The sequence below is a fragment of the Triturus cristatus genome, chromosome 5_1 (genome assembly GCF_964204655.1).
Source record: "Triturus cristatus chromosome 5_1, aTriCri1.1, whole genome shotgun sequence".
NCBI classification, from domain to species: Eukaryota; Metazoa; Chordata; class Amphibia; order Caudata; family Salamandridae; genus Triturus; species Triturus cristatus.
In genome coordinates, this window is record NC_140587.1 from 18,634,886 (window position 1) to 18,779,064 (window position 144,179).

The window sequence follows — 144,179 nt, forward strand, 5'->3', positions numbered from 1 at the left end:
CAACATCATGGACGCATACCGGCGTGACACCAGGGAGTTCAGTCAGGTAGTGTTGACCCTCACAGAGATGAAGAACCAGCAGGCTGAGCAACACGCCAGTCAACAAGAACACCAAGGACGGATGGAGGCAAGACTGGTTGAGCTCCTGGTGGTGTAAAGGGACATAAGCCTTTCACTCCGTCGGATTGCCGACAACATTGGGCAACCCTCCCTGAGCCACCAGGCGAAGACCACCACCAGCCACAGGGAGGGAGGAGGAGGAGGATTCGTCCGGCGGAGCATCCCAAGCATCGTCAAGGCCTGCATCTGAGGGTCCCCGGAGGAAGGTGGGTCATCCACGGAAAAGACTGTGAGAGGCAGCGGACCATCCACATCTCCCAGGTCACCTGGCCTGGCACCTGGCCTCCATGTGCGACAGCATCACCCCATTGACTGACATCACATGCCACATGGACTTGCTGGTCACAATCTGACCAATGATGCAACACTGTGGCCTGGACTCTGATGACTTCAAATGCCAAGGATCCCATCTCCCCCTGTGAACTTTGGATTCTATGGTCCCTGTATTGCACCTTTTTCTGTGCACAAATCACACCCCAGACCTATATTAAATACATTTATAATTGTATTTTTATGTTGCAGTCATTTAGCATGAGTCCACAACATACGTGTGGGGATATGTCAAAGTATGCATGAGTGTGAAACTAACTTCAGCCATCCATACACTTGGATCTGAGTCCGGTTGAGGACACACATGGGTCACAATGTATCACCAAATACAGACATGGAGCCCAATACTCACCCGTGATGGCCTCAAGCTGCTGAGGGGGGACTTGCAATACTGCTCAGATAGACCAATTTGGCAGAGTATCATGAAGGTGTAGAGGTCATGGGTCATGTTGAGGTGCCCGGGGAGGGAGTCCCAGGTCTGTTTGGCGAGGTGTGAGAACTATCTCCTGCATGCATTTTTCCTGTGGATGTGATGAATGGTGGCCAGGGCAAGGTGGGCCGCACGGAGTTGGGCCAACGGGGTGTTGGATGACAGACGTCCAAGGTCGGTATTGGGTCTGGGGTTGTGGACTGCCTCCTGAGTGTGGTTGAGGAGTCTGAAGGTGATCCTGCAGCAGACAGTGAGCCATTCTAGCTATCTCTTCTGTGGACGGTGATGTGGCTGGGGCAGGGGATGCTGAAGATGAGGTGTGCGGATGCACCCTGGATGTGGACAACTTCTCCTGCAGTTCTGCTGTTGTTCCTCCGTAGAAGGCAGTGCTGTAGTTGAGCCAGCTGGTGTCGTGGACCTGGGGGACGGTCTGTCTTGCCTTGGAGTGGATCTATCTGTGGATCATTTGCAGCATGCGGAGGGTTTTGCAGCATGAGGTACAGATTGTGTTGAGTTGCATGGTAATTGTGAGCGATGAGTCCATGATGAACACCAGCTTGCGTGCGTGGCCACTGGGTGCTGGTGCGGTGCCCTGGCCGGTGGGACACAAGGAGTTGACCCAGCCGTAAGGGGACAATCATGAGATGATACCATTAGTCCTGTCCAAGTCCAGCCTCAGGTGGCTGATGTTCAGCCAGTCTTCAACGGATCTCATGCCTTCTTTGGATCTGGCAATGGCTGGGTCTTTGGTGAGGTTGAGGAGCAGCTGGGTGTCAATGGCATATGAGATGATGATGAGGTCGTGTGCACATGTGATGGTGGAGAGGGGGGTCATGGAGACATTGAAGTTTGTCACGCTGAGAGATTAGCCCTTGGGCATGGGCCACATGACCCCAGTGTACTACCTGCTGCAGGGTGGAGGCCAACTCCATGGGCCTTGCTAGTGAGCTACTTGTTGATTTAATCCTGGGCCCTCCTCTGGATACCAGTGTTGGAGATGTGTGAGCTGACAGTATGGTAGCACATGGTGTAGAATGCAGTTGAGAGATCAAGGGGGTTGGTCTCACCATTGTTGAGCAGGGCAAAGTTGTCATTGGTGGTGGCAATGATGACGGTTGCAATGGTGTGATTACTGTGGAAGATGTTCTGGTGACGGATGGCTGGAGCTGTTTGCGTGGAGGAAGTTTGTCAGTTGCTTGTTGAGTGTCTTCCTGATGACATTTGCTGGGTAGGGAAGCAGGGTGATGTTCCAGGAGATCCTGCGGTACTGCTGTCCGTTGTTGAAGAAGGGCCTGGGTCTCTGCATGCCTCCAGGTCCCATGGAATGTGGCAAAATCAAAGGAGACATTCAGGACGCGCTGGACGTGGGTTTCAAGGATGGGGAATAATGTGGTTGAGATGTTGTGTGGGAAGGGGCCTGATGGAGAGCCAGAGTGGATGGTGCACATGAGACAGGTGGTGTATTTACTGCTGACGGGAGTCCAGAACCTGAGGGGGGTTTGTCCTGTGGATAATAGTGCTGTTTGCCTCGGTGTGCCAAGGCTGTTGTGTATGGCCATGAGCTTGCAGTGGTAGAAAGTTGCAAGGGATTTGATCTGCCTTGCAAGGGTGGGGTGTCTTAGATGGAGATCTGCTGTCAGTCCACTCACAATGATGATGAGCTCCTTTATGTCGTGTGTTGTGGTGCCTCGGCCCTATCTGAAGGATCTCCACTTGTCCTTGCTGATGATATGGTGATGGCTGTGTGTGTCGTTTTCCAGGGCTGCATGGTAACTGATGGTTCTTTGTGTTGCAAGGTTTGCACAAGAGTCTGGCTAGAACTGTATGAGTCCAGTAGGTCTGCCTTGTCCCAGGTGGCTTAACTGTTGTTGTGCTTCACAGGAAAGTCTGTCAATGTGGCAAGATTGTTGGATCAGTTGCTGATCCAGTGTGTGAGGTTGCAGGGTGTGGCGGGGGTGTTGGTTTGAGTGTCCCACACAGCTTGTCTGTGGCGACTTACATCAAGCATCTTTGGGTGATCGGTAGCGGGGTGTGGGGCAGTGTGTTGCTTGTCGGAGACGTGGATGCAAATGTTGATGGACCAATGATGGATGGTGGTGTGGTTCTCCTCCAGCAAGAAGTTACTGGCCCCCAGCCACATGTAGCCTGTGGAGGTGAGTGCGTGCGTGCAGATGTACGTGTTGATGGCTTTGGGGATTTGTGGATGTAGGCCTGGAGATCTGTAGATGAGAGTTACTCTGAGGGTTGCCAGGGGGTTGGTGCGAAACCGGATTTCTTACTCTGAGGGTGTACTTGGTAATAAATTGCAAGTCATGCGCCGCGATTGTTGGTGCCGTCCCTGCGGGTGATCTTGTATCCGTCAGAGATGGCAATGAAGAGGTGTGTGCTGAGTATGCTTTTATCCAGGTTACTGTCATGAAGGTGATGTGTGGGGCAGTTATGTTGAGGAGGTAACAGAGTCCAATGGCGTGCTGGTGGACGGAGCGGGTGTGGAGTAGGAGGCAAATGACCTGGTTGTTCTGACAGGGTCTGGTAGGCTGGGCAGCGCTGTGTAGGCAGTTGGAGTTGCACACTCAGCATGCAAAGGTGTTGTGTGTGCGCTTAGGGGTTGCCTACTAGCAGGCGGTTGCTTGTCTGGTGGACATTGCTTGGAGGGATGGCTGCAGCATGAGCCTGTTGTGTGACGTGGGTAATGCAAGGACCAGAGGGTCGTGCACTGTGCACGTTGCAGGCTCAGACGGTCCTGCCTTTGGCACGGTGTTGGCGCAACAGTGGGACAGACAAGCTGCTGGCTGCATTAAGAATGGGTGGAGGGGGGAAGGGAGGAGCATTTTGGAGGTGTGTGGGTTGCAGAATCAGGGCACTCAGTGGGGTGGTGCCGCAGGTGAGGCAGCATCAGGCAGAAGGGGTGTGAAACTAGGCAAAAAGTAGCACACAAAGACAAGGAGGTCAGAAAGGCACAGTGCAACAGGTGTATGTAAAGGAAGGAGTGTCAGGTTACTCATGGGTCACTCCGAGAAAATGTATGAAGAATCAACAAAAATGACAGCCACAGGATCAGGCAACAATATGCAGACAGGAGACACACCGTCAGCAGGCGTTGACTTCCCGTTGTGGGGAGCAACCTGCACAAATACATACACAACCAGGTACTTCATGCACAATAGAGATTATTAGCCATGAAGAAATGCATGCATGTTGCCGAGGTACACATACACTCATATGCTCAATCTTTGACAATTATGCCATAGATGACGCATGCAAACTGGTAAGAGATCTGCAGTGACAGAGATGAGACACCTTTATTGCACCAACTCACACAAGGGGAAATGCATCCATACGAACAGACTCACAGGTCACGTGGCAGAACATGTGGGACATACGCTGGACCCCCCTTCACAACACGGATGTTGTAAATCCCAATGAACTGGCACACAAGTCAAGGGGATGAGCCAAACACCTCCTGCTGCACACGGAGAGGCTGCAAATCATCATAGAGCCAGTTGTTGTGATGTCCCACACTATGTCCACCCGTAGCATCAGCAATGTTTCAGAGGCAACGTTTACGCACATTGATGCCTTCATCAGACACCACACTCCACTACAGATGACTGTCAAGAAGGGTGACTATCATGTCGTGGGAGTGATGCTACATGGTATATGCTCCATGGTGAGAAGACATGTATGCATGGTACCACAACATGCACAGAAGCAGTCCCCACACATTCCCAACCTGTGCCACCACCAAAAAGCCTTGCTGCAATCCTTACCCAAACTGACAGTTCCACATGTCCGTGCATGGAACGCTGATTCAGCACACGTTGCAATTCTCATGAGGAATAGCAGGAGGACAAAGATGACACGAGCAGACAACAGGCGCACAAACCTGGGAATGACAGACACACAAGAAGTCACCTAAAACAAATCTCGCCGCACACATTGTCAGTTACGAAAAATGAACAATGTTGGACACATGCAAATTTCTAAGAAAGTCTCTCTGCAAAACTGTGTGGCATGACTCGAGTGACACATCAGTACACACATCAAAGTCACTTTGCATTCAGTCAGCTGGACACACACATTGCAACACATGCCACTCAATGCTACAAGCTTGCACACTCATACCCAGTGACTCACCATTATGAGAAGAAGTTGCGTATGAGCTGACTCCTGATATCATTCTCCTCCTCCTCATCACTTGCCTCGTGACCAAGCCCTAGATCCTCCACGGGTGGGTGTTGCTGCTCATCAGGATCAAGGATGAGTGGCACTGCCTTCTCAATGGCCATGTTGTGCAGCATGCAGCACACAATGAAGATTTTGCACACCTTCTCCGGTGCATATGGGAGGGACCCGCCTGTCTTGTCAAGGCACTGGAATCGGCTCTTCAGGAGGCCAAACGTCCTCTCAATCACTCGCATGGTCTGCCCGTGTGCATTGTTGTACCTGTGATCTGCAGCTGTTCTTGGGTTGCGGAGAGGTGTCATTAGCCATGGCATGCTGGGATATCCAGAGTCCCCTACATGGAAACATCATGTAAATAAGTGGGTCAGGAGATGCTGTAAGAGCCAAAGATACAGCAACACACAGGGCCAACAGAGTATACCCACCAACAAGACATGCTCATTCGTTGTGCAGCCGCAGCATCATTTGTGGCACCCTGCTACTCCTCATGATGTAGGCATCGTGTGCTGATCCTGGAAAACGTGCACAGACATCGGAAATCAGCATGTTAGCAAGACACACCACAAGGGCATTTATTGAGTGGTAATGTTTACGGTTGCGATAGGCTTGCTCCTGTGCCTGTGGAGGTACCAAAGCCACATGTGTCCCATCAATGGACCCAATGACATGGGGCATCCCTCCCAGGGCATAGAAATCACCCTTGACATCTGTCAACTCCTCAGGAGTAGGACATTTGATGAATTCATCAAGGTGCTCCAACATGGCTGCCAAAACATCACGCAGGACATGGCTGAACATTGTCTGTGACATGAAATCAACATCAGCTATGGTGTATTTAAATGTACCTGTGGCAAAAAAATGTAGGGCTGCCATCACCTTCATCTCTGGGGTCAGCGCAGTAGGATACCTGTGTCGCGGTTGGAGGTGTGGTGCCAGCCTGTCGGTCAAGTCCTCAATCAACTGTTGAGTGAATCTGTAAAGTCGGATGCAGGCATGTTCCCTCATGGCAGCCACTCTGGCATTGTTCTTGGGACAGGCGGTGCCCTGCAAGACATTGTTAGGAATCATGAAGACTGAGAGTCTGCCAACATCAATGTCAATTAACATAGCACATACTAAACTGCTGCTAAACACCAGGTAACTATGGAGTCTGGTGTGTGCAATACATCCAGGACACATATGCCAGCTTGCTGGCACTCCTACAAAAAGCCAGATACACCTTTTGATTGTCAAGTCTACATGACATGCTCTGAAATGAGCTGGGGGCAAGTCTGAGTGAACAGCCAGAGATATCACAAGAGTGACACACATCCACATAGCTGCATTGGAAGGATGTCATCTCATCCAGACAGTTGACAGCAAGGCACATGCAGAGGTCACATGGAATGTCAAATGTACATATTACACACATTGCAATGAAGGGGTACACGTGACAACAATTAAACACAGCCATTGAGACGACGCAGACATGTATGCCTGGGAAAATATGATGTCCGATGCACACAGACCCTACAGCCGTGGGAATCCACATGTGGCATGGTGTGCATAGATGTGTGCCATGCCCATCTCCACACAGACCAATGTTGGATGCACCAAAAGCAGATGCAGTTGACGGAACACTAACAGCAAGCTCATGGGAACACATGACACACACCTGACATAGTCACATAGGGGCACACTGATCATGACATGTCAGTTGATAGAGTGTCCCTGTCCCTGGCCTCAGGAGACAGGTGCGGGTGTTGATGACTGTGCCATCCCACTGCTGCTGTGCATGACACAGTTGGACTACAGACACACATGTGGCAAGTGTCAAGGTGATGTGTGCCACATAGTGCCCCATCACACATGACATGTGTACACAGGTCATCACACATCAATTGTGCAACTAGATGAGATGACCTGTGCAATATCACTGGCTGACACACCTAGGGCCTGCACATGAAAGTATGCAAGTACTTAATGGACATCCTTGTGTGACTCGTAGCCCTCCATTCCTGGCATGTGTATGCCTGTATTACCATTGTAAGCATTAGGGGTGGGCGGAATTTGCAAAATTCACTTTCGCAAATTATCGCGAAAATGTAAAAATATCCGCAAACACACAGAAATATCGCGAAGATGCGGAAGTTTTTTTCCTGCCCGTTCGCGGTATTTTCTGCGTGGTCGCGGCTCGCCAACTTACCCATGCGGATGCTCGCGGTCGCGGCCATCTTGTTTTCACTTGTCTCGCGGTGCATGATTGCGAGAAGAAAGACGTGATCGCACAATGCATGACGTTACTGCGGGCACGAACTGTCGCGAAACAGCGCAAATGGCTACCAGCAATCCAACATCTCGTGGAGAACGCGACCGGATCGGGAAAACTTGTCAGCGAACGTGGGGATTCAGGTAAGGCGATCGCGCGCATGCGAGAATGTATTATTTTACAGCGCGAGCAAGAAACAAATTATCGGTAAGCTGCGGAATGCGGAAATTTTGACATTTTCGCGCTTTCCGCGGAACGCGAAAATGCCAAATTATCGCAATTTCTGCGAACGGAACGGAATTTTGGCCCAGGCCTGGTAAGCATGTGAAACGCACCGTACACTTGCAATCATCACATGAGCACGCTTTGTTTCACTATTGTACTTGTGCCATAGGGGTACGTGTGAAAGGCACCGTACACCCACAATCATCGCGTGTGTACGCTTCGTTTCACTATTGTACTTGTGCCGTAGGGGTACATGTGAAACGCACCGTACACCTGCAATCATTGCATGTGTATGCTTCGTTTCACCATTGTACTTGTGCCGTAGGGGTACGTGTGAAATGCACCGTACACACGTAATCATCGCGTGTATACGCTTCGTTTTGCCATTGTACTTGTGCTGTAGGGGTACGTGTGAAACGCACCGTACACCCGCAATCATCGCGTGTGTACGCTTCGTATCACCATTGTACTTGTGCCATAGGGGTACGTGTGAAACGCACTGTACACCCGCAATCATCGTGTGTGTACGCTTCGTTTCACCATTGTACTTGTGCCGTAGAGGTACGTGTGAAACGCACCATACACCCGCAATCATCGCGTGTGTATGCTTCGTTTCACCATTTTACTTGTGCCGTATGGGTACGTGTGAAACGCACCGTACACCCGCAATCATCGCGTGTGTACGCTTTGTTTCACCATTGTACTTGTGCCGTAGGGGTACGTGTGAAACGCACCGTACCTGTGTGTGGATTTCAAAATTACATAGGGGACACATAAGGGACAAGTATTAGGCCCTAAATGCATGCTAGTTGTCATGGATACTGAGTTTTCAGTTTACATGTGTCCATCAGGTGTCCTGGAAAAGTCCGTTGGCCACAAAATACAATTTTGCAAAGTGGTTGTTGACTTGACATGATGCTCAAAATTTTAACGATGCGAATGCGTGTCATAGGTGTATGTTTAAAGGGATTGGAGTAAACGTATGATGCAAATGTGTCTGACCAATCACTATGTACTCCTCAAAATGAATGCCCCTCAGCAAGACAGATATAAGGCAGCCAGAACCCATGAGAGGGCACTTGCCTGCACAACTTTCGAGTCGACCACACTGCTGCTGTCTCTGCTTCCTCTGGACCATGTCACGTACTGTGGAGAGGGCCCAGCCATTCACCCTGGAGGAGAATGAGGCGTTGCTGACCTGCCTCCTCCCACAGTACACCAAGCTGTATGGGAGATCAGGGGAGCAGGTGAGTGCTGACTCCACTACCTTTGCCTATGCACCTGTTGTGTGACTGGCAATATTGTGTCCAGGTGGGACAGACATGCAATGTTGTTTAGAGTGGGTCCCAGGGGGGGGGCATGCTGATGTCTCTTATGCAGAGCATGATGTAGTTCCTGTGTGCACTCCTCACTTGCATTGTGCCTACTGTGACTTTCACTGCATAGTGCATGACACATTCAGCCTGGCAAATCCTTGGTGGCTTTTTTTCCTATTGTCCTGAGGTGATTCAGTGGTCCCCCCGGTGTGACAGGTGACTGTACCCACAGATGTGTATGAGTTGAGTGGACCTGTGGTGAGAGTGTCCAAATGATCTGTACGACCTCATGGACATTGATGTGTGTGAATGTTCCTTGTCATGTGGGTGAGTGTCTATGTGAAGTGTTGCAGCACAGCTGCATGGAGGAGGCAACAGATCCACCCATCTGATGTGACAAGTAAGCCGTGCTGTGTGTCTGACTTGCAGAGCTAGCACGACACCTGTGACACCCCACTGGCAAGTGGCACATGTGCAGAGTGATGGTTGTATCCGCTATTGTCAATGACAGGCGAGTGATCTGTGCCTGGGTTTGTCTGTCTAGTCTGCTGAGGGTGCGTCAGTGGAGTGGGACATGTGACTGCTTGACACGTGCTGTCCATCAGCCTGCTGTTGCATGTGCTGCACAGTGTGTGGCATGTTCATTGAGTGTGTTGCACCCCTCATGCCACCTGTAGACTTTCAATGCCATGTAGTGCATTGGGGCTTGCATACAGGCCAATTTCTTATTGTGAATGATGCAATTCCTGTCAGAATCATATGCCCTGTTCAACATTTAAAAGATGTTCAAATGTGTGTCTCTGGGACATGGAGCAGGTTTATTGATGTTGTGTCACTTTGTCATCCTGAAATGTAACTGCCTACGAGAAGGGGGAGATCTGGCGGGACATCGTCAGGGCCGTGAGATCTGCGGGGGAGCGTAGTCGGAGCCTGCCACAGGTCCGCAAAAGGTGGCAGGACATCCGGTGCTGGACCCGGCGGATTGCCCGGGTCCAGCTGGGGATCGACCCTCCTCGCCCCCACGGCAGGCGCAGACACCTGACCCTCCACATGAGCCGTGTCCTGGTGGTGGTATTCCCTGACCTCGATAGGCAGTTACAGGAGAGACTGCAGCAACAAGGGGGTAGGTACATGGCTGTTTGCTCTGTTATGTGTCAACAGCTTTTGGAAATGCTCTGTAGCCTGGATACACTCCCAGAGTTTATATGTGCAGTGCATTTTCTGTTCCCCAATGTCACCTGGTGCTCTTTTTCATCCCTTCCCCTCCTAGACATGTGTCCCCTGGTCTGTGTGTAATCACATTTGCACATGGTCATCTAGGGTTCCAGTAAATCTAAGTGCACATTGTTTTCTGCATCATGTGGGAGTGTGGTCTGTGACTTGTGTTGGTACCTTGCCTGTGCCATGACCAGTTCACTATGTTGGGGGTCCACATTTATTGGCACTTATGATGATTCTCAACATAGGAGTGTGAGATTTCAACGGAACACCCTTGCAGCATGCATGACCAATGTTGTAGCCTCAGACATGATGTGCATGAGTGGGAGATATGCATAGTGCCATGACGGTTGCTCATGGTACAGTCAGCTCATTCCAGGACCACGGAGCAGTGTGCCCACTACAGTCCCCTGAGACACCCTGGCCTCATAATCATGTGTGTCATCCAACACTGTGCACATTCTCTGTGGGTTCAGCATAGGTCTGACTCTGTGGCATTCGTCCCTGGCCTAGTTTGTATTTTTCTAATGTGTGCTACATGTGTCCACTGGACAGGGATACACCATTTTGCTTGTGCATACTCACACTGGGCATTGCCTGTGTGGCTATTCACAAAAGTCTGTTGCTGGTTGTTTGTCACAAATATGTGTTGCCAGCCCCAGGAGGTGATGTTGTGTAAATCTAGCAATTTCTGCTGCACAGTTTTTGTTTCCCTGAATAAGAGGTGTCACCTCTTGATCTGTATCAATCACATTGACTCAGGTATGTGTGGTTGTGCGGGAGAGGCCTACATGGGCACCCCTAATTTTTCCTTGCCAGGTCTGACCTGTGTGTGAGAATTGGCTGTACACAGAATCACCGTGCAGTGCCCCTGTGATGCTGGCCAGTGCGTAATGTTCGTGCTTTGCAGCCTGTGTCATTTTTTCAAAAACATGATTCCTGCTCATACATTTTTGGCACCTGTGTGTGGTTCAGATGCAACGCAGTTTGGACTTTATGTGCTGACATCTGTGTGGACATTCTGGCTTGCCATGAGGGTGTCTCCACAGTACAGCTATGCTATTTAACAACCCAATTGCAGGCCTAGTAGCTTATGCATTGTCCAGGGTGAAGACATTGGTGCCACTCCAGATGACAGGCAGTAGGTCATATGTGAAGCCAACTGTGTAATCAGGTGACAGATGGCCATGTGACAACTGACATAATTCAAGTTGTTATTCTAAAAAAATTGTACCTTGGCACTCACAGCACTTGTCAACAGTTCTTCATGTTTTAAATGTGGTAATTTGATGATTTTTGTTAAGAACACTGATGTGCCTGCATGAAAGATGTCTGCCAAGGAAGTGCACGCCAAACGACATTTCCACTTTCATGGAACACGCTGGCACCTTTGCATAGAAGCCACTGTTAGAATTAAATGGTGTTGCAGATTCTCCATATACATGTTCCCACAGTGGTCTTGATTTTGTGAGACTCCTTTGTTGTTGGTGATACAAACTAACGAGTGTCAAGACATCAAGTCCTCCGTGGGCCCATGTATATGTACTTTCTGCAACACCATTAATTTCTAACAGTGGCTTCTTAGAAAACGTGCCAGCTTCTTCAATGACAGTGTAAATGTAGATTTATGTGCACTGCCTTGGTAGACATATTTCATGCAGGCACATGAGTGTTCTTTTAACGAAATGGCGAATTGGCACATTCAAAACATATCGATTGTGTAAAGTATTGTGAGTCCCAAGGTACCAACATTTTTTCGTTTTGTGTTCCAAAGTACTTACAGGTTTCTGAGTGTGGTGACACCTTGAGTATTGAGGTGTGTCAGTCTACGTTGGGTGCACCACTACTGTTTCTTTCAGGGTAAACAAGAGGTGGCATGACTTCATTGTATTGCTGTGCTCACCGGTTCACAGACACTAGCTTCTCAGTGTATTTCTCATTCAAGTTGTGGCCTGGTATGTTCTTTTTTTCCTTGTGTCCAAGTGGCATAGTGGGTCTACCAACTGGGGAGTGCAGGGCTTACATATGTGCGGAGTAATCTAGATGTTACTCATGATGCATTGCCTGATATGCACTGTGATCAATTGTTTTTGTGCTCATGTGTCAGATGTATACAGGTGACTGATGCATTTCGGTTTCTTCTCCTTGCCCACAGCATCATCATCCACAACGGAGGGAGACACCTGCACGGACCTAGAGGAGGGACCCAGCGACAGTGCCACCAGTGCTGTAGAGTCAGGAGGAGCCAGTGGCACGGAGGGTGAGGGGAGTCAGTCAGAGGACCTGTCTGGACACGATACCAGCTACGACGCCGACGGGTCAGACGCTGACATCCTCGAGGAGGCGGAGGCTGCAACACCACCTGGCAGCATCCCCACATCTGTCCCCGCCTCCTCCGTTACCATCTCTGCCCTCCCAGTTGCTCCCGTCCCTTCTGTCCGTGCAGAGGCCCACCATGTCTCCTTCGGCCCAGGCACCGCACCCCCTGCCCCTGTCACCCCTGCTGCCCTCAGTGAAGAGTCTGTGGACATACTGCGGCAGATGCAGGTTGGGCAGGCATCGGTACTGAATGTCCTCCATGGACACACTAAACTGCTCACACAGATGGTGTCGTTCATGGAGGGCATGTCAGCAACGATGTCTGACCAACGCAGGATTCTGCGGTCCATGGACTCTTCCCTGACGGCAGCAGTTACTCTCCTGCAGCGCTCCATCCCCCCCTACCACAGACCCATCCACACTTCCCTCTCCCATGCCTGTCCAACACACACCCAGACATTCACGGGCACGCACCCCACCAGACAGAGCCAGCACACCCCCAAGTAAGGCAACGCGCACACCTCCTGGCACACACACTCAGGGGGATGTAGGCAAACACACAGGGTCTGGGGACAGGCGTCATACATGCAGCCAAAGTCGCAGTCTGCAGTCCTCACAACCCTGTTCCTCCAAAACCACTCCCCTGCCAAACTCTCACCCAAAGAGATCTTTATGGGTGAGCTGGACCTCGCCCTCACTGAGCGACCACCCCACAAGCGGGCGAGGAAGTCCCCGGGCACAGGAGTTGAGTCCCCCACTGTGTCGACCCCCTCCCTCAAGAGCGCTGCACCCTATCCCTCACCCACCACACCCTCTGTTGACCCTGGGGAATCCTCAGGTGCAGGGGTTCGGATGGAGGTACTGGCAGCGGTGTGCAGTGCCGAGCTCATCTCCACCTTCGGCGCTGCCCCACCCCCTGTGGTGGAGACATCCCCCCCTGCACCCGCAACACCTACCCTTCCCCCTCCTGTCCCTGCGGTGCCTGGTACTGCCACAGATGATGCCCCCCCCGGGTCGACAAACCTTGAGGTTCCTTTGTGCAGGCAAGCTAGGGGTAGACGCGGTCCCCTACGTCCCCCCTTGGACTTGATATATGGACTGGCCATTGGCCTCTGTACATAGTCTATTTTTGGTTTTGTTTTTTTTGTGCTGAATAAAGCCTTTATTTTTACTTTCAACACTATTGCATTTCAGGTACTTGATGTTGGTGCTGAGGCTCCTGGAGTTGGTGTTCTGGTAATGTGTTAGGGTTCTGAGAAATGTTTTTGTATGATGGTCATGAGGTGGACCATGGTATCTGTGTGCCATCACAATGTCTCTGCAAAGAATCATTGGTAGTGTGTGTTAATTTTGTTTAGAGACATTGTCCCAAGGAGTGTTCCTTCCTCTGTGGCACCTGACATCTTCCCTGCAAACAGTTGCACAATTGTTGTGCTGACCTGTGTCAACATTTCCTTTGTTGGTGACGGATCCCTTCAACAATGGCCATGCCTGCTCACCGATGTCTCCTGCTGAATCGTCTGTGCCATCCTTGCTAGTCACTGTACTTGTGTTTTGAGTATGTCAGAATGCCTTCAGGGACAAATTCCCCCTTTTCAGCACTATGCATGTGTGTAATCACGGCCTACCACACAAATAGTACTTGTTATGCAGGGTATTTGGGCACCTGACTGACAATTGTGGGCATTGTATCTAGGGGAATTCCACCCTATTCCTTCCATGAGAGACAACATCTTGGTGGCTGGACCAGCACCTGGACATTCCTATCAGTCCTGGGATGTGCGTGACAGTGTGTGTTCCCTTAGCTATCTTAGTTTTGTAGGCAGTTACATGACTATACAGTCTTGTGGCATGATATCAGGGTGTGTATTGTGCTGCATCCGCCATGGGTGGGTATGCATGTGTTATATGTCCTCACACCCACATGTGGTGTGTCATGCAGTGTGTGAAATACATCCATCCTCCTGGGAGTGGGACACTGCTGTCAGTGATGTGTTGTAATAGCACTATCACCATAGTCCAAAGTTAGGGATGCGTCCATACCACCATGTAGGTGTGGTCATCTGATAATGATGTACACCCCCCCATATCTCTGTCCCCTGCTGGGAGTCCTCTGCAACCACCCCCATGTCTCTGTCCACTGCTGGGAGTTGTCTGCACCCACCCCCATGTCTCTGTCCACTGCTGGGAGTCCTCTGCAACCACCCCTATGTCTCTGTCCACTGCTGGGAGTTGTCTGCACCCACCCCCATGTCTCTGTCCACTGCTGGGAGTCCTGTGCACTCACCCCCATATGTCTGGACTCTGCTGGTATTCATCTGCACACACACCTCATATTGAGGCCACTGCTGGGAGTCCTGTGCACCCACCCCCATATGTCTGGACACTGCTGGTATTCATCTGCACACACACCTCATATTGAGGCCACTGCTGGGAGTCCTGTGCACCCACCCCCATATGTCTGGACGCTGTTGGTATTCATCTGCACACACACCTCATATTGAGGCCACTGCTGGGAGTCCTGTGCACCCACCCCCATATGTCTGGACAATGCTGGTATTCATCTGCACACACACCTCATATTGCAGGCCACTGCTGGGAGACCTGTGCACCCACCCCCATATGTCTGGACACTGCTGGTGTTCATCTGCACACACACCTCATAGTGCAAGCCACTGCTGGGAGTCCTCTGCACCCACCCCCATGTCTCTATCCACTGCTGGGAGTCCTCTGCACCCACCCCCATGTCTCTGTCCACTGCTGGGAGTCCTGTGCACCCACCCCCATATGTCTGGACACTGCTGGTATTCATCTGCACACACACCTCAAATTGCAGGCCACTGCTGGGAGTCCTCTTCACCCACCCCCATATCTCTGTCCACTCCTGTGAGTCGTCTGCACCCACCCCCATGTCTCTGTCCACTGCTGGGAGTCCTGTGCACCCACCCCCATATGTCTGGACACTGCTGGTGTTCATCCGCACACACACCTCATATTGCAGGCCACTGCTGGGAGTCCTGTGCACCCACCCCCATATGTCTGGACACTGCTGGTATTCATCTGCACACACACCTCATATTGCAGGCCACTGCTGGGAGTCCTCTGCACCCACCCCCATATCTCTGTCCACTGCTGGGAGTCCTCTGCACCCACCCCCATGTCTCTGTCCACTGCTGGGAGTCCTATGCACCCACCCCCATGTCTCTGTCCACTGCTGGGAGTCCTATGCACCCACCCCCATGTCTCTGTCCACTGCTGGGAGTCCTATGCACCCACCCCCATGCCTCTGTCCACTGCTGGTATTCATCTGCACCCACCCCTATATGTGTGGCCACTGCTGGTATTTATCTGCAGCCACCCCCATATGGCTGGCCACTGCTGGGAATCCTCTGCAAACCCACCCCCTTGGAGCAGTACACTGCTGGCCTGGACCTACACACACACCAATATGAAGGTAACATGCAGGGCCAGTCCGTAAGCCCACATTCCTGGCATGTGTACACCTCGTATCCCAAATGTACTGGTGCCGTAGGAGTATGTGTGAAACGCACCGTACCCACACATTCATTGCATGTGTACTGTCCGTCTCACTGTTCTACTGTTACCGTAGGAGTACATGTGCAATGCACCGTACCCACGCATTCATTGCATGTGTACTGTCCGTCTCACTGTTCTACTGTTGCCGTAGGAGTACATGTGCAATGCACCGTACCCACGCATTCATTGCGTGTGTTTGGTCCATATCACTGTTCTACTGGTGCCGTTGGGGTACGTGTGCAATGCACCGTACCCACACATTCATTGCGTTTGTACAGTCCGTATCACTGTTCTACTGGTGCCGTAGGAGTATGTGTGCATGCACCGTACCCACGCATTCATTGCGTGTGTACGGTCCATATCACTGTTCTACTGGTGCCGTAGGGGTACATATGCAATGCACCGTACCCACGCATTCATTTCATGTGTACGGTCCGTATCACTGTTCTACTGGTGCCATAGGAGTACGTGTGCAACGCACCGTACCCACGCATTCATTGCGTGTGTACGGTCCGTATCACTATTGTACTGGTGTCGTAGGGGTACGTGTGCAACGCACCGTACACGTCCACTTCCATTGTTGCGTTACGCAGGGGTTGCTGGCCATGCCCCCCCAAGTGACCAGACCCTGGTGGTAATGTATGGGCTCCATATTATAGGTTTTGCTTTGGGTATGGGGTATGTTTCCTGTCCCTCACCCCCCTGGCCCCTGGGTGTTGTTCTCACCTTCTGCGGCCTGTGCGTCGGGTCCGGTGCACCAGGTCGTAGGCTAGGAGGACCGGGATGACACGTACGATATGGTTCATGGCATGTACGTCATGTACCGGGGCTCCGTTGCGTAGCGGTTTGCGTCGGACTCTGCTTTTCCGGCTGTGTTTGGCTCCCGTAAAAAAAGAGCCGTACGGAGTGACGTAGAGACAAATCGTACTTGCTGGGCCGGAAACCGCTGCTTGAATGCATCCGGACGTCGCGTACAAGCTGTTCTGGATCAGAATCGTTGTTTTTTTTGACCCGTACGGTCTTTTGTATGAAACGTACGGAAATAGGCTTTCTGTATGAATTGTACTTCCTAGGTTGTACGGAAAGTTTACAGGGTACGAGTCGTACGGAGAAAACGCTCTGTACAACGATTCGTACATTCTTTTCCCAGGATTGGAATCGGCCCCTTAATGGACGAGAATAGAGGTTAATACACTTGGCACCATATTTCAAATCTCACATTCCTCTACCACTTTCTTTAAAGACAAATATCGCTGTGCCAGGTCTAACATAAAATAAAAGGGCTAGTCCTGTCCTGAGTGCAATAGACCATATTATTTTTAAGTTAGGGTCCTCAGTTGTACCACAGATGCCACACTTCACATAGAATAGAGACATAGCTGACACATGGTATTAGTCACATATCCAAACTTGGCAGAATACATTTTCAGTTTGAAGCACACACATTACTATCCTTGGCTTAGGATAGAGATAAATACATTTGTCAACACGTTTTAATCCTCATATTTTCTACCAGTATCATTAGAGATGCACAGTTTGCAAGGTGAGTTCTAACCCAAAATGAAAGGCCAACTCCTGTCATGCCACTCTTATGAGCGTCACCATCATTCAAGAGACCTCAATGAGTAAGTCAGTGCCTTTTAAGGGGTAGGACAACACATGTAATGAAGCCTAGAGGTCCTAGACTACATCTTTTTCACACTGCACGCTTTCTAAATTTGTGTAGAAGAAGCTGCATGGATCACTTTCTGCTTATTACACAGGGCAGCCGGGTATGAAGCTGTGAGTTCAAGTGCTTCCATGAGGTCTGCCTAGCAAAAAGAACTGTGTTTCTGTGACTAAATGCTGAAGTAGCTCTGACAATATTTGTGCAGGGGTATGATAGACTGTATAGTTTTTAAGTTAGGGTCATCAGCTGCAGCACACGTGTCAGACTACACATACAAGTAAAGACATACTTGAGACATGGTAGCCTTCAGACATTCAAACTTGACAGAGTACGCTTTCAGCTTAAAGCACACACCACACAATATATGGACTTGAATAGAGGTTAATACATCTGGAACCATGTTTTGAACTTCACTTTCTCTACCATTTTAATTAGGGAAGCAAAGCTCTCAATGCCAGGCATAAGCCAAAATGAAAGGCTGACTCCTGTCATGCCACTCTTCTGAGTGTCAGCATGTCTGTAGAAGGAACTGCTTGGCTCAGTTTCTGCACATTATACAGGGCAGCCAGGGTTGTAGCTATGTGTTCAAGTGCTTCCAAGAGGTCTGCCTAGCGAAGCGATCCATGCTTCTAGGACTGAATGCTTAAGTAGCTCTTTTATACTCCATTTCTATGTTCATGAGGAGTTTGGAATGTTGATTTAAAAAGTGCAGGAAACCAAGAGCGTATTGATGCTGTGTCGTATGCCTCTGGATAGCACTTAAATTATACCTCATCAAAGCTGGAATACACAAATTAGCTGTTCTGTCGGTTAGCACAGCATGAGACTTGGTTTCTCATCCAATCACATCTCACAGTATTACAAAACACATGCAATATTTACACCTGTGTATGCTTTCACAAGCTACTTACCAGCTCCGCGTGCTAAAAAACTAGCAAGAGGCATTTTGCTAAGCAACAGCACATTTGAACACTGTGGGTTTAAAAGGTACATCATGTTTGTTCAACTCATCAAATTTCCCAAAAGGCACCAATGTTGAAAAATAGACCTTTTCATTGGCATCAAAAATGCAATGTACATTTTTAAGTCTAGCTTTAGCCAAAACTTTATTTTAACTAAAATAATATGCATAATCTACTCACTTGTAGGGGTTCCCAGCTAGACCTTATCAGTCACTGGTCTGTTGTCGTATCATTTACATTTTTTTTCTGCCTACTACAGCATCTAACATAGGGCAATCTGCTCGTTCACAAAGAGCACGTCCACACACAAAGCAAATCCCTGCAGTTCAAGGGACTGCTGTGGCAATGAGTGCATTTTTATGCCAAATAGATATTTTGAGGTTGTAGTAATTGCCCTATCAATAAATATTACAAAAACCATGATAAAACACAACAAGCATTGACAAAACCAAAATGCTGATTACCAATTCAAGAGCTATTGGCTTTGTCAATGAGCGCTTCATCACCGCTCTAAGTGTAAATCATTGACGTGTTTGTACCACTGCTTCTTTTACCATTTGCAATTGACATCCTTGTCTGGTCTACACCACTCTTCACACACCAGAAGGAACCAGCTTCGGTGTGGGGAACATTAACATTTCTTACAAGTGCTTCTTCAATAACAAGCACAAAACCCACACTTTAGACATGGTTTAGTCACTCTATGCGTGTGTGGATACAGTCTGCAATTGGATCAAGCATACATTTTAGGCACAGCATGCTGCACACAACAAAAAGAACAGGCTTCGGTATGGGGCACATTAGCAGATCTTTCATAATTCATCACCAGTGTGGTTTACTGACCACGAGATGTCACTTTTGCACTCATGGCAGCTAGCTTTTGTATGTGAGCACCTACATAACTCCTACTAGATTCCTCATCTACAGGTTCCATTACTAACTCAAAGGCAGTTTTTGAGACAGCAGAGATAACATCCCCAAACGCATGTCGGAGCTTATTTACAAGGAAGTGGTGGATTGCAATGTTAGGCTCCTTGGCTTAACGTCACACTCCCCCACTTCTGAAACACAGGGTAGCACCGCATTTAAAAGATTGGAGTGCAGTCTTGCATTTCCCCCTGCGCTGGTCCTAATTTAGCTGCCTAGTGCCAATGCCTGTGTTGAGGGGAATGCACATAAGGAATCTGAAATGGCGTTTTGAAAGTTCTTTGTGTGCCGCATAATGCCGATGGGGAGATAATGCACCACAGCATTCATCATGCCCTAGAGCCCCGGGAGGGCGCGAGCACGTGGAGATTGGGAAAAAGGTAGGAACTCATTAGATAGATGAGAAATTCACACAATTTACTAGTAAAGATGGTGTTAGAAGACAGCGGACAGGTGCACATGTGCCAGGTGGTCAGAGGCACTAGTAGTATGGGTGTGGGGGGAGGGGTACCTCAGCAACAACATATATCTTTGATGGAGTTCAGATACAAAATTAAGAATAAAGATTTCTCTATGTATTACTCGTCAATCATTTACTGCGTGTTTTAGTCGAAACGTGTCATGACAGGAATCTCCGTTCAGTGTGACTGATTCTCTTAAGAGCATATTGCATGACTGCATGTTGAAGGCATTATGGCATTTTCAGGAGTGACATCCTTACTGGGGTACAAGTGAAAGGGGAAGGCCAGTATTCCAGTGGTTTTGTAACACAAATATAAATACAGACATGTGTCGGCTTTAGCAAAAAATATCCCAGCTGTCTGCAAGATACAGCCGTAAACTTAAGAGGGGTGATGACAATGGCCATTACCCCAATTCTGAGGACTGTTCCAGCCCAGCTGGTTAGAACCTGTCATTGCACTGTCATTTACTGAAGTGTGACAAGCATGCCTAGCCTCAACAAAAGCATTATTACTGTCCAAGGGCCAAGCAAGCTATGGGCACCACTGTGCTAGAGAAGCTACTCACACGGATGTCTCAGATTCACTAAAAATAAACCTGGTGTCAAGATCCAGAGGCACTTGGGAAAAACACTTCAGCAACACATTTCACACCAGTCTCAAACGCCTGCTTCTTTCAAAATCAACATCAATCCCTTTTGTTCTCTCTTTATTCTCTCTTTGTTCCTCTAATGTCCAACAGGCAATCGTCTTCGGCTCCTTACTTCTCCCTCTACAGGCTATTATAACTCCAGTGTCTGGACACACCTGTGAAGTGCTGGGCCGTACCAGTGTTACCACTCAATCAAATATTCATTCATCTATGTATTCATTCATTCCTTCATTCATTTATCCTTCCATCCTGCCTCATTATCTTGTGGTTTAGCTTATTTTCAGAGATTCTAAATTGCCCAATGCCATGTTTGGGACCTGAAGCCAGTCTTGGCGTTTTTAGCTCATTTTGCCGTTTGGTACTTTATGGTTCCGCATGCGCCATAGACAAAGTCAGACTACGAGCTTAGGCATAAGCAAGCGACTGCACATGTAGCACCTCAAATGGGACAATGTGGGATCTCTGTTGTATGCAATACCTGTGATGAGTGGAGTCGGGCGGTTACTTCATGCGGGCCTTCACCTCCAGCAATTTCTTAGCCAGTTACCTACCCTTGTGGACCCTTGACTACCACAAGGGGTTTAAGTGGAGCGGGTCCTGCCGGGTCTCAGACATGGCGGTATTGAAAAAATGACTATGAAATGGAGCCCTATCTTCATGTCATTAATTAACTGGAAACATCACTGATAGATTTCTGAACAATGACGGTAAAGACACTTAAGGGATTCCATGTCCGCAATGACATCCCTGTTTACTTTTCTAATGTTTTACCTTATTGTGCATTCCCTAAAAGCATTTGCATTTTTTTTTTATTTGTTTGGTGTCTGAATTTTTTCCATGCAACATAGGACCTTGTTTCATGCAACAAGGTGGCTGCTGCAGCTTCGGGACTGCTGTTCCGTCCTGCCCATCGGTGCTTATAAGGCAGCAAAATCTCTGGCATGTGTTTGTTCCCCGGCGCCGCGGACCCCCCGTACCCGCTGCTGGAGACGGGAGACTCCATCGCCGCTCCAGCCGACAGCTGCTGGGAGCAGGGTTTACCGCTGCCTCCCAAAAGGTGTTGAGGAAGACAAGTGCTTTTAAAAATGGGGTTCTACATCTTATTTTTAAAGGGGGGTTTCTCATGAAACCTTCATTGCTTCCGGTGTGTCACTCTTAATCTCCCGGTGCCCTGATCCACCCACCCTCTCCCCTCCCACAGCAGTGCATGCCTGCCCCCAGCACCCCTCCGAGGGGGCTGCTTTCTTGGACTCATGGCAGTGCTTCTAAATCACGCACCAGTGTGGGCCAGAAGGGGGCGCTGCTCAGAGGTTCTTAACACACTGGCAGTGTACAAAGACATGCTCACAAGCACAGACACTGCAAGCGGCGGAGGGGGCCTGAGATATGGATTCCCTGACCGTCCTGGCTTCAGGCTCCCAACTTCGCTGCAGGATATACGTGGAAGGCTAGTGTAGATTAATCGTGCGTTTCTTTTACACACGCAGCTACGTAGAAAAGCTGCTGTTTCTACCCAGTTAATGCAGCAGCTCCCCCGGTCGCTTCGAAATAAATGAAGAAACTGCTTGCACGAGGAAATCGCAAAACCATAAACTCAAAACATTCTATAGGTGCACACCAAAGCTACGTGAAGGGGAGGCTAGTTCTATTACCAAAGAGGGTCTGAAATCAGGGTTAACCCCTCCTCGCACCTCCCTGGATATACAGCATATACTTACCACATGCATCAATTCACGACAAGGATGCTCAGCGCCGCTGCCTGCCTTTTACATACTCACTATGGGTGAATAGGTATCACTTTTGGAACGTGCACATCACCACAGAATATCATTCACTAGTGTTCACAATATAAATACATAGCAGTGCTTAATTTGAGCAGGTGCTTTCCGGTGCTCAGCACCGGCACCTAATCCTCACCAGTTAAGGAGTTAAGGACACACTCATTTGGAAGGCACGTGATTTTACACGGAATCACAGGATGTTGAGCCACGCCGAGACCAGAACCCCGTTCCCCAGCTCCAGCATCGGCAGCTCAAGCCACTAGGCCAAGTCCTCTCCACAATAATAAGAGCTGGGGCTCTAGTCAGGATGCAGTTTGCACCAGCACGTCTCTCCTGTTAGGCGCTGCTTCCTAAGGAGAGCCCCGGCACTTTTTATTTTACAAATTAACCACTGATACATAGTGCACATAGCAGCTGACATGCCCCACATACCACATCCAACCATCAACATGCTTCTTTTTAGATTCATTGTAAAACATACAATTGCCATCACTTACATCCACTCCACTACAAAACACATATGTAAAAAACATTTCCATTACAACGCTAGTAGCTCTAACTGTAAAAAATGCGAGACCTATTGCATTCTTAATGCTTGTTTACTTTTATGCTGGAACTCGGCTTGAAGCCGAGACCCAAGATGACAGTCAACACTTCCTGATTGAAGTGTTGGCAGCCAATACAATTTTAGTGGGATCCCTGAGTCCACTGCAAGCACTCATGTCTCCAGATATCTATGGGGCATAATATCAAAACTGACGTTAAAGCGGCGATAATGGGCTTGATAATATGCTCTATGGAATTCCAATTGAAGCCCAGGTCAGATGTCCTTCACATCTAACATGGGTTTCAATTGGAATTCTCGACGGCATATTATCAAGCCCATTATCGCCGCTTTAGCGGCAGTTTTCTGCCGCTAAAGCGGCGATGATTTTAGCGCCTGTCTTGATAATATGCCCCTCTATATTTTTTAAACTTTAATTTCTCTGAAACTACTGAATGGGTTTATAGCAAATCACAAAGCATGCCTTCTAGACCAAAATCTAGCTTTCTGCCAACTTTCATGTTATTCTGTTCAGCAGTTTAGGTTGTAGTCGTGTTCAAAAAATGAAAAATCCACACAGACTAATCATGATGAGAATGCATTTTGGGACCCCCTTTTTCAGTCAGCCCCCACTTGATGGATCACGCCGAAACCTTCAACAGAGCAGCTGAAGCAAAAAGAGAACATTATGTGGAGATTTATCAAGCGGGCCAAACTTTTTAAAACAAAAACGCTTTTCCTATAGACACATGGTCCCAACTATAACATATATTCACTGAAAAAACCATAGGTTTCACACACGTTATAGTTACGAATTAGCATTTAAAAAACCTTGCAAATTCACTTAAAAAACCATAGGCTTCACACATGTTATAGTTAGCTGGACATTTCACTCGTAAAAAACCATTGAAATTCCCCCGTTATAGTTAGTGCAGGCAACTATAACTCACGCGACCGCAATCCTCTGCTGATGACGTCAGATATTACATCACTGTATTTAGACACTTATTTACCCATGTCTTCTTCCATTAATCTTTAGCTATACATAAATTACAAATATTTATTTTTCATAAAGACACATATGTCATCAGTGATGTAATATCTGAGTCCTAAGAAGGCTCTCACAGGGTACTACATGAGGTTTTGTCAAGGGGTATGGCAGCATTGTTGCACCCTTGACAGAGCTGACTTCCAAGAAGCAGCCCAGGAAAGTGATCTGGACTGACACCTGTCAGAAAGCTTTTGACACCCTGAAGACTGCCATGTGCACGGCGCACGCGCTCCTGGCCCGTGATTTCTCCAAGGAATTTCTAGTGCAAACAGACGCTTCAGAGCATGGTGTAGGTGCTGTTCTCTCACAGATGACTGAGGAGGGCTGGGACCAACCAGTAGCCTTCATCAGTAGGAGGTTACTTCCACGGGAACAGAGGTGGAGTGCAATTGAGAGAGAAGCTTTCGCTGTGGTCTGGGCATTGAAGAAGCTAAGACCCTACTTGTTGGGTCTCACTTCCGGGTTCAGACAGACCACAGGCCCCTCCGATGGCTGATGCAGATGAGGGGTGAGAACCCAAAGCTGTTGAGGTGGTCCATTTCCCTACAGGGTATGGACTTCACGGTGGAACACGGCCCTGGCACAGATCACGCCAATGCTGACGGTCTGTCCAGGTTTTTCCGCCTTAGTGATGAGGAACTCCCTGGGGTAGGGTAGTTCTTTCTCCCCACATTGCAGCTGGGGGGGACACATGTTAGACCTGGCACCTTGGCGTGAGTCTCCCTTCCACTTTTTGCTGATGTGCCTCAGATGTTTTGCTGGTGTTAGCTGCTCAGGGCACTGTGCCACTGCCAATCAGTGCCACAGTGCAAGTGCTCCCAATGAAAAGTGTACCTGTAATTGATTTCCATGATTGGCTTATTTGGTTTACTATCAGCCCCTAGTAAAGTGCCCCAGGAGTGCCAGGGCTTGTAAATACAAATGCTGCTGGTGGGCTTGCAGCACTGGTTGTGCCACCCACAGAAGCGGCCTGGTAAAATGTGTCTAGGGTCTGCCACTGCAGAACCTGCGTGCAGTCTGGTACTGTCATGCAGGCTGGGCAAGTGCACCCACTTGCCAGCCCCTAAATCCTTCCCTCTACTTCATGTGAGTCACCCCTATGGTAGGCCCAAGGGCAGGGTGCATTGTGAGCATAAGGTAGGACAAGCCCTGATGTGTGTGGCATGTCCTAATAGTGAATTACAGCCATTTTCGTTTTTCACTTGTGTAAGGCTATCTGTTCTCATAGGCCAGAATGGGCTGCTGGAATTATTCCACTCTATAATCCCAGCAGGCTCAGGGAACATGGTAGAAAGTCAAGTTTAGTATGCCTGAACTCAGAACAATAAATTACTCCTTTAAGTAAAGTTTATTTTAATATCCTGTGTTCGCAAATGCTACTTTTAGAAAGTTAGCATTTGCTTGCCTGATTGTTCAGCCCGCCTCAGCTAGGATGTGTATCTGCTGTCTGGTTTTTGTGAGTGACATGGCTGGGGGATTCCAGGGGACAGTCTGGGCTGCCAGGTGGTGAATACCCCAGGATAGGTGGGAGGAGTGCCCCTTGACTCTGAATAGGGCTGTGCTCTGCCACCTCAATGCTGGCTCCACCTCCCGCGGAGCGTCTTGTGTCCCTGCCCTGCACCTTCAAAGAAACCACAAGAGGCTCGACAACAAAGTGCTCCAAAAACTGGGTGAAACCAGGCTCAGGCCTCCTGGCCTGGAAACACAAAAGAAACTGGGTATAAAGGCAGGAGCCCTGCTCCTAAACAAGAGATCCTGCTGGTGAAATTATGAAGAAACTGCTGAAGCCGCGAGGACAGCGCCAACATCTCCCCCTACTTCTGGAGCCGCCCCAAGTGCCACTCCGTAATGCCGGACTGCCGCTAAGCCGACCTGTGCCTGCCTGCCCCGTGTGAGCCGCTCTGACAACGAGCCGTGTCCACACCGTGTCGCTGGGCTAACCCACCCGCTTCGCCCTCCTGTTGACGAGTGCACCGTATTGGCCGCCGTATCCCTACTGGGGGGAGGGACCTACCAGAAGTCCGTGCCGGACGCTGAAGCGTACTGCCTCGCAGCTGACCTGCAAGTCCGCACCGTACGCTGAAGTGTCCCACATTGCAGCTGATCTGAAAAGCCGTGCCGTGCGCCTGAAGCGTACCACATTGTAGCTAATCTGAAAGTCAGCGCTGTACGCTGAAGCATACTGCCTCGCAGCTGACCTGCAAGTCCGCTGAAGCATACTACTCAGCTCCCCCTTGTCTCCGAGGCCGTGCCGCACGAAGGCAGCCGCACTGTACGTTGGGTACAGGCCGCCCCGTGCCGCAACGCCACCTCCTGGAAGACCGGACCTCTGTCTCGTGCTCCCCGGACCTCGAGAGTCCGTCCGTAGCAGAGCTCCACCTGGGTGGTTGGTGAAATTGACTACCGTCACGTCCCGCTCCATCGGGACGACGCGCACAAGCGCCGAAGAACCGCTTTCACCCCCCCTCCTTAAAGGAGAAGAGACCTACATTCGCGAGCAGGACGAGTTGGGGGCATTAAAGCACTGTCCACGAGCTAAAGACCCTGCTTAGGGAAGCCACACATCCCCGCATAAAAAAGGTATTGTGTGCACCAAAAGAGAAATACGTTATTTATGGTCTTGTATCTAAGCCTGCCTAAGAAAGTACATTTTCATGTAAAGGTTACATATTTTGATAAAACGCACAGCCTGGTGTCCATTTGTGGTGGGGTCATTTGGGTTACTGTATATATCTTACAAATGCTTAGCCTATGACGCCCAGAGATTAGCCTTGTCTGCTTGCCCCACACTACGGGTGAGCAGGGGTTATTTGAAAGGGTGATCCCCTTATCCTGAAAAGAGGAGAGGGTCCCTGCTTGTCACAAGAGCCCACCTGTGCTAACCAGAGACCCCCAAATCTAACATCAGGTAATTGAGGGACGTGTGTTTTTGATGTTTCAGGAAGGTTTCCCTTTGTTTAAATCAGCCCTCTAATGAAAAATGCTTACAGTAGCAAAAACTGCTGTTTGGTATTTCTGAAACACTTGCTGGGCCTACAAGTAAAGGACAGGGAAACATTTAAAAAAGAATCTGAATGATATCCATTTTTAAAGGAACTAACCCAATGCGCTGCACTCAACAGCAATATGGAGATAAATATCGTGCTGTATTTGCATAAAGAAATAAAATAACTCAACATCTTAGCCTCCAGATTGACCTGTAGTTATGCGCAATGCAAAGGGAAAAAATAATTGCTTTTCTGAGGAAAGAAATAACTGGAAGTGGGTGCACTTGCGCTATCAGCGCGACAGTACCAGATTGCACGCAGGTTCTGCAATGGCAGACCCTAGACACATTTTACCAGGCCGCTTCTGTGGGTGGCACAACCAGTGCTGCAAGCCCACCAGCGGCATTTGTATTTACACGCCCTGGCACTCCTGGTGCACTTTACTGGGGTCTGATAGTAAACCAAATAAGCCAATCATGGAATCCAACCAACATATACATTTTACATAGGGAGCACTTGCACCGTGGCACTGGTTGGCAGTGGCACAGTGCTCTGAGCGGCCAACACCAGCAAAACACATGAGGCACAGCGACAAAAAGTGGAAGGGAGACTCACGCCAAGGTGCCAGGTCTAACACATGGGTTTTCGCAGTTCCCCAAGAAGCAAATTATAAACCAGTAGTGCTAGAGAAAGTGTTCTAAAAAAGATTTTAAAAATTGAGGATGTGAGGTATCACATATACTGTATTGCATTAATTATTTAATGACTTCAATATACATTTTTGTTGCTGAACTGTTCTTTCTCATCATTGATAACTTGTGAGGGGAATGTTTTGAAACTGAAAACTATGAAGGTGGCAGGAAACTATTAGAGAGACGCATTAGTTTTTTCTCAGTTCTCTCCCTATCCTTTTATAACTCACCTCCCTCTTGCCCCTTTTTCAGCTCTCATTTGACTAAGAGAGTGTGGGATTCGTATAATTTTCTTTTAAGTAATTACGTGTAATTTCAAGAACATTAGGTGGAATGCAAACTCTACTGTAAGACACTTTACAACACAGCTCTCCACTCCACTGTACTCCATTCTGCTATCCCACTCCACTATATCCAACTCCACTTCACTAAAATCTACGCCACTCCAATCTACCATACTTTAATTCACTAAATCTACTCCACTCCAACCTAAACTACCTCAGTCTACTCCATCTACCCAAATCTCCCCACTCCCCTCCTCTAATAAACCCAATCTACCGCACTCCACTCTACCACACTTCACTCTACTTTACTTCAATCCATTCCATCTACCTCTCTCCAATCTTCTCTACCACACTCCAATCAAACCAGCTCCTCCCCAATCTACGCCATTACAACAGTCTGACTTCAATCTACTCTCAACAGACGGCTCTCCTTCTACATCCCCAACCGCCAGCTACGCTACGCCGACCTCTCACTCGCCACCGCCCGTGCATCCGAAGAACAACCACTGGCGGGAGATCCTTCTCCCACCTCGCCATCAAGACATGGAACACCCTCCCACTGAGCCTACGACAGACCCAAGACCTGCTGATCTTCAGGAGGATGCTCAAGACCTGGCTGTTCTATCAGTAGCAGCACCCCCGCCCACCCAGCGTCTTGAGACCCTCACGGGTATGTAGTGCGCTTTACTCAAATGATTGATTGATTGATTGATTGATTGATTGATTTTTAATACATCCAGTCTTCTTCAACCTCGCCTCTTCTCCCTTTCTGTGCTTCACATACCTTTACCATTCATCTCCCCATTTTGTTTACTTCATCTACTTAACTGCTGTGACAAACCCCAGCAAAATCGACACAATGGTTATCTTCGATGGTTTTGGGAAATCCTGCAATATATTTCTACGTAATGTAATCATTTGTATATGTTTTTCTAAAGGGTTTGTTTTTATTTCGTATGGTTAATAAATATGCATTATTAGCGCGCAAGCGTTGCTGCAAGCAAGACCTTCTGTAATCGATACAACTGCTTTATTCCTGCCTACAATTGGTTTATTCCAGTGTTGAACTTCTTTGCTGCCTCCTGTCTTGTTCCCACAGCCGATGCCTCACTTCCTTTGAAAACTCAGGAGCACCGGTGTACTAGGGCTTGCCTTCCTTATAGTCTTTGTGTAAGAACTTTTTTATGTATCTTTACTGATGCTTTTCTCCAGTCGCTGCTTCTGCCCATTTTGATTTCCCTTCTGCTTCGCATTACAAAGCCTTCCCCCGACCATATGAGCGCACCTACAGCAGTCGTCTTTTCCCCATCATTGCTTATGTTAATTTTTGATGCTTTCAGCCCTCTTCACGATGCCATGCTTCTTGTTTGGATGGCATTTGCCAATCAGTGTGTAATAAAGTAATGCAACAGCAGTGCAGACACAGCCTCCTTCTTTCCGAACCCTTTCTTTCCTCCACAGCAGTCGGCAAGCTGCAATGGATGGGTATGATTGAGACGCCACACAGCATGCCACTCCCACCCTGGCTTCTGGGAGAGGCCTTGTCCAGAGACCATGCCGTTCTCAAGCACCCATTAGGTAAACCTAATCAGTGCAACCATTAACACAAGCATTTCAGCTATTGCAGAGTTAAAACTGGCATTTTCTGTGGCAGCACACAGTTAATTATGTTTATAAAGCGAAAGGAAAAAAAAATTACCTTTTAAATTGCATGAGAGGAGAGGCAAGTCAGGGCAGTGGCCCAAATAATTATTTTTATATTGGAAAAAGTGTGTATAAAAGCAAAAAGTAAACCTTTGTATTGTGATGCTGTCCTTCTGTAAATCCACTAGCCCCAACTCCTGGTATCAGGGCAGCTTCACTGAAGGCAAACCAAAAAACGTGGCACTATTTATTGTTCTTTTGTCCCCCTAAACGTTACTGTGTAACATAAGCTAGTTCCGTGGGTGAAGCCAGAGTATGAAACACGGACCAGTGACCCCTTATAAATGTGAGCTCTCGTGTCTGGCACAGATCAGTGCTCCACATCTGGGGGTTGATTCCGATCCTGTTTTTTATTTTTTTCGTACGACTCGTATCCGTCTTTTTTTCCGTACGAATCGTACAAGTCACGTCCGACCCGTGAAGTACGATTCGTACGGGAAAAATACATACGGATCAGCCCGATCCGTACGAATCGTATCGGGAAAAGTTGTATGATACGGACCCGTAAACGGGGAATGACTTTACCCGCTACACAGGGAAGTTTGTACTACTCGTACCCTGGGAAAAGTTGTTTCCGGGGTGCGAGTCGTACAGGCCCCTAATGCATATGAACGCACCTTACAACAACATCGCGTATGTACGGTGCATACACCCAGCGTGTATGTACGGTGCGTACCCCCAGCGTGTATGTACACACCGTACATATGTGCTGGGGGTACGGTGCGTACATACGCGCTGGGGGTACGGTGCGTACATACGCGCTGGGGTACGCACCGTACATACGCGCTGGGGTACGCACCGTACATACGCGCTGGGGGTACGCACTGTACATACGCGCTGGGGGTACGCACCGTACATACACGCTGGGCGTACGCACCGTACATACACAACACACGGGGGTGTATGCCTGTACGACTCATACCCCTGGGGACTCAGCTTTTACAGCTGTTATTGGCTCCCGTAAAAAAAGAGCCGCACGTAGGGACGAATCGTACTTGCTGGGCCGTAAAACGCTGCTTAAATATGTACAGACGACGCGTACAGGCTGTTCTGGATCAGAATCGTAGTTTTGTTTGACCCGTATGGTCTTTTGTACAAAACGTACGGTAATAGGCTTTCTGTACGAATCGTACTTCCTAGGTTGTACGGAAAGTTTACCGGGTACGAGTCGAACGGAGAAAACTCTCCGTACGACGATTCGTATGGCCTTTTTCCAGGATTGGAATCGGCCCCCTAGTGTATGTAGCCTGAATTAAATGTGTTCTATGCAGCTAAGCACTGGCATATTGTATTTGAGCCTATGTTATGCACCTTCTGCCAGGGCCCTGCTTTTTCTTAGCCTGGTTATGCAGCATGGCTGAGAGCCCACATCTTTGTTTGCCTGGTTCTGCAGAATGGGCAGTGGCCCTTTTTTGTGAGCTTAGTTATTCACCTTATGGTAAAAGAAGTTATATGTATAATTGCAAAAAACAATGAGAGGGACTAACCTTTACAAATGCCACTCTAACACTCAATTAGACCCCCAAAATATACATCCTAGTTAATACTAGGCAAAAAACATATTTTCCTAGATAGGATGTAATATGAAAAATCTAAACAAAAAGGTGCTGGGTCAGATAAGAATATATTGTCTCCTTAAGAAATCAGGAAACTAACTTACATCTATTTTCTCTTTAAATCCAGCCCGAGTTAAATAAGGGAAACAAAAGAATAACCGTTTTTCCACTCTCGGTGGATCAGATGTTATGTTATGTTATGTTATGTTATGTTATTTATTCATTTCTATAGTGCACGGCTACTCAAAAAGAGTGTCCCGGCGCTTTAATGGAGAAAGAGATAATACTGCAACATAAAAAACATAACACCAATTAAAACTAACAGAAGAATGGGCCAAAGATTCACGGAGAACCAGCTACTGAGAAAACAACCAGGATAAATCAGATAAGTAACTATGTCCTTCTAACCATATATAACACCATCATCTTACCATATACCTGATAGACGAGGATTCTTTGGTTAAATATATCTTTCTTCTCTCGTTGTATTCTGTACAGGACGAGAGGCTGAAGAAACTCTGGCGCGAAGAAACAGAGCTACACAAGCAAGTACCTCCGGCGAGGGAACGTGGATGCGGACAGGAACCCGGAAGAAGAGATCAACGACCTGTAAGAGGAAGACCCGCGTGAAGGAGCCGTAACGTGTAAGAGACGTCCAATCAAGGTACCACGAATTCCCAACTGCGGGACAACAGGCCCCGAGCAGGTAAGTTGACAACACAGGGAGTGCGGGAAATGCTAGGCAGATCTCTGACTGAACGTGAACCACGTTCTTGTCACAGACCGACCAATTTATCCGCACTTGACTCCACCCAGCTCCCTGTCTGCAATAGGAGCGGGCTTGACTGACAATGCCCGCGCCCTGCTCTTCTTGAGCCTTGTTCTCTCTAATGCTGGGTGTTTAGGGCCTTGTTTTTTGTGAACCAGCTTTTGTGTCATAGATTATGGCCGTCTTCAGTGTTACCTGTTTTAGATGCTGAAAGGAGGATGTAGAATGGATCCTTGTTCAACGAATTTGAAATGCTTTGATAGTTATGGAACAGATAGATCACTGGTATCCTGGAAAGCTATCACTCTGCCCTGATAGTATTTCCAGAGGCATCTTTGTTTGAATGAGTGGTGAAGGGGCTTGGTGCCACAGTCATGCAACTGTAAAGGGACAACATTGAATCAGTCAACTCTTAAATGCCGAACGTATCACTTTCCCAAGCTGGAAAAGAATACACAGGATATCTTTTTCCTGTCTCTGGATGTCTTAAACGTCTATTTCTGACCTGCACCGTCACTTGGAACATGAAAAAGGCTGAAGACGGCATTAGGAGTTTACTCCACTACTGCCTAAGAGCCCAGCTTGGAGGAGAAGCGAAAAACTGCTCTGTGGGTCTTTGAAAATGTTGGGCTCTAATTTTAAATAAATAGCCCCAATTATAACCGGAATCAAAGGGTAACCCCAAATAACTAAAATAAGGAATTCTAGTAAGTTGAAAATCCCTGATCTTGTGACATTTGATTTTAGTGGTTTTTACGCCATTAACCACAATAAATAATTTGGAGTTATTAACACTAAAATCTAAATCAAGCATAACGGAGAATAAATGACGCCAACAATAATTGCAGTCCATTAGCCGTCCTAGCCATCAAAACAGCATTGTCGACATATAGGATCCACATATAAGGGAGAAGGGACTGGATGCGTCCCAGTCTGCAGCATATCTTTCCCTTTGATTGACATTAAATTATCCAATCAAATGATATATATAGGAAACATAAATGGATCCAAGAGGTCCCTCCTCTGTTTGCAGTGTACACTCCCCATTTGGGCCACAGCATATCTTACCTGCAGTGTTGGAGTGTAAGTGTCTGAACCCTGTTATACAAGCCCCTTCTACGCCCATGGACTTCACATGCTCAGTTCAGTTCAAATAGCTTTATTCGACAACATGTATCATAAAAGCATTATTTGACATTTATGCAATAAGACAATGCAGCTTCAATGATAAAAAATCTTTAGATATAAAAGTTTGTTTAAAATATATCTTGGCATGACATTATTAGCAGCGTGTTAAAATACAAAGCATAAACAAGTCTCACTAAAAACATTAATCTTAGAAGAATATGTCAATGTCGCTTTCTACGAGTCCCTTCCACCCCAGGTGCTCAATAGTTATAATAGAAATACAAAAAAAGAAGGATAAAAGGGGCATAGTCCGTCACGATAGTCAATGCATAAAGTGCTAGTGCTAGATCCATCATAAGCGGTATTCATAAATAATAGAGCAACCCGATGTAATCTGTGGCTTTAGCACCTGTTATGTAACACACCATGTAGGGCTTTGATTCTAACTAACCAAGCTTGACCTAAAAACTTGACCAGTCCACATGAGAATAAAACACTGGGGTCAGATTTTAAAATGTGCAGAGCAAACCGGTGATCGCGGGTGCACATGTCACTGCATATTGGTTTTAACCATTTAATCCTTGCCTTGTTATAGGCAGGGCAAGCAAACAAGACATGAGCAACACACTCAACCGGGGCTCCACAGCATGGGCAGCTCTCTGCTGTGTTCTTAGCTGCGTGCCACTTTACCATTAGGGTGTTAACGGGGAGCGTGCCAAACCTAATCTGAATATACAGGGTCCTATCTCGTGGGACCTGGATCATGTCTAGGTAGGGCTCTAAGCTTCTAGTTTGCTTAAACATAAGGAACCCCGCTGTCAATCTCCCCATAATTGGCTTGCTGAGCCCATTGGCTATCAATCTAATCCCACTATTAATGCTTAAGTTCCACCTTACTAGGGGGAATGTGGGTATCCCATGATTCTTTAAGGCCACGTTGCATCATAGTTTTCTTCATATATGCTGTCCACTTGACCCTATGGTACACATCCAAATTGATTACCTCCGTTAGAGCTGAGGCGTAGCTGGAAAGCTCTTCAGTATGCCTTAGGCAAGCCCAAAAAAGCAGTGGGAGTGGCCTAGCAATTGCTCTGAACGGTCGCCTACCCATGTCATGCATTAAAGGTGTTAATGGGGTGTTACGGGGGAGCATTACCAAATCCCTCAAAAATTTGCGGTCAGACCTACCTAACTCATCCACGTTTTACAACCACCATAGCTCGGCTCCCTACAGAGCCAAGCTAACTGACTTTGCTTCATAAACTACGAGCGCCGGGGCAACTTGTCTACTCTACGAAGAGCTTAGCTTAGACTCAGAGAGTCGTATGCCAAGATATTCAAAGTTCCCGACTCTCTCCAGGGGGGTACCATTCAGTGTAAAATTATTCCTAAATGATTTGTGGGAGTTAAAAGCCATGAACTTTGTCTTTGTGATATTAATAACTAAGCCCCGAGCATCAGGATTGATATCTGTTCAAAATTTTTTGTAGCACAGCTGGAGTCTTTGAAATCAGCAAGGTGTCGTCAGCGAACAGAAGCGTTGGCACTTAGTCGCCCACCAGGATTGGGGCAACAACTGGATCTTCTTGCAGGGACTTCACTACTCCTTTCACATACAGAGAGAACAGGGTGGGAGCCATAACACAGCCCTGGCGGACTACCTTGCCAACAAGAATCTGCTCCGTCATCTGACCTTGGGCACCCCATCTCACCTGAGCATAGTTTCCCTCATGAAGATGGATTAGTAAATTAGTAAATTAAGGTGGAATGCAAAATATCTTTTAAAATCTGCCACAATTTAGCCCTAGGTACTAGATCAAACGCTGTTTTTAAGCCAATAAATGCCATGTAGAGGCTGCCCTTTCCAATTAAAATGGCTTTCCAATATATAAGCATTAGTCTAAAAATCTAGACGATCGTCCCGGTACTGGCCCTAAAGCCCGCCTGGTATTGTGAGAGGATGTCCTCCTCTTCAGACCATGATTGAATTCTCTGTAAGAGGACCCTACCTAACACCTTTTGCATTACATCAGTCTGACTTATCGGCCTGTAATTTGAGGGGTCTTCCTTGTCACCTTTTTTGTAAATAGGAACTACTTCTGCGCCTTTCCAGGATTCTGGAAGTGGGAATCCTGCAGCTATGGCATTAAACAATAGCTGAAAATAGCACGACCACCCTCTAGGATCAAACAAAAATAAATCTCCTGGCAGACCATCTGGTCCTGGGGCTTTAGCGGGGACTAATTTCATAATCGCAGATTCTATTTCAGCCCTCGATAAGGAATCACTAACATTCACTATAGGAGGGATGTCTGTGGTGCCGCATGACTCCTCCAGACATTTGTCCTCTAAAGTGGAATATAGTTTCTCAAAGTGATTCTGCCATTCGTGGCTGGTGATATGGTTGGGCATAGTGCCTAAATCCCTATTGTTTCCCCGACTCACTAAAGACCAGAAGAGGTTCTTGTTCTTTCCCAGACTTGCATCCTTCAGCTCTTGCCAATACCGTTCATCCCGCTCAATCTTTGCTTTATGCTTAACAGCCTTATCATCCTTCCTGGCCGTTTAACCCTGGGGCACTTTTTAGTTCTAATTGCTAAGGTCAGAGATTGTCTTTTGAGCTTGCAGTCTTTTGTATACCATGGGTGCTGTTATTTTGGGCGAACACATGGAGTGTATTCTTGCATGGAGCCTGTAAATAGGAGCTTAGTACCTCTACAGTGCAAGAATGGACGGCAGGGCCCATGTCACACTCAGATGTATCCATGACCACAGCCCGAAGGTCTGCTGTTTTCTCGGACAAGGTCTTGCGAATAGCCAATAGATTTGAATCACGCAAAGAGACCTTGTCCCACTTTAGGTACCTTTTACAATTAGAGGGGATGATGTTGGTAATGCAGGTCACTGCCCTACTAATCTGAGGGTCTGGTGGAGGAGCCCACCGATTCCTCATGGTCATACATAGAGGGTTGTGATTGCTATCAGTCGTAATACTTACAAACATGTCATTCATCTCATCCCACAGATTTACATCAATTAGAATATAATCGATTTGTGAGGGACAACTGACTCTGTAGAAGGTGTTAGCCCCCTGTGTGTCCAAAGGAGTTCTGCCGTTGGTTGCCCTAAGATCAAACTCTGTGGCTAATGCATTAAGTTGAATAGCTAAATTGGTCCTTTTTTTGATGAGGCGTAAATTAAGTAGAGGGACTGCCCATTTGTCATCAGCCCTATCATACTCCAGCTTATTGTCTGAGCTCAAAGGCTCAAAAGTGTAGTTGAAATCGCCTGCAATCATAATACGATTACCAGGCGAACAGCTGGATATAGCCTACTCTAAGAATGTAACGGTGGGCGATTGTTTGCCCCCCCTTGGTTCCTCTAATGTAAACATTAAACAGGTCTAAAGTATCCCCACCATTTGAGCCCCTAATAGTAAGTCTCATATTATCATGACTTAGGGATGGATGCATGAGAATATGACAGCCTAAGGTAATATTCACCCAAACAATCAAGCCCCCTGAGGGACGCCCTCTCCCCACAGTAGTAGCTGGTATGCAATAGCAGGCATAACCTGTTTTGTGTAATGACACAAAACTCCATGTCTCCTGGAAGATACAGATATCAAATTCCTCAATAAGTTCATTCCAGTGCGGGAGTAGGAGTTCATTTTGTAAACCTGCTACATTCCACGATATAATCCTAAACTTGCGGATTGGGCACTTCAGGATAAACTAATGATTTACTTAATCCTGTCCCATATGTCCTCTGATCAGTTTCAGGATGATCACTTAGGCCCCTGTTCCTATGATTACCCAATGCTATGCCTTGTGCGTCAGAGTTCGGTAAAGGGATTTGCGGGTTATACATGGAGCTAAGGATGATAGTGCTTGGGTCCATGTTAGAGCAGTGGGCGGTGTCTAGTCAGTCGACTGCTTCTAAGGATGTCCTTTGCTCCGAAATATCAGTTGTCCCACCCCCATTGTAAGAGCGTGTACTCCTGAATTGTATGGATGAAGCGGACGGGGAACAGGTTCTGAATTCTAGGGCGAGCACAGATTCTCTGCCAGATCACTGGAACAAAGTGTAAGTTTAATGTGGTCGTATATTTGCGCAGGGGTTGAACATCTGCGTGTGCAAATGATATTCTCGCGTATCAACGAGCGGCAGCCCCTAGTATGGTGGATCCAGTGTTTCACTTTGTTTGTTAGGGAGTCAGGACTGTCATAAGCAGCATTAGGATAAAGCTTGGGAACATTAGTCATAAGAATGGTTTGGCCCCGTGACTGGGAAGCAACGGGTGGGTAGTGAGTCTGCTGATGTGATCTTGCTAGAGGGTTTCTTACCGAGGATATGCTACTAGAGTTTACTTGGTCCAATCGTGTTCTGGAGGCAGTTTGGTTAGGGCACTCTCTGGGTTTGTAGGGCTTTGGAAAATTGGAGCCTTTTAATCCAGTAGTATTTGTATAATTATTTGGTTTCAGAGTTTGGGAGATGGAATTTGTGGGAAATGAAGTACACGAAATAGTGTCTTCACTTGATTTAGCCCATTCAATTGTAGGCATTTTATTTGGCGATTCCTTTTTAGGTCTCACCTATGCAGTGCGCATGCGCTGCTTAGGAGAGACCTTTTGGAATCGATTCAGTTTTAGCACTAAAAACGTGCACGCGTTGCATTGCTTTCAATGGCAATGCGTGACGTTTGACGATTCCCTTGCGGGAGCGAGCTTTTGACACCATATGTTTGTAATTAACTTGCAAACATATGGTGCCCCTGCTCACTTCCGCTAGGGAAACGCAAGGGAAACATGCGCAGGCCCCCTCCTCTCTCCCCTCCCCCTGCTGCCTCTCGTAAAACTTTTTTTTTTTACTTTGAGCGCGAGGCACGCGCGCTTGTTTACCTTGGAGTTGGTCGATATTGGTGCAGATCATCACTTCCGTCCCACATGCACACTCGACTGAGGCTCAGGCCATTGATGTAGAGAAGGGCAGGATTATAGCCCCTGAGCCCACTGCCAGTGGATTGTCAGTTGTTAAAGGGCCTGCTCTTGAACGTGCCATACCGTAGGATTATAGCCTGCTGTGTGGGGGCTATAAATGCCAGCCCCTTGAGTAGGAGAAGGGGCATTGACTGAATGTTTTTAATTCTAGTTAAACATTCTACCCGCATAGTGCAGAATCTACCAGATTAAACATGGGGGACCAGAGAGAGACACAGAAGCAGAGGCCCTTATTGACACTGACACTGATGGCAAAGGTCAAGTGTAGTTTAGATGACAGCTCTGCCACCGTCCAAAACAGCGCCGAATATTGCTCGAAAGTTGGTAACAATGGTTCTGCAGAGGCAGATCTGTGAGTCCTTAATTGAACAGTTTCTGTTTATGCAATAGTTAATGTTTATTGTCATGAAGATGGCTGTGAGTTAAACAAGTTGCTGGTGACATTTATTGAACCTCATGCATGGCAAAGGCTTACAGCATGGTCGATTCCTGCTATCAGAAGCTTCAGCTCGATGAGTGACTTACCACGGAGCTGGGAAGCAGCCCTGGTTAAGAGCACTGTGAGAATGCGCGCATGCACTACACGGCTCTATGGGAAAGTTTCCATTATTGAGAGTGGAGACACCCTCGGAAGTGGCAGGGAGGAGTTGCTAACGCTCCCAGTTGGTGTGCACATCCCCGCATTTGCTCTGATTGCTGTTCAGGTGGAAAGGTGTAGACATTGCTGTACCTTACTGTTGACACAGAAAGTGCACTCATTTTCGTTGTCACGTGTACAGTGCAAGACATACAAAGTGCAACAATTACTCATAGTTCCAGGCAGCAAAATATGCTTAAAGAACAACTCTGCTCAGATCTGCCAGTCGAGGACTATGTAGGCTCCAACTAGCAGCCACGTTTGCGTATTTAAAGAAAGTGCATTTCAGGACACGTGATGTTTCCTCTTAGTGATGCCCAAGACAAGAAGGGTCGGAATGGATGGGATGCAGAAGGGATGGTGTCGCTCAAGTGCTTCGTTGAGTACAGCCGGCAGTGGTGGGTTCTGTCTGCGCTCTTAGTAGCAATATGTAGTGTTTTTACCTTGCTTTGGAATTCTTGTGCCATGATGTTCTGGCCTCAAGATTCTACGTGGAATGTTTGTATTCAAAAATGTACTGGAACTGGTTTTGAGGAGTTGAGGGAGCTGACTGCTGCGCAGCACTTGTGGATTAATAAATCAACTATGACTCATCCATTCATGTAGTTATTACTACAGAAATATTTGGCGACGATCTGAGAATTCAGGTGCTGCAGAACCCATGCGGATGAAGGCTCATTCGAGTATGTTTGTCGGCACACATTAAAGTAATCAAGGTATCTTCGAAGGAAAGAAGAAAGAACTCACCGACAGTAGCAGGAAAGGCTTCCTCACATCCCACAAGGTACTGTTTATTTATTTTAATGTAAATTGCAGCAGCGAACACAGAGAAAAATCGCCAGGTCACGGAAGCTGACCAGTCACAACGTTGGTGAGGGTTGGCATTCTAGTAGACATCGCGCGTCGTACTCCATCTTGGTAGTACACGCTTAAGTTGTAAGTGGATTCCTTTGACGATTTACGGCGGAGCCATCTTGTGGTTGGGCTCTAATCCGTTGAAGGTTGGCAGTTTCATCGGACTGTATTGAAGCCATAATAAACAATATTTTTGCATGCGTGACGATAAACGGTGACACGCATTTGGCTTATGGTTATGTTTAAGTTCATTGAGCGTCTTACTCGCGCGCTAAAGAACGGTGACGCGTATCTCAGGATCTTTTGATCCTGAGATACTCGTGTTTAGTTGAACACTGGTGGGTTATTCATCTATTTCAAAACATGTGCTATCAATGACACACATCTATTCTTGTTTTCAGCGTGTGGTTCAACGGTGACATGCACACCTCATTTTTCAAGGTATTTTATTTTCTAACTTCAGACAAATATTTATTATAAGGAATTACGGTGATGTGCACACCTTGCACATTTTCAACCCTATTCACAAAATAAAAAGTATATTTTCTCGAAAATACTCATTGTAAGGAATTGCGGTGATGTGCACACATAACACATATTCACCAATTTTTACAACATAAAAAGAATACATTTTGGGCAGCATAAAATTTGGAAATTAACTATATATATATACTTTATCAATCTCAAATTCAAGAAGACTACGGTTAAAAGCATTAATTGTTTGAAAGCATTTATGATTTAATTTTTATGTAAAATCACAACCATTTTGAGGTTACCTTTCAAGTCTACAAGCATGTAAGTGCTATATACAATTCATAAACAAATTTGATTTTATTTAGTTAGTTTCGAGGGACGTGTCACGTTTAGCTGAGGATGCAGTCGGTGTCCCCTCGTCCACCTTTTCTAGAAACACAGGAGATCCACCCATCTCTTGGAAAAAATGGTATGAAGCATTCATAACCTACATTGGTGCTATAGGTGGTTCATGATACAGAGCTGAAAGGAAGAAGTGTCTCCTATTAAGGGGCCGATTCCGATCCTGTATTTTTTTTTCCCGTACTACTCATATCCGTATTTTTTTCCGTACGAATCGTACAAGTCACGTCCGACCCTTGAAGCACGATTCGTACGGGAAAAATACATACGGATTGGGTCGATCTGTACGAATTGTATCGCGAAAAGTTGTACGAGACGGACCCGGCCACTTTTCCGTACGAATCGTAAAAATACAGTCCAAGCGTACAAGTACGATCCGGACCGGCTTTCCGATGTACGATTCGTACGGAAAACGTCCCGTACATGGGAAATTACTTAACCCGCTACAAAGCGCAGTTTGTACGACTAGAATCCCGGGAAAAGCTGTTCCCGGGGTGCGAGTCATACAGGCATACACCCCGTGTGTTGTGTATGTACGCACCGTACCCTCAGCGCGTATGTACGCACCGTACCCCCTGCGCGTATTTATGCACCGTACCCCCAGTGCATATGTCCGCACCGTACCCCCAGTGCGAATGTACGGTGCGTACCCCCAGTGCGAATATACAGTGCGTACCCCCAGTACGAATGTACACACCATACATTCGCACTGGGGGTATGCACCGTACATTCGCACTGGGGGTACGCACCATACATTCACACTGGGGATACGCACCGTACAATCGCGCTGGGGGTACGGTGCGTACGTACGCGCTGGGGGTACGGTGCGTACATACACAACACACGGGGGTGTATGACTGTACGACTCGTACCCCTGGGGACTCAGCTTTTACTGCTGTTTTTGGCTCCTGTAAAAAAAGAGCCATACGGAGTGACGTAGGGACGTAAAATGCTGCTCCGGATCAGATTCGTAGGTTTTTTTGACCCATACGGTCTTTTGTACGATTCGTATGGAAATAGTCTTTCTGTACGAATCGTACTTCCTAGGTTGTACGGAAAGTTTACCCGGTACGAGTCGTACGGAGAAAACACTCCGTACGACGATTCGTACGGCCTTTTTCCAGGATTGGAATTGGCCCCTAAATGTCTTGGGGTTTGAAGGGTGAGACATTTTAATACGTGCTGCTGATGAGGAAGAGATTGACGAGTTTCAAGAAACCGTTAAAAAATTGGAATTACGTTTTGATGTACAATCCAGTCTTGTCATTGAGAGACACAAATTTTTCAAAAGAGAGCAAAAAATTGGTGAAAAAGTAGAAGATATCATTTCTGCTTTGCGTATTCTTAGTGCAGAATGTCAGTTTGAGGGGTTCCGAGATCAATTGATAAGAGACCAATATATTTGCAAGTGTACTGACAAAAGCATCCAACAAAAACTACTTTCTCTAGGTAATCCCACGTTGGAAGAAACGATTCATATTGCGAAAAGCATAGAACTTTCTAAATTCTCTGTTAAAGAACTTGATGAAAAAGCCTCATCTTCCAACATCAAAGAGGAAGAATCTATCAATGCAGTAAGACCAAATGAGATTAAGAGCAATGCCTTTACTCGAAATGACAACAAGTTTTTTAAACAAACAAACATATGCTTCAAATGTGGAAATTTTCCTCATTATAAATCTAGACGTGTTTGTCCCGCTAGAAATGGTATTTGTAGAGCGTGTGGTAAGTTAAGTCATTTTGCTAAAGTGTGCCAAAATGTTAAGAGGAGTCTTTCATCTTCACATGATGGAAAATGGAACTGTGGTCTTTCTTCTTCTTCAACTTCTTCTGTTGCTAATGTCTCTTTGTTTGAATCTAAGTCTGATGATTTAAAGAAAATTCAAGATGATTTGAGAGACATGGTTGTTGTGGTGGGAGATGTGGTCCAAGATTCTAACCCACTTTCTGAATGTGTGGATCCTTACGTGGATGTGGAGATTGGTGGTAAGAATGTATGTTTGTTAGTTGAATCAGGAGCAAGGATAAGAATGCTAACATAGGAAAAGTTTAAAGAAGTTTGGGATCTCGTTCACTACTCTTTTACGAATGAAGAACCATTGAATTAGCCGGATACTTTGAGTACTCTTTAGTTTTTAGGAAGAAAGATTTTTCGCAAAGTTTATGTAGCCATTAAGGGATTGAACATTCTCGGATTGTTCCATCATGGTTTATTTAAAATGGTACTAAGACCTGATACTAAGGATCAAGTCTCCATTCTTTGCTCTGACAATTTCATTGATATGGTATCTGAGCGGTTTCCCGATGTTTTTGGTGAGGGACTTGGTCGAGTTAAAGGATTCACTCATACTATCAAGGTGAAAGACGACGCTATACCAGTTAAACATCGTCTCAGAAATGTACCGTTTAGCGTAAGGAATCAGTTCGAACAAGAGCTTTATGGTCTTTGCAAGAAAGGGATTATAGAACCAATAGAATCTTCCCTTTGGCTTTCTCACTTGGCCGTAGCAAAAAAAAAATGGCGAGATTCGCGTTTGCATAGACTTTTGCAGTCTTTATTAGAACGTCTGGATAGATTCCCATCCTCTCCCAAAAATCCCTGAGATGTTATCACTTATCAATGGGTCAAAATGGTTCAGTAAGCTAGATTTAGCATCAGTTTATCACCAAGTTGTTCTTGATCCTTCTTCCAGGTATTTGACCGCTTTTGTTTCCCCTATTAGTACTTTCCAATACTGCCAGATGCCGTTCGGTTTGACATCTGCGGCGGCAGTCTTTCAGAGAATTATGTCAAATTTGCTGAAGGACATCAAAGGTGTTGTCGTCTTCAAAGATGAGGTTTTAGTACACGGTGAAACATGTGAATCACATGATGAAACTATCCTTTGTGTTTTGGAGGCATTGCGTGATGGTGGTGTTGTTTTGAAAAAGGAGTGCAAAAAATTGAATATCTGGGGCATGTTATTTCTGAACATGGAGTAGAGCCCATAGCAGGCCTTGTAAAAGCAATGGTAAACAGACATAATATCGAATTAAAAATATCGACAGGACAGAATAACGAGTTTTTAATATAGAATGGACAGAATATCGAATTGCCAAAATATAGTGGTGAAGAATATCGAAAATCAGGTAAGGAATAAAATATCGATTCAAATAATATAGAAGTAAGTAATATCGACAGTCATAATATAGTTGTTAAAAATATCTAATTTTTTTTATAGTGTTTTAAGTGTTAGTATATGTGTTAAAAGTATGTATAAATTTTGGAATGTATGTTTGAATATTTTTAAAGTAATGAATTTTATGTTATTTCATTTTTGTGTAATTTCATTCCGTAGCGGGTTGTGGGTTTATAGGGGATTGGGGTGGGAAGTAATTTAATTATAGTACATTAAGGTGCCGATTCCGATCCGGTAAAAATAATTTGCGTACGACCCGTATCCGTATTTTTTTACGTACGAGTCGTACAAGTACCGTACAAACTGGCAAGTACGATTCGTCCATGAAAAATAACTACGAATAGCGTCGGGAAAAGTCCACGAGAGTGCGTCGGAAAGTGTTCACATCCGAATATCGTCGGGAAAAGTGTACGAAAGTGATCCGGACAGTCTCACGTACAAATCGTAAAACACAAGTCCGAGCGCGCAAGTACGATCCCGACCGTCCGTCCGAATACACAATTGCACGTAAAAAGGCCTGTACGGAGCCAACGCAGGAGCACACATGTAGACGGGTAAACTCATGCCCGTGTACGAGCCGTACAGCCCCCCCACCCCCAAATATGTCAGCACCGTACACGAACCTGTCCGCACTGCACCCCAGGACCGCAACTGTACGCTCCGTCCCCCCCATGTACGCGCAGTACCCCCTCATGTACGCGCCGTACCACCGCATGTATGCACCGTACCCCAGGGCCGCATGTACGCACCGTACCCCAGCACCGCATGTACGCACTGTACCCCCAGTCCCCCCACGCATTCACGCACCGTACCCCAGCACCGCATGTATGCACTGTACCCCAGCCCCCACCACATTTACGCACCGTACCCCAGCACTGCATGTATGCACTGTATCCCCAGCCCCCACCGCATTTACGCACCCTACCCCAACACCGCATGTACGCACTGTACCCCCAGCCCCCCCACCGCATTTATGCACCGTACCCCAGCACCGCATGAACGCACTGTACCCCCAGCCCCCCCACCGCATGTATGCACCGTACCCCAGCACCGCATGTACGCGGCGCACACCAACACCGTACCCCAGCACCCTCACCCAGCATCGCGTATGTACGGATCGTACCTATGCGAAAAAGACACATACAGAACCAGGACACTGTAAAACAGCAGAAGGAGGGTCAAAGCGACTCGCACAACAACACAAAACACATCAGCACGACAAAACACAACTCAACGACTGACCTGCCACATCCAAACAGGCCAACAGAGGCCCCAAACACAACCACCTCTTATAACACACCCACCAAAATTCAAACACAGCCACACCCAAAAATTGACCAATAAAAAGGGCCCACACACACAAACCACGAGCCTTTGCAACAGACCTACTGCGGACAGACCCCACACACAAACCACCCCACATAACTCATACCTTCGCTACACCTACACTCACACACCTTCACACAACCTCCTCCACAAACATCCCCCTCTTCACATTCACACACACACACACATTCACACCCACACACCCACAACCATCCACACCCACACCCACACCCCACACCACGCCCACAGACAAGAATCTAAAGTTCACTAAGGCGGAGCTGGAGCTCCTTGTCAACGAAGTCATCAGAGTCGAGCCACAGCTGTTTGGGACATTGGTCAGACAGACCAGCATAGCTGAAAAATCTGCCATGTGGCAGAGGATCGTCGATAAGGTGAATGCTGTTGCGCCCGTCAGAAGGTCCAGGCATGAATGCCAAGCCAGGTGGTACGATCTGTGCAGGGCGGTCAAGAGGAAGATGAATGAAGAACATGCCCAGATCAACATCACTGGAGGTGGGCTGCCCCGCAGACCCGTACACTGCCATCCCTGGGAGGAGAAGGTGATGGCCATGCTACCGCCGGTGGGACTACACGGAGTGGAAGGAGTCGCAGAGCCTGGTGAGTACACAAACAACTCACGTAACATGAGGGAATGGCATCCACACCCCAACCACAACAAATGCATGCACCTTCCCCCAAGCACTCACCGCACACAACCACACTCACAAACCACGCCCATGCCATGAATGTCACCATTCACCCTCCACAAATCAAGGCAAGGCCATGTCCAAGGCTACAACAACCACAAACATAAAACTGGATGTCCGGGAGGCTGGGTGGGTGGACCCCACACAACACATTGTGAAAATGAGACGCAGCGAACAATGTCAACAGCCCATATGGCATAGGTACATACCCATGCACAATGCACAGGGACTGGCAAACTACTAACAAGGTCGCTGACACTGGGCCCTGCTGTATGCAGCACAAGGCCCTCCTGGGACCACTGTACACTCAAACACCAACTCCACAAGCACAGGTATCTAGCACAGGAACTCACACACACTGTCATGCCAGCATACACCATGAGGGGACACACACATCACCTGGGAGACCCAATTACAATTCACACTACACACAACAGCACGCCCGGTCGCACCCCCCCCTAACACAAGCACACACCCCGGGGCAGGTACGGATACACACACTCCCACAATGGACATGTGACATAACAAGACCAAACCAGAGCCAAGTAAGCATCAGAGCCAACTATCTACAGGTCACACACTCAGGAGAACATCCCAATCTGTCCCCCGCAACATACCCATCCCCAAGTGGACACTGAGAGGAATGCTAGGGACATCCAACTACCTGGGGGAACTGTGTCAACTTGAATATGTATGAAACATCGATGTGGCATGAAACAGCATTAACATTGTCTCTCTCTCACACACAGGGCAACGTCGACGATCTCCCCCCAACACTGGGGGGGAAGAATCACAGACCCAGGCACCGCGTGAAGACGATCCCACCGGCAGCGACGACTCTCACCACTCCGTGGATGACCCCGACCAACCTGGCCCCTCTGGTGTTCAAGCACCTGCAGCACCTGCGTCAGGTACATCTGTGCCAACCACCACCCCCATTCCCGCCACATCCCAGGACACACCCAGGATCCCTGCTCGCACTGAACAACACAGCCAGTCTGACCAGGAGGGACAAGGTTCTGCGGGCACCCAGGAGGAGGCAGACAACCCTGCCAATGCCATCCCTTAGGGGTCCCGTAGACCCGATGTGCCCACAACGGCAGGCCCGGCTCGTGTGGGCAGGGGTGGTGGGAGTGGAGGCAGGCGGAGGCGAGAACCTGACCACCCAGCTCAGGACCCCGGTATGTCACACATACGCAACATCCTGGACTCATACCGGCGTGACACCAGAGGCATGGACCAGGTCGTGTCCAGACTTTCCGGGATGCAGGGGACCCTCGATGAGATAAAGAACCTGCAGGTCGAGCATCATACCAGTCATCAACAACACCAAGGACGGATGGAGGCAAGACTGGCTGAGCTCCTGGCGGTGAACAGGGACGTGAGCCAATCACTCCGTCAGATCGCCCAAAGTCTGGCAAACCCTCCCTGTGCCACCAGGCGTAGACCAGCACCAGACACAGGGAGGGAGGAGGAGGAGGATTCATCTGATGTAGCGTCCCTAACATCGTCAAGGCCTGCATCTGAGGGTCCCCGGAGGAAGGTGGGTCATCCACGTAAAAGACCGTGAGAGTCAGCGGACCATCCCCATCTCCCAGGTCACCTGGCCTGGCACCTGGCCCTCTGGCGCAACAGCAACACCTCACCCAATGACATTCTCTGACACATTGACTTGCTGGTCACAGTCTGACCAATGATGACCAACACTGTGGTCTGGACTCTGATGACTTCCAATGCCAAGGATGCCATCTCCCCCAGTGAACTTTGGATTCTATTCCCCCGGTAGAGCACCTTTGAAAATCTACCAAAAGACTCGACTCACCCAAAATAAATTCACATTGTTCTGCACATGAGATGTTGCTGTCATTTTGCATTATTCTACGACATATGTGTGTAGAAATGTCTAACCATGCCTGAGTGTTGAACCAACTCCAGCCATCCATACCCTGGGAACAGAGTCTGGTTCAGGACACACATGGGTCACAAGGTATCATTCAATGTAGGCATGGAGCACCATACTCACCTGTGATGGGCGCTGGCTGCTGAGGGGGTGCTTGCTAAACTGTGCGGAGAGACCTATTTGGGAGATCATCATCAAGGCGTAGAGGTCATGGCCCATGTGGAGGTACCCGGGGAGGGAGTCCCAGGTAAGTGTGGCCAGGTGGGAGTACAATGTCCTGTATGCTGGAGTACGGTGGATGTGAAGAACGGTGCCCAGGGCAAGGTTGGATGCACGGAGATGGACCAACGGGATCTAGGGTGACAGACGTACAAGGTTGGTGTGGGGTCGGGTTTGTGGACTGCCTCCTGTGTGTGAGTGGGGAGTGTAGAGGACATCCTGCAGCAGACAGTGATCCATTGCAGCTATCTATGGTGGACGGTGAGGTGGCTGGGGCGCTGGGTGTAGAAGCTGAGGTGTGCAGATGCCCCCTGGAAGTTGACAAGTTTCCTTGGAGTTTGGATGTACTTGCTCCGTAGAGGGCAGGGCAGTATATGAGATGGATGTTGTCATGGACCTGGGGGATGGTCTGTCGTAACTTGGAGTGGATCTATCTGTGAATCATGTGCATAATGCAGAGGGCGTTGCAGCATGAGTTACAGATGCAGTGGACTAGCATGACATATGTGAGTGAGCCAAACATGATGCACACCATCTTGTGTGTGTGGCCACTGGGTGCTTGTGCAGGGCCCGCAGCAGCAGGCGCCATCTCCCTGCCAAATGCCCCATTTTGCACACAAAGACTAGGATGTCAGAAGGACAACTGCAAAAGGCGCGTGTGTAAAGTAAGGAGTGTCCAGTGTCACATGGCACACCCAGAGACAATGCATGCACAATCACCAACGAGCCATTGCACCGGATCAGGAAACTGAAGGGCGACCTGCGCACAGGATACACACCCTCAGCAGCTGGTGATGGCCCATTGTGTGGTCGACCTTGCTAAAATACATACACGACCATGTACTTCATGCCCAATAGTGAGCCTAATCCATGATCAACTGCATGCATGTCGCCAAACTACACATGGACTCCTATGCATTATCTACAGCAAGTATGCCAGAGATGCTGCATGCCAAGTGGCAAGAGACCTGCATTGACAGAGATGAGGCACCTTGGAGTGTGACGAACACCTTTATTACTCATCCTCACACTAATGAAATTGCATCCATTGGAACAGAATCAAAGGTCATTCGGCTGACCATGTGTGACCCACACTGGACACCCCCTGCAACACACGGATGTGGGAAATACTACTGAGCTGCCACACAAGTGAAGGGGTTGAGCCTCACACCCCTTGCTGCACACGGAGAGTCTACAATTCCCCATTGGGCCTCATATGGGGATGTCCCACACCATGTCCACCATGAGCATCCCGTATGTTCCTGAGGGACGTTATACACACATTGATGCCTTCATCAGAATCCACAATCCATGACAGAAGACTGTCAGGAAGGGTGACTATCAGTTCATGGGAGCCATGCAACACGTCACGTGGCCCATGGTGAGTCGACATGTGTGCATGGTAACACAACATGCACAGGAGCAGTCCCCACATATCACAAACACGTACCTCCCACAAAACGCCTTGCTGCACTCCTTACCCAAAATGACTTTTCACCATGTCTGTGCATGTAACTCTGATCCAGCACACGTTGCAATACTCATGAGGAATAGCAGGAGTGCGATGATGACATTAGCAGACGACAGCCGCAGGAACCTGGGGAGGACAGACAGACAACAAGTCAGCGAAGAGCCAGTAATCCTCAGACATGTACATGCACACTACAGGATTGATGTTGTCACCATGGTAATAATGAATTTTGTGTTCCCGCCAAAATTAGGGGAATGACATTATCACTTGAATGACACATCAGAACACACCTCCAAGTCACTCGGCACACAGTCAGCTCGACACACACATTGCAACACATGCCACACAAGGCTCTAAGCGTGCACACTCAGACACAGGGACTCACCATCATGAGAAGAAGTTGCGGATAAGCTGACTCCGGATGTCCTCATCCTCATCCTCATCGTCACTTGCCCCATGCCCAAGCCCTTCATCCTCCACGGGTGGATGATCTTGCTCATCCGGATCCAGGATGAGTGGCACGGCCTTCTCCACTGCCATGTTGTGCAGCATGCAGCACACAAGGAAGATTTTGCAGACCTTCACCGGGGCATATGGGAGGGCGACGCCGGTCTTGTGGAGGCACCGGAATCTGCTCTTCAGGAGTCCAAATGTCCTCTCAATCACGCGCCTCGTCTGCCCATGGGTGTCGTTGTACTGGTGTTCTGCGGCTGTTCTGGGGTTGCGGAGAGGCGTCATCAGCCATGGCATGTTGGGATAGCCAGCGTCCCCTACATGGCAACATAATGGACAAAAGTGGGTCAGGAGAAGCAGTGAGATATTAAGAAACCGCTAAATACTGGACTAACAGAGTATACCCACCACAAGACATGCATGTTCGTTGCGCAGCTGCAGCATCATTTCAGGCACCCTGCTATGCCTCATGATGTAGGCATCGTGTGCTGATCCTGGAAAACGGGCACAGACATGGGATATCATCATGTTAGCAAGACATACCACAAGGGCATTGATGGAGTGGTAATGCTTGTGGTTACAGAAGGCTACCTCCTGTGCGAGTGGTGGTACCAAAGCCACATGTGTCCCATCAATGGCCCCAATGACATGGGGCATCCCTCCCAGGGCATAGAACTCACCCTTGACACCTGTCAACTGCTCACGAGTTGGAAAAATTATGAATTCATCCAGGTGTAACAACATGGCCTCTAATACATCATGCAGGACACGGCTGAACATGGTCTGGGACATGCCACCTACATCAGCTATGGTCAATTGAAACATACCCGTGGCAAAGAAATGTAGGGCTGCCATCACCTTCATCTTGGCTGTCAGTGCAGTAGGATACATGTGTAACGGTTGGAGGTGTGGCTCCAGCCTTGTGGTCAAGTTGTCAATCAACGGTTGGGAGAAGTGGTAGCGGCGTATACAGTCACGTTCCCTCATGGCAGCCAAGTCTGGCATTGGTCGGGGGAGAGGCAGTGCCCTGCAGAAATTTGGAAGGAATAACCAAGATTGAGTACAGCACTAGACCACTGTCAATGAACTGAGCACATGTTCAACAGCTAATACACATATGCTACATACAGAGTCTGTACTGTGCAATGCATCCAGGACACGTATGCCAGCCAGGTAACACCCCTACCAACAGTCAGCTACACACGTGGGTGCTCAAGGTCAACATGACATGCCATGGAACTAGCTGTGGGCCAGTGTAAGTGAACAGGCAGATGCATTACAGGAGTTAGAGACATCCACATATGTGCAGAAGAAGGATGTTTTATCATACAGACCGGTTGCGGGACACTAGAGGCACAGGTCACATGTCCTTGAAATAGGACAGTCCACAGGGGTACATGTCAGGAATGATCACACATACATTGAGACTACGCAGATATGTCCTTGTCTTGCAAGCCCATGTGCGATGCATACATACACCCGTTATGTCTGATTCCACATGTGAACTGGTGTGCGTAATAGTGTGCCATGGCCATCGACACGCAGAAACATGTTGGATGCAGCAACTGCAGATGCATGTGATGGAACAACTAGAGCAAGCTCATGGGAACACATGACACACACATGACATAGTCACATCGTGCAACGCCGGTAGTTACATGTCAGGTGTAATTATCCGTGTCCCTGGCATCAGGGGACAGTTGCGGGTGTAGGTGACTGTGCCATGCCAGTGATGCAGTGCTCGACTGTCCCCAGAGAGTAGCTCCTCTGTATCTATTGATATCAAGTAATTTGCTGTAGGGTCATGCTCCCCATTGTTTCCCAGTGGCATGGTGGGTAAACCAACTGTGTGGTGCAGGGCCTACATATGTTTGTAGTATTGTAGATGTCGCTCATTTTGCTGTTCATGCAATGCGCTGTGTCCTATGTAGTTTGGACTCATGTGTCATATGTTTACAGGTGTCGGATCATTTCCTGTCTCTTCACCTTGGCCACAGCATCGTCGGGGGAAACCGAGGGAGACACTGGCACGGACGTGGGGGAGGGATCCAGCACCGGGGCCACCAGTGCTGGGGAGTCTGGCGCAGCAAGTGGCACGGATGCCGAGGGGAGTCAGGCGGAGGACCTGTCCAGTCCCAAAACCGACTATGACGCTGACGGGTCCGAGGCTGAGCTCCCAGAGGGGGCGGAGGCTGCTCCCAGAGCTGAAAGCACCACTCCCTCTCTCGCCGCACCCTCCATTCCCATCACCCCCCTCCCACTTGGTCCCTTGTGTCCGTGTTAGGCGACAACAGGTGCGTGAGGGACGGCAAGGAGGTGTATTTAAGAGGTGAAGGGTGCAGTTCCACTCTGGATCATTCTGTGGTGTGTAGGCACATTCAATTGCATGGTGCTTGTCACATGCACGCTCATGATTTAGGTCGTATTCTGAAAGGGATTTGTGTGCCAGTCATGACCCCGTCTTGTACGCTGCTGGCTAACGGTAATCATGTGCTATTCAATGATGAAGCTTGCTGTGGGATGCTTCCGGGAATTCCTCTCATCGTGACTGTATCACTACAAGTGATTTTCTGTCATTACGTCCTTTTCCCAGCCCCGCATGGCCGGCTCGATGTATCCATCTGGCCTTCCATTCCAACCTTGAAAGCAGAGTTCAACAGGATGAGCAGAATAAGGGCTCTATTGTCTCAAAAACAAGTCGTGTTGACTTCATCCCGAGAAACATTTGTCCTTCACGTAGCTCACACGCGCACAGAGGTGCAAGCGCTTTTGAACACTGATCTCCCACTACATATTTGGGACTCGGATTCAGACTAGCTTTCATGCCTCGTCAACAAGTGGCCTGGCTGTTTTTTAATGAATTGTTGGCTCCGGCCTCGTGACCTCCTTCCAAACTCTGTTTGGTGTGATCCCCGCATTTCATCATTCAATTTATTCTAGCGTCTTCGGAGGTGTCCCTCTGTTTCTCGCCCTCGTAGCTGGGGTGCCATAATTGATCTGTGTACTACGCTGTGGCTTCACAACTTGCGTTACAAGACAGCATGCACCGGCTGCTCCATCTTCGGAAACAGATGCTTGAATACTACGGCACTCTGCCGCTGGCGACCTTAAGCAGTGCCTATGGATTGTCCTTCCGGTTTCCCTTCTTTACCTACGTGCAACCTGTCTTTCATTGCCTAGATTGTCCATTCGAATGGGCTCTGGATTTGTGCCTGTCTAACTCGGTGGCTCCGGACCCGGATTATGATCGACTGATGAGCCCCTTAGTGGCTCATGAGTTGGACTGTTCTGGCATCAATATCATGGCCTGTGCTGCGGCACATGGAGTCCTAGGCAATTGGGACATCGGAACGGCTGCAAATGAATTCTTATCCAGAAGTTACATTGATGTCCCCACCTGTTGTCCACAAATGGTGCTGGATGCCCCGATTGTTGAGGAACACGTGTGTTCTTTCCCCCTGCTGAACTGGATGGCAGATAATTGTGCGGAACGTTCAAATGATTTCCTCTTGGAAGCTGTTGCAACTTGTTGTGCTTATACCTTGATGGATTGACTTTAGCCCTGCTCATTTCATGGTGCATCCATCGATGTCATATTTTTTCCCCTCTTACATGGTTAATTTCCCTTCAACATCGTTCATGATTGACATTTCTTTTCTGACTTTTTCGCTTCCCTTCTATGGACTTCCAGTTCATGCCCTTGGTTACGTTCTATCAAACTTGAACTCTGCGTTCTCGAATTTGCGCCCCTAGTGGTTAGTGGTACGAACAAGGGGGGGTGTAGAGATGATTCCTATCTCCCTATGTGCAATGCTAAGTTGGCACCACCGCGTTAGTTGTCAGTAAGCCATCTTGCCAGATTTGCTGCTTTTGCACGCGACACTGTGGTTGCGTGTTATTACTTTAGAAATGCCTACTCGAGTTTGCTTCACATGAGAACTGTCTGTTGTTTGACATCCTTCACAGTGAGCAGCGAGCTTGTACTGTACATGGTGTACACAAACAGTGTTGTTGTGTGCAGGTTGATCGTCCCACTATTTTGCCATTACATGCACGCAGCTGCAGATACCTGATAGACGAGTGCTTGCCATATTGCAGTGCAGCACGTTTCAGTTTCATTGTGATGGAGGACTTTCGCAGGAGATGGGACTAGATGATCCTGTGATATGATTCCACTGAGCTGATCTGTATGGTGGGGGCTCCCCCGTTCAAGCTTAGAGACCTTCTATTAGTCGAATGATACTACTATTGGTTTACTGGTGACAGGAAGGTTGCTGTTTCCACTGTCATTTTCTTATGATTGCTCCTTTCATTGTCTATGATATTGCAACAATGCTGCTGCTTCTGAACTTAACCATTTGTCTGCTTATGTTAGCCACAGTACTGCATCTTATGACGCGAGGTTCATTGAATCAACACTTTCAACTTGACCTTGTCTGTGTCTATTCTGTTGTGGACTGATCTGAGGATAATGACGAACAGGTATGTCTGATTCCCACCATTCCTGAGAATGTTGTCAGTCGCTTGTTCTGGGTTGTCTATACATTGGGACCGCCGAGCTCAACCTCGGCCAACGAATGGGACACTTAGCTATTTGGATAAGGGGTTCTGGGTTCTGAGGGGAGTTTGTGGTACACCACACATGTCTCCTTCGTGCCAGGCACCGCACCCCCTGCCCCTGTCTCCCCTGCTGCCGTCAATGCAGAGTCTGTGGACATTCAGCGCCAGTTGCAGGGTGCTCAGACATCGCTGCTGCGTGTCCTCCATGGCCACACCAGACTGCTGACACGGATGGTGTCGTACATGGAGGGCATGTCATCAGCGATGTCTGACCAACGGATGTTGCTGAGCTCCATGGACTCGTCAATGACGGGCAGCAGTGGGTCTCCTGCAGCGCTCCGTCCCCCCCTACCCTGGCACCATCCGCACTTCACACTCCCATGCCTGTCCCATGCACACCCAGACGTCCCCATGCACGCACCCCACCAGACACAGGCAGCACACAACCAGGGAAGGCCAAGCGCTCACCTCCTGTCACGCACACACAGGGGGGAGAACGCACAGGCACTGGGTCGGGGGGCAAACAGCAGCCCCACTGTCACAGTAGGAGTCCGCAGGCCTCACGAACCACTACCTCAAATACCACTCCCCTTGGCTCTCTTGCCCAACAGTCGGACAGAGAGTCCTTCATGGGCAGTCCGTCCCTCAGCCCCAGTGTGATACCACCCCGCAAGCGTATGAGGGATTTCCCGGGCAGGGTGGATGAGTCCCCCCCTCTCCACACCCTCCCACAGTTGCGCTGCGACCCATCCCTCCAACCCCCCCCTCCTTGGGGCCTGTGGTGCCTTCCGGTGCAGGGGAGACACTGGAAGAGCGTGCGGCCGTGTGCAACGCCATACTGCCCTCCTCCTTTGGCGCTGCCCCACCCCCTGTGGTGGAGTCGCCCGTCCCTGCACCCACGACACCTACCCGTGCCCCTCCTGTCCCTGCGGTGCCTGGTTCTCCCCCCCACATGATGCCCCCCTTCTGTGGATGATATGGTACAGTGAACTGTGCAGGCAAGCTAGGGGAGACGCGTCCCAACGTGTCCCCCCCAGGACTTCGCATCTGGCGTGGCCTATGTGCTTGTTGAATGGTGTACTGTAGCTACTTTTCTTCGAGATGCTGAATGTGGTTTTTAATTTTTCGTTTGCACACTATTGCTTTTCTGGTATTGCTGTTGGTGCTGCTGCTCCCTGAGTTGGGGTGGTGATAATGTGTTGGGTGACTGGGAAATGTTGTAGTGTCCTGCTCATGGGGTGGACCCTGGTATCTGCATGCCGTCACAAGGTGTCTGCATATATTCTTAGGTCATGTTAGCTCTTACTGCATGGTGACATTGTCCCAAGGTGTGTTCCTTCCTCTGTGGCACCTGTCGTCTTCCCTGCAGGGTGTTTCTCAATTGTTATGCTGAGCTGTGTCAACATTTCCTCGGTGTGTGACACATCCCTTCGACTTTGGCCATGCATGCTCTGCAATGTCTCCACCTGCATCGTTTGTGGCATCCTTGGTGGTCACTGTACTTGTGTATGGAGTATATTGACATGTCTTCATGTGGACATTTTCCCTTTTCCGCACTATGCATGTGTGTACTCCCTGCCTCACACACATGTGTTACGTGTTCTGCAGGGTATTTTGGCACCTGCCTGACAATTGTGGGCATTGTATCTGTGTGTACTCCACCCTTTTACTTCCATGGGAGGCAACAACTTGTTGTCTGCCCCGGCACCTGTACATTCCTATCATTCCTGGAATGTGGGTAACAGTGTGTGTTCCCTTAGGCTCTCTTAGTTTAGTGGTGTTTGGCATGAGGATGCAGTCTTGTTGCATGGTCTCAGTGTGTGTATTGTGCTGCCTCCGCCAGGGGTGGTTATGCATGTGTAATTTGTCATCACACCCACATGTGGTGTGTCATGCAGTGGGGGAAGAACGTCCATCCTCATGGGAGTGGGACACTGCTGTCAGTGATGTGTTGTCATAGCACTCTCAACATTGTCGCACATTGTGGATGCCTTCATGCACCCATGGAGTTTTGCTCATCGGAGGGTGATGTACACACCCCCATGTCTCTGTCCACTGCTGGGGGTCCTCTGCACCCACCCCCATGTGTCTGTCCACTGCTGGGGGTCCTCTACACCCACCCCTCATATGTCTGGGCACTGCTGGGAGTGATGGGCACCCACCCCTCATATGTCTGGGCACTGCTGGCAGTGATGGGCACCCACCCCTCATATGTCTGGGCACTGCTGGGAGTGATGGGAACCCACCCCTCATATGTCTGGGCACTGCTGGGGCTGATGGCCACACACCCCTATGTGTCTGTCCACTGTCGTGGTACGAGCCGTACCCATGCGCTGATGGCCTGGGTAGGGCCCGTACCCATAGGGCACCCCAACTTTGGGGGTGCAGCCCGTACCCATGCCTTTGGGACGTGGGTACAGGCCGTCCGGCCATTGTTGATGAGACGTAGGGGTGGGCGTGGTATGTGCCGTACCCACGCGCTGTTGGGCTGGGTAGGGCCCGTACCCCTAGAGCAGGCCAACTTTGGGGGTGCGGCCCGTACCCATGCCTTTGGGACGTGGGTACAGGCCGTACCGCCATTGTTGGTGTGACGTAGGGGTAGGCGTGTTACGGTCCGTACCCACACTCTGGGGGGCGTGGGTATGTCCCGTACCACCATTGTGGTGGTGATCGGTACGCGTCCACGTCCACTTCCGTTGTGGCGGGCCGTGGGATTTGTGGACACGCCCCCCGATGTGACCAGACCATGGAGGTAATTGCTGTGCAGGATGTTTTAGTAATTTGTGGGGTGTGGGTTATGTTTCCTGACCCTTGCACACACACATCCCTTTGCCCCTGGGGGTTGTTCTGACCTTCTGCGGCGTCTGAGTCGGTTTCTGTACATGAGGTGGTAGGCTATGAGGGCCTGGATGACGCGTAGGTTGGGGTCCATCGCTGGCCGTGGCGTACTGGGGCTCCTTGTTCGCGTCGCCCTCAATTTCCCGGCAGTTTTTGGCTCCCATAAAAACTGCTGCGTGCGGAGTGACGTCGGCACGAATCGTTCTTGCTGGTCCATAGAACGCTGCCTGACTTCGTCCGGACGTCGCGTGTGCGCCATCCAGAAACAGATTTGTATGTATTTTTTGCCGGTCGGTGTTTTTTACGACTCGTGCGGTAATGGTATTTCTGTGCGAATCGTACTTGCGAGTTTGTAAGGTGTTTTTCACGGGTACGAGTCGGACGGAAAAAACGCTACGTCCGACCATTCGTACCCGGGTTTTACAGGATCGGAATCGACACCTAAATAATCATTTTTAGGAATAATTAATTATTTTTAATTTAATTTTGCGTTTTACTTCTGTAGCGGGTTGTGGGTTTATAGGGGAATAGGGTGGGAAGTAATTTAATTGTTATTAGGTAGTTATTAATTGGTATTGAAAATTAATTGGTTGTTGATTAATTATTAATTGGTAAATAATTTGTATTAATTGATAATTAATTTGTATTAATTGTTTAATTGATAATTATGTTAATTGTATTAATTTATTATTTGTAGCGGGTTGTGGGTTTACAGGAGAATATGGTGGGAATTAATTTAATTGTATATAATTAATTATTTAAATAATTGTTGTATATTGCTAATTAATTTATTCTTAATTAATTATTAATAGGTTATTAATAAAAAAAGAAAATAGTGGTATTTATAATAAATTAATTATTAAATATTGTGTGATTGGTAATTAATTTTAATATTTTTTTGGGGTGTTAACAATGTATTTATTTTTAATAAAATATTAAATTATTATTTTCCCTACTATTGCACTCACTGGAATGGGAATAGTAATTTTTACCCCTACTCTATGTAATGCTTTCCCTACTATTGCACTCACTGGAGTGGGAATAATAATTGTTACCCCTACGGTATCCAACACTTACCCTACAGTTGCACTCACTGGGGTGGGAATAGTAAATTTTACCCTCCTGCTATTCAACGCTTTCGCTACTGTTGCACTCTCTGGAGTGGGAATAGTAATTTTTACCCCTACGCTATCCAACACTTTCCCTACTGTTGCACTCTTTAGAGTGGGAATAGTCATTTTTACCCCTACGCTATCCAACGCTTTCCCTACTGTTGCACTCTTTGAAGTGGGAATAGTAATTTTTACCCTCCCGCTATCCAACGCTTTCCCTACTGTTGCACTCTCTGGAGTGGGAATAGTAATTTTTACCCCTACGCTATCCAACGCTTACCCTACAGTTGCACTCACTGGAGTGGGAATAGTAATTTTTACCCCTACGCTATCCAACGCTTTCCCTACTGTTGCACTCTTTTGAGTGGGAATAACAATTTTTACCGCTACGCTATCCAATGCTTTCCCTACTGTTGCACTCTCCGGTGTGGGAATAGTAATTTTTACCCCTACGCTATCCAACGATTTCCCTACTGTTGCACTCTTTGGAGTGGGAATAGTACTTTTAACCCCTACGCCATCTGACGTTTTCCCTACTGTTGGCCTCACTGGAGTGGGAATAGTAAATTTTGCCCTCCCGCTATCCAACGCTTGCCCTACTGTTGCACTCTCTGGAGAGGGAATAGTAATTTTTACCCCTACGCTATCCAACGCTTTCCCTACTGTTGCACTCTCTAGAGTGGGAATAGTAAATGTTAGCCCTACTCTATCCAACGCTTTCCCTACTGTTGCACTCTTTGGAGTGGGAATAGTAATTGTTACCCCTACGCTATCCAACGCTTTCCCTACTGTTGAACTCACTGGAGTGAGAATAGTAAATGTTACCCTCCCGCTATCCAACGCTTTCCCTACTGTTGCACTCTCTGGAGTGTGAATATTAATTTTTACCCCTACGCTATCCAATGCTTTCCCTATTATTGCACTGTCTGGAGTGGGAATACTAATTTTTACCCTCCCGCTATCCAACGCTTTCCCTACTGTTGCACTCTCTGGAGTGGGAATAGTAATTTTTACCCTCCCGCTATCCAACGCTTTCCCTACTATTGCACCTACTGGAGTGGTAATAGCAAATTTTACCCGCCCGCTATCCTACGGAAAAAATATTGCATTTCTTTAATTAAAATTACGTTAATATATATGTATTATTGATTTTTTTTACTTACATTAATTATTTATTAATTTTAAAGTTATTTAAGTATTTTTAAGTATGTTTCAGTTAATTATATGTTTTATTTTATTAATTTTACATTAATTTTAAGACATTTAAAATAATTCGATATTGTGACTAACTATATTTTTTACAACAATATTTTGGATTCTATATTTTTGTACTTACCTGTTTGGAGATAGGGCTTCGATATTTTGGCATTCTATATTTTTCCTCCGATATTTTGGCAATTCGATATTCTCCTTGATATTTTGTCAGTGATCCAAAAGCAATAGTTGATTCTCCTCCTCCGGGAGATAAGGTGGGGCTTAAATCATTCATTGGTTTGTGTGAGTTTTACTTACGATTTGTGCCCGACTATGCTACTAAACTCCAACCTCTTTCTAACATGCTCAAGAGAAGTGTACCCTTTAAGTGGGATAGTCAGTGCGATCAAGTTTTTGAATGGGTCAAAAGTGAGCTAATTAGTCCAAGGGTACTCAAACCATTTGATGCTAATGTTCCATTCACCCTGTTGATGTTGTGTCAGAGCCTATTGAGCTGTGTCCGGATGGCCAATTCCTTGCACCGTCTCAATACCGATGACTGTGGCCTCCGTTTCCTCCAGCTTCTCCTGTGGCGCAAGAGTCACTCCTCCTGTCGCCGTTGCTGCCTTCCTGTTAGCAGCAGGTTTGTGCTTGGTTTCGTTTTCACATCATGCCAGCGTCTCTTGGCCTCCTCCATTTACCTCCTCGACACTGCAACTGCATTCACAGTAGTCTAATTGTGGGTCAGTTGATAGTAATGTGCTGTCACCTCCGTGAAGCTGATCTGATCTGGTTTGCCTAAGGACTGCACCCCGTCTTCCTCTTCCTCTTCTCCTTGGTCTTCCCTGACCCCGTTGTTCCTTACTGGTGGTCTGTGGGGCTTGTGTTTTTCACGTTGACCTCTGCACGCGGTTAGGGTGCATCCATGTTGCTACGCATTTTGTATTGTTTTTGATGTGTTCTTTTTGTTGTTTTTATAGTGCAATTTACCTCCTGACGCGAGGGATTTGCAGGCCTGTCGCTGGTTTTCACTTCTTTTTGTATCGCGATTGGTCTCATCGCAAGTTTTTTTGTGGTCGTGTTTTGCATTTTTGTGACGCCGTGTTAACTTTATCGCTGACATTTAACTCGTTGTCGGGGGCCTATCGCTTGGTGCCTCCGTGTTGTGAATACTTAGTTAACAGGGCGTTATTTTCCCGTGATAGACTGTGATGTTGAAAGTTGCGTTAAGCTAATTTTGTGATAGTTATCACACGTTCTTGAGAATATCCCCCTGTCGGAGGGACGGTCGGAAACAGAAGCGAGGAGGTCGTATAGGTTGAATAGTGTAGGGTTTTATTGATGGTAGTCAATAACACGTAATAAGGAAAAATGATAAGTAAGCAAAGTAAGATATGCATATAGGCAAAGTATAGTAGAAACAATCCAGTTCGTCTGTGTTTTCATAGGCTTGTTCCTCAGTTGGTCTCCTCTAGGCTCCTCTGTAGGAAGGTTGGGCTGCTCATCCTGTGGCTCCGGGTACCTTCTCTGGTATGGTTCGCCCCGGGGTAACCCAAAAAAAACCAAAAGAAATAGCGGTCACATACAGGTTTTGTGTTTCGTCTATACCGTCACCACACCCTGTGCGATCCTGACAAGGAGAGTGATGTGTGGCGAAAAAGGGGGGGGGAATTTCTACTGATAAAGGTAGCAAAAGGGGTGGTCGTATTATATGGTAGGGATTTGCTGGTTTGTTTTTCCTATAACTCCTCTCCTGATATTTGCTGGCGACTAGTAGAGAAACACTCTCACACAATCTATCCACCCCACTCCCTTACTATCCCTGTGGTCCCTGTTACGTACCGCTGTCTGCCACAATTCTCCTGAGTTGTGGCAGCTCGTACGCGTCCCCCGGACTCCACCACTCCTCGGTCCAAATATCGGGTCCCTCCAGCTCTTCCGTGGTGATCTCCTTGGTGTCCTCTCGACGGGAAGCGGTGACCTTGCTTCTTTCGGCGTCCTCTCAATGGGGAATGATGTCCTCGATCCTTTCGGCGTCTGTCTCTACTACCTCCGGCTGCCTTCCAAGGGACGCGCTGATTCTCTCTGCTTCCGGCTTTTTCTGCTTCCTTTGACCTCCGGGTCCGCTACCTGATTGGTCGAACTGCTGTGTCCTGTCACTTCCGGGAGGAGGGACTTCCGGGTCAGGTGCAGCATACTGGGGGGGCGGGGAAAAGATTTGTTGTTATGTCGGCTTCATTGTTATCAGCATACGGACGGTAAGGAAGCCGGTTAACATCCGGTTGTTTATCCCTGTGGACCCGCTCCTCCTCCTCACATCCCCCTACCCTATCTTTCTTGTTAACAAGAAAAGGATCCTGAGGATACCTAGACAGGAAGTCTGCATTGGCTTGTTCTTTCCCTTTCCAATGGCGAATGGTAAATTGGAAGGGTTGAAGGGCTAGGAACCACCGTAAGATTCTGGGGTTGTGACCTTTGTTCTGGGACAGCCATTCAAGGGGTGCATGATCTGTGTAAAGGAGGAAGTTCCTACCATCCAGATAATAATGGAGCGCTTCTACTGCCCATTTAATGGCTAGTGCCTCTTTCACCACATATCGAGTTTCTCTGGGTTATAGTTTGCAGCTGATAAAAAGAATGGTTCTCTCTTGTTGTTGGTCATCGGTTTGTGACTAAACTGCCCCAATACCATTATCGGAGGCATCCGTCTGCAGGATAAAAGGTTTCTCGTAATCAGGATTTACAAGAAGGGGCTGTGAAGTGATGAGACGTTTTAGTTCTTGGAAAGAGGCTTGCTCTGTGGGGGATGGAGTTTTTAGACGTCTTTCTGTCGGTATAGCTTTCTTCAATAGGTCGGTTAAAGGACTAGCGATCTGGGAAAAGTGGGGAATGAATCGTTTGTAATACCCTAGGAGACACAGGAAGGCTCTGAGGTCCTATTTGGTCTTGGGGAAGGGAACTTGTGAGATGGCTGCTACTTTTTCTTCCTGGGGTTTTATACACCCTTCTCCCAGGAGAAAACCTAGATAATTCACGGATCTAGCAGCTAACCTGCTTTTGGTGGGATTAATGGTCAAGCCTCCGTTTCCTAAGGTTTGGACCACCGCTTTTAGGTGTTGAAGGTGTTCTTCCCATGAATCGCTATGTATGATTATGTCATCCAAGTACGCTGCTGCGTATTGCCTGTGCCTCTGTAACAAGGTATTCATAAACCTCTGAAAGGTGGCTGGGGCTCCGTGGAGTCCGAATGGTAATACCTTAAAGTGATATAGACCTGTTGGGGTACAAAAGGCTGTCTTTTCCCTGTCTTGAGGTTTCAGGGGCACCTGCCAGTATCCCTTACAGAGATCTAGGGTACTGATGCATTGGGCCTTCCCGAGCCTCTCTACCATTTCATCGACTCTAGGGAGGGGATATGCATCAAACTGTGATACCTTGTTTACTTCCCTGAAATCGATACAGAAGCGGATGGACCCATCGGGCTTCGGTACGAGTTCTATAGGGGAACTCCACTCGCTTTTAGAGGGTTCGATGATGTCTAATTTTAACATTTGTAGCACCTCTTGTTCTATGGCTTTTCTCCTGGCCTCTGGGATTCGGTATCACCTTAGACGAACAGTCGTCCCGGGTGTAGTGTGGATCTCATGTTCTACTAGGTCAGTTCTACCTGGGAGCAGTGAAAGATGTTTTGTAATGGTTGGAGTGCTTCTTTTAGTTGCTCTCTAAGGTGGTCAGCGAGGTCTGTGTCAACGCTTTGTTCCAGTAATGAGGTGGATGGGTCGGTGACTAGTACCGGTTTCGGTCCCTCCCATTTTTTCAATAGATTAATATGGTATATTTGTGTGGGGCTTCCTGACGGTCCCATTTCTACTTTGTAAGTGACGGGTGTTACCTTATCAACCACAGTGAAGGGACCCTGCCATTGACATAAGAGTTTGTGTTCTGAGGTGAGGCGAAGTATTAGGACCGGATCACCTGTTTGGAAGGAAAGCTCCTTAGTCGCTTTATCGTATTGGTTTTTTTGGGTCTTTTGTGCTTTTTCTAGATTTGTTTTTACAATCTCTCGGACTTGGTTCAAATGTGATTTAAGGTTTGTTACATACTCCAGTAACGGTCTGGCCGTATCGGCCTCTTCTTCCCATTCTTCTCTGGCCATATCCAGAAGGGTACGTGGTGGCCTTCTGTACAATAGTTCGAATGGGGAATAGCCTAAACTCTTTTGCTGTACACACCGTATGGCAAACAAGGCCAATGAAAGCATGTCCTCCCACTTGCGTGCTTCAACATTGAGTAGTTTCTTAAGGGTGGTTTTTAGGGTGGCATTATACCGTTCTACCAATCCGCCGGTTTGAGGATGATAGGCGGCCGTTCGAATCTGCTTAATGTTCAATTGTTGACACACCTGCTTCATCAACTTGGAGGTGAAAGGGGTGCCCTGATCGGTAATGATTTCCGTAGGAAATCCTACACGTGAAAAAACGTTGATCATGGCTTTAGCTATCTGGGTGGTATTGGGTTGTCTGAGGGGAATGGCTTCCGGGAAGCGGGTGGCATAATCAACTAAAACCAGGACATAGCGATAACCATTACGTGAGGGTAAAAGGGGTCCTACGATGTCCATCCCTACCCTGGAAAAGGGTACATCGATGACAGGTAAAGGTCTCAGGGGTACGCGGGGCGGAACATGGTGGCTAGTTTTTTGGCAAACTGTACATTCACGACAATACTTCCTGACCTGTTGGTATATACCCGGCCAATAAAATCTTTCCAGAATAGCCTTTTCTGTTTTGTCCCCCCCAAAATGACCACCAAGTAAATGACTGTGAGCTAAGAAGAGGACCTTTTCCCTATAGGGAAGAGGAACTAACAGCTGGATGGGCATAGCTCTTCCTCACTTTCGGTACAACAGTTAAAGAACTGGGGACCTACTTGTAGTGGGTCTTCTTCTTCGGCTGCTTGTTGCCATGCTTCCTGTAGGGTGTTATCCTCTCTTTGTGCGGTGTGGAAGTTTTGATCGTGGCCCCCTAAAGGGTTATCTGACTGACTGAGTAGAGCGGGTTTCCCTTTTCTTTTTTCCCTTCTTCTTTGCTGTTTACTTTTCCTGTCCTTCCCTTGTTTCCACCCGGGATCTGTCTCATAGAAGAACAGGGCCTCTTCTGTCCAATCTATCGGTTCCGTACTTTGAGTGGGTAAGAGACTGTGAAGGTGTGGATAATCGGTACCTAGGAGCACGGGTTCTGGAAGGTGAGGGAGAAAACCTACTTTCATAGTTACTGGTCGTTTGATGGGTGTATGTTGTATATTCACATGAGTCATGGGATAGGTTTTGCAATCTCCATGGATACACCGAATATTAACAGCCCCGGTGGTGGGTGGGGGTCCTCCAGGTACCGCTTGGGGTCTCATCAGGGTTTGTCGACTCCTTGTATCTATAAAGGCCTGTCTGGGTTCACCATTGACTACGATTTGTTTTTGAAACGGAGATGGTTCGCTCCCTGTCTGACTATACAAGGCTCTCACATATCCGATCTCCATAGGTTCCTCCTTTTGGGGACATATTCTGGCTATGTGTCTGTAGGTACCACAATGGAAGCATTGAGGACCCAGGGGAGAAGGGAGTCGAGGTACTGGGGCAATGGGAGTGGGGGCTATGGTCACCGTCTCGGGCTTTCGAGGTATATGAGGAGGTCTGGGATGCCTGGCTGAATGACTAACAGATGGCTTCCAGGCACTATCCTCCTTCCCCTTTTGTAAGTCCTGGGCACGAAAATAGGCAGCGGCTACTTCCACCGCTTTCTCTAGGGTCAAATCTGTATGCTGACGCACCCATCTTTGAATAGGGGGATGTAAGGAACCAAGGAATTGTTCCAGGTAGATTTTCTCAAGTATGGCCTCTTTAGTTGATATCAAGGGTTTTAACCATCTGTCAGCAGTGTCTTTTATGCGATAGCATAAGGCTCTGGGGTTTTCCTGTGGCCCTTCTTTTATTTGGCGAAGTCGCATTCTATAAGTCTCATCGTCAATGCCCATACGTTCAAGTATACACCTTTTTATGTTAGGATAAGGACTGGTCCCAAGAGGATTGGCTGCCTGATATGCAGCTTGAAGATTGCCAGGGTCTTAGATATTGTCCCCACCTATCTTCAGGCCAAAGAGCTGCACGGGCAAGTCTCTCAAAGTTGGCTAGAAAAAAGTCTGGGTCCTCTCCTGGAACGTACTTCTGCGCGACTACAGAGGGGGGAGCGGTAAAACCTCTGGGTTGCCCCAGTACTCCGGCAAGTTTGCCTAAGGTGGATTCCTGGGTTTGACTTTGTCCCGCAAGGGCTTTGTGTAGCACTTCTCGTTCGTTTTCCGCGGTTTCTAAGAACCTGCCCATTATTGTTTCGAGACGGTCCTGGCCTTCCGCCATTTTTTTGACTACAGCCTCCATTTCCTCCGATCCCACTTCTGACACCAAATGTCGGAGGGACGGTCGGAAACAGTTGCGTTAAGCTAATTTTGTGATAGTTATCACACGTTCTTGAGAATATCCCCCTGTCGGAGGGACGGTCGGAAACAGAAGCGAGGAGGTCGTATAGGTTGAATAGTGTAGGGTTTTATTGATGGTAGTCAATAACACGTAATAAGGAAAAATGATAAGTAAGCAAAGTAAGATATGCAGATAGGCAAAGTATAGTAGAAACAATCCAGTTCGTCTGTGTTTTCATAGGCTTGTTCCTCAGTTGGTCTCCCCTAGGCTCCTCTGTAGGAAGGTTGGGCTGCTCATCCTGTGGCTCCTGGTACCTTCTCTGGTATGGTTCGCCCCGGGGTAACCCAAAAAAAACCAAAAGAAATAGCGGTCACATACAGGTTTTGTGTTTCGTGTATACCGTCACCACACCCTGTGCGATCCTGACAAGGAGAGTGATGTGTGGCGAAAAAGGGGGGGGAATTTCTACTGATAAAGGTAGCAAAAGGGGTGGTCGTATTATATGGTAGGGATTTGCTGGTTTGTTTTTCCTATAACTCCTCTCCTGATATTTGCTGGTGACTAGTAGAGAAACATTCTCCCACAATCCATCCACCCCACTCCCTTACTATCCCTGTGGTCCCCATTACGTACCGCTGTCTGCCACAACTCTCCTGAGTTGTGGCGGCTCGTACGCGTCCCCCGGGCTCCACCACTCCTCGGTCCAGACGTCGGGGCCCTCCGGCTCTTCCGTGGTGATCTCCTCGGTGATCTCCTCGGTGTCCTCTCAACGGGAAGCAGTGACCTTGCTTCTTTCGGCATCCTCTCAACAGGGAATGATGTCCTCGATCCTTTCGGCGTCTGTCTCTACTACCTCCGGCTGCCTTCCAAGGGACGCACTGATTCTCTCTGCTTCCGGCTTTTTCTGCCTCCTTTGACCCCCGGGTCCGCTACCTGATTTGTGGAACTGCTGTGTCCTGTCACTTCCGGGAGGAGGGACTTCCGGGTCAGGTGCAGCGTACTGGGGGGCGGGGAAAAGATTTGTCGTTATGTCGGCTTCATTGTTATCAGCATACGGACGGTAAGGAAGCTGGTTAACATCCGGTTGTTTATCCCTGTGGACCCGCTCCTCCTCCTCACACCCCCTTAGAGAACCACAAAACACACTACAAAATGCAGTTTGTGAATAGTTCCCGGAGTGCTAACATCAAATCACACAATTACAAAAAGTGCAAGGAAACACCTATTTTTTAACTGATGTTGCTGGTTTTTCAGCTCTGAGAGTGCACTGAGGCCTCCCAACCTGACCTCAGTGACAGTGCCCTGCCCACATACAAGTTGCATGTTGAATTGGGCACACCAAATTGGCAAGGACAGACTTACTTATGAGTCCCTAGTATATGGTACCCATGTTACTCAGGGCATGTAAGGGAGAGTGTTCACTCCGGGGTGCAGCCCTATATGTGCCACCCTGTGTCTGACAGAGCTCAAAATGGCTCCCAGCCTGCCACTGCAGAATGGGTGGACAGTGCTTCACTGCCAATTGGACTTTGCCATCTACTCCAGTTGCAAAGCAACCCTGGGCCACATGTAAAAAGCTTTTCACATGTACTAAAAACTATTTTGCGATTCAGTTACCTATTCCTGAATCCCAAAATGGGTTAGCGATTCGGTATTAAGAAGGGGCACGTTAAGGGTGTCCATTCATAATACGGAATCTCAAGGGTATGTATGAATTTTTGTGATTGAAATGCAGTCACAAAACATTTACATTTTACCAACAACATCAAGTCAACTCCTCTGGGGGCATATTATCAAGAAACTGCTGCTAAAGCGGAGATAATGGGCTTCATAATATGCCCTTGAGAAATCCAGTAGAAGTCCAGGTTCACACCAGCACAAGGGCTTCTATTGGAATTCTCAAGGGCATATTATCAAGCCCATTATCGCCGCTTTAGCAGCAGTTTTCTGCCGCCCAAGCGCTGATAATTTTAAGACCGTTCTTGATCATATGCCCCCAAGTCCTTTTCCCATTTGTGAATGCATGCTAAAACGTTTTTTTTTTATAAGCAGGCAGTAGTTCCACCGACCACTGCCTAGTCATAAAAACTGAAAAGAAAACCTTTCATTTTTGCTTTTGAAACACATCCCGTTTTCCTTTAAGGAAAGCAGACTGCATTTAAATTTTAAAAAACATTCCTTTATTTAAAAGCGAACACATACATGGTGGTCTACTGTTCCCAGCAGGCCACTATCCATGAGTTTTTTAGCGATTCCCAATGGTTCGCAAATTGCAACCTACCTGATGAATAATAATGACATAGGTCAATTGCGACATACTGGGAATCGCTAACAGTGTAAAACACTGTTGTACATAGCTGTTTGCGATTTCCTTATAACGAATCACAAAAAATTGCTATTAGGAAATCACAAATCCAAAGCTACGTACATGAGGCCCCCTATCTCTAAACATTCCATATAAGTCACCCTTCAGGAAGGCCTATGGAGTCCTAGGGGAGGGACCTGTATTTTGTTAACTAAGACATATATTTTTGGTATGTCTTAACAGCAACACATACAAATTGTCATTTTGCTGTGAATAAAGTTAGTAGCTCAACTGGCTAACACAAGGCTACTGGTTGGCACCCCAACCCAGCTAACTACTGAATGGGACTACATAAATCATTCATGTAAGGTATCAAATGAATCATGGCATTAACCCCTTCGCTGCTAGGCCTTTTTTTGGCTATTTGGGGTCGGTCGCGCATAGAGCCCTGTAGCTTTTTGTCCACATAAGTGATACACGCCAAATTTGCGTCCTTTTCTTCCAACATCTTGAGGATTCTATAGATACCCAGGGTTTGAGCATTTCCTTGGAGGGGACCCAGAAATTGGCCAAAATACATAAAATTTGTGTTTCATTTCAGAAAAATTGGAAAGAAGTGCTGCTGAAGAAATCGTCTGTTTTTTTCCCTGCAAAAGGGTTTATGGTGCTAAAATCACCATCTTCCCAGCTTTCAGGAACAAGCAGACTTTTGTCAGAAAACTACATTTTTCTACACAGTTTAGGCATTTTTTGAGCTTATTTGTTCTATACTCTTAACCTCTTTCCAGTTAGTGGTGGAAACCTGTGTGAAAGCAATAATGGATCCCAGGAAACTATATATTTTTGAAAATTAGACAAAATTATGAATTCAGCAAGCGGTCATTTGTGTAGATACTTCAAGGTTTTTTTTATAGAAACTTACAGTTGAAATAAAAAAGATATTGAAATAGAGTTGAAAAAAAGGCCATTTGTGCAAATGTTTTCAACTGTAACTTCTTCTAAGTATGACAGATTTTTGAAAACAATATACCTTTACGTCTGCGGGACCCTTCTGTTTGCACGGATGCACAGGACTTGAAGGTTCACCAGTAACCCGAGGAACCCAGAGGCAATAACTGAGCTGCATCTTGCAATGGTTTTTCATTGCGTAACTGTATATAGCAATTCATTTGCAAAAATATAAAGAGTGAAAAATAGGTGTCATGGAAACCTATATATTTCCCGAATGGGGGTGAAATATAGAGTTTAAAAGCAGTGGTTACTTGCATGTCTCCGAAATTGATTGTGGGTACCCATACAAACATGTGAATTAGAGGACATTTTTCAAAATGACTTCTTTTTTTGCACATTGTCTTACATTTGGATGGTAGAAATGCAAAGGAATTCAATTGGCAATAACACTTGCTCTACTATTTTGTGTTTCTCTAAATCTCCCGATAAAAATTGCACCTCAATTGTGTTGGTAGGTCTTGTGCCTGCAACAGGAAACGGCCCATAAATCAACGTGGACACATCACATTTTCCAGTGAAAATTGAACACTTTTTTGCAATGTGCCTAGTTGTGGATTTTGGACAATAGCTCAGCCGTCACCTAGGGAAATGTTAGACCTGGCACCATTGGCGTGGGTCACCCTTCCATTTTTGTCTGTGCCTCAATGTGTTTTTGTGCTGGTGTTAGCTGCTCAGGGCCCTGTGACACTGCCATCCAGTGCCACGGGGCAAGTGCTCCCTACGGTAAAATGTATTATGTGAATTGACTTCCATGTTTGGCTTATTTGGTTTACTATCAGTCCCTAGTAGAGTGCACTAGGGTTGCCAAGGGCATGTATATCCAAATGCTGCTAGTGGGCTTGCAGCACTGGTTGTGCCACTCACAGAAGCAAAATGTGTCTAAGGTCTGCCATTGCAGAACCTGCATGCAGTCTGGTACTGTCATGCTGACTGGGCAAGTGTCCCCACTTGCCAGTCCCTAAACCTTCCCTTACCTTCATGTTAGTCACCCCTATGGTAGGCCCTAGGGCATGGTGCATTGTAAGGATAAGGTAGGACATGCCCTGAGGTGTACGGCATGTCCTAATAGTAATTTACAGCCATTTTCGTTTTTCACTATTGTAAGGCTACCTGCTCTCCATAGGCCAGAATGGGCAGCTAGATTATAACACTCTATAATCCTAGCAGGCTCAAGAAGCATGGTAGAAATTTGTGTTTAGTATGCCTGAACTCAGAATAATAAAATACATCTTTTAGCAAAGTTTATTTTAATATCCTGGGTTTGCAAATGCTACTTTTAGAAAGAGAGCCTTTGCGTGCCTAACCATTTCAGTCCGCCTCTGGAGGGGAGGGCTATCTTCTTTGTGTGTAGCTTGAGTGACAGGGCTGGGAAGTTCCAGGAGACAGGCTGGGGCTACCAGGTGGTGAATAGAGAGATTACACCAGGATGGGTGGGAGGAGTGCACCTTGACTCTGAATAGGGCAGTGCTCTGCCACCACAATGTTGGCACGACCCCCTGGGGAGCGTCTGATGTCTCTGCCCTGCCTGCTGAAAGAAGAAGCCAGAGTCCCAACCACAAAGTGCTCCTCACTGAAAAGAACTGCACTGGGATTATGCAAAGGCCCCCCTGGCCTGAAAAGACAAAAGAAACTTGGTAAAAATGTAGGAGCCCTGCTCCTAAGAAATCAGATCCTGATTGAACCACAAAGGAACTCTGCCTGACCAGAAGGACCTGGAAGAAGCTGAAGGAGGAGTAACTTTCCCTGACCTGGGGGATTGGCCTGCAGTTGGTGCCTTGCTGAGAAAGGAGAGGAAAAGATTGAAAGAGACTTTGCACTTTGTTTTCAATTATCTCCAAGGGCTTGGAAGAAGAGCTTGCCCCTGAACTGAGTCCCAGGACCATTGGACTCATCTGCCTTCCAAAACTGAGTTGCCTGGACAATTCTTGCTTGTTTCCCGCTGGATTTGGCCCCAGTACAACTCGTACCCCATCCGCCGTGAAGCCGTGTCTTTGCCGCCCGGCACCGTGCGTCTACGCTGATCCAAAAGCGTTAGTACGCGCCGTATCCCTCCCGGCTGCATCGCACCTAACCTTCCCCGCCGATTCGAGATGTACAACCCTGGCTGCCTAACCCTGTACGCTGAGAACAAGCTTCGCTGTCCCGCAGGTACGGTCCGTACGCTGCTAATGTACTGCCCGTGCCGTACTTAGAGCCGAGAAGCCGCATCACGCTGATCCTCCCTGTACGCTGTACGGCGCCGAGAAGTGTCGCCGCCTATCCGCACCGAAGGTACGGCTCGAACGCAGAACGCCACGGACTCTGCAAGCCGATCCGGGCCATCCGCACGTATCCCTGAAGGTCCCGTACCAACGCCGCGTCCCGACGCCGCGACCCGACCAGCATCTGAATACGCTGCCGAACTACGACCCGGACCCATTAACTTGTCCCGCACTGTCCGTCGCGGACCCCACGAACTTAAGGTACTTTGTTCTGTTCACACCGCAGCGTGCGTGCGTGTTACGGACCCCGGAGTCCGCACCGATTGTTTGACTCGTACTTTCCTTGTTTTGAATGCGGACGAGTCGCACACCCAGGTACGAACCATGCAAAGCCTGAAAAGAAGCAGAATTGACTAAAAGAAGCCTATTTTTGCATTTTAATCCTTTTTACAAGAACATTGAACTTTAAAATAATACTGTGGTCATTTTATTCGTTGTTCTGGTCTTGTGCTAAGCCTTACTTAAAGAAACCTATTTTTGATATAACCTTGACTGGTGTCCATTTGTGGTGTGTCATTGTATTACTGTATGTGTTCACAAATGCTTAACCTATGACGCCCTGAGAATAGTCTTGACTGCTTGCGCCACACTACCTAGAGGGTAAGCAGGGGTTATTTGAAAGGGTGATCCCCATATCCTGACTTAGAATTGAGAGTCCCTGCTTGTCGCAATTGCATACCTGTGCCAACTAGAGAGTCCCAATTCAAACAGGAAACCTAGCAAAACAATAACATTTTGAAAACTAGACACCCAGAGAAACCAAGGAGGGTGTGACCTGTGTGGCTCTCATCAGATTTTGTTACCCAGAATCCCTTGCAAATCTTAAACTTTGTCACTAAAAAACAAATTTTCCTAATATTTCTGAGATAGAAAGTTCTAGAATCTGCATTCCCACAACTCTCCATATAAAAATGGTACCTCACTTGTGTGGGTTGGCCCTGTGCCCGCCACAGGAAACGGCTCAAAGCGCAATGTGGAGCCATCACATTTTTCCAGTGAAAACTGACCCTGTTTTCCCAATGTGCCTAGCTGTGGCGTTTGGGCCTTAGCTCTACCAGCACCTAAGGAAGCATAACAAACCTATAGGGCCACATGAATCATTGGAAATTGTGGTTGCAAAGGGGCAGATCCGCAAAATCTGCCCCTTTGCAACCACAATTTTTGCATTTGGGATGCATCATCCCAAATGCAAAAATCGCTATTTAAGTAATCGCTAAAATTGAGATTACTTAAATTGCGATTGCATTTAGGGAATCGCAAATTGCTATTCCCTAAATGCAATGCAACAACTAAAAAAACGTTTAATTTCGCAATTAAAAATACCTTAAATTCAAAGTTGATGGTAATTTGTGAGAACTTCGAAAAATGCCCAAAAGTGCATTTTTCAAAGTTCTATGTTGCACACATACGTGTCCTTGGGGCATGTGTGTGTGCAACATATTTTGATATTACCATTTCAGGGGTGCATCAGGGTGTCCTTTTGGCACTGTTGCACCCTTGAAATTGCGCATTCAATTCCCATTAATTCCTATGGGCCTCTAGGCCCATGGGAATGAATGGGAAGCAATTCTTTATTTGCAAATCGCAATTTATGAGTCGTAAATAAGGAATGTGTAGGAATTACAATTTCTTTTTCGATTCCTTCATGCATAGGCATTTGTGATTCCTAAATAGCGATTTCTTAAAAATCGCAATTTAGTAATCAAAAATGTACAGTTTGATACACGTGGCCCATAGTTCCTTTACTATGCCTTACTGCTTACAGCCACAATTACCCAGGGTTGAGGATGAGGTTAAGTAAACAAGCCCGACTGGGCCCAAGATGGTATTTGTAAGTGGGTTGTACGATAAGGCCCCAATGCCATATCATATAGTACACCCAACCCTCACTTTGGTGGCAGCGGTGGGATCCAGAACTTGTGTTTAGCTGTACCATACAATTCATAAGTCAGTGACCACAGAAAGAAATATCAAAGTTCACATTGAGAAAAGATTTTTCTGAGACTTGCTTCTAAAGGAAAAAAGATTCCAAAAGTTTTCGCCAAAGGTTTTCAAAGTTGGAGAACCAGGGAGTCAATTTGGCTACCTTGCCCACAATGAGGATCAATTAGCACTGTGCAAGGAGAGGACATTTTTCCAGGTCTTTCGACTAAGAATGAGGAGCTGGAGAAAGTTCGAAGAGCCTTGGAGGACGCCAGAAGGAGCCAGGCTCAAATGGAGGAATTAATATCCCCTGAGAATGGGGATGAAGAAGAGGGCAGTGCCCATTCTGACCCACAGGTGGACCATTAGAGTGTAGTTCCCTCCATGAGAGCAAGAAACAACTCTGTTTTCCTGCAATCCATAGGTAGAAAATGAAGAAATCTCCATAATGCCTTCATTTCCCAGAAGGAGGAGAATTGGCCTATCTGGATCTTGCAAGAGAGGGTGGAGTCAAATTTGAACCCCAGGTTTCTAGCAGCGGGGACAGGAAGAGGGGGAGGATTGAGCTCTCATGGCCACCAGAGATCGGCTAGTGGAGGGGATGACTGATTAAAGAACAGAACCTCTGTTTTATCAGTACTCAGCCTCAAGCAGTTGTCAGTCATCCAATATGATATATCAATCAAACACTGTCTGAAATTGTCAAAAGCTGCCTCAGAAAATAAGCTGAGTGTCATCAGCATATGAGACAACACTGACACCGTGCGTTTCTACTAGTGGGGCAAGAGAAGCGAGGTAGATATGAAAAAGAGTCAGAATCAGGGCCGAGCCCTGAGGGACTCCGCAAATCAGGGGGCGGGTGGATGAGGTATTGGGGTAGAGGAGTACCTTCTGGGACCGGCCCTCAAGAAAAGAGCCGAAACAGTCTAGAATGGTCCCTCTCACTCCCACCTGCTTGAGCCTGTCTAACAGGATCTTATGTGACAGTGTGACAAACGCTGCGGACAGGTCCAGCAGCACTAGCATAGCACAGCCACCCTTGTAAATGGTCTCCCATATTGTCTCAGCTACCTCAAGCAGAGCTGTCTCTGTGCTGTATCCAGACCTGAAGCCCGACTGAGAGTAATGGGGTAGTTTGTTGGACTCTAGGAATTCAGACAGCTGTTTCTGTTCTTCTTTCTCAAGGATCTTGGCTGGAGCTGAAAGCAGGGAGATGGGCCTAAACATTTTCAGTTCTGCAGGATCTGTGTCCTCTTTCTTGAGGATTGGCTGGACACATGCCTTTTTCCAATAGGAGGGATGGATGCCTTTTTCCAGGGATGAGTTACATAGCCGGTTTAGAGAGGTATTGAGCAGTGGAGCCAGTATTTTAAAGAACCTAGCAAGGCAGGGATCCATTGGAGAACCAGATTTCATTTTCTCCAACTCAATTAGGGATGTTTCAGGGCTAAAAGGGCAGAATTCTGACCAGATGTCTAAGGGCCGGGGGGTAGGCAGAAGTGCGGAAGTCGGCTCAGTCAAGGAGAATGATGAGTATATATCTTGAATTTCCTCCTTAAAAAAGGTCGCAAGATCTTCACAGAGAGTGGCAGACGGAATTATGGCTCGTTTCATCGTCCCTGGTTTAATGAAGCCCTGGACGATTTTGAAAACACCTTTAGCAGAGTTGTCTGAGGATTTAAGTTGGTTAGCCTCATAATTCCTGATAGTGTTGCGTTTTAGCCTATGAAATTGGTTTAGTGCTGCTTTGTAAGCACTCTTAGACTCTGTATTGTGGGTTTTTCGCCATACCCGCTCAAGCTTCTTGCAGAGACTTTTCTCTAAGTGGAGCTCTGGCGTAAACCAGGGGGCAGAGGGTTTATTTCTCGTAAGTTTCAAAGTTTCATGGTTTTAATAGGGGCTATTTTGTCAAGGGCCGACAAAACCCAATGGTTAAAAGTGATGGCGTCACTGCTGGGTTCTCCAGTGAGTAGCAAGAGGGTATTTAGTAGTCCTGACCTCATAGTTTCATAGTTGACTTTCCTCCAGTTTCTTCTGTCTTTGCGTTCTAGTCTCACAGTAACGGAAAGTGACATTTAAAACAGTCCAGGACATCCAGGGATAGAAAAGGACATTTGAAACACTCAAAAGTGGCACTTGTAGCTGTCCAAGCTACCCAGTGACAGAAAGTGGAAACTGTATTATCCCATAATCCGCTGTCAGAAAATGGCACGTTATCATTCACAGACACCATAAATGTCAATGATACAATCCCAAAGCCTCACTTTCAGCATTTCAAGACGCCCAGTGACAGAACGTGACATTTGGAACATTCCAAGACACCCAGTGACAGAAAGTGCCATTTGGTACATTCCAACACACCAAGAGACAGAAATTGACATTTGGAACATTCCAAGGCAACCAAAGTCAGAAAGTGACATTTGGAACATTCCAAGACAACCAGGGACAAAAGCGACATTTGGAACATTCCAAGACACTCAGGGACAGAGAGTTACAATTGGAACATTACAATACACCCAATAATAGAAAGTGACATTTTGAACATTCCAAGACACCCAGTGACATTTGGAATATTCCAAGACACCCACTTGAGAGAAAGTGACATTTGAAAACTTGTAAAAAATACAGTGACAGAAAGTGAAAATGGGAACATTCCAAGACACTCGGGGACATAATGTGACATTTGAAACATTCCAAGACACCCAGGGACAGAAAGTGACATTTGGAACATTCACAAGACAATCACAAACAAAAAGTGACATTTGGAACATTCCAAGACAGCTAGTGACAGAAAGTGTAATTTGTAACATTCCAAGATACCCAGTGGCAGAAAGTGACATTCGAAATGTTCCATGACCACCAGTGACAGAAAGTGACATTTGGAATGTCCCAAGACCCCAAGTGACAGAAAGTGACATTTAGAATGTTCCAAGACCACCAGTAATAGAAAGTGACATTTGGAACGTTCCAAAACCCTCAGTGACAGGAAGAGACAATTGCAGCTTTACAAATATGGCAGAGAGTCATACTCGGAATAAGCCAACGTCCGCTGTCAGTAAGGGCCACTTATATCGTCCTCAGACACCCAGTGTCAGAAAGTGACAATGAAAGTATCCAGGACCGTAACTGTCAGAAAGCAGCACTGGTTCAAAGGCACATACTGCAAGAAAGTGGCACGTGGCATATCCCAGGGCAGATATTGCCAGTGAGTGGTACTTTAGTGTCCCAAGGCATTCATAGCCAGAAAGAAGCAATTATAATATACCCACTCACCAGTAGTTTGAACCCATAATGTCCAGAGACAGCTACTATCAGAATCTGGAGCTAGTAATATCCCAAGACACTGGGCTAGATTTATCATCATGTTGGTGGGGGCAAGGGCGACACAACACTAAAGCCAGATTGATCAAGCCATGCACGGCCATCTTGCGGGCCCTGCATGGCTTGATCAATCTGGATTAAGCCTTGTGTTACTCTTCCCCACTGAGGTGGTCCATGGGTGGAGCGTAGATGTTACCACGCATCCATCCATGGATTTTAGCACATTCCCAGATTTACCATTAGTAGTTGGCCTGGGAATGCATCAAAATGCTACACCTTTACAGATGTAGCGTAACTAGGATAAATATCATTTGTTTTCTTGTTTTGGCCCCTGTCTATGAGTGCTGCATCTTGCAGCACACATAGAAGGAAGAAATACCTCTAAGGATTATTTTTGTGCAGGAAGGTTCCCCTTCTTGCACAAAACAAGCCTGCCTACAATGCACCACGATGCAATGGTGCCTGTGTTTGCGTATGGCAACACATTGTGAACTGTGCAAGGAAAGCATATGGATGCGCAGTATATTAAATTCGGTGCGTTCCTGCGCTTTCATGCAGCGCAGCAGAAGGCTTGCTGCATTGCACTACATAAAAGTGTGATACATCTGAGCCTCTCTCGCTGAAACTACCGCAGCCAATAACTGAGGTGGCTACTGTGAGAAATCGATATTTGTAACATCACAACATCCAAAGCTAAAAAGCTGCACTTGCAACAAGCCAATAAACCCAACCATCTGATAACTGAAATAATATTGCAATTGCCAGATAATAACTACCAGGGAGAGAGAAGCTGATGATCCAAGCTCCCAGGGAGAAGAGTTGCCAATCTAAATTCTTAGGGAGAGTGGAGCTGCTGATCAGAACTCTTAGAGAGAGGAGCTGCTGATCCAAATTCTTAGAGAGAGGAGCTGTTGATCCAAACTCCCAGGGAGAGAGGAGCTGCTGTTCCAAGATCCTAGCAAGAGGAACTGCTGATCCAAAGTCCTAGGCAGATAAGAGCTGCTAATCAAAAACTCGCAGGGAGAGAGGAGCTGTTGAACCAAACTCCTGGGAGAGAAGAACTGCTAATCCAAGCTTCTAAGGAAAGAAGAACTGGTGATCCAAACTCTTCGGGAGAGAGGAGCTGTTGATCCAAACTCTTAAGGATAGAGAAGCAGCTGAAACAAACTCCTAGGGAGAGGGGAGCAGTTGATCTAAAATCCCGGGGAGAGAGGAGCTGCTGATCCATTTTCAATGAAAAGAGGAGCTGCTGATCCAAACTCCCAGGGAGAGAGGAGGTGCTGATCCAAACTCCTAGGGAGAGAGGAGCTGCCAATCCAAACTCTTAGGGAGAGATGGAGGAGATGCTGATCTAAACTCCCAGGGAGAGATGGGCTGCTGATCCAAACTCATACTAAGAGATTGGCTGCTAATCTAAACTCCTAGGGAGAGAGGAGCTGCTGATTCAAACTCCAAGGAAGAGAGAAACTGCTGTTCTAAACTTCCAGGGAGAGGAGATGCTGAATCAAACTCCCAGGGAGAGAGGCACTGCTGATCTAATCTCCTAGGGAGAGGAGCAGTTGATCTAAACTCATAGGAAGAGAGGAGTTGCTGATCCAAACTTCTACGGAGAAAAGAGCTGCCAGTCCAAACACCTAGGGAGAGGAGCTGCTGTTTCAAAGTCATAGGGAGAGAGGACTACTGGTTCAAACTCATAGGGAATGAGGAGCTGCTGCTCCAATCACTCAGGGAAAGGAGCTGCTGATCCAAAATCCCGAGAAGAGGAACTGCCGATCATAATTCCTAGGGAGATAGGAGCTGCTGATCTAAACTCCTACAGTGAGAGGAGCTGTTGATCCAAACTTCTAAGGAGAGAGGAGCTGCTGATCCAAACGCGCAGGGAGAGAAGAGATGCTGATCCAATTCCTATGGAGAGAGGAGCTGCTGATCTAAACTGGCAGGGAGACAAGAGCTGTTCAAACTCCTAGGGAGAGAGGAGCTGTTGATCCCAACTCCTAGGGAGAGAGGAGCTGCTGATTCAAACTCCTAGGGAGAGAGAAGCTGCTGATCCAAATGCCTAAGAAGAGGCGAGCTGGGGATCTAAACTCATAAGGAGAGAGGAGCTACTGATCCATACTCCCAGGGAGAGGAACTGCTGATCTAAACTCCCAGGGAGAGAGGAGCCATTGATTCAAACACTTAGGGAGAGAGGAGCTGCTGATCCAATCTCCAAGGGAGAGAAGAGCTGCTAATCAAACTCTTACGGTGAGAGGGGATGCTGATACAAAATCCTAGGCAGAGAGGAGCTGCTGTTCCAAACTCCAAGGCAGAGAGGAACTGCTGATCCAAACTCCTACAGAGAGTGGCGCTGCTGATCCAAACTCCCAGGGAGAGGAGCTCCTGATCCAAACTTCTAGGGAGAGAGGAGCTGCTGATCGAAACTCCTAGGGAGAGAAAAGGTGCTGATTCAAACACTCAGGGAAGGGAGCTGCAGATCAAAACTCCTAGGGAGAGGAGCTGCTGATCTAAACTCCTAGAGAGAGGGGAGATGCCGATCCAAACTCCTAGGGAGAGAGGGGATGCTGATCCAAACTCTTTCGGGCAGAGGAGCTGCTGATCCAAACACTCAGGGAAGGAGCTGTTGATCGAAACTACTAGGGAAAGGAGCTGCTGATGTAAACTCCTAGAGAGAGGGTAGCTGTTGATCCAAACTTCTATGGAGCGAGGAGCTGCTGATCCAATTCCTAGGGAGAGAAGGGCTTCTGATCCAAACTCCCAGGGAGAGGAGCTGCTGATCCAAGCTCCTAGGGAGAGAGGAGCTGCTGATCCATACTCCTAGGAAGAGAGGAGCTGCTGATCCAAACTCCTAGGGAGAGAGGAGGTGCTTATCCAAACACTCAGGTAAGGGAGCTGCTGATCAAAACTCCTAAGGAGAGGAAGTATTATCTAAACACCTAGAGAGAGGGGAGATGCTGATCCAAACTCATAAGGAGAGCGAAGCTGATTATTGAAACTCCTAGGGAGAGGAGCCACTGATCTAAACTTCTAGGGAGTGAGGAGCTGCTGATCAAAACTGGGAGAGAAGCTGCTGGTTGAAACTCATTGGGAGAGAGGACTGCTGGTTCAAACTCATATGGAATGAGGAGCTGCTGATCCAATCACTCAGAGAAAGGAGCTGCTGATCCAAAAATCCAGAGAAGAGGAGGTGCTGATCCAAATTCCTATGGGGAGAGGAGCTGCTGATCCAAACTCCTACAGAGAGAGGAGCTGCTTATCCAAATGCGCAGGGAGAGGAGCTGCTGATCAAATTCCTGTGGAGAGAGAAGCTGCTTTACTAAACTCCCAGGGAGACAAGAGCTGTTGATTCAAACACCTAAGGAGAGAGGAGCTGTTGATCCAAACTCCTAGGGAGAGAGGAGCTGCTGATTCAAACTCCTAGGGAGAGAGAAGCTGATGATTCAATCTCCTAGGGAGAGAGGAGCTGCTGATCCAAACTCCTACAGAGAGAGGAGCTGCTGATCCAAATGCGCAGGGAGAGATCAGAGATGCTGATCCATATTCCCAGGGAGAGGAGCTGCTGATCCAATTCCTGTGGAGAGAGAAGCTGCTTTACTAAACTCCCAGGGAGACAAGAGCTGTTGATTCAAACACCTAAGGAGAGAGGAGCTGTTGATCCAAACTCCTAGGGAGAGAGGAGCTGCTGATTCAAACTCCTAGGGAGAGAGAAGCTGCTGATTCAATCTCCTAGGGAGAGAAGAGCTGCTGATCCAAACTCCTAGGGAGAGAGGAGCTGCTGATCCAAACTCCTAGAGAGAGAAGAGCTGCTGATCGAACTCTTACGGTGAGAGGAGATGCTGATACAATATCCTAGGCAGAGAGGATCTGTTGTTCCAAACTCCAAGGGAGAGAGGAACTGCTGGTCCAAACTCCTACAGAGAGTGGAGCTGCTGATCCAAACTCCTAGGGACAGGAGCTCCTGATCCAAACTTCTAGGGAGAGAGGATCTGATGATCCAAGCTCCTAGGGAGAGAAGTGCTGCTGATCCAATCTCCTAGGGAGATAAATGGTGCTGATCCAAACACTCAGGGAAGGGAGCTGAAGATTGAAACTCCTAAGGAGAGGAGCTGCTGATCAAAACTCCTAGGGAGAGAGGAGATGCTGATCCAAACTCACACTGGCAGAGGAGCTGATCCTCCAAACACTAAGGCAAAGGAGCTGTTGATCGAAACTTCTAGGGAGAGGAGCTGCAGACATGAACTCCTAGGGAGAGGTCAGCTGCTGATCCAAACTTCTATGGAGCGAGGAGGTGCTGATCCAAATGTCTACGGAGAGAAGAGCTGCCAGTCCAAACATCTAGGGAGAGGAGCTGCTGGTTCAAACTCTTAGGGAGAGAGGAGCTGCTGATCCAATCACTCAGGGAAAGGAGCTGCTGATCTAAACTCCTAGGGAGAGAGGAGATGCCGATCCAAACTCCTAGGGAGAGAGGGGATGCAGATCAAAACTCTTTCGGGCAGAGGAGCTGCTGATCCAAACACTCAGGGAAGGAGCTGTTGATCGAAACTACTAGGGAAAGGAGCTGCTGATGTAAACTCCTAGAGAGAGGGTAGCTGTTGATCCAAACTTCTATGGAGCGAGGAGCTGCTGATCCAATTCCTAGGGAGAGAAGGGCTTCTGATCCAAACTCCCAGGGAGAGGAGCTGCTGATCCAAGCTCCTAGGGAGAGAGGAGCTGCTGATCCATACTCCTAGGAAGAGAGGAGCTGCTGATCCAAACTCCTAGGGAGAGAGGAGGTGCTTATCCAAACACTCAGGTAAGGGAGCTGCTGATCAAAACTCCTAAGGAGAGGAAGTATTATCTAAACACCTAGAGAGAGGGGAGATGCTGATCCAAACTCATAAGGAGAGCAAAGCTGATTATTGAAACTCCTAGGGAGAGGAGCCGCTGATCTAAACTTCTAGGGAGTGAGGAGCTGCTGATCAAAACTGGGAGAGAAGCTGCTGGTTGAAACTCATTGGGAGAGAGGACTGCTGGTTCAAACTCATATGGAATGAGGAGCTGCTGATCCAATCACTCAGGGAAAGGAGCTGCTGATCCAAAAATCCAGAGAAGAGGAGGTGCTGATCCAAATTCCTGTGGAGAGAGGAGCTGCTGATCCAAACTCCTACAGAGAGAGGAGCTGCTGATCCAAATGCGCAGGGAGAGAAGAGATGCTGATCCATATTACCAGGGAGAGGAGCTGCTGATCCAATTCCTGTGGAGAGAGAAGCTGCTTTACTATACTCCCAGGGAGACCAGAGCTGTTGATTCAAACACCTAAGGAGAGAGGAGCTGTTGATCCAAACTCCTAGGGAGAGAGGAGCTGCTGATTCAAACTCCTAGGGAGAGAGAAGCTGCTGATTCAATCTCCTAGGGAGAGAGGAGCTGCTGATCCAAACTCCTACAGAGAGAGGAGCTGCTGATCCAAATGCGCAGGGAGAGAAGAGATGCTGATCCATATTCCCAGGGAGAGGAGCTGCTGATCCAATTCCTGTGGAGAGAGAAGCTGCTTTACTAAACTCCCAGGGAGACAAGAGCTGTTGATTCAAACACCTAAGGAGAGAGGAGCTGTTGATCCAAACTCCTAGGGAGAGAGGAGCTGCTGATTCAAAATCCTAGGGAGAGAGAAGCTGCTGATCGAACTCTTACGGTGAGAGGAGATGCTGATACAATATCCTAGGCAGAGAGGATCTGTTGTTCCAAACTTCAAGGGAGAGAGGAACTGCTGGTCCAAACTCCTACAGAGAGTGGAGCTGCTGATCCAAACTCCCAGGGACAGGAGCTCCTGATCCAAACTTCTAGGGAGAGAGGAGCTGATGATCCAAGCTCCTAGGGAGAGAAGAGCTGCTGATCCAATCTACTAGGGAGATAAATGGTGCTGATCCAAACACTCAGGGAAGGGAGCTGCAGATCGAAACTCCTAAGGAGAGGAGCTGCTGATCAAAACTCCTAGGGAGAGAGGAGATGCTGATCCAAACTCACACTGGCAGAGGAGCTGCTCCTCCAAACACTAAGGGAAAGGAGCTGTTGATCGAAACTACTAGGGAGAGGAGCTGCAGATATGAACTCCTAGGGAGAGGTCAGCTGCTGATCCAAACTTCTATGGAGCGAGGAGGTGCTGATCCAAATGTCTACGGAGAGAAGAGCTGCCAGTCCAAACATCTAAGGAGAGGAGCTGCTGGTTCAAACTCTTAGGGAGAGAGGAGCTGCTGATCCAATCACTCAGGGAAAGGAGCTGCTGATCTAAAATACCAAGAAGAGGGGCTGATCAAAATTCCAAGTAGGAGAGGCTCTGCTGATCCAAACTCCGACAGAGAGAGGCGCTGTTCATCCAAACTCCTACACAGAGAGGAGATGGTGATCCTAACTTCTAAGGAGAGAGAAGCTACTGATCCAAAATCCAGCAAAGAGGAGCAGCTGATCCAAATGCCTAAGGAGAGGCGAGCTGGGGATCTAAACTCAGGAGAGAGGAGCTACTGTTCCATACTCCCAGGGAGAGGAACTGCTGATCTAAACTCCCAGAGAGAGAGGAGCCATTGATTCAAACACTTAGGGAGAGAGGAGCTGCTGATCCATACTCCCAGAGAGAGAGGGGCTGCTGATCCAATTTCCAAGGGAGAGAAGAGCTGCTAATCAAACTCTTACGGTGAGAGGAGATGCTGATACAAAATCCTAGGCAGAGAGGAGCTGCTGTTCCAAACTCCTACAGAGAGTGGAGCTGCGGATTCAAACTCCCTGGGAGAGGAGCTCCTGATCCAAACTCCTAAGGAGAGAAGAGCTGCTGATCCAAACTCCTAGGGAGAGAAAAGGTGCTGATTCAAACACTCAGGGAAGGGAGCTGCAGATCAAAACTCCTAGGGAGAGAGGAGATGCTGATCCAAACTCACACTGGCAGAGGAGCTGATCCTCCAAACACTAAGGGAAAGGAGCTGTTGATCAAAACTTCTAGGGAGAGGAGCTGCAGACATGAACTCCTAGGGAGAGGTCAGCTGCTGATCCAAACTTCTATGGAGCGAGGAGGTGCTGATCCAAATGTCTACGGAGAGAAGAGCTGCCAGTCCAAACATCTAGGGAGAGGAGCTGCTGGTTCAAACTCTTAGGGAGAGAGGAGCTGCTGATCCAATCACTCAGGGAAAGGAGCTGCTGACCTAAACTCCTAGGGAGAGAGGAGATGCCAATCCAAACTCCTAGGGAGAGAGGGGATGCAGATCAAAACTCTTTCGGGCAGAGGAGCTGCTGATCCAAACACTCAGGGAAGGAGCTGTTGATCGAAACTACTAGGGAAAGGAGCTGCTGATGTAAACTCCTAGAGAGAGGGTAGCTGTTGATTCAAACTTCTATGGAGCGAGGAGCTGCTGATCCAATTCCTAGGGAGAGAAGGGCTTCTGATCCAAACTCCCAGGGAGAGGAGCTGCTGATCCAAGCTCCTAGGGAGAGAGGAGCTGCTGATCCATACTCCTAGGAATAGAAGAGCTGCTGATCCAAACTCCTAGGGAGAGAGGAGGTGCTTATCCAAACACTCAGGTAAGGGAGCTGCTGATCAAAACTCCTAAGGAGAGGAAGTATTATCTAAACACCTAGAGAGAGGGGAGATGCTGATCCAAACTCATAAGGAGAGCAAAGCTGATTATTGAAACTCCTAGGGAGAGGAGCCGCTGATCTAAACTTCTAGGGAGTGAGGAGCTGCTGATCAAAACTGGGAGAGAAGCTGCTGGTTGAAACTCATTGGGAGAGAGGACTGCTGGTTCAAACTCATATGGAATGAGGAGCTGCTGATCCAATCACTCAGGGAAAGGAGCTGCTGATCCAAAAATCCAGAGAAGAGGAGGTGCTGATCCAAATTCCTATGGAGAGAGGAGCTGCTGATCCAAACTGCTACAGAGAGAGGAGCTGCTGATCCAAATGCGCAGGGAGAGAAGAGATGCTGATCCATATTCCCAGGGAGAGGAGCTGCTGATCCAATTCCTGTGGAGAGAGAAGCTGCTTTACTATACTCCCAGGGAGACAAGAGCTGTTGATTCAAACACCTAAGGAGAGAGGAGCTGTTGATCCAAACTCCTAGGGAGAGAGGAGCTGCTGATTCAAACTCCTAGGGAGAGAGAAGCTGCTGATTCAATCTCCTAGGGAGAGAGGAGCTGCTGATCCAAACTCCTACAGAGAGAGGAGCTGCTGATCCAAATGCGCAGGGAGAGAAGAGATGCTGATCCATATTCCCAGGGAGAGGAGCTGCTGATCCAATTCCTGTGGAGAGAGAAGCTGCTTTACTAAACTCCCAGGGAGACAAGAGCTGTTGATTCAAACACCTAAGGAGAGAGGAGCTGTTGATCCAAACTCCTAGGGAGAGAGGAGCTGCTGATTCAAAATCCTAGGGAGAGAGAAGCTGCTGATCGAACTCTTACGGTGAGAGGAGATGCTGATACAATATCCTAGGCAGAGAGGATCTGTTGTTCCAAACTCCAAGGGAGAGAGGAACTGCTGGTCCAAACTCCTACAGAGAGTGGAGCTGCTGATCCAAACTCCCAGGGACAGGAGCTCCTGATCCAAACTTCTAGGGAGAGAGGAGCTGATGATCCAAGCTCCTAGGGAGAGAAGAGCTGCTGATCCAATCTACTAGGGAGATAAATGGTGCTGATCCAAACACTCAGGGAAGGGAGCTGCGGATTCAAACTCCCTGGGAGAGGAGCTCCTGATCCAAACTCCTAAGGAGAGAAGAGCTGCTGATCCAAACTCCTAGGGAGAGAAAAGGTGCTGATTCAAACACTCAGGGAAGGGAGCTGCAGATCAAAACTCCTAGGGAGAGGAGCTGCTGATCTAAACTCCTAGGGAGAGAGGGGATGCTGATCCAAACTCTTTCGGGCAGAGGAGCTGCTGATCCAAACACTCAGGGAAAGGAGCTGCTGATCGAAACTACTAGGGAGAGAGGAGATGCCGATCCAAACTCCTAGGGAGAGAGGGGATGCTGATCCAAACTCTTTCGGGCAGAGGAGCTGCTGATCCAAACACTCAGGGAAAGGAGCTGTTGATCGAAACTACTAGGGAGAGGGTCTTGGAACATTCCAAATGTCACTTTCTGTCACTTGGGGTCTCGGAACATTCCAAATGTCACTTTCTGTCACTGGTGGTCATGGAACATTTTGAATGTCACTTTCTGCCACTGGGTATCTTGGTATGTTACAAATTACACTTTCTGTCACTAGCTGTCTTGGAATGTTCCAAATGTCACTTTTTGTTCGTGATTGTCTTGTGAATGTTCCCATTTTCACTTTCTGTCACTGTATTTTTTACAAATTTTCAAATGTCACTTTCTCTCAAGTGGGTGTCTTGGGATATTCAAAATGTCACTTTCTATCACTGGGTGTATGGTAATGTTCCAATTGTAACTCTCTGTCCCTGAGTGTCTTGGAATGTTCCAAATGTCACTTTTGTCCCTGGTTGTCTTGGAATGTTCCGAATGTCACTTTCTGACTTTGGTTGCCTTGGAATGTTCCAAATGTCAATTTCTGTCTCTTGGTGTGTTGGAATGTACCAAATGTCACTTTCTGTCACTGGGTGTCTTGGAATGTTCCAAATGTCACTTTCTGTCACTGGGTGTCTTGAAATGCTGAAAGTGAGGCTTTGGGATTGTATCATTGACATTTATGGTGTCTGTGAATGATAACGTGCCATTTTCTGACAGCGGATTATGGGATAATACAGTTTCCACTTTCTGTCACTGGGTGGCTTGGAATGCTACAAGTGACACTTTTGAGTGTTTCAAATGTCCTTTTCTATCCCTGGATGTCCTGAACTGTTTTAAATGTCACTTTCCGTTACTGTGAGACTAGAACGCAAAGACAGAAGAAACTGGAGGAAAGTCAACTATGAAACTATGAGTTCAGCACTACTAAATACCCTCTTGCTACTCACTGGAGAAGCCAGCAGTGACGCCATCACTTTTAAACATTGGGTTTTGTCGGCCCTTGACAAAATAGCCCCTATTAAAACCATGAAACTTTGAAACTTACGAGAAATAAACCCTCTGCCCCCTGGTTTACGCCAGAGATCCACTTAGAGAAATGTCTCTGCAAGAAGCTTGAGCGGGTATGGCGAAAAACCCACAATACAGAGTCTAAGAATGCTTACAAAGCAGCACTAAACCAATTTCATAGGCTAAGACGCAACACTATCAGGAATTATGAGGCTAACCAACTTAAATCCTCAGACAACTCTGCTAAAGATGTTTTCAAAATCGTCCAGGGCTTCATTAAACCAGGGAGGATGAAACAAGCCATAATTTCGTCTGCCACTCTCTGAGAAGATCTTGCGACCTTCTTTAAGGAGAAAATTCAAGATATATACTCATCATTCTCCTTGACTGAGCCGCCTTCCGCACTTCTGCTGATCCAAACTCCGACTGAGAGAGGCGCTGTTGATCCAAACTCCTACATAGAGAGGAGATGGTGATCCAAACTCCTTCAGAGAAGGGAGCTGCTGATCCAAACTCCCAGGGAGAGAGGAGCTGCTGATGAAAACTCCCAGGGAGAGAGGAGCTGCTGAACCAATTCCTATGGAGAGAGGTGCTGCTGATCCAAACTCAAGAGAGAGAAGAGCTGCTGATCTAAACTCATAGGGAAAGAGGAGCTGCTGATCCAAACTCCTAGGGATAAAGGAGCTGCTGATCCAAACTCCTACAGAGAGTGGAGCTGTTGATCCATACTTCTAAGGAGAGAGGACCTGCTGATCCAAACCCCTAGGGAGAGAGGAGCTGCTGATCAAAACAACCAGGGAGAGAGGAGCTGCTGATCGAAACTAACAGGAAGAGATGAGTTGCTTATCCAAACTGCCAGGGAGAGAGGAGCTGCTGATCCAAACTTCTACGCAGAGAATAGCTGCTGATCCAAACTTCTACACAGAGAGAGGAGCTGTTGATCCAAACTTCTACAGAGATAGAGGAGCTGTTGATCCACATTTCTAAGGAGAGAAGAGCTGCTGATCCAAACTCCCATAGAGAGATGTTGCTGATCCAAACTCCTAGGCAGAGAGGAGCTGCTGATCCACACTCACAAGGAGAGAGGAGCTGTTGTTCCAAACTCCTAGGGAGATATGAACTGCTGTTCCAAGATCCTAGGGAGAGAGAAGCTGCTGTTCCATACTCCTAGTGAGAGAAGAGCTGCTGATCCAAAGTCCTAGGAAGAGAGGAGGTGCTGATCTAAACACTCAGGGAAGGGAGCTGCTGATCGAACATCCTAGGGAAAGGAGCTGCTGATCTAAACTCTCCTAGGGAGACCGGAGCTGTTGATTCAAACTCCTATGGAGAGAGGATATGTTGATCCAAGCTCCAGGGAGAGAAGAGCTGCTGATCCAAACTTGTGCAGAAAGTGAAGCTGCTGATCCAAACGTGCAGGGAGAGAGGAGCTGCTGATCCAAACTCATAGAGAGAGAAGAGCTGCTGATCCAAACTCCTAGGAAGAGAGAAGGTGCTGATCTAAACACTCAGGGAAGGGAGCTGCCGATCGAACCTCCTAGGGAAAGGAGCTGCTGATCTAAACACTCCCAGGGAGACAGGAGCTGCTGATTCCAACTCCTATGGAGAGAGGATATGCTGATCCAAACTCATACAGAAAGTGAAGCTTCTGATCCACACTCGCATGAGAGTGAAGCCGCTGATCCAAATGTCTAGGGAGAGAGGAGCTGCTGATCCAATTCCTATGGAAAGAGGAGCTGATGATCCAACCTCCTAGGGAGAGAAGAGCTGCTGATCCATACTCCTAGGAAGAGAGGAGGTGCTGATCCAAACATTCAGGGAAGGGAGCTGCTGATTGAAACTCTTAGGGAGAGGAGTTGCTGATCTAAACTCCTAGAGAGATAGGGAGATGCTGATACAGACTCTTAGGGACAGAGGAGCTGCTGATCAAAACTCCTAGGGAGAGGAGTTGCTGATCTAAACTCCTAGAGAGATAGGGAGATGCTGATACAGACTCTTAGGGACAGAGGAGCTGCTGATCGAAACTCCTAGGGAGAGGAGCTGCTGATCTAAACTCTTAGGGAGAGGGGAGCTGCTGATCCAAACTTCTAGTGAGCGAGAAGCTGCTGATCCAAACATCTATGGAGAGAAGAGTTGGCAGTCCAAACACCTAGGGAGAGGAGCTGCTGGTACAAACTCATAGGGAGAGAAGAGCTACTGTTCAAAACTCCTACGAATAGAGGAGCTGCTGATCCTTCTCCTACACAGAGAGGATCTCTTGATCCAAGCTTCTGAGGAGAGAGGAGCTGCTGGTTCCAAACTCAGAGGGAGAGAGAAGATGAATATCCAATCCTGGGGAGAGGGAAGCTGTTGATCTAAACTCATAGTGAGAAAGGAGCTGCTGATCCATACTCCCAGGCAGAGGAACTGCTGATCCAAACCCTAAGGGAGAGAAGAGCTGCTGATCGAACTCTTACGGAGAGAGGAGCTGCTGATTAAAAAATCATAGGCAGACAGGAGCTGCTGATCCAAACTCATAGGGAGAGAGGAGGTGCTGATCCAAACACTCAAGAAAGGGAGTTGCTGATCGAAACTCCTAGGGAGAGGAGCTGCTGATCTAAACCCCTAGAGAGAGGGGAGATGCTGATCCAAACTCATAGGGAGAGAGGTGCTGCTGATCCAAACACTTGGGGAAAGGAGCTGCTGATTGAAACTCATATGGAGAGGAGCTGCTGATCCAAACTTCTATGGATCAAGGAGCTTCTGATCCGAACTTCTATGGAGAGAACAACTGCGGGTCCAAACACCTAGGGAGAGGAACTGCTGCTTCAAACTCATAAGGAGAGAGGAACTGCTGGTACAAACAAAAAATGAGAGAGGAGCTGCTGATCAAATCACTCAGGGAAAGGGGCTACTGATTCAAAATCCTAAGAAGAGGAGCTGCTGATCCAAATTCCTAGGGAGAGAGGAGGTGCTGATCCAAACTGATCCGAACTCCCACAGAGAGTGGAGCTGTTGATCCAAACTTCTAAGGAGAGAGGAGCTGCTGATCCACAATCGTGAGAAGAGGAGCTACTGATCCAAATTCCTAGGGAGAGAGGAGCTGCTGATCCAAACTCCTACTGAGAGAGGAACTGCTGAGCCAAACTCATTCAGAGAGGGGAGCTGCTGGTCCAAACTCCCAAGGAGAGAGGAGATGCTGATCCAAACTCAAAGGGAGAGATGAGCTGCTGATCCAAACTCCCAGGGAGAGAGGAGATGCTGATCCAAACTCAAAGGGAGAGAGGAGCTGCTGATCCAAACTCCCAGGGAGAGGAGCTTCTGATCCAAACTCCCAGGGAGAGAGAAGATGCTGATCCAAAGTCTCAGGGAGAGAAGCTGCTAATCCAATTCCGATGGAGAGAGGAGCTCCTGATCTAAACTCCCAGGGAGAGAAGAACTGTTGATTCAAACTCCTAGGGAGAGAGGAGATGCCTATCCAAACTACCAAGGTGTAAAGAGCTGCTGATCCAAACTCCTAGGAAGAGAAGAGCTGCTGATCCATACTCCTAGGAAGAGAGGAGGTGCTGATCCAAACACTCAGGGAAGGGAGCTGCTGATCGGAACTCTTAGGGAGTGGAGCTGCTGATCTAAACTCTTAGAGAGAGGAGCTGTTGTTCCAAACTTCAAAGGAGAGAGGAGCTGCTGATCCAATATCCTGAGAAGAGGAGAGGCGGATCCTAATTCCTAAGGAGAGAGGAGCTGCTTATCCAAACTCGTTCATAGAGGGGAGCTGCTGGTCCAAACTGATCCGAACTCCCACAGAGAGTGGAGCTGTTGATCCAAACTTCTAAGGAGAGAGGAGCTGCTGATCCACAATCATGAGAAGAGGAGCTACTGATCCAAATTCCTAGGGAGAGAGGAGCTGCTGATCCAAACTCCTACTGAGAGAGGAACTGCTGAGCCAAACTCATTCAGAGAGGGGAGCTGCTGGTCCAAACTCCCAAGGAGAGAGGAGATGCTGATCCAAACTCAAAGGGAGAGATGAGCTGCTGATCCAAACTCTCAGGGAGAGAGGAGATCAATCAATCAATCAATCATAGCATTTGTAAAGCACACTAATTACCCATGAGGGTCTCAAGGCGGTGGGGGTAGGAGGAGCTGCTACTGCTCAAAAAGCCAGGTCTTGAGGAGTCTTCTGAAGGTCAGCAGGTCTTGGGTCTGCCGTAGGTGGATGGGGAGGTTGTTCCAGGTCTTGGCGGCGAGGTGGGAGAACGATCTGCTGCCGGAGGCCGCTCTTTGGATGCAAGGGACTGTGGCGAGGGCGAGGTCGGCGGAGCAGAGCTGGCGGGTGGGGGTGTAGAAGCTGAGTCGTCTGTTGAGGTACACTGGTCCATTGTTTTGGAGTGCTAAAGATGAAAGAAGTGTGAAATATGCAGATGGAGAATTTCAGAAAAAGGTGGGGAGACAATGGCATAGGCATCATGCAGAGAAGTTGCTGACAAAAAGGAAGAAAAGAAGAAAGGAAGTGAGTGACTGATGCTCCGAAGACTGCTACCTTTTCCACACGCTTTAGTGATGTTTCAATCACAGTCTCATATTTTCAAAAGTTCAAACTTTCCAGTTTGAATTATTCACTAAATCATTGTTGTTAGTCATTCTTATGATTTTGCTATCAAGGTTTGGTGTGTGTTAGGGGCATGGCTGTTAGTGCACATGTCTGATAGCAGAGTTCACATAAAGAAAGGCACCATAACACTAGTCGGATAGTATGATATGCAGACGCGGTGGAAGAAGAGGACTTACGTTTACATGTTTTAAGCCACACCCTTCAATGCATAGGCCTCTTAGAAAGTTTCCTGATTATGTATGTTTCTAAGACCACACCACTTTAAGAGACCCCCCCACACATACTTTTTTTCATTAACTTCAAAACCTGATCTCACAGGTTTGCTTGATCAACCACTGCAGCCGCTGATGCAGACGGAGAAAGGACTAGCTTCATTGCATCATGGCACTGGGGCGTGGTGGGGCCAACATCGAAGGCGAGCAAAAATGCACTGACCGAATCTAGCGCGTCACCCTCTTTGTCTTGTTGTATACACACTCCTCGGGTGGCAGCTATTTTTTAAGCTAACACAAGGTCGTGCACACGCTATCTACAAGGTACGCCACCTTTTTGATGCGGACCACTTTCTATCCTTGGAAATCATAAAACGTGAGCTGAGAGTCCTAGCTGCAGGTCCACCGGCATGACCCCACCACATCTCAGGTCTGAGCAAAGCGGTCAGGATGGGAGGGTTTTCGAAACTTATCTTGATGGTTCCAAAAATAGGGCGACCACCTCTGCCTGTCTGGGTTAATACAGACATTAGCTCCTCTCGTGAGATATCGTTGAATTACAGAATGCATTCTGGGGTGTTAGTCTAACACACACAAATGCACTGGTATGTAGGTGAAAATCTCCAGACAGTGTCCATAATGACCTGATGTGAGCTGGTTATGTAAGAGGCATGGGCAAAGTCAATACGTTTTGCCTCTGCAAAATCTTTTGGTTTTGTCAATGTTTCTTTAAGACATGTATTACAGCGGTACTAGCTACTGTAGAACATGTCCGATTACTTTCTAATATCTGTATTGCTGCACACTTAAGTGGTAAAAAGACAAACTACAAGTGCCAGATTGTGAAAAACTACACAAGCGTGCTACTCGCGCCAGACACAGGACTGATCTCAAAAGTCCTTGAGCCCTCGTGGGGGAGTAAAACATGTCTGCCTACTACAATTCCAGTGAACCTGGTTGCCACCAATGAAACCAGAGAGCATGGGCGGCTAGATTTTTACGAGGGTATGTGGGGAGAAATGTGACTTGTTAGTTTAAAAGCAACTTCGAGTGCAGGCTCAGTTGAAAGTGAGCTCGTCGCGCCGGAGCGCGCCCTGGGCAGCGCCTGGCTGAGGTCCCGTTATCAGCCTCAGCACACGCTGGGCGCACTGGGTCGCTCCCAAGCCAATGCCTGTCAAAGGCAGAGCTCCCTGCAGCCCCTGAAGAGAAGATTGGAATACACCGGGAGAAGAAACAGTTCCTCAGTGATGTGTTAGAGCTGTGGAGCCTACAGTAAACCCTCTGTGCTGAACCAGAGAGGACACAACTCAGAATCAAGTGCAAGCAAGCATTGGCAAAGCCAGAACATCTGGCCATCCGTGAATGAAAGAGACATTTGAGGACTGTGAAGCCTACAGTGAGCCCCCTGTGCTGAACCAGAGAGGACACAACTCGGAATCAAGTGCAAGCCAGCATTGGCAAAGCCAGAACATCTGGCCATCCTTGAATGAAAGAGACATTTGAGGACTGTGAAGCCTACAGTGAGCCCTCTGCGCTGAACCAGAGAGGACACAACTCAGAATCAAGTGCAAGCAAGCATTGGCAAAGCCAGAACATCTGGCCATCCTTGAATGAAACAGACATGTGAGAGCTTTGAAGCCTACAGTGAGCCCCCTGTGCTGAACCAGAGAGGACACAACTCAGAATCAAGTGCAAGCAAGCATTGGCAAAGCCAGAACATCTAGCCATCCGTGAATGAAAGAGACATTTGAGGACTGTGAAGCCTACAGTGAGCCCCCTGTGCTGAATCACAGAGGACACAACTCAGAATCAAGTGCAAGCAAGCATTGGCAAAGCCAGAATATCTGGCCATCCTTGAATGAAAGAGACATTTGAGGACTGTGAAGCCTACAGTGAGCCCCCTGTGCTGAACCACAGAGGACACAACTCAGAATCAAGTGCAAGCAAGCATTGGCAAAGCCAGAACATCTGGCCATCCTTGAATGAAAGAGACATGTGAGAGCTTTGAAGCCTTTAGTGAGCCTACTGTGCTGAACCACAGAGGCCATGACTCGGAATCAACTACAAACAAGCATTGGCAAAGCCAGGACATTTAGCCATCATTAAATGAAAGAGACGTGTGAGAGCTGTTAAGCCTACAGTGAGCCCCCTCTGCTGAATTACAGAGTCCACAACTCGGCACCAAGAATAAAACAAGAACTGGCTAAGCCAGAACATCTGGTCATCCTTGAATGAAAGAGCCATGTGAGAGCTTTGAAGCCTATAGTGAGCCTTCTGTGCTGAACCACAGAGGGCATAACGCGGCATCAAGAACAAACAAGCATTGGCAAAGCAAGGGCATCTGGCCATCCTTGAGTGAAAGAGATGTGTGAGAGCTGTGAAGCCTACAGTGAGCCCTCTTTGCAGAATCACAGAGGCCACAACTCAACATCAAGTACAAACAAGCATTGTCATAGCCAGGGAATTTGGCCATCCTTGAATGAAAGATGTATGAGAGCTGTGAAGCCTACAGTAAGCCTTCTGTTCTGAACCACAAAGGCTATGACTCTGCATCAAGCACACACAAGCTTTGGCAAACCAGTACATTTGGCCATCCTTGAATTAAAGAGATGTGTGAGAGCTGCTAAACCTATGGTGAGCCCTACGTGCTGAACTACAGAGGCCACAACGCAGCATCAAGTACAAACAAGCATTTGCAAAGCCAGGGCATCTGCCATCATTGAATGAAAGAGACGTGTGAGAGCTGTGAAGTTTACGGTGAGCCCTCTGTGCTGAACCACAGAGGTCACAACTCAGCATCTACTACAAACAAGCATTTTCAAAGAAAGACATCTGCCCATCCTCGAATGAAAGAGATGTGCGAAGGCTGTGAAGCCTACAGTGACCACAGAGACCACATCTCAGCATCAAGTACAGACAAGCATTGGCAAAGCCAGGACATATGCCATCATTGAATTAAAGAGATGTGCAAGAGGTGGGAAGCATAAGGTGAGGCCTCTGTGCTGAGCCACACAACCCACACACAATTGAGCATCAAATACAAACAAGCTTTGGCAAAGCCAGGATATATGGCCATCCTTGAATGAAAGAGATGTATGAGAGCTGTGAAGCCTACAGTGTGCCTTCTGTTCTAAACCGCAAAGGCTATGACTCTGCATCAAGCACAAGCAAGCATTGGCAAACCAGTACATTTGGCCATCCTTGAATTAAAGAGATGTGTGAGAGCTGCTAAGCCTATGGTGAGCCCTACGTGCTGAACTACAGAGGCCACAACGCAGCATCAAATACAAACAAGCATTTGCAAAGCCAGGGCATCTGCCATCATTGAATGAAAGAGATGTGTGAGAGCTGTGAAGTTTACGGTGAGCCCTCTGTGCTGAACCACAGAGGTCACAACTCAGCATCTACTACAAATAAGCATTGACAAAGAAAGACATCTGCCCATCCTCGAATGAAAGAGATGTGCGAAGGCTGTGAAGCCTACAGTGACCACAGAGACCACATCTCAGCATCAAGTACAGACAAGCATTGGCAAAGCCAGGACATATGCCATCATTGAATGAAAGAGATGTGCAAGAGGTGGGAAGCATAAGGTGAGCCCTCTGTGCTGAACCACACAACCCACACACAATTCAGCATCAAATACAAACAAGCTTTGGCAAAGCCAGGATATATGGCCATCCTTTAATGGAAGAGAAGTGTGAGAGCTGTGAAGCCTAGAGAGAGCCCTCTGTGCTGAACCACAAAGGCCACAACACGGCATCAAGTGCAAATAAGCATTGAAGAAGCCAGGGGATCTGGCTATCCTTGAGCAAAAGAGATGTGTGGGAGCTGTGGAGCCTACAGTGAGACCTCTGTACTGAATCACAGAGGCCACAACTCGGCATCAAGTACAAACAAGTATTGACAAAGGCATGGCATTTGACCATTCTTGAATGAAAGAGATATGTGAGAGCTGTGAAGCCGACAGTGAGCCCTCTGTGCTGAGCCACAGAGGTCATAACACAGCATCAAGTAAAAACAAGCTTTGGAAAAGCCAGGGAATGTGGCCATCCTTTAATGAAAGAGATGTGTCAGAGCTGTTAAGCCTATGGTGAGCCCTCTCTGCTGAACCACAGAGGCCACAACTCAGCATCAAGTACAAACAAGCATTGGCGAGGCCAGGGCATCTAGCCATCCATGAATAAACATGATGTGTGAGAGTTGTAGAACCTACAGTGAGCCCTCTGTGCTGAATCACAGAGGCCACAACTCAGCATCAAGTCCAAACAAGCATTAGCAAAGCCAGGACGTCTCTCATCCTTAAATGAAAGAGATGTGTGAGAGCTGTAAAGCATACTGTGAGCCCTCTGTGCTGAGCCACAGAGGCCACAGCTCAGCATCAAGTACAAACAAGCATTGGCAAAGCCAGGGTATCTGGTCATCCTTGAATGAAAGAGACGTGTGAGAGCTGTGAAGCCTACGGTGAGCCCTCTGTGCTGAACCATAGATGCTGCAACTCCGCATCAAGTACAAAGAAGCATTGCAAAGCTGGGACATCTGGCTATTCTAGAATGAAGGAGAAGTGTGAGAGCTGTGAAGCCTATGGTGAGTCATCTGTGCTGAATAACAGAGCACACAACTCGGCATCAAGTGCAAACAACCATTGGCAAAGTCAGGGCATCTGGCCATTCTTGAATGAAATAGACATGTGAGAGCTGTAAAGCCTACAATGAACACTGTTGTGAACTACAAATTACACAACTCGGCATCAAGTACCAACAAGCATTGGCAAATCCTGTACATCTGCTGTCCTTGAATGAAAGAGACGTGTGAGAGCTGAGAAGCCTATGCTGAGTCCTTTGTGCTGAGCCACAGAGGCAACAACTGGGCATCAACTACCAGCAAGCATTGGTGAAGTAAGGACATCTGCCTTCCTTGAATGAAAGCGATGTGTGAGAACTGTGAAGTACAGTGAGCCCTCTGTGCTGACCCACAAAGCCACAATGCAGCATGAAGTAGATACAAGCATTGGTGAAGACAGAAAATCTGGCCATCCTTGTAGAAATAGACGTGTGAAAGCTGTGAAGCCTATGGTTTTCCCTCTGTGCTAAATCACAATGCCACAACTCTCCATCAAGTACAAAGAAGCATTGGCAAAGCCAGGGCATCTGGCCATCCTTGAATGAAAGAGCTTTGTGAGAGCTGTAAAGCCCATGGGGAGCCGTCTGTACTGAGCCACAAAGGCCACAACTCAGCATCAAGTACCAACAAGCATTGGCAAAGCCAGGTCATCTGGCTATCCTTAATTGAAAAAGAAGCTACACTTGTTGTGATTCTGTGTGTGTGGCCCTGCAGACTTGATAGTTTGCCAATGCGAGAACGAGTTAAAGGCAGATGAATGGCTCAGCAAGTGCCCATAAAGGAATGAATCAGTAAGTTTCATGGATAAAAGAATGAATGGATGAGTGATCTTAGATGAATGAATGCTTTAATGAGTGAATGCATAAATGAACTTGCAAGAATTATATATTCTAGTATAAAAATAGCTCAATACTTAAATACTTTCTTATCAAAGCCTAAATGAATGAAAGACAAGTAATTACTGTGCATACAAATCTTCGCCAAATGCAGCAGCCTTGTCATTTCTGAGGAACCGTCAATGAGTTTGGTTCATTCGCTTTTTACACATGAACTGTTTCTCATCTGTATTGCTTCCCCAGGAGGACGCTACCAAGGCAGAATGAAGTGACCTGTGAACCACAGAGCTGTAAACAATCATTGCTAACACTAACTTTTGCTCCTTCAGCAACAATGCAAAACTCTTTGTCAGTTAGAGGGAGCAACTATAAAATAAATGCGCTTGATTTTTCACTTCTTCACGGCAAGTACATTTCTTTACTGAAAATAAACAAAGGAAATTAAATCATTTCCCCACGAAAATGTATTAACACGTCAATAGATGCACTTTAGTTCCTAGACGTCCCCATTTCTGACAAGGCACGCATTGCTATATTATATATTTAATACCACTGAAATTTCTAGGTGCTTGTTCCCTAACAGGATAAAGTGCTTCAGAGGGTGGGAGTATATAGTGTGGTCTGTGTTTTATTAATAGGGATAATGACGCTCAGCTGACTATGGGTGATGAGCAATGATCTATGGGAATGAAGGAAGTGGTCTCAGCCCTGCTCTCTTTGCCATCAGACACCATCCCCATGCAGGCTCAGTAAACCCTGCCTTGGAGTGACTGAAGACGGAGTGGGACATAGTCTAATAAAAGTAGTCCTGTTTTGGAATGGTGTCAGAACATGGAACTAACAAGGAACTGAACAAAGTGTTTTTTTTTTGTAAACAATAATGTAAATTTAAAATCTATTTTTATAAGTTGGCAGCATTAGTGAATGAAACATGCTGAAGAAGAAAGAACCATGTATTGTCAATTACATTAATGTACAAATGTCGGGATAGCAGATGTTGACCCCCTGAGCAACACAGGGCATTCATTGACTATTGGTCATTACGCCGTCCGAGCACACGACTGTGGCTCCACTCCCGTGAATCCCTCCAATTTATTTACTTGAGGCCATCGCGCTGCCATTGCAAAGTCGTATTACACGCAGCCCCTCCTGAAGTGTTCCCTGAAGTGCCCCTTGATCCTCAACCTGCCAGTACCGCAAATCTGCGATGGCCGGAGCCCCTACCGAGCCCGGACGTTCCCGCATCCGGTGTTGTCACACCCACAGTCTCGTGGCAGGCCCTTCAGACTTCCCCAATTATCTTAGGCACTTATATACAGGCATGCTAATATAATGTCCTGAAGATGATCCACGCATTGCTCACTTGGATCGAAACGCTGTTAACACCTTAAAACGCCTCATGCACTAAATGTGATGTCATTATTAACTGTGTAGAGACGTTACTTGCGATTTGTTTCTTAAAATTCATACTACTTGTCAAAACAAACCGTAAGCGTTGCCTGAGCCTCGCTTAAATGTTCTCCCTATTTTATATTTGTATGTTTGTGTAGTAGGATGCAGGTTTGTGTCCCAATTTTGAGTATTTGTGTTTGTTTATATCCAAAAAACTTGCTGATAAATAAAATATTGAAACTCTGTTCGGCTGAATAAGTTAACCAATATAGCACTGATTGGGTCTGTATTCATTTGTTACTTCCTATCCATACTTCCTTAAGGACCATTGTAGCACAAAATAGATCTCCCAGATTGGCACACAGAAAGCAGAGCTTGTACACATTGTTACCATGTAGCGGCTTGAAGCGCTCAGCTCCTTCTTCAGTGAAGCCACTAATCTGCTACTCATAGCACACACTGCTATTGTCTCCGCTCTCATAATGAGAGCTATTCGTGTGCAGAGATGCACCTTGTGAATGGGCAAGTGCTGTCTCTCATAGTGGAGTTGACAAATGAGTGAAAGGGTCTGTCCCGTTGCCTCATGCTTTATGCTGTGGTGGGAGGGATATAAATGTGAATGACGCAACAACAAACCAATGGATGAAGAGAACTTGTTGTATACACCTATAAATAAGAATAAGTATATTATATATGTCATTTTAGCAAAATCAAACGTTTTTAGCTAACATCAGAGTTAAAAGGAAAGGAGTTGCATTCCTGGTTCCATTTCCCATGTGACATATCTTTACCTCCCACGGTTTCTGCTCCTTCATTGAGCTCCAAGCAGCACTTCCTGTTCCTGGTCTGGGGTCGGGTGAATACATGTTATGTAAGGCGTGTGCCAATGCGTAGACAGCAGTATGAACAGTATGGATCAGACTATAGTTAATATTGCGATATTCAAACAACATTTGGAATGTCTCGTTTCCTGAGCAGTAAGCATCAGAGGAACCGTCTGTCAAATATATATTATTTCTATCTATTAAAAAACACTTAAAACTTAACTCCCATATAAAGTCCAGGGCTGTATCACCTGGAAACTTCCATGGAGTGACATCATGGAGAAAATCTCTAAATCCCAAAATGTCTTCTTTTTGGATTGAAAATGCCAGACTTCCATTGAATAAATGTAAGGGGAATCCAAAGCTGATAAAATTAGAGATAGCCTCTGACAAAATCCAAATTTTAGGAGGCAACTTTCTCCAGCCACTGTAGGAGAAATAATGCACAGCGTTCACTGTACTGCAGTAGAGAATGACCACCTGTGCGGTGGATGTCCAAATAACCTCCATGACTGTCTCTAGGTTTGGTGGGTCACTTTTCGAAACATAAGCGGGAATCATATACGAGAACTCGATGCAGCCTCCGACCTGACCGATCACGTCCTTCAGTTCTCGCAGCGCTCGCTCTCCGCTGTCATCATCTGTTGTCAGGACCCCCATCCAGGTCCATCCGAAATGTCTTAACAAATGAGCAATTCCAATGTAGAAGGAGAGATCATTTGGGACAGTCCGGTATAAGGATGGAAATCTCACTCTGTCACTGAGTACAGGGTTCTGAGCCCCATAACTGATCTGCAAAGAAGGAAGACATGAGGTAAGAAATGTGAGATGAAATGTGGCAGCCCTCTGTGAAAGAAAGGTGGAGGGGTAAACAAATGTTATCTTTAGTAAGTGCTGATTGTAGTTGTCAAAAAAGAACATTTGGATAAACTGGGCTGAAGCCATGTATCATATCATAATTTGCTAGATATTTTACGGCCTCATTTGGTGCCAGATTTATGAAGGTAACTTTCACTTTTAAGTAAGTTTACACCTTTGGGTCACTGAACCTATGCATAAAGCCAAACACACACTCGACCCCATTTTCACGTCCAGCAACAGAATAAAATTCAGTCAAACCCAGAACTCACCTGGACTGACCACACCATTGTACACTTCACCATCACCTGCACCCAGCACACCATCACCAGGCACTAGATATTCCCTCACTGCAGCTGGAGCAAGGTCACCAAAACTCACTGGTCATGGGCCCTAAACATCTCTCAACCTGAGGCCTCAAGAGACCTTTTCCTGGGTGTCCAGAACTTGACCGCCTAGATCATTGACAGCACTGATAAAGTCACCCCTCTGAAACCTACTAAATCCAACAAGTCTGGTACATGTGAGAAGTTGGCCTGGTATATGCTGTCCACTAATTAAAGTGGGCACCTTGCACCAGTCCAAACGACCCTTATTGATGATTAGGTCAAAGACAACCTTTAAAGAAAGCTATCCTAGTGGTAGCTGTGGAGAGCAGCCTCAGGCTAAGCCTTGAAGGAATGTAAAGCAGCTTGTTTTACCAGTCTATAACCTCCTGAATGACCAAATGAAAGGAGAGCCCCACCAGGGTTATTATAAAAATATGAATTTATTACTAAACACTCTCTACTAATCTCTTTATGAGATTAGAGTACAAGATACACACTATTAAATTACTAGAACAACAGTAAATAGCACAATACACAGTGGGCTCCACGGGGAGACCAAACCATATACTAAGAAAGTGGTATAACAACCACAACTTGACTAGACACAGTGCCTAGAGCACGTAGAATCGCTGGACTCCAAGGAACCACCCAAGGTAGTGACACAGGGGGCCGACGGGAGACGTGTGCCATGTGAGAACATAGCCGCGAGCTCCATACAACTCTATGGGAAAGTTACAGTTGGAATTTTAAAGTTTAAGGACACAGGAGAGGAGTTTGAAAAAACCCTTTCAAACTTAGAAAGTTCTAAGGCCAGCACCCATGTGAGCACCAGAGTACTCGTGTTACCTACTCCAAGGAAGCCGGGTGCATAGGTGTCGGGAATCTTCATCATTTTCAATGGCGTGATGCTGAAAAGTACTACTGCTGTGAACAGGAAAAGTGTCCGGGTGGATCCAAGCCTAGATCGAAGATGTGAAGAACCTGAAAGCTGATGGGACAGAGTCTGGGTCACTTCAGGGTGACCAGGGGCTCGGTAGACAAATGTCCACCGATGTTGGGTGCTTCAGGTGAGAAGAGGTGAAGCTTGACTCTGCAGCCACGGGGACCAGGAGATGTCGAGGAAGACCAAAGTCCATAGGCAAGCTGTCCCACGAAGGATGTCGAGTGCTGGGGGGTCAGTGTCCGGATTGAACACCAACAAGCCTTGGCAACTGCAACCCATGTGATCAGAAGAAAGCTGCTTCTGCGAGGTACTGGTGACTTCCCAAGTGATGCAGAGTCAGGACACATCTGGAGCAACCAGGAAAGCCCACTGAAAGTTAAAATTGCCTTCACAGGCACCCACCGGCCAACAGACCAGGTATTGCGAAGGGGCCTCGAGAGGAATCACAAATTAGAGTCCCTCGGAACACTCATGGAGTGTGGGCTGGTAATCTTCAGTGGAATCACTGCTCGGGGTCTGGACTACAAGTAGCCCAAAGCACAGCTTCAGGGGTCACTGGAAAACAGATGCTTCTGAAAATGTACACGGTGCCCAGGGGTATGGGTTGCACAGTCCCCATGAGGGATACGGGTCTCAGGTTTGCTGAGCACACTAGTAGCACTTTTTGAAACTTGGAAACCCACCTCCTGTGTTGCAAAACTCTTTGGAGTCCTCAGGAGCTTTGGAGATGCAAACCAGTCAGATGCATCTTTGGTGCCTGCTTGGCAGGGGAGTAACTCCTTTACTCCAAGGGAGATTCTTCAGTCATCTAGCGCAGTGTAGATCATCAAACTAATTGGTTTCTGTAGCAGAGTTTCGTCCAGGTAAATCTGAAGTCCTGTAGTCAGCGGTTCCTATTTTATACCCAAGGAAGGGGTGGGACAAACTCTGGGGACCCACCTATGGGGAGGGTCACGACTGAGGGCTGGTTACACCCATTTCCTTTGTCCAGTTTCACACCAGAGCAGGAGCAAATGGCTCCTGCAACTGGTTTGATCTGGACTGTGCACTGGGACACCAAATGTGCCCCCAGTGCAGACATCAAAGCACTCTGAGAGTGCACCCACTCAGCCCCAATACACTAAAGCCTGTCTGGGAGGTGGTTACACCTCCCTGTGACATGAAAACTTTTGTCCAGCCGTCTCCTGCCAGAGTTTCGTCCAGCAGCAGGTGGACAGCCACATGTCTATGGCTGGCAGCATCAATCTTGTGATGCCAGGGTCAGAAATGCTGGTACCGGGTGTACCGGTGTTGTCATATTTCTCCCTCTAGGAGGTTGGAATCATACCTGGTGTGGAGGTATGATTCCAAGGTGTTTGACACCAAACACATCAGGTTTCAGTGCAGCCGTTTTAAAGTTAGCATTTACCATGAGGATATAATGCACTTAAGAGTATATGGTAGGCTGCATCCCAGAACAACCCCGGAGAATAGATTCCGAAGGCTGCAGAGGGGCTCTGCTCATGCATGGGCACCCTCTCATATAAAACCCAGCACACTGCCTTCATGATTGTTAAGGCCTGCCATAGGGGTGACTGATAGGTTTATATGTGCAGTGATAAGGTAGCTATAGTGAATCTTTATCTAAGTAAGCGGTGCATGCACCACCTTACACAAGCTGCAGTAGCAGACCTGTGGTGTCAGTTTGAGTGGTCTCTCAGGGGTGGCGCAATACATGCTGCAGCCCCTGGGATGCCTCTGAGGTACCTATGACCTGGGTACATAGTATTCCATATACTAGGGACTTATAAGGGTTCCCCAGAATCCAGTCCGGAGTGTCCCTAAAAGTACATGCACAACCAATTTAGGGAGAATGCAGATAGACTGGGGTCCTGATTAGTAGGATCCCAGTCAGGCTATGTCAAAAACCAGCAAAACACCAGGAGAACAGTGGGGGTAACCATGCAGTCAGATTCCACCTTCCTACAGTGCACTCCAGAACTCAGGACCACCAAGAAAAACTATCACCAACTTGTGAAACCATCAAGAACCTAGCAGGCTCACAAAACAGCAAACAGCCCTCAAACCAATCACGACACATCAAAGAAGTCAAGAAAGCAGGCATTACCATATGCATCGACTCTGCGGCCAACCACTCAAAGGTACTCTTCAAAATAGTCAAAGAATTCTCAAACCCAACAGCCACAGAGAACACTATTCACCCCGCCCAAGAACTCAGTGACACCCCTCCGACTACTTCCACAGCAAGATCACCAACATCTACAACAACTTCAAACGCCACCCTCAACCCCAACTACCTCTACCAACCAGCGATTATTCGCCAAACCATTACCACATGGTCTCTGCTCACCACCCTGACCACCTCAGCCATCATGTCTTCCATCTACTCCAGGGTGCCTATTGACCCCTGCCCCCATCCCCTCTACAACCTCGCAACAAACCCGATCAGTGCACTCCTCACCAGCATCCTCAACACCTCCATCTCCACAGAAACCTTCTTGGGCAAATGGAAACCCTCAGACATCAGACCCCTCCTAAGAATGCCTCCACTGACCTCAGTAGCTCACTGAATTCCTAGAACAAAACCACCTACTGGATGAATCACAGTCATGATTCAGTGCCAAGCACAGCACTGAGACCGCCCTGACTGCTGCCACAGATGACATCAGAACACTTCTTGACCGTGATGAAACTGTGACACTGATCCTCCAAGACCTCTTCATGGTGTTCAACACCATCTCCCACTACACAATCACCAACAGAATGAATGAATGAATGAATATAGACTTATATAGCGCATGGCTACCCAAAGTCCTCCCAGCGCTTTATGTGACATCTTATCACTCGCCACTACTCACGGAAAGAGAAAAGTCTTCAGCTGCCTCCTGAATCCGAGATAATCATGATCAAGACGAATATGGTCTGGAAGCTGGTTCCAGAACTTGGCGGCATTGTAGAGGGAACCGACGATCTCCCGTCCATGACCGTTTAATCAGAGGAACTACAAGAAGTCATTTATTACTAGATCTAAGAGTTCTATTGGTGCAATATAATTGCACCATAGACTGAATTATAGGAGGGCCATTACCCCCAAGCGACTTATGGATAATACACATAGCCTTAAACCTGATTCTCTCCAGAATAGGGAGCCAATGCAGCTGACTAAGAGCTAACTTAGCAGAGCTGCGCTTCGGGACGTTCATTAGGAGGCGGGCTGCACAGTTCTGAACAGTATGTAGAATCTTTGTAGTTCCTTGCGGCGCACCCAAGTAAACTGCATTCGCATAGTCCAGCCATGATAAAACAAGAGCTTGGACCAACATACGCCTGGCTTCAAACGGAAGAAGGGGAAGAATCTTCCTTATCAATCTAAGAAGGCCATAACAATTGGCAGCAACTTTACGTGCTTGTACTGTAAAATTGAGGTTACAATCAAACCATACGCCCAGACTCTTAATCTGCGTCTTGGGGACAGGAGAAGGGCCAAGACAGCTGGGCCACATGGGATCTAAATTTGCGGGGGGCGCATGGCCCAGGATCATAATTTCTGTCTTGGCGCCGTTCAGTTTGAGAGAGGACAACTCCAGCCACTCAAAAACCTTCTCAAGACAGGCGGTCAAAGTTGGTTTCACTCTATCTTGCTGACTGAGGGACACCACCAACTGGGTGTCATCAGCATACATGACAGTGTGGATCCCCCAGGGGGCCACCACCTCCGCAAGGGGCCTCATGTAGATGTTGAACATAGTGGGACTAAGAGAGGACCCCTGGGGGACTCCACAATGCAAAGGAATCTGATTAGAGAGAGCCTCCTCATCAAAGACCGCAAATGATCTGTCAGCCAGAAAGGACTGTAACCATTTAAGGGCAATCCCTGCTACTCCTACCTCCCTAAGTCTTTGAATCATAATTTGATGATTAACCATGTCAAAGGCTGCGCTGAGATCTAATAAAATGATCGCAGCGCAGCCTCCATTGTCCAGGATCTTTCTTGACTCTTCGACTACGGCAAGAAGGGCGGTCTCTGTGCTCTGATGACGCCTGAAGCCGGTCTGGGTACAGTGGAGGCAATTATTTTCCTCAAGAAAAACTGCTAGTATGGAGTTGGCATATTTTTCAGCAAGTTTACCAATTCCCGGCAGCAGGGAAATAGGACGGTAATTAGGACGGTAATTAGCCCAGTCTTCAGGATCTAGATTGGACTTTTTCAAAAGGGCTTTGACACTAGCTTGTTTCCAGAGCAACGGCACCTGTTATAAGGGAGGAGTTTACTACATGCAAAATAACTGGTGAAATAGTCTCCAAATTAAGAGTGGCCGGCGGAGCAGGGTCAGCCGGAGACCTTGATTTAAGCTCCCACAGAAGCTTCTGAAGGGCCGGAAGAGTCGGCGGGGCAAATTCCTCCAACATAACCTGATGAATAGGCGATGGAATATTAGTATCCACAGTAATTTGCTGAAATGTTGAGTAGATGTTATGAACTTTTGCTGAAAAGAAATTTGCTATTTCATCGCAACGCCTTTGAGCATCCCCGGAGTCAGTAAGAGGACTGGGAAGGGAAAGCAGGGATTTCATGATTTTAAAATTTTCCCTGGGGGGAATTGGATGCAGACTCTAAAGCATAGGCATACAGCAAGACACCCTCAAGTAGAATGCCTCCTTCCTTACAGGATAAACACAGAGCGTCTGACTCAATTCATCTCCTCACCCAAAGATATCATATGTTGCTTACTACAAGGATCATCCCTCATCTCAACCCTGTTCATTATCTACATGACCCATCGTCAGATCACACAGACTCAACATAACCTCCCAGATAGTTGACACTCAGCTGATCCTCTCGCTCACCTAGGACCAAGCCAATGGCAAAACCAACTTCTGTAATGCCATGACCAATGTAGCCAAATGGATGAGAGATAACTGCCTCCAACTCAACTCTGACAAAACTGAAGTTCTGATCTTCTGGAAAAGTATATCCACTCTGGACCACAGCTAGTAGCCTGCAGAACTCGGATCAACACCAACACTGACAGACCATGCACGCAACCTCAGTATCATCATCGACAACCAACTGATCATTAAACGAGAAGTCAATGCAGTCACCTCCTCCTGCTTCCACACACTCTGCATGCTCCACAGAATCTTCAGGTGGATCCCAACCAACACCAGAAAGACCATCATGCAGGCCCTTGTCACCAGTAGCCTTGACTACGGTAACGCCCTCTACACCGGTATCTCCACCCAGATCCTCAGAAATCTCCAGACCATACAGAACACTGCAGTCATACTCAACCGGGACCTCCCCGAATGTACCCACATCTCCCCTCACATGAGTGACATCCACTAGCTCCGCATCCAGTAGAGATATCATTTCAAGATCCTCACACATGCCTACAAAATCCTCCATGACCTAGGACCTGCCTACATCAACCACTGACTGAATTTCCACTAACCCTCTAGATACCTCTGCACCCCTTCCCTCATCCTGGCACACACTGCCTGCATGTATTGCAGCAAGAGCTGTGGCCGCTTCTTTGCCTTCATCAGTGCCAAGACCTGCAACAACCTTCCCTTCCAGCTACAGACAGCAGAAAGAGACTCAAGACCTGGCTCTTCGAGGGAAACTCAGTACCAATACATCTCTAAGAGTGACAGTTTTGCACTTTACAAATGCTGTTTGATTGATTGATCGGTAGTCACTCTTTGCTGTATTCTAATTGGGCAGCACTTGCCAGGTGTCACTTTCTTTTCTTTCTGTGGCTCATGGACCGAGCACAGATTAATTTACTTTGATTAGACCTCTGCTGTCCATCTACTGCTCGCACCGTGATTCAGTTACTATATTTTTTATAACTAACCATCTGTTATGCTTTTGTCCCAACTTCATCCATTTTGCTTTTACCCATACCTCCATCCCACACCTGTCCCTGTCTCTTCAGACCTCACCAGCCACATCCCTATTTTCTTCTAACTGTCCCTGTTTCATCCCCCCACGCACCTCCATTTAATCTCCCCCATCCCAACAGACGTAAGGAAAAAATGTTATACGGCGGCGCAGGTTCATAACGCTTTTTTGTGCAGTCACAATTGCATTCACTAAACATTAGCACCAACTGACCCCCTGAAAAACAACGTTATACCACTCGATCAGTACAAATGTCTGCTGAACATTTGTGCAAAACGCTGCAGTTTTAAGTTGAAAGAAGAAATCTGACATAGAATGTAATATATTAAAGCACATACAGATGCCCGAGAGGCAGTGACGACGGGTGCGCACTTAAAATATCGATGTTGAAATATTGACCTACACTAATATTGAGTTTTTTATATCGTAGGGACAGAATATCGAAGTCAAGAATATCGTTGACCAGAATATCGACCTTAAGGTAAGTAATGTTGTTTTTTTTAATATCGAAGTAAGTAATATCGATGTAAGTAATATCGTTAGCAAAAATATCGTTGTAAATAATATCAATATTTGTATTCGTTTTTTTTTTGATAAACACATTTTTATTGTTTGCATATATAACAAACACCACTCATCACGATACAATAAAGAGCATAAATGTAAGTATCGGCTAAACTATCCCAGTATGAGATCTTGGCAGAATATAAAAGTAATAAGAGCAGACAGTCAATTTCCTAGAGAACTAAACCAACCCTCCCAGCAAAGTCCCCCACACCCTACGGTATTTCTTGGGACAGCCACGAGCCTTGTATAGAGTCTTCTCCTGTGTGGCACACCAGTCAACCCCGCTTCGACAGCGTCTAACGCTCGGGGGTTCGGAGTGTTTCCATGAGGTAGCTATGTCCCTTTTAGCCACGGCCATTGCAGTAGTGAGAAGCAACTTTTCATTCCTGGACCCATCTAGCCCATCTGTAATACCCAGGAGTGCATGACGAGGGCCGTGGGGAACTTCCCATCCCAGCACCTCAGAGAGTTCCTCTTCGATATCGCCCCAGAACTGGGCGAGCCAGGGGCAAGCCCATACCATGTGGAAGAAATCTGCGGGTTCCTGGGCACATCTGGTACAAGCGGGGGTTGGGCAAATACCAGCCCGGTGTAGGCGGGATGGGGTAAGATAGGCTGCATGCAAATTATAAAGTTGTACCATGCGGAGTCTGGTGGAGGCGGTGACAGTCATAGGAGCCATAAGGGCGTTGCGCCAGTCCTCCTAGTCCAACGCTCTCACCCACTGATCCCATTGGCAGCGGACCCAGTCCAGGGTGGTTGGGGTATTATTAATTAGTGTGCGGTAGATGCAGGAGACTCCCCCCCCTCCCCAGGTCCCCAAACATGATCTGCGCTTCAGGTGGGCTGTGTTCAGGAATCCGCGTGCCTTCAGGGAGGTGCACATGTAGGGCGTGACGCAGCTGCAATTACTTATAGAATTGGGACTGATGCAAGCAATATCAGGCACGAAGGTCCGCGAATGAACACATATGAATGCTCGCCCACACGTCACCCAACTGTGAGATCCCAATGAGGTCCCAAGAATGAAAACCCTGCAACCCACTCACCTCCCTAAGCCAGGTGCCTCGCCAGAGGGGAGAGCACTGAGTAAGCTTACGTGTCCATTGAGTATGCCACAAAGTGGCCCACCAGGCCACCAGCACAGAACGTGTCGCCTATGGTAGGCAGGATGGGATGGGGGCCCCATATAGCATGGAGTGGATGCTAGAAAGGTCCAGTGTGTGCAGCTCGAGTCTGTAGGCCGGATCGGACCAACCCCCATTGAACCAATCGTGAAGGGAGAGGAGGTGCGTTGCCAAATAATAGAGATATAAGTGGGTCATCCCCAGTCCCCCGTCAAATGATGGAATCCTACAGGTGCTCAGGGCCGGATGAGTCCTTCCCCTCCCCCATAAAAACTTAGAGGCCATACTGTCCAGTTCTCCGAACCAGGTCCTCGGGAAACAGAAAGGGGTGTTTTGGAGGACTTAGAGGAACCTGGGGAGAATCATCATTTTAAACAAGGCGACTCTCCCCATCGGGTTCAGAGGAAGGGTTGGCCACTTTTGGAGATCCGATTTGGCTTTCTTCACGAGAGGAGTAACGTTGAGGGCCCAGTCCAATTTGGGGAGCAGCATCACCCATATCCCCAAATACTTGAATGATTGGCGCCTCGAACTGAACTTATCCGTGACCACGGACGCATCCGGGGAGAGACTTCTGGCTCGCCTCTGAGCTGAGATTGCTCAACTCTCCATGGAAGAAGCCAAGCTTAACTGCCAGTCGTAACATTCCCTGGAGAGGTGTATAGGGACCAGGACCGACATGTCGAGGTTCAGCCGGAGGCCAGATGTCCGCTCAAAGGACTGAAGAATCCAAATGCAGTGAGGACCGGACCGGGCGGGGTCTACCAGGTAGAGAAGAACATCGTCCGCGTAAAAAGCAATCTTGTCAGCCTTTGCGTTGGGCCATTCCCAGCCCTGCACCCACCTCCCAGCCCTTATCAAGGCCGTCAGAGCTTCCGTTGCCAAGACAAAGAGCAACGGGGAGAGGGGGCACCCTTGTCTGGTTCCCCGGCAGACGGGGAAGGGCTCCGACAGGACCCCGTTGACTAGGAAACGAGCTCTCGGGTGGGCGTATTGCACTCGGACCATACCACAAAACTGTGGACCGAAGCCCATCGCAGTAAGAACAGCATCCAAAAAGCCCCAGTCCACCGAATCGAAGGCTTTTTCAAAGTCCACTAGGAGGATTGCTAAGTAAGGGGAGAGCAGGTGTCGATGGGCCAGGGCCAGCGGTAGTCATCGCAGACAATGCCGGGTGCAACGGGAGGGCTTAAACCCGCACTGGTCGGGGTGGACCAATACGGTCAAGTACGGTCGGAGCCGTTGAGCAAGGATCATGGCATAAAAGTTTTAATTCCGTTTTAAGAAGAGAAATGGGGCGATAGTCCGCACACCGCTAAGAGGGAGGTTGGGATTTGGGAAGAACCACGATGATGGCCATATCTGTCTCAGGGGGAAAGGAACCTTTGTCCACCGCCTCCTCAAACAATTTGGCGAGGTGTGGCAGAAGGGTCTTGTAGTACAGGGCATAGTATTCTTGCGGGAGGCCGTTGGGACCTGGTGTTTTGCCAGAGGAGGTAAGGGTGATGGCCTCGCCAATCTCAGCACAGGTGATAGGGCGGTCCAGGTCCGCCTAGACGTTGGGGTCCAGGTGTGGAGGATGTATGATGATACAACGCGTACCATCACAACGCGGTATGTTACATCGTGGTTTTGACAACGCAAGTCGTTACACCGACTTGCACTGGAGGGCGCTCTAGACTAAGGAATAGTATGAATTACTATTCCAACTCCAGTCTACGTACAGTAGGGAAGGTGTTGGAATAGTAATTCACACTATTCCTTAGTCTAGAGCTCCCTCCAGTGCAAGTCGGTGTAACGACTTGCGTTGTCAAAACCACGATGTAACCATACCATGTTGTAATGGTTGCGTGGTAAAGGATGTTTCCCAGGCGCGGAAGGTGTGTGTTCTCTGTTTCCAGTAAGCCCTTTAGGGAGAGTGTCGGTGGTTTGGCCGTGTAGAGCTGGCAGTAATAGGAAGCGAAATCATGAGCCATCGGCTGGGGGGAGCGACACACCGACTCATCCGAATTAACTATTTCAGGGATAATGCGATTCACCCTGGGGTAGGTGACCAATCTGTGAAGAAGGGAGCCGTTCTTATCACCCCATCTGTATACTCTAGCAACTGACGATCGCCAGAGAAGCTTGGCTTCTTCCATGGAGAGTTGAGCAATCTCAGCTCAGAGGCGAGCCAGAAGTCTCTCCCCGGATGCGTCCGTGGTCACGGATAAGTTCAGTTCGAGGCGCAGCACCTGTGCCTCACGTGAGGAAATCTGGAGTTGCTGCTCCTGCCTCTGATGCCGTAGCTGGCCCTTAGCAACACCGCGGATCGTGGCCTTGCTCGCCTCCCTCAGGGTACCCAGGGAAGACACTGTTCTGTCGTTGGTCAGGAAATAGTGTTGGTGTTCCTGACCCACTACCATACGGAAATTATTGTCCTGCAGAAACCATGCATTCAGTCTCCATGTCTGATGCATTGAGGAGGGAGTGAGGCCTGTGCTAAGTAGGACGGGGAATAGTCAGAAATGCCTCGGGGGAGAATACGTACGTCCTGGATCTCAGCGCAATCTGTCGCAGGGACAAAGATGGCATCAATGTGCGCGTGCGTGTGGTGAGCCGTGGAAGTATGAGTGAACTGTTTGGCCAGTGAGTGCCAGCCACGCCATGCATCGCAGAGGCCCAGTGACTCGGACCAGTTTGTTAAGTGTTTCACCTGCTAGATCCTGTTGAGGGAAGGAGGATCTGATGTGTCGAGGCCCGGGGAGGAGACCGCGTTAAAGTCCCCACCGATAAACATGGGACCTAAAGGAAGTGAGGACACACGGTCAGCGGATTTTGTCAGTATCACTGCAAGCATCGAGTGAGTGAGTGAGTTGAGGGGGTTACCGTTTAATGTGCCACAGAGAGCTAGTGACGAGCTCTGTGGGTTGTGCATGACCTTTGAAAGCACAAAGGGGAGGGAGCGCTTTAGCAGGATTGCCACCCCACGGGATCCCCGAGAGAACCCCGAGTGCCACACCCCATCTTACCCATATCATGCCAGGAAGGGACAGTGATTCCCTAGCAAGTGTGTTTCCTTAAGTAGGAGAACCTCCACCCCGAGGCGATGTGCGTATCGTAATACAGCCATGCGCTTGTGGTGGTCCAGGAGACCGTTAACGTTCCATGACAATATGTGAAGGGAGGCTCTTGGTATGGGTGTGTCAGTCATGGCGGTAGGCGGTTGTAATGGTGAAAAGGAGCCCCGTCAGGAGTCATTGGCGGGCACAGGGCCGCTAGTGCAGTTAACCAGTTATTAGGAAAAGGCCAGTTAAGTCCCTCATGGAGATGGAGCCAAGTGTCGAGCGAGTGTTGGTGTGGCAAAACAACAAAAACAAAAAACAAAACTTGGGAAAGAACAATCCCAACCCCCTCCCCCACCCCACTCCCCACCCTATACTTCGAGAACAGAAGCATCTGTCGACCCCCCTAGAAACCAGAAAACCAAACTGAAATGCTTGGGTTGAGAAGCATGGAAGGACCCCTCCATATGAAATGATGTACAGTGTCTCGGAAGAAAACGAAGCAGTCTGCCAGAGCCCCGGGCTCCCCGGAGATCAGGGCCCATCCTCAAAGTGCCAACCATGTCAGCAGTCGCCCAGCAGCTGATCAAAGGCCTGGACTACGAGAGAGGTCAGTGTCTGTTCCGGTAAGGCCCCGCCGAGCCGGAAGTGGAGGAGTCCCAGGCCAGGCGTCGGAGACTTGGAGTTTGAGACAGGGAGGGGAGGCCGAGGAGCTGGGAGACCCCCGAGGCCCATGAGCTGTTAGGCTTGAGGATCTTTGGGATGCCATTTGAGACCAGCGTCTCCTGCTGAACTGCGCGCATCGTCAGTGCTGGCGCCCAGACGGCCGGAGCTGTGCGGGCCGGGAATCCAGTGGCCGGTGGCTAGGGGACGGAATACATTGCCGCCCGATGGGCCGCTCCTCTGTTGGCCAAGTCAAGGCCACCTAGGGGCAGTCAAAGAAGTGTGTCGCATTTTGAAAAATGACCCGCAGACGTGCCGGAAATTGGAATTGGTATTGGAGGCCCAGGGATCGCAGTTTCTTCTTGACCTCGATATAGGAGCGACGTTGATCCTGCACTTCCCTGGTGTAGTCTGGAAACACCATAATGGTGTGATTTTGGAACTTCACGCAACATGGCATCTCGGTGCTTGAAGTTGAGGATCTTCAAGATGAAGGGGCGGGGAGTGGCCAATCGGTGGTTTTGGAGCAAGAGACCGGTGTGCTCTCTCGACCACAAACCAGGCGGAGAGTGAGTCTTTCGGCATCCAGGAGGAGAACCAAGCCTCAACGAAGTGTGCCGCCTGGTTATCCTCGACCCCTTCTGGAAACCCCACTAGGCGAAGGTTGTTGCGACGTGCGCGGTTTTCTGCATCTTTAGCGTGCCGGTGGATTTCCTTGGTATGCGAGCTTAGGCTTGCCACTTGATCCTTAAGCTGGCGAATATCGTCCTCCTCCGTTGAGATTCGGAACTCAGCTTCAGTTAAACGGGCCGTGGCATTACAGAGGTCCTGCCTTAGGAGAGACACGTCCAGCTTGACCTCCCCTATTTTCCCCTCCACCAACGCCTGTGAAGAGCTGATAGCGTGCAGGATGGTTGCAAGGTCCGTTCCCGGGTTGGGGGAGCACCATCGGCCGGCCCCGATGGTTCATATCCTTGGGTGGTGAAGCGGTCCATTTTGGTTTGCGTGGGGGCGGTTGTGGACTTAGGAACCTTGTCTCGTCCCATGATCGTCAGCCGGACAGACCACAGAGGTGATGAGAGCCTGATGAAGGGAGACGACGACCCCGGCCAAGGTCCAGTTGTAGGCGCAGGAAACAACACGAACGACCACTGTGGCAAAGTGATTGCTCGCGGTCAAAGGGAACCAGGGGTGTTGCAGACTGCTCCACTGCCGCACATTGCTGCACATCGCTGCACTCAAATGGTACTGGCGGGGAGAGGGGAGGATGAAGGCCACAGGCGACCCTTCGGCCCGCTTCTGGCCTGGTCATCGCTCAGGGAGGAGTGGGCCACCAGAAGAGGGGATAGTCAAGCCGCACCTCGCCGCTCGAAATGGTGGCCGAAAGAGAGGGGGGATACCCAGCCCCCTGCAGGCCGCAGACCAGATACGGCGGAAATAGGCCTTTTGGCAAGTAGGACGGCAGCAGTTCAGGGTTGCCCTAGAGCCCGGTGGTGACACGTTGACAGGCTCTGCAGCCCCCAAACTAGACAGCAAGGGCTAAATCAGGGGGTCAGCTGGGCCAGATCCGTGCAGCCGGTGGGCCCCCCAGCCTCGACCCCAAGAGGGCAGGAGGCAGCAAGTGCAAGATGGGCGCACTCTCCAGAGAGTGATCGTGCTGTGCAGATAAAGGAGAGGGGGCCCTGGAGGGCCAGACACTGACCTCGCACACCTCCTGCTACCCGATACGGTAGCCGCCGCATGGAGGGGCTCCGGCAGGCCCCAAGTCTGCAGCAAGCACGGGTGCCCCCAGCTGTCCCGCCTCCCACAAGGACGCGGGAGGCTCGGGAGCGCCGCCGCAGATGTCAGGTCCGGGCCACCGCCACCACACCACCACGGAGTGCGGGACGACCCACCAAGTTCGCCGACCACAAGACAGAGGCCGGGAGGAGGGGGAGCTCACAGCTGGGCCAGGGGAGAGCCGTGACACAGAGCGACGCCCGCCGGGCTAATAATTTAGGCCGCCATCTTGAAGCTTGAGAGTGCTGGAGACACGAAGACCGGCAGGCTGGCCCTGGAGGTCGACGCAGTCGACGGGCAGCTCTGAGTCAATCCCCGCACCCCAGGAGTCAGGGCAGGCAGGTAAGGAGGGCGAATGGCTGCCAAGGAAACCAGGATGCAAGGCGGATGACGAAGGGGTCCAGGAGCATCTTGATGCCTGAGGACATGCTCCTCTAGTTTTATGTATTTTATTATGTTTTTTATATATATTTTTAACATTTTTTATATATTTTTCTTATTTTTAAATATATGTGTTAAATGTTTAGAAATTTGTAGTTTTTTTTAAAACAAATTCTGCGTTTTAATATTAGAGCGCGTTGTGGGTTTATAGGGGAAAAGAGTGGGAAGTAATTTAATTATAATTAATGTATTAATATGTTTTTTTTATTGTTATTGATTATTAATGTATTGTTAATTAATAAGTAATTGGCAATTACTTTTTAATAATTGGTTAATTCTTAATCATATTAATTACAATTAATGTATTATTTGTGTTTATTTATTGCTCTTGTTAATTAATTTATTGTTAATTAATTAAACATTGGCAATTAATTGTTATTAATTGATTAATTGATCATTACATTAATTGGGCATGTTTTATGTGTAGCGGGTTGTGAGTTTATAGGGGCGAAGGGCGCAAAGTAATTTAATTGTAATTGATGAATTAATATTTTTATATTTATTGCTATTGATTCATAATTTATTGTTAAATATTTATTATGTGTAAGCAATTTTTCTTAATTGGTTGATTTATAGTTCAATTAATTATAATTAATGTATTATTACATTTTATTTATTGTAATTGTTAATTAATTTATTGTTACTAAATTATTAATTGGTAATTAATTTGTATTAGTTGATTAATTGATAATTAAATTAAGTCTGTGATTTTTTATGTGTAGCGGGTTTTGTGTTTATAGGGTAGTGTGGGAAGTAATTTAATATTAATTAATTAATTAATTACTATGTTTTTATTTATTGTTATTAATTATTAATTTATTGTTAAATATTTTGCAATGCTACTTAACATTAATTAATTAATTGATAATTACACTCATTGTGTTATTTTTTTATGAGTGTGTTAATGTTATTTAAGTAAATATGAATGTAATTTTAATGGTATTTATTAATATTTTTTTGTTAATTATTTACTATCATGTTATTTATTTTACAATAATTATTTAATTGATACGTTAACCCTTACGCTATTCTACATTTTCCCCACTATTACACTTACTGGAGTTTGAAAAGTAATTTTTACCCGTACGCTATCCAACACTTTCCCTACTGTTGCACTCACTGGAGTGGGAATAGTAATTTTAACCCCTATGCTATCCAACATTTTCCCTACTGTTGCATTCCCTGGAGTGGGAATATTAATTTTTACATCTACCCTATCCAACACTTTCCGTACTGTTGCACTTCCTGGAGTGGGAATAGTAATTTTTACCCCTACATTATCCAACACTTTCCCTACTGTTGCACTCACTGGAGTGGGAATAGTACATTTTACCCCTACGCCATCCAACACTTTCCCTACTGTTCCAATGTGTGGAGTGAGAATAGTAATTGTAACCCCTACGCTATCCAACACTTTCCCTACTGTTGCACTCACTAGAGTGGGAATATTTATTTTAACTGCTATGCTATCCAACACTTTCCTTACTGTTGCACTCCCTGGAGTGGGAATATTAATTTTTACCCATTCGCTATCCAACACTTTTCCTACTGTTCTAATCGGTGGAGTGGAAATAGTAATTTTTACCCCTACACTATCCTATATTTTCCCTACTGTTGCATTCCCTGGAGTGGGAATAGTATTTTTTACATCTACCCTATCCAACACTTTCTGCACTGTTGCACACCCTGGAGTGGGAATAGTAATTCTTACCCCTATGCTATCCAACACTTTCCCTACTCTTCCAATCCGTGGTGTGGGAATAGTAATTTTGACCCCAACGCTATCCAACACTTTGCTTACTGTTGCACTCACTGTAGTGGGAATAGTAATTTCTACCCCTACGCTATCCAACACTTTCCCTACTGTTGCACTCCCTGGAGTCAGAATAGTAATTTTTACCTCTACCCTATCCAAGACATTCCCTACTGTTGCACTAATTGGAGTGGTAATAGTAATTTTTATTCCTACGCTATCCAACACTTTCCCTACTGTTCCAATCTGTGGAGTGGGAATAGTAATTTTAACCATTACGCTATTCAACACTTTCCCTACCGTTGCACTCACTGGAATGGTGATAGTAATGTTAACTGCTGCTGGGGGTTCGCGCCGTATATACACGGGTGGGGGTACGGTGCGTACGTACACTGGTGTACATACACAGGTGGGGGTACGACTCGTACGTACACTGGTGTACATACACAGGTGGGGGTACGACTCGTACGTACACTGGTGTACATACACGGGTGGGGGTACGGTGCATACGTACACTGGTGTACATACACAGGTGGGGGTACGACTCGTACGTACACTGGTGTACATACACGGGTGGGGGTACGGTGTGTACGTACACTGGTGTACATACACAGGTGGGGGTACGGCGCGTACATGCGGGTGCTGAGGGGGTACGGCGTGTACATGCGGGGGCTGGGGGGGTGTACGGCGCGTACATGCGTGGGCTGGGGGGGGTACGGCGCGGACCGGGCCCCCTAATCTGGTCGTTTCGTGGCATACTTCGGTTTCTCTGCACTTTTTGGGTGCCGTAAAAATATTGCCGTCCGGACTGCTGTGGGTTTGATTCGTACTTCCTGGTTCGTGAAACGCAGGCTGCATGCGTCCCGACGTCACGTCCCGGATCACATTTGTATGTATATTTTCGTCGGTCGGTGTTTTGTACGAATCGTACGGAAATGATATTTCCGTGCGAATCGTACTTCCATGTTTGTATATTGTTCCGACCGGGTACGCGTCGGACGGAGAATATGCTCCGTCCGACGGTTCGTACCCGGTTTTTACAGGATCGTAATCGGCACCTATGCATTGGGGTCCCCCTGTCATTAGCATAACCTCCTCTGTAAGCCCCTAGTATATAATAGGGCAGGGGATTAAAACTACCTCTTAAAACACGCCACAGGGCGTGTTTGCACACAACCCCGCAGGCCCAGTCCCCTCCCTTCCCCACTGTGTAAACATGCCCTGTGGCTGTTTTAAGTTGGGAGATTAAGTCCCCTTGAATCCTGAGGGTCCCTAGGGTCCAACTAGGCCACTAGGTACCTCCAGTAAGCGCCACAGAGCTGCGTTGCAAGAGATGTAAAAAGGGGCACGGCCTAGACCACCTCTCTGCAACGCAGTGCAGTGGCGCTTACTGGAAGCACCTGGTGGGCTAGTTGGCCCCCAGGGTCCCTCAGGATTGAAGGGGAATTATTTCCCCAACTTAAAACGCGCCACAGGGCGTGTTTGCACACGTTTTGTACGAATCTTACGGAAATGATATTTCCGTGCGAATCGTACTTCCATGTTTGTATATTGTTCCGACCGGGTACGCGTCGGACGGAGAATATGCTCCGTCCGACGGTTCGTACCCGGTTTTTACAGGATCGTAATCGGCACCTATGCATTGGGGTCCCCCTGTGATTAGCATGACCTCCTCTGTAAGCCCCTAGTATATAATAGGGCAGGGGATTAAAACTACCCCTTAAAACACGCCACAGGGCGTGTTTGCACACAACCCCGCAGGCCCCGTCCCCTCCCTTCACCACTGTGTAAACACGCCCTGTGGCCTGTTTTAGTTGGGAGATTAAGTTAATTTGAATCCTGAGGGTCCCTAGGGTCCAACTAGCCCACTAGGTACCTACAGTAAGCGCCACAGAGCTGCGTTGCAGAGAGATGTAAAAAGTGGCACGGCCTGGACCACCTCTCTTCAACGCAGCTCAGTGGGGCTTACTGGAAGTACCTGGTGGGCTAGTTAGCCCCCAGGGGCCCTCAGGATTGAAGGGGAATTATTTCCCCAACTTAAAACGCGCCATAGGGCGTCTTTGCACACGTCACCTCAGGCCCCGTCCCCTCCCTTCCCCACTGTGTAAACACGCCCTGAGGCCATTTTAAGTTGGGAGATTAAGTCCCCTAGAATCCTGAGGGTCCCTAGGGGCAAAATAGCCCACTAGGTACGTCCAGTAAGCGCCATTGCAGAGAGATGTAAAAAGGGGCACTGCCTGCACCACCTCTCTGCAACGCAGAGCAGTGGCACTTACTGGAAGCACCTGGTGGGCTAGTTGGCCCCCAGGGTCCCACAGGATTGAAAGGGAATTATTTCCCCAACTTAAAACGCGCCACTGGGCGTGTTTGCACATGTCACCTCAGGCCCCGTCCCCTCCCTTCACCACTGTGTAAACGCGCCCTGTGGCCGTTCTAAGTTGAGAGATTAAGTCCCTTTGAATCCTAAGGGTCCCTAGGGTCAAACTAGCCCACTAGGTACCTCCAGTAAGCGCCACAGAGCTGCGTTGCATAGAGGTGTAAAAAGGGGTGTGGCCTCAGAACACCTGTCTGCAACGCAGCTCCCTGGCGCATACTGGAGATACCTGTGGGCTAGTTGGCCCTCAGGGACCCTCAGTATTGAAGGGGAATGAATTTCCCAACTTACAACTGACCAGGGGGCGCGTATGCAGAGTGCTGCAAGGAGGTGGCATGGCCTCTGGCATGATGCCGATCTTTTATTTATTTTATTTTTTTAAGAAGGAGGGTTGTGTGGCCCCCTTCTTTTTCTAATTTATTGGCCCTGGGGACCCCATCCCCGAGGGCCAGCACCCTAATTTTTTTTGTTTCTTATTCTTTAAAAAAAATATATATGTATAGAAACACCTAGGACATGCTGGACAAACCGTATGTACCTATCACCATGACGATTTGCATGATATTCATTAAAAGGTGACTATTCATACAATGAATCCACGTGGAATGTATTTACACCGCTAGTGAAGCTCTGACGTGTCTGATGCCCTACTGTGCCTAATCCCGGCGCCCCCGCTGGTGGGTACTCTCCAAGTAGACACCCTTGTTGTTTAGTATACAAACATGGGTAGCTATTGACGGGCACATTTAATACACACGCACACCAAGCCATTCAAAGGGGATTCAACAAAAATTCAACCAAACTATGCAAGAAACCCCCCTCACGGTTAATAAAACACACATCCACCGCCGGATGTGTAATACTTTTTATTTTACTCTCTGAAGAGTAGACAAACCTCACTTTAGAGTCACAGTGTGCTCCTGGCTGAGCCCAAAGCTGTGTTACACCCACCAGTGCCCGCCGAGTGCCACACACCTCTGTGTTTTATTCCACCAGTTAGTACGTATGCTATGACACTCTCTAGCCCATGTGCACTGTAACACCACCCCGTGAATATGTCATGCCACACTTGCCTTCGCACAGGTTATATTGCCCCATCTAACGTGCCTTCCTCGATGCCTATGTTATAAAGCACAGCGCTATGCCATACATATTACAATCTGGGATCCATATCTTTGTCACAGTGCATATGCAACGTTATACTACCCAGCACATATTTTATATTACAACTTTAGAGACTAGTAAGGTTACACAACACTGCCCTGTGCATATTGCACTCCAAGGCGCATATCGCATAGCACGCGCTAGTGCCTGTCCTATCTCGCGCTCTCCAATGAATCTGTCATTGCGCACAATGTATTTCATATTATATTTCACACCCCGGTTCATCATATATCACACTTTTTGGTGCATAGTTTATACCATACACTATGGTGCCGATCACGATCCGGTAAAAAATTCCCCCGTGCGACTCGTATCGGGTCTTTTTACCGTACGAATCGTCCAAGTGCCGTACGAACTGGCAATCACGATTCGCATGGTAAAAAGTCCATACGACCCGCACCGGGAATCAATCCCCACACGTCCTCGGGACGGAAAATGTGTCCGACACGTCCTCGGACGATTTACCTTACAAACGTAAAAATCCAAGTCCGACCGAGGAATCACGATCCATCCCGTGCGTCCGAGCCTACAACCGTATGGAAAAAACACCGTCCGCACCGAACACCAATAGCAACCATGGAGACATGTGCCCGCATACGCGCCCAACACTCCCCCCAGCCCCCGTACGTCTGACACGTACCCCCCGTATATGTATACCCCCACCCGTCCATGTACACCCCAGTACGTTCCAGTCGTACCCCCACCCCAGTACGTGTCGTACCACCGTCTATGTACACCCCCCCACCCCTGTACGTGTCGTACCACCGTCTATGTACACCCCCCCACCCCTGTACGTGTCGTACCACCGTCTATGAACACCCCAGTACGTTCCAGTCGTACCCCCACCCCAGTACGTGTCGTACCACCGTCAATGTACACCCCCCACCCCTGTACGTGTCGTACCACCGTCTATGTACACCCCCCCACCCCTGTACGTGTCGTACCACCGCCCATGTACACCCCAGTACGTTCCAGTCGTACCCCCACCCCAGTACGTGTCGTACCACCGTCAATGTACACCCCCCACCCCTGTACGTGTCGTACCACCGTCTATGTACACCCCCCCACCCCTGTACGTGTCGAACCACCGCCCATGTACACCCCAGTACGTTCCAGTCGTACCCCCACCCCAGTACGTGTCGTACCACCGTCTATGTACACCCCCCACCCCTGTACGTGTCGTACCACCGTCTATGTACACCCCCCCACCCCTGTACGTGTCGTACCACCGCCCATGTACACCCCAGTACGTTCCAGTCGTACCCCCACCCCAGTACGTGTCGTACCACCGTCTATGTACACCCCCCCACCCCTGTACGTGTCGAACCACCGCCCATGTACACCCCAGTACGTTCCAGTCGTACCCCCACCCCAGTACGTGTCGTACCACCGTCTATGTACACCCCCCACCCCTGTACGTGTCGTACCACCGTCTATGTACACCCCCCACCCCTGTACGTGTCGTACCACCGTCTATGAACACCCCAGTACGTTCCAGTCGTACCCCCACCCCAGTACGTGTCGTACCACCGTCAATGTACACCCCCCACCCCTGTACGTGTCGTACCACCGTCTATGTACACCCCCCCACCCCTGTACGTGTCGAACCACCGCCCATGTACACCCCAGTACGTTCCAGTCGTACCCCCACCCCAGTACGTGTCGTACCACCGTCTATGTACACCCCCCACCCCTGTACGTGTCGTACCACCGTCTATGAACACCCCAGTACGTTCCAGTCGTACCCCCACCCCAGTACGTGTCGTACCACCGTCTATGTACACCCCCCCACCCCTGTACGTGTCGTACCACCGTCTATGTACACCCCCCCACCCCTGTACGTGTCGTACCACCGCCCATGTACACCCCCCCACCCCTGTACGTGTCGTACCACCGCCCATGTACACCCCAGTACGTTCCAGTCGTACCCCCACCCCAGTACGTGTCGTACCACCGTCTATGTACACCCCCCCACCCCTGTACGTGTCGTACCACCGTCTATGTACACCCCCCCACCCCTGTACGTGTCGTACCACCGTCTATGAACACCCCAGTACGTTCCAGTCGTACCCCCACCCCAGTACGTGTCGTACCACCGTCAATGTACACCCCCCACCCCTGTACGTGTCGTACCACCGTCTATGTACACCCCCCACCCCTGTACGTGTCGTACCACCGTCTATGAACACCCCAGTACGTTCCAGTCGTACCCCCACCCCAGTACGTGTCGTACCACCGTCAATGTACACCCCCCACCCCTGTACGTGTCGTACCACCGTCTATGTACACCCCCCCACCCCTGTACGTGTCGAACCACCGCCCATGTACACCCCAGTAAGTTCCAGTCGTACCCCCACCCCAGTACGTGTCGTACCACCGTCTATGTACACCCCCCACCCCTGTACGTGTCGTACCACCGTCTATGAACACCCCAGTACGTTCCAGTCGTACCCCCACCCCAGTACGTGTCGTACCACCGTCTATGAACACCCCAGTACGTTCCAGTCGTACCCCCACCCCAGTACGTTCCTGGCGCACCCCCAACACAACCTTCTAAGTACGGAGCGCACCCCATGCCCCAACATCACAACCGCATGTACGAGTCGTACAAAGCCACACACAAGGACCAAATCGTACAACCAAATGGCCCATGTACACACCGTACACACGCTCAAAACGCACGTACACAACAAGGACAAAACAAAACAACTCAACAATACACCATTCGCAAGGCACACAGCCACTAAACATGGCCAACAACCACTAAAATAACACAATCACTGACCTGCAACTGTCAAAAACAAACAGAGGCCCAATACACCACCACTCCTTATAACACACCCACCCAAAATTCAAACACTGCCACACCCACCCATGGACCAATAAAAAGGGCCCACACACACAAACCATGAGCCTTTGCAACAGACCCACTGCTGCCAGACACCACAGAACCAGACTACAAGCGACACCACATCTTACACTTGCACACCTTCACACGACCACCCTCACAAACACCCTCTCATCACATTCACACACACACACAACCATCCACACCCCCCCCCAACATCCACACACCCCCCACACCCACACCATCCCCACCCACACCCCTCACCATGCCCACTACCAAGAATCCAAAGTTCAGTCACCGAGAGTTGGAGGTCCTTGTTGATCAAATCCTCAGAGTCGAGCCACAGATCTTTGGAAAATTGGTCAGAAGCACCAGCCAGGCAGCCAAAACAGCCATGTGGCAGACCATCGTCGATGCTGTGAATGCTGTTGCGGACACCAGGAGGACCAAGCAGGATTGCCAGAACAGGTGGTACGATCTGCGGAGGAGGGTCAGAGCCAAGAGACAGGAGGAACACGACCAGGCCAACGCCACCGGAGGAGGGCCCTCCCGCAGACCCGTACAGTACCATCCCTGGGAGGAGAGGGTGATGGCCATACTGCCGGTGGAGGCAGTTGAAGGAGTAGAAGGACTCCGAGACCCGGGTGAGTACACAAACAACGCACCTCACATGGGGGGAACTGCAACCACAACCAAAATCAATAACAGGCACGCAAACACCACAAGCTATCGCATTACTCAACCACACTCCATGAGCAGGCACATGCCACTGCTGCCACCATGCCCCATGCACCCAGCTGGACAATGTCAAGTCACAGGCCACAGAAGACAACAACACATGACACGGTAACCCGGATGGCGGGAGGCTGGGCACCAAGAATCACATAGTGCGACTCCAAAGCAGACAACAATGCCCTCTGCCCATATGGCCTAGGTCACAGCCAGACAAACACTGTGTCCCAACACAGGAATGACTTGCCAGCAAATGGCGGATGCCTTGCATCAACACATGGGGGTGAAGGCACTGTTTTGCACATGCCAGCAGCTAATGAACAGCCAACAGTGTGAAAGAGTGGCAGCACACACCACCACAGCAGCAGCGCACAGACACACAGCAGACAAAATGGGTGCCTGGAGATCAGAAACAAACTCACATCAACAGGCCAAGGGCCACTCAAAGATCTGCTAACAGTGTGTGCCCAGGAAGCTGGGCCAAGGTGACAGAGGGTGACACACGGAGGGAGGGAGAGGGGGACACAGAGGGAGGGAGAGGGGGACAGAGAGGGAGGGAGACACAGGAAGATGGACAGAGGGAGGAGGCTGACACACAGAGGGAGGGAGAGGGGGACAGAGAGGGAGGGAGAGGGGGACACAGAGGGAGGGAGAGGGGGACACAGAGGGAGGGAGAGGGGGACAGAGAGGGAGGGAGAGGGGGACAGAGAAGGAGGGAGACACAGGGAGAGCAAATCAGTCCTTTGGTGTGTGGGAATGTCTGCTCGTCAGCAGGTGGACTGCGTGCATGTAGACAAGGGTGCCCAGTGCCAGAACCCCCCCTCTTCATCATGGCAAAACGCAGGGCCATGTCACAACCTGTACACGAGCACAAGGACAGCCACCTGCATCATATGAGTGTGTGGATCCACTCCATGTGCACATGTACAGTGCTACAAGGAAGGCGCAAACGCATAGCTCGGCACACATGCACACTCCACTGCTGACTGCAGTCACACTTGACGCAGCAAGTAAGACTGTGCCACACATAGTTAAAGGGGCCAAATTGGTGCCCAAGGGACACACACATGCACAAGTGCACTGTGAGTGGAATGCAAGACAGATCCTAATTCCAAGAGGAAATGTGCCAACTTTGTAACGGATGCAACATGGATGTTGCATGGATCCAAAGTAACATTGTCTCTCTCACACACAGGTCAACGTCGTGCTGCACCCCCCAACACTGGGGGGGAACACTCACAGGACCCGGATCTGCAGGAGACCGATCCCACCGGCAGCGACCACTCTCACCACTCTGCGGACGACCCCGACCGACCTGGCCCCTCTGGTGTCCAACCACCTGCAGCACCTGCGTCAGGTACAACCGTGCCAACCACCACCCCCACTCCTGCCACATCCCAGGAGACACCCAGGATCCCTGCCCCAACACCACAATGCAGCCAGGCTCGCCAGGAGGGACACGGTGTCCCGGGCACCCAGGAGGAGGCAGGCGACAACGCCAATGCCACCCCTCAGGGGTCCCGGAGACCCCATGTGCCCACAAGTGCAGGCCAGACGCAAGTGGGCAGGGGTGGTGGGAGTGGAGAGCGGCGGAGGCGCGAGCCTGACCAGTTGGCTGGGGATCCGGTATTTTCACATGTCCGTAACATCCTGGACTCATACCGGCAGGACACCACGGGCATGGCCCAGGTTGTGTCCGTCCTCGAGGGGATCAAGGTCCAGCAGGCCCAGCAACATGCGGAGCTAATAGCCTGTCTACAGCTACACCAACGGAGGATGGAGGACAGACAGGCTGAGCAAGTGACGGCGTCCCAGGGGATTCACGCTGAACTCCGTCGGATGGCCGACACCATGGCCGACCCTCCCTGTGCCAGAAGGCGGAGAACATCACCACCCACAGGGAGGGATCATGAGGAGGAGGAGGAAACATCCGACGGAGCATCCCAGACGTCGTCACGGCCTGCTGCTGAGGTTCCCCGCAGGAAGCCGGGTCGTCCACGGAAAGGACCGTGAGGGTGGCTGCTACATCACCATCTCCCAGGACACCTGGCCTGGCACCTGGCCCACTGGAGCAACAGCATCACAGCATCAAGAGACATTCTCTGCCACATGGCCCTGCTGGTCACTGGCTGACCAATGTTGACAAAGACTGTGGCATGGACTCTGAGGATTTCCAATGGCAAGGACACCAACTCCCCTACTGAACTTTGGATTCCCTAATCCCGGAAAGGCCCTCACTTGGCCCCCCCCCCAATAATAAATCACACTATTATGAGTTGATGCCTGCTGGTAGCATTATTACCTAACATGTGTCTTGTACAGTCTAAACATGCCTGAGTCATCTGTTCACTTCAACCATCCACACCCTGGGGCCTGAGTCTGGCACAGGACACATGGGTCACAGTTTTCTAGGCAAGACAGACATGGAGCACCATACACACCCGTGATGGTCAGAACCAGCTGAGGGGGTGGCCGAACAACCGTGCTGACAGACACATTGAGTACAGCAACAGTCATGCGCAGAGGTCAGGGATCCTGGCCCGTGTCCTGGGGGGCACCCAGGTACGTGTAGACAGGTGGCAGAACCATGTCCTGCAAGCTTGAGTCCGGTGGATGCAGAGAATGGGGTCATGGACAACGTTGGATGCATGGGGATGGCACATGTCACAATACCCACACAGTCATGGACATCATGCCCATTACACAGTCTCAGCACACACACACAGCTTGCATCTTGCCACTCGACACATTGACACATAGCCACAATCAGGGAATACCATGCCAGACATGCAGGATGCACCGTGCCAACACACCAGCATTGACTGAGAAGAGGCACCTTGGAGGCATAGGGACATGTGGAGTAACATGTGGCTCCAACACTGGCACCCCACTCTGCAGCACAAATGCGTGATAGCCATGGAACTGGCACACAAGTGTCGGATAATAGCTAAATACCCACAGCTGCTCACGGAGAGCCTGCCATACACCATACATCCGCTGATGTGGAAGTCCCACGCCATGTCAAGACAATGTTAACCGTATGTGTCCGAGGGCAGTGTCACACACATTGATGCCTTCATCACAATCCACCATCCCATCACTGATGACTGACAACCAGGCAGCCCATCTATTCAGGTGTACCCAGCTGCATGTCGTGTCCCATGGGGATGCCACATGTCTGCAGAGGACCCAAACCCCGACCGGGGCAGTGTGCACACATCGTGAACAACTGCCACACCCAATACACCCCAGATGCATCCCTTACCCCATGGAGACTTCCAAACGTGTCCGTGCCTGTAACGCTGAGTCAGCCCACGATGCCATGTCCATGAGGAATAGCAGTGCCACAACAATGCAACCAGCAAACGGCATGCGCAGGTACCTGGGGAAGAGAGACACACAAGAAGTCAGCCACAAGAAGCACAGCCACTTGCATGTGCATGTACTCGACACATGTATGTATGACAACATGCTAGGTCACAATCATGTCTGGGGAAATACTACCATCACTGCCACCATCACTCCAGTGACACACCCACACACACCTCTGACCCACGTGCCATACATGCAGGTGGAGACACACATCACAACGCATGCCACACGTGGACCAATGCGTGCACACTCAGACCCTGGTACTCACCACTAAGCAAAGAAGTCGCGTATGAGCCGAGTCCGGATGTCCTCTTGAGGCTCCACATCCTCCACATCACTAGCCCCATTGCCAAGCCCTTCGTCCTCGGGTACACAGACCCATAGTGATAGTGAGCGTACAGGCATTTGTACGGTCCGTACCACGACGAGTACGCATACGCGTGCAGAACCATAGTGATAGTGAGCGTACAGGCATTTGTACGGTCCGTACCACTACGTGTACGCATACGCGTGCAGACCCATAGTGATAGTGAGCGTACATGCGTGTGTACGGTCCGTACCACTACGTGTACGCATACGCGTGCAGACCCATAGTGATTTTGAACGTCGGCATGCATGTACGGGCCGTTGCCATGCATTTGGGGTGCCCTAGGGCCCGGAAACGCACCGTACCTGTGTGTGATTCTCCTAATTACATAGGGGACAAGTATTAAGGCCTACATGCATGCTGGTTGTCATGGCGACCAGGTTCAAATTTCGATTTTGTTCTGGAAGGTGCACAGCAGAAGTCAGTTGGAATTCTTCTACTTTGTTGCAATGTGTTTGTGGGGCTGACATCATGCAGGAGAATGAAACCGATAGAGAACCCACAGACTGCTAGGTTTGAAGGGATTGGTGGAAACATAGGATGCAAATGTGAGTGACCAATCACTCTGTACTCCTGTGCATGAGACTGGGCAGAAGGCCACATATAAGGCAGCCAGGTCCCATGAGGGATTACTTGCCTGCACATCTTTGCATTTGTCGACCAAGCTGCTGCTACTGATTCCCTGGAACCATGTCAAGGGCTGTGGAGAGGACACAGCCATTCACCCTGGAGGAGAACATGGCTCTGCTGGATGTGATCCTCCCACAGTACCCCATGCTGTATGGGCGACCAGGGTATCAGGTGAGTGCATAGGCCACTGCCACAGACTGTCCCTATGTTGTGACTGTGTCTTCAGGCATTGTGACCCGGTGTGACACACATGCCATGTACTGTCGGGGGGGTACCAGGGGGGGGGTGCCTGATGTCTCCCAGCAGTGCCCTGAGACAGGAGGGGTGTGTGCAGAGTCCTCCCAGCAGTGCCCTGAGACAGGAGGGGTGGGGACCTATCACTAACAGCAGTGCCCTGAGACAGGAGGGGTGGGTGTGGAGTCCTCCCAGCAGTGCCCTGAGACAGGAGGGGTGGGTGTGGAGTCCTCCCAGCAGTGCCCTGAGACAGGAGGGGTGGGGACCTATCACTAACAGCAGTGCCCTGAGACAGGAGGGGTGGGTGTGGAGTCCTCCCAGCAGTGCCCTGAGACAGGAGGGGTGGGGACCTATCACTAACAGCAGTGCCCTGAGACAGGAGGGGTGGGTGTGGAGTCCTCCCAGCAGTGCCCTGAGACAGGAGGGGTGGGGACCTATCACTAACAGCAGTGCCCTGAGACAGGAGGGGTGGGTGTGGAGTCCTCCCAGCAGTGCCCTGAGACAGGAGGGGTGGGTGTGATGCACAGTGTGAGCCTTGATCATTGATTGTGACATTGCCATCATTCCACCTGAGTACCCACTATGGCACGTACTGCCTTTTCCCTCACCAGAGGATGATGTCCCTATGACAGAGGTGCAATGCGTTGTCTGCATTACATGCCATGTAGTAACCAGCTATTATGTTCACATATGTCTCTCTGTGACATGTGGCTGGTGTATTGATGTGGTGTCACTTGTACTTCCTCACAGGTAGGCGCCTCTGCCAAGGAGCAGATCTGGCTGACCGCCGTCAGTGCCGTGAGGCGTGTGGATGGTCGGAGGCGGAGCCTGTCCCAGGTGAGGAAACGCTGGCAGGATATCCGGTGCTGGACGCGGAGGATTGCACGGCTCCTGCTGGGGGACTCACCTGAGAGCCACAAGAACCGCGGCCGCCGCCGTCTGACCCACCTCCACAGGCGTGTGCTGCCGGTGGTCTTTCCAGACCTGGAGAGGCGCTTACAGGCGATGCAGCAGGCGGAAGGGGGTAGGTACATGTGCGTTTGTTGTGTGTCACCGGCATTTGTAAGGGCACAGTGGCATTAATTCACTGGCAGGGTTTAAAGGTGCTGTGCCCATCCAGTTTGCCCAAGTGTAGCGCTGCGCCCCTGCCACCCTTCCCCTCCTTGCAATGTGTTCCCTGGTCTGTGTGTAGTCACTCCTTCACAAGGTAATGTAGGCTGGCGCTTTGTCCACGAGAACAATGACTGTAGCATCATGGGTGGTGGTGGTGGGTAACAGGTTGTGGGACCTTGCCTGTGAACTGTCAAGTTCACTGCATGTGGGTTCCATGTCAGTTGGCACTGATGCTGGCTCCAGACATGGGAGTTGGTCTCTCATGTGTCATGCCTTACAGCGCGCATGTCCTATGTAGTGGCCTGTGACATGATGTGCATGAGTGTGCGCTACGCATAGTGCAGGGATGGTGACGTGTGTAGCAGTCATTCCCATTCAGCCATTCAGTAGCATGTAGTTGCGTGCCCAATACTGTCCCCTGGGGCACCTTATCCTCAGTGTTGTTTGTGTCATCATCAACGTGGACACTCTCACTGTCTACAGCGTAGGTTGTGCTCTGTGCCATTGTCCCCTGTCACCATGTAAGTAGACGTGCTATTATGTACAGGTGTCCACTGTGCAGCCTGACCTGATTGTCCCTCTTCATACTCACAGTTGCCAGTGCCTGTGTGTCTTGTTATACTCATCTGAGGATGGGCACTGGTACCTCATTATTTGTACAGGCGCACCTTTGCTGTTTTGCGTCCAATCTAGCCTTTTGCCTGCCACTGTGTTTATCACCCAGACTATGAGATGTTGGTGCCACCTGTGTCTCAGCAATTAGCATCGTGTGGGGGTTGCTTGGGGCGGGCAATGCCTATGTGTCAAATCCTGATTCCTAATTGCTGGGTCTGGACAGTGTGTGATGTTACTGGACACACACGCAAGGTGCAGTGACCGAGTTATGTTGGGCATGTTTGCAGCATTACCTATGCAGCATGTGTCTCAAGTTCATGGATATTGTCCCTGGTCATAGGTATTTTCACAAACGCTGTGTGGTGCAGAGGCAGTGCAGGATTGTCCCCAGGGCCTGGGTGCTATGTCAGACTCCGTTTCCTGTCATCAGCTATTGTCTCATGCTCTCCATGGTATTTCAGTGGCATGGTGGCTCAACCAACTGTGTTTCATGCCCTACATCGGTACCTTGTTTTGCAGATGTTAGGGATCTGCCTCTTCAGGCTATGCAATGTTGACTATGTAGATTGGACTCATGTGACAGATGTGTACAGGTGTCTGATTAATTTCTGTCTCTCCACCCTGCCCACAGCATCGTCGGGGGACACAGAGGGAGACATGGACACGGACCAGGCGGAGGGACCGAGCACCAGTGGCAGCCGTGACATCGGGGCTGGCACATCGAGTGGGACAGAGGCGGAGGATAGTGTGGCCGAGGACCTGTCGACTGGCACATCAGACTACGAAGCTGACAGGTCCGAGGAGGATGTCTCAGGGTTGGCGGAGGCTGCACCAGCAGCTGACAGTGGAACAACACCTGCCACCGCCCCCTCAGTTCCCACCAACCGCCTCCCACTTGCTCGTGTCCCTTCCCAGCGTGCCCGGTCACCGCATGTCTCCTTCCTGCCAGGCACCGCACCCCCTGCCCCTGTCTCCACTGCTGCCGCCAATGCTGAGTCTATGGACATCCAGCGGCAAATGCAGGTTGGTCAGGCTGCGATCCTGAATGTCCTCCATTCCCACGGTAAAACCCTCACCAACATCGAGGCATTCTTGGAGGGCATTCATTCTTTGCAGGCTGACCAACGCAACTTGCTGAGGTCCCTAGACTCCACACTGACTGCAGCAGTGGGTCTCCTGCAGCGCGACCTCCCCCCACCTACCCCTGCCCCATCCACACTTCCCACTTCCATGCCTGTCCCACGTACACCCAGACGTCGGCATGCACCCACCACAACAGACACAGGCACCACACCAGCAGGGAAGGTCCACCGCACTCCTCCTGACACGCACACACAGGGTGAGATAGGCACACCCACTGGGTCGGGGGGCAAACGTGTGACACGCAGCCAGAGTGGGAGTCCGCATTCCACACAATCCACTCCCTCCAAATCCCCTCCCCTCAGCTCTCCTGGCCACATCTCCCCCAAGGACTCCTTCATGGCCGCTCTGTCCCTGAGCCCCACAGTGACGCCACCACGCAAGCGGTCAAGGAAGTCCTCGGTCAGGGTGGTTGAGTCTCCCCCCCTGTCTCCACCCTCCCCCGGTGGCGCTGCAACCCATCCCTCTGAACCCCCCCCCTCCTTGGGGCCTGAGGTCACTTCGGGTGCAGGGGACTCCCTGGAGGACCTTGCTAAGGTGTGTAGTGCCATCCTGGCCTCCGCCTTTGGCCATGACACACCCCCTGTGGTTGAGTCCTCCATCCCTGCACCCACAACGCCGCCCCTTTGCCCTGATGTCCCTGCGGTGCCTGTTGCTTCCCCCCCCCTGATGCCCTCACCAGTATGGAAGACGATGGCATTTGACTGTGCAGGCAAGGTAGGGGACACACATCCCACTGTGTCCCCCATGCAGCTGGGAATAATTGACTGCCCTATGGCCTTTGTTGACTTTGAACTGCCGTTGATCCACGGACATTGTGCTCATGCTGATTAAAGCTTATTTTTTTTTTCATTATCACACTCCTGCTATGGTGGTATTGGTGTTGGTGGGGCTGCTACATTGTTTTGGGTGGTGTTTAAGGCTTTGGGTGTGTGGGATTTGTAGTAGTGTTCTGCTCTTTGGGGCCACCCTAGGATCTGTGTGCCATCACAAGGTGTTGGCTAACTTTCTTTGTTCATGTAAGCAGTTACTGCATGGTGCACTTGTCCCAGGGTGTATTCCTTCCTCTGTGTACCCAGCTTTCTTCCCTGCAGGGTGATCCCAATGTTTAGCGCAGAGCTGTGTCTACATGAGCTGTGTGTGTGACGGAGCCCTTCTACTTTGGCCATGCATGCATGGCCATGTCTCCACCTGCAACAATCGTGGCATCCTTGGTGATCACTGTACTTGTGTGTGGAGTCAGTTGACATGAGTTCATGGGGACATGTTCCCTTGTAGGCAGTATGGATGTGGGTAATTGTGGCATCACACACATGTGTTACACCCCTCCTGGGTGTGGACACTGCTGGGAGGACTCTGCACCCACCCCTCCTGGGTCTGGACACTGCTGGGAGGACTCTGCACACACCCCTCCTGTCTCTGGGCACTGCTGGGAGGTGTCTGCACCCACCCCTCCTGGGTCTGGACACTGCTGGGAGGACTCTGCACCCACCCCTCCTGTCTCTGGGCACTGCTGGGAGGACTCACCACCCACCCCTCCTGGGTCTGGACACTGCTGGGAGGACTCTGCACACACCCCTCCTGTCTCAGGGCACTGCTGGGAGGTCTCTGCACCCACCCCTCCTGTCTCTGGGCACTGCTGGGAGGACTCACCACCCACCCCTCCTGGGTCTGGACACTGCTGGGAGGACTCTGCACCCACCCCTCCTGTCTCAGGGCACTGCTGGGTGGACTCTGCACACACACCTCCGATTTCTGGATATGTGCGCTTGGCACATACACGGTGGGGTTACGCACACTGCATTAGAGGTGAGGGTACGTGTCTACTGACACTGGTGTGGTGGGGGTACGCTCCGTACGTCCGCGGGTGTGGGTACGGGTCGTACTTACACTGTTGGGCAGGGGGGTACGCTCCTTGCATTCGTGGGTGGGGGTTCGAGTCGTACTTACACTGTTGGCATGGGGGGTACGCTCCGTACGTCCGCGGGTGGGGGTACGGGTCGTACTTACACTGTTGGGCTGGGGGTACGCTCCGTACGTCCGCGGGTGGGGGTACGGGTCGTACTTACACTGTTGGGCTGGGGGTACGCTCCGTACGTCCGCGGGTGGGGGTACGGGTCGTACTTACACTGTTGGGCTGGGGGTACGCTCCGTACGTCCGCGGGTGGGGGTACGGGTCGTACTTACACTGTTGGGCTGGGGGTACGCTCCGTACGTCCGCGGGTGGGGGTACGGGTCGTACTTACACTGTTGGGCTGGGGGTACGCTCCGTACGTCCGCGGGTGGGGGTACGGGTCGTACTTACACTGTTGGGCTGGGGGTACGCTCCGTACGTCCGCGGGTGGGGGTACGGGTCGTACTTACACTGTTGGGCTGGGGGTACGCTCCGTACGTCCGCGGGTGTGGGTACGGGTCGTACTTACACTGTTGGGCAGGGGGGTACGCTCCTTGCATTCGTGGGTGGGGGTTCGAGTCGTACTTACACTGTTGGCATGGGGGGTACGCTCCATGCATACGCGGGTGGGGGTACGGGTCGTACTTACACTGTTGGGCAGGGGGGTCCGCTCCTTGCATTCGCGGGTGGGGGTACGGGTCGTACTTACACTGTTGGGCTGGGGGTACGCTCCGTACGTCCGCGGGTGGGGGTACGGGTCGTACTTACACTGTTGGGCTGGGGGTACGCTCCGTACGTCCGCGGGTGGGGGTACGGGTCGTACTTACACTGTTGGGCTGGGGGTACGCTCCGTACGTCCGCGGGTGTGGGTACGGGTCGTACTTACACTGTTGGGCAGGGGGGTACGCTCCTTGCATTCGTGGGTGGGGGTTCGAGTCGTACTTACACTGTTGGCATGGGGGGTACGCTCCATGCATACGCGGGTGGGGGTACGGGTCGTACTTACACTGTTGGGCAGGGGGGTACGCTCCTTGCATACGGGGTGGGGGTAGGGTCCGTACATATCCGTCCCCACGCTATGTGATGTTTGTGCGGCCCGTACCCAGGCCTTTGCCACGTGGGTGCGATCCGTCCCGCCATTGTTGGGGTGACGTGTGTGGGCGTGGTCCGACTCGTACCCACGCTCTTCAGGCGTGGGTACGGGACGTACCTGTCTGGTTGTGTTGCCGGTTCGCGTGGTGACGGACTTCCGTTGTGGCGGTCGCTGGATTATCAGGACACGCCCCCACCCCCTCGTGGTGACCAGGGCATGGGAGTCAGGTATGTCCAGGCCATGTGTAGTGTGTCACTCATGTGGTTGTTTTGTGGCCTGCCCTGGTAGTGCCACCCCCACCCCACCCCACTTTCCCCCCTCCCTTAGTTATTCTGACCTTCTGCGGCGTCTGCGTCGTAACCTGTAGAGGAGGTGTACTGCTATGAGGGCAGGGATGACTCGTAGGTTCGGGTCCATGTCTGTCCGTCGCGTACTGGTACTCCTTGCTCGCGTCGTCCTGTCGCGTACGGGTCCTCCTTGATCGCGTCGTCCTGTCGCGTACGGGTCCTCCTTGGTGGCGTCGTCCTGTGTGTCCGTCACGTACTGGTCCTCCTTGTTCGCGTCGCCGTCTGTCCGTCGCGTACTGGTGGTCCTTGTTCGCGTCGTCCTGATTTCCCGGCAGTTTTTGGGTGCCGCAAAATATTCACCGTGCGGGGTGACGTCGGTGCGAATCGTGATTCCTGGGTCGTGAATGGCTGGCTGCGTGCGTCCCGACGTCAGGTCGGCGCTTTCCCGGATCGCATTGGTAGGTGTTTTTTGTTCGGTCGGTCTTTTTTACGATTCGTACGGTAATGGTGTACCCGTGCGAATCGTAATTCCATGTTTGTATATTTTGACGACCGGGTACGCGTCGGACGGAGAATATGCTCCGTCCGACGGTTCGTACCCGGTTTTTACCGGATTGTGATCGGCACCATATCTAGTTTGAATTTTCAATCGTGCTCTCAGGACTATGTTCTATATAACACTGCATCCACCTACCCTTTTCACGGGCATTACATTTTGCGATGGGGGTGGAGGGTTAGGCGGTGTTTCTGCCAAGTGAGCCCAGAGTCACAGTCACAAACGTACTCTTCTTCCTGAGTAAAAGTGAGATTATGCTGCATACTTGTTCATATATTAAGTGGTTCGCACAGACACACATTTTAAATACAATAACGTTCCTAATACCCACCTTCTCTGAACAGTTAGCTTGCTGCCCCATCCACCTCCTCCCTATCCTCTGTTGTGTGAATCCATGGACTAGCCTCCTCCCTCCTGCCATGCATGGTCTGATGTGCTGCCACTGCCCTCAATTTAGTATGATGTACCAGTACCCTCCTCCTGCCCTCCATTGCCCAATTCTATGCCCCATCAATGACCTCCTGCTTAAACTCTGTGCTTAGCTTGCTGCCCCTATTCTCCTTCCCCCTGCCCTCCGATGTCTTTGTGCATGCCCCTGCTCCATCCTTTTTGCCCACCATGTTCTATGGAACTGCCACTCCTATCTACTCTGAGTGTTCTGTTGAGCTGCCACTCCCCTCCCACCTGCCTAGCATTGTCAGATGACTGTAACCTGTCCCTGCCACCTTCACCCTGCCTGTCCACATGCCATGCCCCTATCCCCTTCCTCCTGTCCTCCATGGTCCATTTTACTGCCACACCCTTCTGCCCTCCCTGGTCTGTTGTGCTGCAACTGTTCCTCCTACCTGCCCCGCGCGGTCTGTTGTGAGGCCCCTTCCCCTGAACTCTCTTATCTGTGCCCAGGTCCTGACCCTCCCTTCTATCCTCCATGGTCCTTTGTGCATGCCCCTGCACCCTCTTTCTTGACCATCATAGCCATTGTGCTGCCACTAACCCTCCCGCTTGCCATGCATGGTCTTCTGTGCTGCCATGGCCCCTCCCACCTTCCCTGTGTGGTCAGCTAGCTGCCCCTGACCCACTCTCACCTTCCCTCCATGGTCTGTGTGTATTCCATCATAGTCTCACTGTTGCTCTCCATGGTGTGTCTTGTTTCTAGTGCCCATCCTGCCTGACCTCCATGGTCAACTTGCTGCTCCTGCCCTGCCCCCTTGAACCCAGCCCTCTGTTTCCATGTGCAGACCCCTATTCCCTCCCTCCTGGCTTGTCTGTTCCATTGTAATGCCCCTGATCCGTGCCTCCTGCCCTTTATGGTCTGTTATGCTGCAGCTTTCCCTCCTGTCTGTCCATTATGGTCAGCTAGCTACCATTGCCTCTTTCCCCTCTGTTCTCTGTTGTCCATGTGCATGGTCCTGTCCCCTCCCTTTTGCTTTCTATGGATTGTTGTGCTGCACTCCCGTACCGCATGCCCTGTGTGGTGTATTGTGCTGCTGCAAACCCTGATGCCTGCCCTGTAGGGTCAGTTTGGTGCACCTCTCCATGTCCCTCCTGTCCTCTGTTATCCGAGTCCATGTCCCTACCCCAATTCCTCCTGCCTACCATGATCCAATGTACCTTACTTGCGAACATTTTTAACTTGGTAAGGGGGAGATTTTGAAAAAAAACTGGGGTATTGATATTCCCCTTTGAGTTACATTGAAAAAGAGGAGATTGTAGACAGGAGACAGATCAAATAAAGCCCAATTGAGCTTAAATACATTGGACGTTTCCTGGCTGAAATGGGTCTGTTGGCCTGTATGGTTGTACTACCACTGCCTCTTCCTTCTGCCCACAATGGTCTATTATATTGCCACAGCCTCTCTTGCCAGTCCTGTATTGTTGGTTTGTTGCCCCTGCCTCCCTTTCCACTGCCCTCCATAGTCTGTTGTGCTGCCACTGCCCTTCCTGCCTGCCCAGTGTGGTCAAATTGTTGCCTCTGCACTCTCCTATCTGCCTTCAATTTTCAGAGTCCGTGCCCCTGGCCTCTGCCTCTCAACAGTATCCCAATGAACAACTAGATTGCTAACATTCTATATTTATTTTAAAAAGTGTGGAACGCCTGATGTCATCTGATGTAATCAAAACTGTAATACCTAGAGCATTTCCTTTAGAAATTACATATATGAGAGGGTCTTATTTGCATCAAAATTATGGTTAGTGCTCTAAAAAACTAAAATGAGGACATATTTTCTGAGTTTTCAAATAGCGAGAAAGAACTTTTAAATTATTTGTAATCTTTATGTTTTTTTATCCAGTTGACCACTTGATTAAATGTTGCACTTAGGGGAGAGGATGTGGTGTTACTTCCAGAGCTGCAGACTTTGCAAATAGGGTACCAGGTTGGAGTTTCTGCTTCAGCTCAACATTCTGTGATTCTGGTCAAATCACTTAATCTCCCCATGTCTACAACCAAAATTAATTTGATCTTGTGTGATGTAACCAATGCTCATGTAAAGCACTCCAATACCTGACAAGTCTGCACTATATAAAACTGCAAATACACAAAAAATGTGTTTTGCACACTTCGTCATTGGGCTACATGTGGGCTACATCTGGGTGATATTTGTGCTACATTTGGGCTCTTTTGTTTCTGGTGGCCATATTGGGAGATTTATGTGTTATGAAGTTTCCTAATTTCCTCATTTACTGCAGTCTCCTCAGTAGGAAATGCTCTCAGTTTTTTACTTTGATTCCATCAAGAAGGTATTCAGATATGTCACACATTTGCCATAAATTCTGAATGTTAGCACTCTAGTTGCTCATTAGATCACTGTAGTAAAGCTACTGCTTACCAGGGAAGTCTGCTGCTGGTATTCAAAGTGCATGTTTCAGTCTGCATGTCAGAATTCTTTTATGAAATAGAAGAGGATTTGAGAAGTCAAAATGTGCCCTAATTTTTCTTTCTGCAGCACTAATCATAATTTCTATGGCAAAATGAACCCCCTCATTTTGTTCCTTTGTAAATTAAATGTTTTAAGTGTTACCACTTTATTCCAATCAAGATGGCTTCAGGTGTGCCATACTTTTGTCATAAGTAAGACTGTTAGCACTCTAGTTGTTCGTTAGAACACTCTGGGACATTCTGTCATTGGGCTATACTCGGGCTACATCTGGGTGATATTTGGGCTACATTTGGGGTCGTTTGTCTCTGGTGGCCATTTTGGGAGACTTATTTGTTATGAAGTTTCCTAATTTCCTCATTTACCACAGTCTCCTCAGTAGGAAATACTTTCAGTATTTTACTTTGATTCCATCAAGAAGGCATTCAGATGTGTCACACATTTGCCATAAATTCAGAATGTTAGCACTCTAGTTGCTCATTAGATCACTGTGGTAAAGCTACTGCTCACCAGGGAAGTCTGCATGTCAGAATTTTTTAATGAAATAGAAGAGGATTTGAGAAGTCACTCAAAATGTGCCCTAATTTTTCTTTCTGTAGCACTAAACATACTTTCTATGGCAAAATGAACCCCCTCATTTTGTTCCTTTTTAAATTAAATGTTTTAAGAGTTACCACTTTATTCCAACCAAGATGGCTTCAGGTGTGCAATACGTTTGTCATAAGTAGGACTGTTAGCGCTCTAGTTGTTCTTTAGAACACTCTGGGAAGCTGCAGTAGAACACAAAGGAAGGATGTATTTTGATACAACGCATGCTATTACAACGCATGCTTTTACAACGCATTTTTTACAACGCATAGTCTGTTACAATGACTGTTTTTACAACGAGAACCTTTACAACGCATAATGTATTAAATACATTAAAAGAGCCATAACTTAGCAAGACAATACAATGCAAAAATATTTTTTTTTTAAATTTGTAAAATAAAACCTGGCACCGGATGCAGGGAAAATTGGGGTTTTGGGTGGGTAAGTGTATTAAAATGTGGTAAGTGCTGGATAGTGTAGGGGTATTAATTACTAAAGTGCTGGATAGTGTAGGGGTATTAATTACTATTCTTACTCCAGGGGGTGTGTATCAGTAGGGTAAGTGCTGGATAGTGTAGGAGTATTAATTACTATTCTTACTCCAGGTGGTGTGCATCAGTAGGGTAAGTGCTGGATAGTGTAGGGGTATTAATTACTATTCTTACTCCAGGGGGTGTGCATCAGTAGGGTAAGTGCTGGATAGTGTAGGGGTATTAATTACTATTCTTACTCCAGGGGGAGTGTATCAGTAGGGTAAGTGCTGGATAGTATAGGGGTATTAATTACTAAAGTGCTGGATAGTGTAGGGGTATTAATTACTATTCTTACTCCAGGGGGTGTGTATCAGTAGGGTAAGTGAAGGATAGTGTAGGGGTATTATTTACTATTCTTACTCCAGGGGGTGGTCATCAGTAGGGTAAGTGCTGGATAGTGTAGGGGTATTAATTACTATTCTTACTCCAGGGGGTGTGTATCAGTAGGGTAAGTGCTGGATAGTGTAGGGGTAATAATTATTATTCTTACTCCAGGGGGTGTGTATCAGTAGGGTAAGTGCTGGATAGTGTAGGGGTATTAATTACTATTCTTACTCCAGGGGGTGTGTATCAGTAGGGTAAGTGCTGGATAGTGTATGGGTATTAATTACTAAAGTGCTGGATAGTGTAGGGGTATTAATTACTATTTTTACTCCAGGGGGTGTGTATCAGTAGGGTAAGTGCTGTATAGTGTAGGGGTATTAATTACTATTCTTACTCCAGGGGGTGTGTATCAGTAGGGTAAGTGCTGGATAGTGTAGGGGTATTCATTACTATTCTTACTCCAGGGGGTGTGTATCAGTAGGGTAAGTGCTGGATAGTGTAGGGGTATTAATTACTATTCTTACTCAAGGGGGTGTGTATCAGTAGGGTAAGTGCTGGATAGTGTAGGGGTATTAATTACTAAAGTGCTGGATAGTGTAGGGGTATTAATTAGAGTGTAGGGGTATTAATTACTATTCTTACTCCAGGGGTGTGTATCAGTAGGGTAAGTGCTGGATAGTGTAGGGGTATTATTTACTAAAGTGCTGGATAGTGTAGGGGTATTAATTACTATTTTTACTCCAGGGGGTGTGTATCAGTAGGGTAAGTGCTGGATAGTGTAGGGGTATTAATTACTATTCTTACTCCAGGGGGTGTGTATCAGTAGGGTAAGTGCTGGATAGTGTAGGGGTATTAATTACTATTCTTACTCCAGGGGTGGCTCGGTGGCAGGCGTGCGGTCGTCCGGTGTTGAGTGCTTTGAGCGGGGGCCAGGGGTTCTGGCGCTGGGCGCGGTCCAGGCACAGGCGGGCGCAGACGGGCTATCCTTTGGCGTGCCTTCGGCACGCCACGGGCGCGGCCGCTGTGCGCGGCCGCTGTGCAGCCGCTGCACGGCCTCCATATGAGGGGCAGAGGGAGGGAGGAGCAGCTGGGAGGCGGGAGCAGGGTGGCGAATAGGAGACAAGGGGTCAGGGCCGCAGGGACACAGCGGCAGGAAACGGAGGCAGGGGACACGAAGGAAGGGGGGCACAGAGGAGAAAAAAACGGAGGTAGCGAAAAACGAAAGGAACACAGGGGCAAAGAGCAACGACAGTAACAGCACCAACAGAAGGGAAAACAGGGGTACAGAAAGCAAAATGGACAGGAGGCAAAGAACGACAAAAGCAATATTACCAGAGACACAGGCGATGCGGGCAGAGCCCGGGCGGCAGAAGCAGCAGGCACAGGTCACACAGGGGGCTACGTGGCGGCGAGGGGGGCGACCTGCCTGGAGACAGGGTCAAAGGTCGCTCTTACTATTGTAAGCCCCAGCATATTAAGTCAGCTTCAAGGTTTTTATGGGAGATGTGTCTGAAAAAAAACCTTGTAATGGATGCCTGATGGAGTAAGTCCTTGGCATCACCCTGTAAAGCGCAGAAGTGTTAGTGGGATGGCCACTTGATGGTCAGTGTGCAGTGTACAATGGTAGGTCTGTTGGTGTAAGATGGTGGCTGTGTGATGGGTGGCATTCTTGAACTACTCTCAGTGGCTGGTAATTACACAGGCCACAAACAGGCCATTGTTTCTTGGTGAGCCGTGCCACTTCAGGTTAGACTCAGACATATGCAACTCAGCCTTGGTCCTTGTTACAATGGGAGCAGTGCAGCCCAAAGTGCCAAGCCAGGTCCTTTCCATACCAGAAAACCAGCTACCCAAGACCAGTTACAACCCGATTGGGTTCCTTCAGTGAGGTGCAGCTTGGTTCCAGTGGCACAGTAAGCACGGGAGCAATGTATGGCCATACCCTTCGCACTTAGGACATCGCACTGAGGAATACAAGAAAATGATGGAAGGAATGCTCACATTTTTCTCAGCTGCAAGTAATTACTTGGGGAGCAACTCCCAGTCCGACACTCGTTTTACCCACCATGTGACCACAGATCACACCCAGCCATATGCAATTCATCCTTGGTCCTGTTCCAATAGGAAGAATCCATTCCAAGCTGCAAAGCCAGGTCCTGTCTAAACGTGAAGACAAGCAACCTATGACAATCTTTCTGTCAGAGTTGATGAAGTAATGCATGTGTTGTAGACATTGCATGTGCTGTAAACAGTGCATACACTGCAAATAGTGCATATGCTGTACACGGTGCCTGCGCTGTAGTTACTTCCTGTTCTATATATAGTGCATGCGCTGTTGATTGTGCATGTACTGTAGCTAGTGAATGCTTTATTGTTAGTGCATGCGCTGTAGATTGGGCATGTACTGTAGCTAGTGAATGCTTTATTGTCAGTGCATACGCTGTTGATTGTCCATGTACTGTAGTTTGTGCATGCTTTATTCGTTAGTGCATGCTCTATATTTAGTGTATGCGCTGTAGATCATGGTCCTTCTGTGGATAGTGTATGTGGTGTACTTGGTGCTTGTGCTGTAGTTAGTGCATGTGCTAAAGTTAGTGCATGCACTGGAGCTAGTGTATGTGCTGCTGACTGTGCATGTACTGTAGTTAGTGAATGCCTCATTGTTAGTACATGCTCTGTAGCTACTGCATGTGCTGCAGATCATGGTCCTTCTGTGGATAGTGTATGTGGTGTACTTGATGCTTGTGCTGTAGTTAGTGCATCTGCTAAAGTTAGTGCATGCACTGGAGCTAGTGCATGTACTGTAGTTAGTGAATGCTTTATTGTTAGTGCATGCACTGGAGCTATTGCATGCGCTGCTGATTGTGCATGTACTGTAGCTAGAGTATTTTTCATTGTTAGTGCACGCTCTGTAGTTAGTGCATGTGTTGTAGATCATGCTTCTGATGTGAATATTGTATGTGGTGTACTTGGTGCTTGTGTTGTAGTTTGTGCATGTGCTATAGTTAGTGCATGCGACGTAGATAGTGCATGTACTGTAGTTCGTGCATGTGCTATAGTCATTGCATGGCTGTAGATATTTCATGCACTGCAGTTAGTGAATTCACTATAGTTAGTGCATCCGCTATAGATAGTGCATATACTGTAGTTAGTGCACGTGCTATAGTTGGTGCATGGGCTGTAGATACTTCATGCACTGCAGTTAGTGCATGCACTATAGATAGTGCATGTACTGTAGTTATAGCATGTGCTATAAATAGTGCACTCACTGCAGTTAGTGTATACACTGTAGTTAGTGCATGCTCTGTAGTTAGATCATGTAGTGTACTTGGTGGTTGAGCTGCAGTTAGTACATGTGCTATAGTTAGTGCATGCGCTGTAAATAGTGCTTGCGCTGTAGTTAGTGCATGTGCTGTACATTGTGTATATACTATGCATAGTGCACGCGGTGTCGTTGGTGCTTGTGCTGTAGTTAATCATTCAATCAAATCCAACAGTGCTTATAGAGCACAGCTAGTCATCCTTGGGGGTCACCAGGCGCTGAGGTCTTGCAGGTCTTTAGTCAAAGAGCCTGGTCTTGAGACCCTTTCTGGAGTTGGCGAGTGAAGGTGAAGTTTGCAGGTGCAATGAGAGGTCACTCCAGGACTTGGTGGTGCGAAGGAGAAGGAACAACCTCCACTGTGACTTTGGCGGATGCAGGGATAGAGGGCGAGGGCAATCACAGTTGTCTGGCGGGTTGGTGAAAGGTCAGGCAGTGGTTGATGTAGGCTGGCCCCTAGTTGTGGAAGGCTTTGTATGCGTGGGTTAGTATCTTGAATTGGGACCTCTTCTGGAACATGGACACATGGTACATGTGCTACAGTTAGTTCATGCCCTGTAGATTGTGTATGAGCTGTGGATTGTACATGTGGTGTACTTGGTGCTTGCACTGTAGTTAGTACATGCTGTCTTTAGTGCATGCTCTGTAGTTGGTGCATGTGCAGTCATTTCCCTTTGTGGTCTACTTTGGTTCTCCCTTTTGTTTTGCATAATAACTGTTTTAGGCTACCTATGCTTTGCACAGCTACACATAACACATTTGCCATTGAAGTCACCTTCGCAGCAGGAACTACCCCTGTGCAGCCACTCATGACCACCACACACCACCAGGCCGGATTAAGGCTCTGCCAGCTTGGAACACCGCCCTTGGGCATTGAAGCAGTGCGATGGGGCTGTGAGGTGGCCTCTAGGTTGTTTCCACCTCCATGGCTGGATAAAGGTGAGGACCCCCCTACCATTTTGAATGGGAAAAGGGGGCCTAAAATGGTCCCTTGAACGGCCTTTGAAGGGGTGCAAAGAAATGTTTAGACTATGCAGTAAGGAGTAGGCGGTGGCAGTTGGGGTGTGATCAAGAAGGAGGTAAGTTCAACTTTTGTTTTCTGTCATTAACTTCACCTATTTCTGCTGGTTTAGAAATGAGTACCTCCTCCCATCCATCACCTCCAGTGCTTCGCTGTAAGAGAGCTCTCCTTAGCCCCCCAAAAAGTAGATCACAGGGGAGAGTCTGTAAAATGAAGAAGATAGGAGGGAAGAAGGTGTCTGATCAACCTGATCAAAGTGCTCTATCAAATGGGGACACCTCGTGCTCACCCCTTGTAACTTCAATAAAGAACTTTGTCTTTAAACATTTTAATATTGGAGTCCAACGGTCATCGGTGGAGGGGGTTACGATATCCCAGATACCCCACGAGCAGCCTAGTACGTCGGACTTGGCAACAGACGTATTCTGCGCAGCATTGGATGAAGTGCAAATAGTTAACTTTTCAGTGTCTCCTTCCCAGGCAATAAGTGCGACCGCAAGTAGGGACCCAAGACTGTCTTCTTC